The sequence below is a fragment of the Cajanus cajan genome, chromosome 1 (genome assembly GCF_000230855.2).
Source record: "Cajanus cajan strain Asha chromosome 1, NIPB_CcT2T_4, whole genome shotgun sequence".
NCBI classification, from domain to species: domain Eukaryota; kingdom Viridiplantae; phylum Streptophyta; class Magnoliopsida; order Fabales; family Fabaceae; genus Cajanus; species Cajanus cajan.
In genome coordinates, this window is record NC_138517.1 from 47855278 (window position 1) to 47999456 (window position 144179).

Here is a 144179-nt window from a genome sequence, read left to right on the forward strand (position 1 = left end):
TTTTTCAACACCTAGGACACCTCAACAAAATGGGATTGTGGAAAGGAAAAATAGGTCTCTTAAGGAATTATCTAGAACTATGTTGAATGAGACCAAACTACCTAAATACTTTTGGGCTATTGCAATTAACCCAGCATGTCATGTGTTAAATAAGGTACTAATTAGGCCTATTCTAAAAAGAACACCTTATGAGATTTATAAAAGAAGGAAGCCTAATATTCATACTTTAGAGTATTTGGTTGTAAATGTTTTGTGTTGAACAATGGTGAGGAACAACTTGGAAAATTTGATGCTAAAGCTGATGAAGTTATTTTCTTGGGTTACTCTACAAATAGAAAAGCCTATAGAGTATATAACAAGAGAACTCTAGTATTTGAAGAATCAGTACATGTTGTGTTTGATGAGACCAACAAGAAGGAAACAAAGCAAACTGAAATAGAGGACTTAACTGATTTGCTTGATCAACCTCTCTTAGAAAATGAACAAAGTGAAATGCCTAAAGAGAGTGAACCAAATGAAACCATTGAAAAGACAAGTGAACAATTTCCTAAGGAATGGAAAACTTCTAAGGATTTATCAATTGAAAATATAATTGGAAACATTGGTAAAGGAGTGACAACTAGAAGATCTTTCAAGAATATTTGTAACACTATGGTTTTTGTTTCACAAGTTGAACCCAAAACAATAGATGAAGCACTACATGATGAACATTGGTTAATGGCTATGCAAGAGGAACTAAACCAATTTGAAAGGAATGAAGTTTGGGAACATGATGAACATTGGTTAATGGCGACCTTTCACACTACAATGTGCCTCACAAAATCTCAAGAAATACAAAAGAGAGAGAGAGAAAAAAAGAGAGAAATTTCGAGCTCTCTAAGAAGTCTGGACCAAATTTTTTGGGGCCTCGAGAACTATGCCCAAACTGTATATTTATAGGCATTAGAAAAGTTTCCAGAATGGCCTGTTCCAAAACTGGAATGGCCCGTTTTGGATCAACGTTGTGTGTTAATCTTGTGACTGGAACGGCCCGTTCTGAAACTAGAACGGCCCGTTCCAGAAGTGAGATTAACACATATATGCCTAGACTGGAACGACCATTCCAAAAATGGGTGTTTAGGAATTTTTCATAACTTGGAACGGCCCGTTCTAGTTTAGGAACGACCCATTCCAGTTAAGGTTTTAACCCTTTTTTAGGATATTGAAACGGCCCGTTTCAATTCTGGAACGGCCCGTTCCAACCTACAATTTGTAGGCCTTTTAGGAGCCTCAGAACGACCCATTCCAATTCAAGAACGGCCCATTCTGGACTTGGGAACGGCCTGTTCCAATTTTTGAAAGGTCCATTCCGGGCCACTAAAAATAGTTGATTTGGGCTTTTGGGCCCTCTGATGTCCTATCTTGTTGATTGTATGCTCCCAGACAAAATTGGGTGTCTACAACTGCCCCTCTTTATTTGTCCTTTGGAATAGCTGTGTTGCTTTTTCAAAGGCAAGTAAAGATGTAGACATTTTGTCTGGGTCTTCTTCTCGTCTCTGTGTTGATGCTTCTACGTTGCTTCCTTTAGATAGGTGTATTTGCTCGTATCCTCAGCCTTTAGAGCAGTTACGTACTCTATTGGGTAACAAGGCTGACAAACTGTACACCTGATCTTCAGTCTTCAAGTAAAAGCTCCATTGCCTCTCTTGTGATACTGTATTCCTTTATTTGTAGCTTGTTGAAGAGGGAGTATTTTCGTAGCTCAGCCTCTCCAGGATGGACTGGTATTTAGGGCTTCAACTGACCCACTCTAAGGTCAGATAACCCTCCTTGTTTGTTGAAATAGTTTCATAGCTCAGCCTCTCCAAGATGGATTGATATGTTAAGGCTTTAGCCGGCCCACTCTAAGGTCAGGTAACCCTCTTTGTTGTTGAAGTAGTTTCATAGCTCAGCCTCTCCAAGCTGGACTGATATTTTAAGGCTTCAGCCGGCCCTCTCTAAGGTCAAGTAACCCTCTTTGTCCTTGAAGTAGTTTTGTAGCTCATCCTCTCCAAGATGGACTGATATTTAAGGCTTCAGCTAGCCCACTCTAAGGTCAAGTAATCCTCTTTGTTGTTGAAGTAGTTTCGTAGCTGAGCCTCTCTAAGCTGGACTAATATTTTAAGGCTTCAGCCGGCCTTCTCTAAGGTCAAGTAACCCTCTTTGTTGTTGAAGTAGTTTTGTAGCTCAGCCTCTCCAAGATGGACTGATATTTTAAGGCTTCAACCAGCCTCCTCTAAGGTCAGGTAACCCTCTTTGTTTGTTGAAGTAGTTTCGTAGCTCAGCCTCTCCAAGTTGGACTGATATTTTAAGGCTTCAGCCGAGCCACTGCTAAGGTCAGGTAACCCTCTTTGATCTTGTACTAGTTTTGGGGATCTAGCAACCCTTTCCGTGCTTGTACTTGATGTCTTCTTGTTGGTGTTGTGAGATGAAAGACTGCCCCCAGGTGGATGGGCAGGAGATGTTTGATGTGCCCCTGTGTTGGTGGGTAGAGAAGTGGATGGCTGGCAGAGATTTCAATGTTGCCCCTGCCACTTGAGTATTGTGATGCCTCTCCAGGTGCCTGCTTGTGGTAGGTTTTTTTTTTAATTTCATTTTTTTTGTTTAGCTTCGTCTTTTTCATATTTGAAGCTTGCCTTTTTCTGCTATTTTTCTGAATGCTTCGGCTTTTTCAACATTTATGAAGCTTGCCTTTTTCTCATGTTGTTTTTGCTTTTTATTATCATCATTGGTGGAAGGATCCCATCTCATGATGATGTTATTTGTTGAATCTTTATTAATGAGTATTATTTTGGAAGCCACTCTTGGCTTTGGTTAGGAAGTCATTCATGGTCTTGGTATATTCTTGGATCATCCTTCATTCAGTTAAGAAGTAGGGCACGATGGCCTCTTCATGCTTATGGGTTTGCTTACTTCGTTTATTCCATTCTATTCCACTATTGATATGTCTTTGCTTAGTGGGCACATAGAATCACTTGGGATTGTCAGTTGACACCGCTTCGACTCATGCTTGGCTATTGAGCTTTTACGAGTGCTTTGTCCTGATGAGTCCTTCTGACCCATAGCAAGTAGAATGCATGGATGCAATGACAGGAATGATTCTTTTATTCATTCCATTTTTTTTGTGTAACACCCTTCCATATTCCCCTACCTCATATGCATGTGATGCAGTTTATGCTCATGTGTTTAGTCCTAAACATGCAATTCAATTTTATTTTATTTTATTTTAACGTCGGGAAATTAACTTGTGCGCGTTAAGGTTAATGTTGACGATTCCTTTTTATCCATGCCGTTTGTGATTATCACCGGGATATGTTCTTTTGAACTCAAGGTTTCAAAGGCTCCTTGATTATCTAGTCGATGTGTAGTCAAGTGTCTCCCAACTCCGTTCGGGGACATCTCGATCTTTCCTCTGTGAGTATTCACTGTGCATTCTCCGTGTATATTTTTGGTACCATTTTAATGCCATAAGGGTCAAGAAAAAAGAAAGAAGGGATGTTTGTATTTTTTCAGAAGGGTTGTTAGAATGGATGTTTTTCCCAAAAGGATTCTTTTTAGAAGAATGGACGTTTGTATTTTTTTTAGAAGGGTTGTTAGAATGGATGCTTTTTCCAAAAGGGTTTTTTAGAAGAATGGGTGGCCAAGGTGGGCTTTGGTGTTTAGGGTTATTAAACAAAGCATATTTGCTACAAAAAAGCTATCATTGTGTTTTAGCCTTTTTGGAAAGTGGAGTGATGACTTGGGGTCGTGCTTTGATTAAATGATCTCTCCTTAGCCGCCTTTCAGTTTTCAACTCAGGTCATTGCTTTAACGTCCTAACTTTTGCCTAGATCACTTTGGATGTGTTTGCTAGCAGACATTTTTCTTTTGATCCTTACTTTTTCCTAGGTTACCCTTTTTGATTGTGGGCCCCTGGCAGATCTTGCCTTAATTTTGCGTAGCCCCCCATAGTGGATTTCTACCGGGCTTTCATTTTTGCATCATTTATATGGGATGCCCTATTTTTATTAAACCTAGTCATGTTTGGATTCCTGATTGTTCCTTTGTTATCCTTTCCATGCTATTATTGAGTAACATCTTTGTCGCAAATATATTTTTTTTGTTAAGGGTTGATGGATGAGGCCTAGAGTGAATATTTAAAGGGATAAGAGAAACGAAAGAGTGATATGGCATTTAAAACTGTACTTTCAATTTACACGTGCCCCTTTAGCAAAGCTTGAAGGCCCGGGCATGCCCCGAGTTCGTGATTCGTACACAGAGAGATTAACCGAGGTTGCCCCCTAGAGAGGCATGGTTGATGATTGGTTGAACTACGTTAGGAACGCATTCCCACTTGCTAGAATGTGGGTGTTTCGACTTCAGAGTGAAACCTCTATGAATTCTTGCTTTCTAAAGGGAGTACTCAAGCTTCCTTTCGGTTTTCAACTTGAGCAGGCGTTTTTTTTATGTATCCCTAATTTTTGCATAGGATGTATCCTATCGGGATTTTGATTCTTTTTTCTTTGCCCTAATTTTTGCCTAGGACACCCTTTATGGGTTTTCGTCCTAGCGGTTTTTGTCATACAATGTCTTTATTCTTCAATTGGGTTTTGTTATAATTCCCAAGAAGCAAGGATTCATTCATTCTTGATCATTCCTCCTATCCCAACAATTGTCATTTCCGCATGGGGAACTCTCGGTATTTGAATCGTCAATTTAGGTGTGTTATGCCCCCTAGTCTTCTTGCACAATTACTGGTTTTTAAGTGCTTCCAATTTGATGTATCAAGTTTGCACTTGATTACCAGTGATCTCATTATTTGATTAACACGCACAAATTAGATTTCCTTTTTTATTCTTATTTATTATTTACAAGGAAGGCATATTATCTATATGAAGTTCAAAATAGGATGCAAAGGTGATTGAGAAATTCAACAAATATCATTCTCATTGATTTGTTTGTTTAGAGAACATTCTTTGTACAAATCTTTCGGTGCACTTTGACGATGTTGTAACAGGCTACAGAAGCTAATGCTTGAATGATGTCCCTATAGACATGCTTGCTCGCTCGTTGATTTGCAATTAGTTCTTTTTCTTCTCAAATTCTCTTCTTGTTATTCCCATCAGAAGTAACCGTCAATAGGATCTTCGGGTTCACCACTATTTTAGTGATTGCCAAAATTTTCATCTTTATTGACGAGGTTGATGAGTCAGAGAAGAAAGATGCAGTTTGGAGTGATTTGATAACGAATTGGAGGTGTAAGGGAGCTTATTATCAATTTTTTCAAACTCCCTAAGTTCATGATTTCTCGTTCATCAGCGGAGTTTTCGTTAGCTTCCTAAACTGTTCTTTTGAAGCAAATTCTTTTTTTCTCTTTTTTTTTTTGCTTCAATTTCCTTTTTTGCGTGCCTCCTTTTCGAAATTTCAAATAATCTGCTATTCGAGTTGAGGAATGACATCTTTCTAAATTGGAAGAAGTCTGAGAAGATGTAGACTTTGCCTTCTGTTGAAAGGATGACGAGAGTCCAAAGTCTAGTAGGCCTCCTTAGTATAAGGGTACACGATTCTTGTACTTTAGAATGTTCTCCTTTCTTAAAAATCTTTGCATACTATGTGCCTTCCATTTCTAATGAATGTATATGTTAAACTAAAAGATGCATGATATTTGGTTTTTGCCTAATTTTTATCATGTTTTTTTTTTTTTACTATAGGTTATGATGCATGATTTTTGCTATATATATTTTTTTTGTTTTTTTGAAACAAACTATCCTATATGATGCTTTAGAGCTAGGGTATATAGAAGAGTGTTAGTTTTTTTTATTGATATCTATTTATTTTTTTATAATTCCTCTCTATTTGAAATGAACAAAAAAGAGAACACAACAAATGCAACACACATATGCTCAAACAAATGTACACCCGCGAACAATCACGTTCAAATCCTTGGTCTGTGGTCCCTATAAGAAAAGTGCATTGTATTGGATAGTTCTAATCTCACTGGTCTTAAGGCCCCCAAGGTGCCCCCATTATAGGGACCCAATATCTCTGTCGCCGTCACCTGGCAAACTCTAAGGTCTGTCCCAGTATTTCATGCTAGAGTAACTGGTTATCACCTTGAGTGTGATTTTTGACAAGGCTCGCAGGCTCCAAGGCCAAACTTGGCCCGATCGTACATCAACCACTCCCTATGTTTATTACCCTCATGAACCCAGGTGTAGGGGGAACTATTGTGTGCAAAGGATTGTGTACAATTTTATTCAAACAGGTGCAGAATTTAAACAAACAAACAGATATGAAAGCCAAACAAATAAAACAAAGAAAATAAAAGGGAAAAATATTTAAATTTTTATTTTTTATAATGCTAATTTCATCATTTGTTATGGGCCTGACCCTCTTAAAACATACCTAGTGGAGTCGCCATCTGTCGCAACCCGAAAATTTCCAATCTCGCGACTAATGGTTTAGACATCCTTTTGAAAGTCTCATCAATTAAGGAATGTCCGGACACCAGACTAATCCTTAATTAATTGTTTTGAAAAATGAGTTCATGGAGTCGCCACCAATATTTTACTCAAAACATTGGAAAAAGAAAAGGTTTTCTAAAAAATCCAATAATGGTCTTGATAACCAGAATTGGGTTCGGGGGTCGGTTATGTGTAGGGAAGGTATTAAACACCCCTACAACGCCCTTAATTGGTACCCTATGATGAAGTTAGCATTATAAATGATAATAATATAAATATTAAATTCCCTTTTATTAATAATTATTTACATGCATGAAATTTAAATTATACAATTAATCCTAAAATGTCTACATGATTACTTTTATTATAATAATATTTATTATAGATAAGAAATAAAGGAGAGAGAAAGAGATTAACTGAAATACCTCTTGAATGAGCTCTATTGAATCTTCAAAATGGGAAGATTTTAGGTGCTTTGTGGCGACCTTTCACACTACAATGTGCTTCACAAAATCTCAAGAAATACAAAAGAGAGAGAGAAAAAGAGAGAAATTTTGAGCTCTCTAAGGAGTCTGGACCAAATTTTTTGGGGCCTCGAGAATTGTGCCCAAGCTGTATATTTATAGGCATCAGAAAGGTTTCCAGAATGGCCCGTTACAAAACTGGAACGGCCCATTCTGGATCTGAACGTTGTGTTGTGATTGGAACGACCCATTCTAAAACTGGAACGGCCCATTCCAGAAGTGAGATTAACATATATATGCCTAGACTGGAACGACCGTTCCAAAAAAGGGTGTTTAGGCATTTTTCATAACTTGGAACGACCCATTCCAGTTTCGGAACGGCCCGTTCCAGTTAAGGTTTTAACCCTTTTTTAGGAGATTGGAACGGCCCGTTCCAACCTACAATTTGTAGGCCTTTAAGAGCCTTGGAACGGCCCGTTCCGATTTTGGAACGGCCTGTTCTGAGCCACTAAAAATAGTTTATTTGGGCTTTTGGGCCCTTTGATGTCTTATCTTGTTGATTGTATGCCCCCGGACGAAATTAGGTGTCTACAATTACTACTTGCTTATGCTTCACTAATGAACTTCAAGCTATACCAAATGGATGTAAAGAGTGCTTTTCTAAATGGGTTCATACAAGAAGAAGTTTATGTGGAGCAACCACCTGGTTTTGTTGATTTTAAATATCCAAATCATGTGTATAAACTTAAAAAGGAACTTTACAGTTTGAAGCAAGCTCCAAGATCATGGTATGATAGGCTGAGCAAATTTTTGATTGAGAATCACTATGTTAGAGGTAAAGTAGATAATACATTGTTTGTGAAGAAATTTAAGAATGATACAATGTATGTTCAAATCTATGTGGATGACATTGTCTTTGGATCTACTAATCTCTCTCTATGTAAAGAATTTGCTAAGACCATGCAAGGTGAATTTGAGATGTCCATGATGGGAGAGCTTACATTTTTCTGGATCTGAACGTTGTGTTGTGATTGCAATGAACTATTGAAAAAGTTTGGTATGGAAGGGTGTAAGGAGGCTGCAACACCAATATCAAACTCATGCAATCTTGACTTGGATGAGAAAGGGATAGTTGTTGACAACTTAAAATACAGAGGTATTATTGGATCACTTTTATATTTGACAGCTAGTAGACCTGATATAATGTTTGCTATGTGCTTGTGTGCAAGATTTCAGGCAAATCCAAAAGAGTCTAATATGAAATCTATTAAAAGAATTCTTAAATATCTAAGAGGAACAACAAATGTAGGTCTATGGTATCCAAATTGAGTCTCACTAAGTCTGATAGGTTATTCAGATTCAGACTATGCTGGGTGTAGACTTCATAGGAAGAGTACAAGTGGTTGTCGCCACCGGCCCAAACGGGCCTCGGCGGTCGCGAAGACGGTCGAGCTCGCTTTTAGTTTTGAAAATGTATTGGATTATTAGAACGACTTGTTCTCAAACTGAGACCTTGTCGATCTTATCCAATTTATTTATTAAATGTCTCACCAATCCATATTAATCCCAAGCGGGACCCTCCATGGATTAGTGGTTTTCGCAAAAGGAGGGTTCGTGGAGTCGCCACCAATGTTTTACTCAAAACATTGGAAAAAGGGATAAGGCAATTGATTTTATAAATCAACTTTGGCCATTACAACCAGAGTTGGGTAAGGGAGTCGGTTACGCGTGGGGAAGGTGTTAGCACCCCACAGCGCCCCTTTCGGGTTCCCTATGACAGATTATTTCTAAAATAACAGTGTAAAATTACTAAATTACCCCTATTTATTCTAAGCAATTACAAATTAACTATCTACATGATGACAGTTTAAATATGCACACAGAAAGCAGTAAAAGGAAGGACTTTAAGAAGAAACCTTTGAAGCGTGCTTTTATATATTTCGTAAAACTGGGAAGCTTTTTGGCGTTCCCTCGCTCTACAAGCCCGCTCGCTCCCTCCTATAAAATTTTGACTATGGAAATCCGGAGGATTTCCCTTCGACTAGGTTCGAATCTCCAAGCTAAGTGCTCGGAATTCCAGAACTTCGTCGGATCGACTCCCAGAGAGATTTCTAGGGCAGAACACTGCTCAAAAACCCCAGAATACTCAAGGGGGGAGTCAAACCTGTGTTTGAAAGTGTGGAATGACGTCCAATTGATGTCATATTTATAGGGAATAGGCGCAATACGGGCTACAGAATCAATACGGCCGTATTGAAATTTTTGAACTTCAATACGGTCGTATTGAAGTTCAATACGGCCGTATTGAAATTCAGAAATTTCAATGCGCCCGTATTGAGTTCACTGCGGCTGTATTGAAGCTTCAATACGGCCGTATTGATTTCAGTACGGCCGTATTGAAGTTTCAGAAACTTCAATACGCCGTATTGAGTTCACTGCGGCCGTGTTGAAGCTTCAATACGGCCGTATTAAGTTTAGTACGGCCGTATTGGGCTTCATTCCCTCCACTTCCTTATTTTAAGCTACTCTAAGACCTCTAAATCTACAGATAGCCATCCTATGGTCTTCTAGGAGTCCTTCTAGCTGACTTTCCTTCGATCTTTGAGGGTCTTCGAGTTTTATTTCCGACCCGGACAATTTTAGGGGTCTCCAGCTGCCCCCCCCTTTACTTAGTCGGACGGCCTTTTGGTGTACCGGCTGACAAGTAAAGGAGTTGACCCAATTGTCCGGGTGATGTGCCGACCTTCTGACTTATAATGTCTTCCGGTGGAAAATTGTTGAGTAGCCTCTCCAGGTGGGTGCATACCTCGGCGCTTCTGACATCCTCGGTAGCTGAGTTTAACACCAACGTGCCTCTGACGACGCTGATGGCTGAGTATTGTCTCTCCAGACCTTGAGTATTGTCTCTCCAGACCTTGAGTACTGTCTCTCCAGACTTTGTTTGAGTATTGTCTCTCCAGACTTTGTCTGAGTACCGTCTCTCCAGACTTTGTTTGAGTATCGTCTCTCCAGACTTTGTTTGAGTATCGTCTCTCCAGACTTTGTTTGAGTATCGTCTCTCCAGACTTTGTTTGAGTATCGTCTCTCCAGACTTTGTTTGAGTATCGTCTCTCCAGACCTTGTTTGAGTACCGTCTCTCCAGACCTTGTTTGAGTACCGTCTCTCCAGACCTTGTTTGAGTACCGTCTCTCCAGACCTTGTTTGAGTACCGTCTCTCCAGACTTTGTTTGAGTACCGTCTCTCCAGACTTGTGCATACCTCGGTGCTCTCGACAACTGGGTAGCTGAGTATTGCCTTTTAGGCTTTGAGATGATTTTGTCTCCACAGTCCACGATGCTGCTTCGACGGTTTTTTCTGATTTTGTGCCACTGAGGGCTGGATAACGCAGGGATCCGTCTAGGGGATGTGCAGTCATTCACAGGTTCCTGTGCCCCAACTTGCATTGCATTGTTGGTACCCATGGGGAATTTCTGACTCCTTGGGGTGTAGACACAGATGCTCTTTCTCTCTGAGTTGAGCGATGCCTTATGTTTGGCTGACGTCCTTTGACGTTGGTGGAGTATCCCGGTTTATCCTTATTCGGGTATCTCTTTTTGATTTTCTGATTTTCGCTGCCTCTGTGTAGGCTGTTATCCGCTGGGGATTCTGGATGTTGATTTTGTCTCCACAGTCCACAATGCTGCTTCGACGATTGTTTTTTTGATTTTTGTGCCACTGAGGGCTGGATAACGCAGGGATCCGTCTAGGGGATGTGCAGTCATTCATAGATTCCTGTGCCCCAACTTGCATTGCATTGTTGGTACCCATGGGGAATTTCTGACTCCTTGGGGTATAGACACAGATGCTCTCTCTCTGAGTTGAGCGATGCCTTATGATTGGCTGACGTCCTTTCGACGTTGGTGGAGTATCCCGGTTATCCTTATTCGGGTGACTCTTTTTGATTTTCTGATTTTGTAGCCTCTGTGTAGGCTGTTATCCGCTAGGGGATTTTGTCATTGGTTGTGATTGGCCTCTTCCGTTAGGCAGATCATCTTGATGTTCAATGATAGGCTGAGAGCCGGATTCCGCTTGGGGAATGATTATTGATCTTTTTGATTTTTTTTTCTCTTTTTTGAAAGAGTGCCTCTGAATAGGCGAATTATCTTGATGTTTGATGATTGGCTGAATGCCGAATTCCTCTTGGGGAATGGTTATTGATCTTTTTGATTTTTTCTCTTTTTGAAGGGGTGCCTCTTGAGTAGGCGACTGGGGATTTGAAGTTCAGTGTTCGGCTGAGTGCCAAATTCCGCTTGGGGAATGGTTATTGATGTTTTTTTTTTTTTTGATTTTTCTCCTTTTGCAGGGATGCCTCTGAGTAGGCGACTGGGGAATGTGGGATCTTATGTATCCCAGAGTATTATTTAGGAAGCCTCTACAGGCTTAGACTCACTCAACGCCTGAGTTGGAGAGCTATCTTTCACTGAGGAAGTTTTAAGTCCTTTGACTAGATATACTGCTTGGGCGATCGTGCTTCCATTGGGAATTTTGTCGATCTTGCTTGATAGCTCTTGCTGGGGATTTGTTTCGTGAGCTTGAGTTGAGGTTTCTCTGGGGAGTATTATTTCTGCGAGCCTCTCCAGGCTCATTTACTCTGTACAGTTGGGGGAGTATTATTTCTGCAAGTCTCTCCAGGCTTTAGTTATTCTGAGGAAGTATTATTTCTGCAAGCCTCTCCAGGCTCAATTATTCTTTGATGTGGAGTATTATTTCAGCAAGCCTCTCCAGGCTCAATTATTCTGAGAGACTATTATTTCGGCGAGCCTCTCCAGGCTCAGTTATTCTGTGAGAGTATTATTTCGGCGAGCCTCTCCAGGCTCAATTATTCTGTGAGAGTATTATTTCGGCGAGCCTCTCCAGGCTCAGTTATTCTGAGAGTATTATTTCGGCGAGCCTCTCCAGGCTCAGTTATTCTATGGGAGTATTATTTAGGCAAGCCTCTCCAGGCTCAATTATTTTGCGGGAGTATTATTTCGGCAAGCCTCTCCAGGCTCAATTATTTTGAGAGAGTATTATTTCGGCAAGCCTCTCCAGGCTCAGTTATTTTGAGAGAGTATTATTTCGGCGAGCCTCTCCAGGCTCAATTATTCTGTACGAGTATTTTTTCGGCAAGCCTCTCCAGGCTCAGTTATTCTGTATGATTTGTTGGATTTTCTGTATTTTGCCCTCTTTTCGATTTTGGCTTTTTCTGTGTTTTTGCCTTTTTTTATTGATTTTGGCTTTTTCTGTGTTTTTGCCTTTTTTGTTGATTTCGACTTTTTCTGTGTTTTTGCCTTTTTTGTTGATTTCGGCTTTTTCTGTTTTTTTTGCCTTTTTTGTTGATTTCGGCTTTTTCTGTATTTTTGCCTTTTCTGTTGTTTTTCGGCTTTTTCTGTACAGAAATGTCTCAGTTATTATGAGAGAGTATTATTTCGGCGAGCCTCTCCAGGCTCAATTATTTTGAGAGAGTATTATTTCGGCGAGCCTCTCCAGGCTCAGTTATTTTGAGAGAGTATTATTTCGGCAAGCCTCTCCAGGCTCAGTTATTCTGAGAGTATTCTTTCGGCAAGCCTCTCCAGGCTCAGTTATTCTGTATGACGCTGTTGATTTTCTGAATCTTTGCATTTTGCTTGCTGCTGTCATACACAAGCAATTTTCTATTTTTCCTTTCTTCTTTTTTTTTTTTTTTTTTTTTATGTGGTTGCCTCATGACGAGGTCTTTGAAAATTTCTTTATGGCCAATACGGCCGCATCCATTTCAGTACGCCCGTATTGAGTTGAAATTTTGTTCATAACCCTGATTTTAGTACGGGTGTACTGAACATGGTACGGGCGCATTGTTTTTTCTGAAGTTTATATTTTATTTTTTTTTTTTTTTTTTTCAATAAACAGAGAATAAGTGATCTTCCAGTACACCTATCATCTGTATGCATGTATGCAGTATGATGCACCTAATTCTTTTTGATTCTTTTTTCAAAAGAATTAACCGATGCGTTTTTGTGTTTGGATTTTGCCATTCCTCCAGACGGACTGTGCTCTGCCGATTTCTGTTACCGAGGAATGATGCATATTTGATTTTGGTGTCATCAACCAAATGATTCTTCCCTTTCTTTAGAAGATGTGTCAACCCTCCTATTGACCACTATATCTCCATGTTTCCACAAGATTATTCAAAAATCGTTGGGACAAGAGAGAAAAGAAGGAAAGGGTATATTTTTCAAAAGTTTGTGTTTTAGAGGGGATTATTTTATTTTTTGAAAAATGGATTTTGTAAGAATGGCTGGCCAATGGTAGGCTTAAATGTTTAGGTTTGTTCGATTAAACACTTATGAGGTTAAGCACATCTTTGTTATTAATGATTGTGTTTTGACAACTTGGATAGCTTTTCTTGAGCCCCTTGTTGAATTCAATTGATGGTACCATCATGGATTTATTTTGTTTTTTTCTTTTTTTGACGGCCCTAACTTTTGCCTAAAACACCCTTTTGTGATGTCTTAGCGGGCTTTTGTATTCATTTTGTAACCCTAACTTTTGCCTAGGTCACCCTTTTCATGGGATTCCTAGCGGGTTTTTGTCTTCATTTTGTAACCCTAACTTTTGCCTAGGTCACCCTTTTGTGGGATTCCTAGCGGGTCTTTTGCTCTTATTTTTGCGCAGTCCCCTTTTTGGGTTTCCTGCCGAGCTTATTATCTTTAGGATTTCTTTTATCCATGATGGCACTTATTGATGCCAAGAAAAGGTGCTCCAAGCTGTCATGCACATTTCCACATAAAAATGATGCGGGTTTATTGTTATCAAGATGATTTTAACCTCATTTATGCTTATTCAAACAGGGTTAAAATAATGTGGTCTAGAATTTTATTGCAAGCAAGAAAAGAAGCAATAAAGAATTATTGAAGAATGATTTTATTATAATCGCAGCGGAAACATGTGCCCTATCGAGGCTCGGGGGTCGGGCTGTCCCCGAGGAGTGATCTCTAATAGTCACTGAATTTACACATCCCTATCGGAAGGAGGAGAACACTTGATGACGACAGCCGGCCTTGACGTTTGTGAACCAGCCTTCCTAAAGATCTAGCTTAAAGAACGTCGAGAAGGATCTTGATTCCTCTTCGTTCTTTGATCTTTAACAGGGTTGTATCCTAACCCTTGTTTCCCCAGATTGTCCTTGATAATAGGTAGCTCCGGGATTCCTTGGGAGTACTTGCCCAATCCTTGTCCTGGCAAGTATCCGTTCTTTGTGAGCATATGAGCTACCTTCTTCATTTCTCGAGGAAACGTTTCAACATTGGCAATTTCCAATGCTTGGAAGGCGGTTTCCAAAGCTTCCTCTGCTGCATCCACATAAGGTATGTTGGATGGCTTGCTGATGAGTATGTCATCTTCAGCTTGTACAGTCACCAGTTTGTCACCCACTATGAATTTGACTTTCTGGTGGAGCGTAGAGGGTACAGCTTTCGCATCATGAATCCAAGGTCGGCCGAGGAGACAGCTGTATGCGGGAGTAATGTCCATCACTTGGAATTCGACATTAAAGATAGTGGGTCCAATTTGGATTGGAAGATTGATCTCTCCCACCACTTCTCTTTTAGAGCCGTCGAAAGCTCGAACGATCATGTTGCTCGGGCGCATTTGGACTCCCTTGATTGCCAATTGCTTGAGCGTTCTTTTTGGCATCACATTCAAGGAAGATCCATTATCTACCAAGACTTTAGCGATGTGATACTCCTTGCACTTTACAGAGATGTGCAAGGGCTTGTTGTGATTAGGTCCCTCGGCGGGGATCTCTTCATCGGTGAAAGTGAGGTGATCATTAGCCGTGATGTGACTAACAATCCCCTCAAACTTGTCTTGGGAGATAGTGTGCGACACATATGCCTCGTTCAAGACTTTCGACAGAGCTTGCCGATGCAGTTCGGAGCTTAGGATCAACGACAACAGCGTAATCTTTGCTGGCGTCTTATGAAGTTGATCCACGATGGAGTACTCGCTCTGTCGGATAAATTTTAACAGCTTGTCAGTCTCCTCCTCGGATTCTTTTTCCTCGGTTTTCTTTTCTTCTTTTTCTTTATTCTTGGGGGCTTTATCATGAAGATCTTCGGGAGTGTAGATCCTGCCACTCCTAGTCATGCCCCCAAGTCCAGCGATGTTGGAGATATCGCTGTCGGCAGAAGAATGGATGTCGTATATCCATGGCACAGCCTTATTTGATTCGTAGGGGAAAGGCCTTGGAGCGATGATCCTTAACGGTGTCGGACCTTCCCCTTTGTCTGTCTTGATTACCAACAACGGAGTTGATGTGCGCTCGCTTGGCGCGGTTGTTGGCTTACACTTGATAACGAACGGCGTGTGATCCATCTTGAACATACGCATCGATTATTTCTTTCTTTTTATTAACGTTTATTAATGGATTACTAGGAGAGATGTATGAATGACTCCTAGATCTCTCCATGATCTATATGCATGATATGAGATGATGAGGTTGAATATGCATGCATAGTGTTTATTCAACTAAGCATTATCATGTTTTTAGGATGTTCCTAAGATGATGCATGATATTGCTTGGTTTGAATAAATAACCCTTTTTCTTTTTTTGGGTATTTTTTATTTTATATATTTTTTGTATTTTTTGGGTGAAAAGGGAAACTACCTATATGAATGCAATGGAGGCAGATGTTAACACCATGTACTAGAAAATCTTTATTTCTATTTATTCTTATTTTTTATTGTAAACAAGAATGTTGTATGTTTAAAAGGTGCAAATGTATGCTCATACAATGTCACATAAAAAATGCACACACAATTCACTCATCCACGAACAGTCACGAGCGAATCACGAGGTAGGGGTATCCTGCAGAAATGGTGCATATTCAAGGTGGATCTAACTGTTCTCACCGGTCTGAGGCCCCCAAGGTGCCCCCATTATAGGGACCCAATTCCTCTCGTCGTGGGTCGATGGAAAGTTCCAACGCACCGTCGGACTTAAGTTCATGGTTATCACCTTGAGTGATGCTTTCCGACAACGGTCTACGGGCACCTATAGACCCATTCGACAACCGGCCGTACTAACATCCACTCCCTATGGTTAATCACTCATGCCCCCGGGTATAGAGGGAACTGTTGTGTGCAAAGGTTTGTGTACAGTTTGTATTTCAAACAATTGCGGAATTTAAACATACAACAGTTATTTAAAGCCATATAATAAATCATGTTATCATACAAGCAAGGGGTAATAAAGTAATTTTTAACTATTATTTGTTAAAAATAATCTGTCACTAAATGGGACTGACTCTCGAAGCTTCCCCAGTGAAGTCGCCATCTGTCGCCACCGGCCCAAACGGGCCTCGGCGGTCGCGAAGACGGTCGAGCTCGCTTTTAGTTTTGAAAATGTATTGGATTATTAGAACGACTTGTTCTCAAACTGAGACCTTGTCGATCTTATCCAATTTATTTATTAAATGTCTCACCAATCCATATTAATCCCAAGCGGGACCCTCCATGGATTAGTGGTTTTCGCAAAAGGAGGGTTCGTGGAGTCGCCACCAATGTTTTACTCAAAACATTGGAAAAAAGGATAAGGCAATTGATTTTATAAATCAACTTTGGCCATTACAACCAGAGTTGGGTAAGGGAGTCGGTTACGCGTGGGGAAGGTGTTAGCACCCCACAGCGCCCCTTTCGGGTTCCCTATGACAGATTATTTCTAAAATAACAGTGTAAAATTACTAAATTACCCCTATTTATTCTAAGCAATTACAAATTAACTATCTACATGATGACAGTTTAAATATGCACACAGAAAGCAGTAAAAGGAAGGACTTTAAGAAGAAACCTTTGAAGCGTGCTTTTATATATTTCGTAAAACTGGGAAGCTTTTTGGCGTTCCCTCGCTCTACAAGCCCGCTCGCTCCCTCCTATAAAATTTTGACTATGGAAATCCGGAGGATTTCCCTTCGACTAGGTTCGAATCTCCAAGCTAAGTGCTCGGAATTCCAGAACTTCGTCGGATCGACTCCCAGAGAGATTTCTAGGGCAGAACACTGCTCAAAAACCCCAGAATACTCAAGGAGGGAGTCAAAACTGTGTTTGAAAGTGTGGAATGACGTCCAATTGACGTCATATTTATAGGGAATAGGCGCAATACGGGCTACAGAATCAATACGGCCGTATTGAAATTTTTGAACTTCAATACGGTCGTATTGAAGTTCAATACGGCCGTATTGAAATTCAGAAATTTCAATGCGCCCGTATTGAGTTCACTGCGGCTGTATTGAAGCTTCAATACGGCCGTATTGATTTCAGTACGGCCGTATTGAAGTTTCAGAAACTTCAATACGCCGTATTGAGTTCACTGCGGCCGTGTTGAAGCTTCAATACGGCCGTATTAAGTTTAGTACGGCCGTATTGGGCTTCATTCCCTCCACTTCCTTATTTTAAGCTACTCTAAGACCTCTAAATCTACAGATAGCCATCCTATGGTCTTCTAGGAGTCCTTCTAGCTGACTTTCCTTCGATCTTTGAGGGTCTTCGAGTTTTATTTCCGACCCGGACAATTTTAGGGGTCTACAGTGGTATTTGTCACCTACTTGGAAGTGCACTTGTCTCATGGCATAGCAAAAAGCAAGCATGTGCTGCTTTAAGTATAGTTGAGGCTAAATACATAGTCGCCGGCAGCTATTGTGCACAAATCCTCTAGATGAAACAACAACTAAAAGATTATGAAACTGAATTAAACAAAATTTCTTTAAGATGTGATAACACAAGTGCAATCAATCTTACAAAAAATCCAATCTTACACTCTAGGACAAATCATATAGAAATAAGACATGATCTTTTAAGACATCATGTCCAAATGAATGATTGTGTAGTAGAGTTTGTTGAAACAAATAAACAATTAACTGATATATTTACAAAACCTTTACCAAAAGAAAGATTTAATCAATTGAGAATTGAACATGGAATTATCAATGAGTCTTGTTTGAATTGATTGAGAATGTGCACTTGAGTGTAATTGTTTGAATAAAACTTGATTGATGTGTGTATAAAACATTGAAGTGTGGTTTATGTTAAGCCAGACGAAGACGATAGAACTTCCCAGCAAGGTTTTGAATGAGACAAATATAATACTTATTGTTATTACTAACAAGTGTGTTAGTGTTTCAAATATAAGTACAGGCAAACTGAAGAATGGAAAACATACATCCACACCAGAATCAAGAATCAAGAGACACGAGTCAAGCATTGGATAAAGGCTGAGCAAACAAAGGGAAATGAATCAAACGAAGAAACCTACACAAAGGAGTAAAGAACAGGGCAAGAGTTGACAAGATGTTAGACAAGAAGAACAAATAATCAAAGAGAATCAAGACCAGCACAAGAAGGGAGATAATGAAGACTTAGACGATACATGACCATGGACAATGGGAAAGTCCTAACTAAGAGCACTCTAGACTAAGTCAAGCACCTACAACTAGCTACAACAGCTGAATAGACGAAGACTCAGATACATAGACGAAGGGTCAAACGAAGGTTAAGCAAGCTGGAATACGTCTGAAGACACAACAAGACAAGTCATCTAACATCTAAAGTCTCAGAAGAACATATGGAATCATTAAAGTATAAGAAGGAAGATAAGACAAATGGACGAGCGTTTATCAACGTGTGTCAGAGAAGGTACACCCACCAGTCAGGAAAAGACAACACTTCTGTAGCAACAATACTAAGAATCAGATGATAAGCAATCATATTTCATGAAGACTGTACAAACCAGATGAGAGAATCAGATGATAAGCAATCAAGCATAAGGACGAAATCGACCATTACTAAAATGAGACATTAAAGTATTAGATGAAGCCTATGAGGAATAGTCAAGGGAAGACACGAACCAGTAAAGTCAAGACAGATGAAGTGAATGACATAAGAAACCAAGCGTCAAGAGATGAATAACTGGAACACAAACATATACCAAATGATCACAAAATAATTAGACAAATCCATGTCAAGAGGAACTACTCTAAAGCAAAAATCAGACGAAGGATGTGTCTAAGGCCAGAAGGAAGTCAATCATACATCAAACGGAAGTTAGCATAGACTGAGAGACACTCCAAAAGGAAACAACATTTGGTCATTCACATTGTTAATCAGACCAAAGAAAAGTCAAAGCACTAAACCCAGATGCTGAAGTACAAGTCAATCCTGAAGTGCATATGACCATCAAATGAAGATGAAGACTAGGATGCAAGGAAACAAAGGATCATGTCTCAAGGAACAAGCGAAGGTGTCCTCTATAAATATCCTAGAGCACTCAACGTAAAATGCATATGAAGAAACAAAGAGAAGTACGCAAAAGCAAAGCATGCATGTGTTAGAAAAAGTACATTACTTTTTCAAAAGAGGACAACAACTATATTTCTGCAAGACCAGAAAAAGACAAATAATTTCTTGGTCACAGACAAAGTCAAACACTGCTGCAACAGGACAGAGAAAAATATACTCGTTGTCTATAAACGGGAAGCAAATTTTAATGCAAAGAGAAATGCATCAAATGAAGAAATCAAACTAGTCATGAACGACTATATCTGTTTCAACGGACATATGCAACGGGCAAATTACACAGGCCTATAAATATGCAATATCATCAAACATGAAGAGGAGAGGCAAGAAGCAATGCAAGAATGAATATATGCCTTGCCTTGGGCTCGTGGAGTGAAAGAAAAAGAGTGATATCAAGCCCATAAGACAAAGACCAGAGATGAGCATACATTGTCATATGTACAATGTAATATTGTATTTTTATCTCTGTAGACTAAGGTGGTTGAAAATGTTAGTGATGAACTAAACCTTAGTGAGTGTTGTAAACTTATGTATCCTCTCCATGAGAGTAATCCAAACACTAAAACATGAGTCTCTGTAAGACTAAGGTAGCAAACCTTAGTGAGTTTAGAAATTCCTAATCCTCTCTTTGAGAGTTATGTAAACACTCAAACCCAACCTACTCAGTGAATGTAGTAGAGCCTGAAGAGGCTAGGGAAAGAATACTTGTAAAGCCCGGAGGGGCTTATCAAAGAATACTCAATGCTAGCCAGAAGTGGTTGATAAGTAAATACTAACGTTGGTGAGTGAAGTCGACGAGCTAGAAGTGGTCGAGAATACTTGGGGAACTAGAAGTGGTTTAAAAATACTAGCGTTGGTGAGTGAAGCCGACAGGCCAGAAGTGGTCGAGAATACTTGGACTAGATGATGGAATAACACTAAGGCCGAGAAGACCAAGAGGTGATATATTAAAGGAGGCAAGAGGAATGGATTAGTGAGGCCACTTTTGGACCTTAGCTCCTAAGTTCTTTTTAATCATAGAATTTATTTTACTTGTATTTCCAATTTTACCCTTGTATTTTGGGGTGTTTAGGACTCAGAATTTATTTTCCCTTGTATTTCCCTTTTTACCCTTGTATTATGGGGTGCTCTAGATGATTAGGGTTTTTAATTTTGGGCTAGGGTGTTAACTAGAAGGGTGACGCATTTTTTTGGTGTTCATTGGATCTATTTTTGGTGTTAGAAAGGCTTAGGCCCAAGTGGAGGGCAAATGTTGCATAGTCTTATCATGCACCTAGATATAGCCAATATAAACCCAAAGATTCCATCCTTGGCCACCAAGTTGCATCTAGGGTTCATTTGCATTTCATTTGGAATGCATTTGCCTACTCCAAATGCAACCCTAGATACCTCCCCTCCTATAAATACCCAACACCCCACACCTTGTAAATACTTTGGATATTGAATATAAAGAGAGCCTTTAGTGCCTTTATATCTTTCCTTAGTCACCCTTGGCTATTTTCGGCCAAACCCTACCATCTCCACCTTGAGAGAAACAACCCTAGAAGTGGCCTTCATCATCATGAAGTGAGCCAACCCTAGAGTACCATTCTTAAGCATTTCCTCAAACACCTTCTACCCAACCTTCATTTTCGTCCATTCCATCATCATCTACCCTAAAACCTTGGTCCACCTTTGAAGAACTTGATCCTTGGAGAAGGCGTCCTCCTCCTTGCTCATCATCTCAAGTTCATGCAAGTAAGGATGCCATCACTAGAAGTGGTGTAAGAATACTAGCGTTGGTGAGTAAAGTAGATGGGCCAGAAGTGGTCGAGAATACTTGGACCAGAAGTGGTGTAAGAATACTAGTGCTGGTGAGTGAAGCTGGCAAGCCAGGAGTGGTTGAGAATACTTGGACCAGGAGTGGTTCTAACCTGAGTGGTTCATAATACTCACTGCTAGCCTGAAGAAGCTGAGAAGAAGATACTAGTGTTGATGAGTGAAGTCAATGGGCCAGAAATGGTCAACAATACTTGTGTACTTCATTTCATATCTAGTGGAACCCTTTAGTTGAAGGAGACTGGACGTAGTTCAGATGAGCGAACCAGTATAAAACAATTGCATCCCTTTACTTACTTAGACGCAAATCTTCCTTACTGATGAAACTTTTGTGAAAGACTTCGTCCAACGTTTATATATATATCTTTAAAACAAATTTTAGACGAAGATACTAACTTTGCTTGACAGACTTTTACACTGAAAGTTTCATCTGCCACTTATACTCAAACGAAACTATTTTGAAAAGGAAAACGTAAGAACTTCAATCAATATCTTTACAGAACATTTTTCCTAGTGGACGATAAATCCTTCAAACGCATTGATAGTAGGTTAAGCAAACTCTGGTTAATCATTTGATATCCAAAAGTGGAGTGGACGAAGAGCACTACTCTTGCGAAAATGTTTCTAAAATTCCTTCGTAGTAACACACACATATTCAACCGCCCTTCTACTTTTTTTTCCGCTAACTTCATTTTATAAAAGAGTGTTTTTAAGAGTTGAAATGGATGATGAAAGTTTTATAAGGTTTAAAGTAGTGAAACAAAACTTCTCTTAAATAATCGATTATTGTAAAATTTAATCAATTATTTTAAGTAAGACTAGGCAAATAATCGATTATTATACAAATAATCAATTATCTGGGAAGAATTTGAATTCTAGAAGTCTTTGGAATAATCGTTATTTGGCAAATAATCGATTATCTGGGAAAGTTAGAAAAAGTCAGTCTCTGGAATAATCGATGATTCTGGAAATAATCAATTATCTTGGAGAAAAAATAAGACATGAGTCTCTGGAATAATCGATTATTCTAAAAATAATCGATTATTTAGTGTAGACAGGGTTTTCAAACTGATTTTACTGATACAAATAATCGATTATTTGTATAGATAATCGATTATTTATGCGACCCTTGGTTTTCTAGACGGTTTTTGAACGTTTTATTCACGCCAACTCCAAACCTCCCACCTTCCTTCATAAGTGGCACCTCTCTGCTACCCAATCCGTGTCTAGGGCTTTAAAATCACTTAACCCTCTTATTTTCTATAAAACACATTCATTCTCTCAAGATAAACACACAAACCCAAACCCTTAGCATTCATCTTCATCTTCTCTTCTCCAAATCAAGAACCTGTCTTTAATCACAAAATGGCATCATCTTCCAAGAGAATCAAGAAGCTTGAAGTTGGGGGGAGCAAGAGACCTCTACCCATAGGAGCTGAGCAACTGATCTCCAAATGGTTTGCTGACAAAGAAACCCAAGACTACTATTTTGATTGGTATGCGGGTAGGAGAATCATTCCTCTAAAGACTTTGAAGTTGGAGTGGTTCAAGAGTGAGGGTTTCAGTTTTTCTCCTCTCTTGGAGAATCAAGAGCTTGGGAAGTTCTTGGAGCTGGAAGGTCCATATTACCTGGAGCTTATTAGGCTATTTTTGTGCTTCGCCTCGAGCAACGAAGGAATAATGCAATCGGTGGTGAAAGGAAAGCTCATAAAGCTTGATGGACCAACTTTGAAAGAAGTTGCTGGGCTGAGTGGAACTGGAAGTATGAAGCCCCAACCTTTCAATTTTAGTGACTTTGAAGAGCTGACAACCTTTAGGGATTGTCAAAGAAATCCGGAGACCAAAAATTACAACAAATTTATGGATGGAGGTATGAAGAAAAACTCTAGGTTAATTTCTTTTATAATTGTCTGGATGCTTAAACCTAGGCTTCATAATCATGCTCAGATATCTAGAGATGATATTTTGTTAATGCATGTAATTAAGAAAAAGGAAAAGATAGACTGGGTTTCAGTTGTGAATGATTGTATCTGGAAGGCTAGGAGAAAGGAGGATGGTCCTATCTTGATTAATTTATTTGTATGCTTAACATTGCTTTAAACTGAATCAAAGTATTGCATATTAGCTATTCTTAAAACTAAACTTAATCAAGATTAATCAAGAAAGCATATAGGACTGTCGCCACCGGCCCGAAACGGGCTTTCGGCATTCGCGATGGATGGTTGGACTCTTTTATTTGTTTAAAAATATGGATTGCTAGAAAGACTTATTCTCAAACTGAGACCTTGTCAAACGAGCAATTTTATTAAAAGGCTCACCAATCCATGTTAATCCCAAGCGGGACCCTCCATGGATTAGCGGTTTTCATAAAAAGGAAGGGTTCATGGAGTCGCCACCAATGTTTTACTCAAAACATTGGAAAAAGAAGTTTAAGGCAATCGATTCAAAAATCGACTTCGGCCATGACAACCAGAGTCGGGTAAGGGAGTCAGTTACGCGTGGGGAAGGTGTTAGCACCCCACAGCGCCCCTTTCGGGTTCCCTATGACAGATTATTTCTAAAAATAATAGTGCGAAATTACTAAATTACCCCTATTTATTCTAAACAATTATAACTTAACTATCTACATGATGACAGTTAAATATACACACAGAAAGCAGTAAAAGGAAGGTCTTGAGAAGAAACCTTTGAAGCGTGCTTTTATATTCAAGTAAAACTGGGAAGCTTTTTGGCGTTCCCTCGCTCTACAAGCCCGCTCGCTCCCTCCTAGAAAATTTTAACTATGGAAATCCGGAGGATTTCCCTTCGACTCAGTTCGAGACTCAAGCAAAAAGCTCAGAACTCGAGAACTTTGTCGGATCAACTCTCCGAGTGATTTCTAGGCAGAGCACTGCTCAAAAAAACCCAGAATACTCAAGAAGAGGGTTAAAACTCAGTGTCAAAGTGTCGAATGACGTCCAAATGACGTCTTATTTATAGGGAACAGGCGCAATACGGGCCCTGGAGTCAATACAGCCCGTATTGAAGTTTTGAACTACAATACGGCCGTATTGAATTCAGTACGGCCGTATTGAAGTTCAAGAAACCTCAATACAGCCGTATTGAGTTCAGTGCGGCCGTATTGAAGTTCAAGAAACCTCAATACGGCCGTATTGAGTTCAGTGCGGCCGTAGTGAACTTCAATCCGGTCGTATTGAGTTCAGTGCGGCCGTATTGTAGTTCAAAATGTTCAATACGGCCGTACTGAACTTTTGGGAGGCCGTATTGGGCTTCATTCCCTCCACTTCCTTATTTTGAGCTTATTACAAGACCTCTAGACCTACAGAGAATCCTCCTAGGGCCTTCCATGAGTCCTTCTGGCTGACTTTCCTTCAGTCCTCAAGAGTCTTCAAGCTTTATTTCCGACCCGGACAATTTTAGGGGTCTACAAGGACTTATTCTCATTTGCAAGTCTTTCAAGAAACTTCTTTGAGAATTCATATTAATAAAGTTTAAGTTGAAATAAAGATCATTAAAACTCTGAAAAAAATTTGTTTCATAGAATCCAATTCACCCCCCTCTTAGATTGAGCCATTCTTTTCTAATAGAGGAATCTAATGTCAAAACAAGATTGAAGACCCGGATCTCCACCTCACTATCGCAAGAGAAGCATTTAGAGCCATGGCATGGAGCATCTACTCGAAGACTGAATACCAGGTGTATAGTTTATCACCCTTGTTACTCTATAGAGTATGCAAATCAACACTCAACTTCTCTAAAGGGAAAGGATACGAGAAAATACACTTATCTAAGGGAAACAATGTAGAAGAACCAACACCAAAGAGATGAAGAGAAGACCCGGACGAAATGTCTACATCTTTACTTGCCTTTGGAAAAGTAAAACATTACTATTCTAAAGGACAAGTAAAGAGGGGCAGCTGTAGACACCCAATTTTGTCTGGGCTAATAAAAGCAATGAAATAGACGTCTATTATCAAGGAAAAAAGCTACCAAAGCATGGAAACAACAGGACATGATATCAGAAGGCCTAAAAGCCCAAACAAGCTGGTTTTAGTAGCCAAGAACGGGCTATTGCAAAACTGAAACGGGCCGTTCCCAATTTGGAACGGGTCGTTCCAAGTTCCTAAAAAGGCCTAAAATCCTAGTTTAGAACGAGCTGTTCCTAAACAGGAACGAGCCGTTCCAAGTTCTTAAAAAAGGGCTAAAACTTAAGTTTGGAATGGGTAGTTCCTAAACTAGAACAGGTCATTCCTAAACTAGAACGGGCTGTTCTAAGTTATTAAAAAAACCTAAAAAACCTTGTTTAGAACGACCATTCCAACATAGTCAGTCATTTATTAAACTCATCTCTGGAACAGGCTGTTCTAGTTTAAGAACGGGCAGTTCCAGTTACAAAATTAAAACATAACGGTCAAATCCAGAACGGGCCGTTCTGATTTTAGAACGGGCCGTTCTGACCAATTTCTGATGCCTATAAATAGCAGACTCGGGCACAGTTCTGAAGGCTACAAAATTTCAACCAAGACTCTTTAGAGCTCAAAATTTATCTCTTTCTTTCTCTCTCTTTGTATTCCAGGTTGGTGCATACCTCCGCGCTTCTAGTCACTTTGATAGCATGAGTCTTGCCCTCTCCAGGGTGACTGAGTTTGCCCTCTCCAGGGTGAGTTTGCCTTCTCCAGGGTGAGTTTGCCCTCTCCAGGGTGAGTTTGCCCTCTCCAGGGTGGCTGAGTTTGCCCTCTCCAGGGTGAGTTTGCCCTCTCCAGGGTGAGTTTGCCCTCTCCAGGGTGAGTTTGCCCTCTCCAGGGTGGCTGAGTTTGCCCTCTCCAGGGTGAGTTTGCCCTCTCCAGGGTGGCTGAGTTTGCCCTCTCCAGGGTGAGTTTGCCCTCTCCAGGGTGAGTTTGCCCTCTCCAGGGTGGCTGAGTTTGCCCTCTCTAGGGTGAGTTTGCCCTCTCCAGGGTGGCTGAGTTTGCCCTCTCCAGGGTGAGTTTGCCCTCTCCAGGGTGAGTTTGCCCTCTCCAGGGTGAGTTTGCCCTCTCTAGGGTGGCTGAGTTTGCCCTCTCCAGGGTGAGTTTGCCCTCTCTAGGGTGAGTTTGCCCTCTCCAGGGTGGCTGAGTTTGCCCTCTCCAGGGTGAGTTTGCCCTCTCCAGGGTGGCTGAGTTTGCCCTCTCCAGGGTGAGTTTGCCCTCTCCAGGGTTTTGAGATAAGTTTGTCTCCACAGTCCACGATGCTGCTTCAACGATTTTTTTTTGATTTTGGTGCCGCTGAGGGCTGGATAACGCAGGGATCCATCTAGGGGATGTGCAGTTACTCATAGGTTCTTGTGTCCCAACTTTCCATTGCGTAGTTGGTACCCATTGAGGAATTTCTGTTTCCTTGGGGTGTAGACACGAAGATGCTCTTTCTGATGTGAGCGATGCCTTATGATTTGGCTGACGTCCTTTCGACGATGGTGGAGTATCCCGGTTATCCTTATTCGGGTGACTCTTTTTGTTTTTCTGGTTTTGTTGCCTCTATGTAGGCTATCATCCGCTGGGGGATTTTGTCGTTTTGTTGTGATTAGCCTCTTCTGTTAGGCGGATCATCTTGACGTTCAATGATTGGCTGAATGCCGAATTCCGCTTGGGGAATGATTATTGATCTTTCGATTTTTCCTCTTTTTGAAGGAGTGCCTCTGAGTAGGCGAATTATCTTGATGTTTGGTGTTCGGCTGAGTGCCGGATTCCGCTTGGGGAATGGTTATTGATTTTTTTTTTTTTTCTCCTTTTGTAGGGGTGCCTCTTGAGTAGGCGACTGGGGATTTGGGGATCTTATGTATCCCAGAGTATTATTTAGGAAGCCTCTGCAGGCTTAGCCTCACTCAGCGCTTGAGTCAGAGAGCTATCTTCCACTGAGGAAGTTTCAAGTCCTTTGACTGAATATTTTGCTTGGATGATCGCGCTTCCATTGGGGATTTTGACGATTTTGCTTTGATAGCTCTCGCTGGGGATTTGTTCCATGAGCTTAAGCTGAGGTTTCTCTGGGGAGTATTATTTCTGCGAGCCTCTCCAGGCTCAGTTATTCTGTACAATTTGTTGAGTATTATTTCGGCGAGCCTCTCCAGGCTCAGTTATTCTGTGAGGGAGTATTGTTTCGGCAAGCCTCTCCAGGCTCAATTATTCTGAGAGAGTATTATTTCGGCAAGCCTCTCCAGGCTCAATTATTCTGTGGGAGTATTATTTCGGCGAGCCTCTCCAGGCTCAATTATTCTGTATGATGCGGAATCTTTGTCTTTTTTGTCGAATTTTGACTTTTTCTGTATTTTTGCCTTTTTTGTCGTTTTTTCGGCTTTTGTTGACTGCTGTCATACACAAGCAATTTTTCTATTCTTTTATTTTATGCGATTGCCTCATGATAAGGTCTTTGAATGTGCAACTAATGTGTGTGTGATGCACAAATGCAAGTTTTATTATTTAATGTTTTTTTTTTAGAAAAATGAATGGCTCTCCCTATCCTCCTTTTCTTGGAGGAATTTCTGTCATCGACGAGAGGGAATATTTTTGTGAGCCTTTTATGCAGGAGATTACGGATTTTATAGGAACCCCTCCAATTTTCTTTATTGACCGATTATTAAAGGAATTTCGTACAATTTTTATGAAATACCAATTTTAGAGGCATAATCACATGGTCAAGAGAGAAGAGAAATGAATAGATATTTTATTGATATTCACAAGTGTTTTTTACAGAAAGATATACAGAAGGAATTTCTGAAGAATGGCTGGCCAGGGTAGGCTATATACATTGGGCTTAACAATTATATCTGTAATTGTTGCTCTTTACATTCCCCTAGTTGCTTCGGGTGAGATGCCTGAGCCAGGAGTGTAGATGCTGCAAGACGCTTGCTTCTAGAAGATAATCACTTGAGCCGCCTTTCGGTTTTCGATTCAAGTGATCGTTGCTTGCTTTGTTTTTTTATCTTATTCTTTTGCCCCTAATTTTTGCCTAGGACATATCCTAGCGGGGATAAATTCGCCTTTGTTTTGCCTAGTACCCTTGTACTGGCGGGCTTTTTATTTTGCCCTAACTTTTGCCTAGGACGCCCTTTTTGGGTTTTCATCCTAGCGGGCCTATGCAAGCAACGTCTTCAAGCATAGTACTTCTTTACCACGTCAGCGTTGACTGGGTATCGAAGTTCTTTTCCATCCATGTCTGTGAGGATCAATGCTCCTCCTGAGAAGGCTCGTTTTACCACGTATGGTCCTCCGTGATTTGGGGCCCACTTTCCGGTTTTGTCCTTTCGAGTTGGTAGCAATTTCTTCATTACCAACTCTCCCTCATGGTAGACTCGAGGGTGGACTTTCTTGTCAAAAGCCTTTTTGGTCTTCCTCTGATAGGCTTGACCATGGCATATGGCGTTCAGCCGTTTTTCTTCAATGAGGTTCAACTGGTCATACCGGCTTTGAACCCATTCTGCTTCGGAAAGTTTTGCTTCCATGATTACCCTTAGGGAAGGTATTTCGACTTCGACGGGTAGAACTGCCTCCATCCCATAGACGAGGGAGAATGGAGTAGCTCCTGTAGATGTGCGTACAGAAGTCCTATAACCACGGAGAGCGAAGGGTAACATCTCGTGCCAGTCTTTAAATGAGACAACCATCTTTTGCACTATTTTCTTGATGTTCTTATTGGTTGCCTCGACTGCCCCATTCATCTTTGGCCGATATGGGGAAGAATTATGGTGTTGGATCTCGAATTCTTGGCACAGTTCTTCCACCATTTTGTTGTTCAGATTAGATCCATTATCAGTGATGATTTATTTCTCCATGCTTCCACTAGATTATTCTAAAATTATTTGGGACAAGAGAGAAAAGAAAGGAAAGATATTTTTTGTTCTGAAGTTTGTGTTTTAGAGGGGATTTATTTTTCAAAAATGGTTTTTGTAAGAATGGATGGCCAAGGTAGGCTTATGTGTTTAGGCTTGTTTGATTAAACACTTATGAAGTTAAAAAGTCGTGTTGTGATTCGACAACTTGGATAGCTTCCCTTGAACCTTTCTTTTTGAATTCGGTTCATGGTACCATCATGGATTTATTTTTGTTTTTTGATTGTCCTTATTTTTGCCTAAAACACCCTTTTGTGGCGTTTTAGCGGACCTTTGTTTTTGTTTATTTTTGTAACCCTAACTTTTGCCTAGGTCACCCTTTCGTGGGATTCCTAGCGGGTCTTTTGCTCTTATTTTTGCGCAGTCCCCTTTTTGAGTTTCCTGCCGAGCTTCTTTTATTTTGAAAGATTTCTTTTTACCCATGATGGCACTTGTCAAGGCCAAGGGAAGGTGCTCCAAGTTGTCACACACACCTCCACATAAAAATGATGTGGGTTTATTATTATTAAGATGATTTTAACCTCATTCATGTTTATTCAAACAGGGTTAAAAATAATGTGGTTTAGAATTTTATTATAAGCAAGAAAAGAAGCAATGAAGAATGATTTTATTATAATCATAGCGGAAACATGTATCCTTATTTCATCACTGATATGGGTCCCAATGTTGACCTCTTATATCTCTCGGCCATGCCCCAAATTCACAGTCTCCAATTTCTCTTGACGAGTTGGAGTAGGCGAGCTTCTCGTTCTAGCAGTCTTTGCAGATCCGGAGAGATGGTCTCCTCATCACTCTCCAACTCAACCCATTCACTTTCGGATCCCGGTCAGAGCGAACAATTACAGACATAATTATTTTATTGGTTCTGTTTAGGTTTAGAATTATTAATGTTAATGAGGAAAGAGAGAAAAGAACAAAAGAGAGAGTAATGTGTGAAAAATGCCTCTTTATTGATATGTATTAAAACTGTACAAAAACCCTTATTTACATGAAAAGGTTCTCATGATCTCGGGTACTGATCATGAGTCCCTAAAAGAGAAATATGAAGGGGCCCTATCGTGGCTTGTTCTTCTCTCTATTCCTGCTTTGGCCGAGGATTCTTGCTCACGTCGGGCGCTGTTGAATCAAAAGTGATCCACCCGGCATCAATAAGGCTTTGGACCTTGTGTTTGAGAGCTAGGCAGTTCTCTGTTGAATGCCCTGCTGCCCCCGAGTGGTATAGGCATTTATCTTGTGGTTTGTACCACTCGGGATAAGGTGGATCCATCTTCCTTGGTGGAACGTAAGCTAGAAGACGTGCTTCCACTAGCTTCGGCAGGAGGTCGCTATATGTGGTCGGAAGTTTATCAAACTTCTTCACAGAGTTGTATTGCGACTTTCCTGACTTCGAAGTAGAGGAAGATGAGGAAATGGTTATGGCACTGACTCCTCTCTCCTTCTTCTTCCCAAAGGTCTTCTTAGCTTTAAATGATTGGGAAGGTTTAGCTAGCTTCCCACTTTTCAGCTCTTGTTCCACTCTTCCTCCAACATGATGGGACTCATGGTCACTGTGCTCAGCCCCTTGTATGTTGTGGTGACGCATGAGTTCCATCATTTGCGCCATTTGCTCTTTGAGCTGTGAGAGCTCGGCTGTAAGCTTCTTATATTGTTCCTCCAACGCGTCCATCTTCTTGATTTTCTGCGCGCGCGTGAGGACAGAGAGATGACCAGCCACTTTCTAAAATGTTTTAATCTAATTAGTTTATTCATGGTATGAATACACTCTCGATGTGAGCTTGATAAGACTCCATCTTTAAGGCGCTGCCTTTTTAAGATGAAGGTTTATCACCCTCCCTAGCCTATGATCTCTCCCCAACGGAGAATCTCAATAGTCATGGGTCCCTTTTACTTACATCGAGAGGGTATTGGTGATCCTAAAATGAATAATTGATGAGGATGCATGAGGTCTTATTGGCAATGATGTACATGCTCCTCGCTTTTTATTATATTTTCACACATGGTCTTTTCTCTCATGTCATGGCATTTTCATGCATGGGGATTTATTCTTAGACCTTATCACGAGGTTATTTATTAATGCACAAACAATTGCACATAAGCATTTACACAAACAATTCACTCATCCACGAACAGTCACGAGCGAATCACGAGGTAGGGGTTTCCTGCAGAAAGGTGCATATTCAAGGTGGTTCTAACTGTTCTCACCGGTCTGAGGCCCCCAAGGTGCCCCCATTATAGGGACCCAATTCCTCTCGTCGTAAGTCGATGGAAAGCTCCAACGCACTGTCGGACTCGAGTTCATGGTTATCACCTTGAGTGATGCTTTCCGACAACGGTCTACAGGCACCTATAGACCCATTCGACAACCGGCCGTACTAACATCCACTCCCTATGGCTTACCACTCATGCCCCCGGGTATAGAGGGAACTGTTGTGTGCAAAGGTTTGTGTGCAATTTATATTTCAAACAATTGCAGAAACTAAACATACAACAGTTATTAAAGCCATATAAATAGAGCATGTTATCATACAAACAAGGGGTAATGAAGTAATTTTAACTATTATTTGTTAAAAATAATCTGTCACTAAATGGGACTGACTCTCGAGGCTTCCCAAGTGAAGTCGCCATCTGTCGCCACCGGCCTGAAACGGGCTTTCGGCATTCGCGATGGATGGTTGGACTCTTTTATTTGTTTAAAAATATGGATTGCTAGAAAGACTTATTCTCAAACTGAGACCTTGTCAAACGAGCAATTTTATTAAAAGGCTCACCAATCCATGTTAATCCCAAGCGGGACCCTCCATGGATTAGCGGTTTTCATAAAAAGGAAGGGTTCATGGAGTCGCCACCAATGTTTTACTCAAAACATTGGAAAAAGAAGTTTAAGGCAATCGATTCAAAAATCGACTTCGGCCATGACAACCAGAGTCGGGTAAGGGAGTCGGTTACGCGTGGGGAAGGTGTTAGCACCCCACAGCGCCCCTTTCGGGTTCCCTATGACAGATTATTTCTAAAAATAATAGTGCGAAATTACTAAATTACCCCTATTTATTCTAAACAATTATAACTTAACTATCTACATGATGACAGTTAAATATACACACAGAAAGCAGTAAAAGGAAGGTCTTAAGAAGAAACCTTTGAAGCGTGCTTTTATATTCAAGTAAAACTGGGAAGCTTTTTGGCGTTCCCTCGCTCTACAAGCCCGCTCGCTCCCTCCTAGAAAATTTTAACTATGGAAATCCGGAGGATTTCCCTTCGACTCAGTTCGAGACTCAAGCAAAAAGCTCAGAACTCGAGAACTTTGTCGGATCAACTCTCCGAGTGATTTCTAGGCAGAGCACTGCTCAAAAAAACCCAGAATACTCAAGAAGAGGGTTAAAACTCAGTGTCAAAGTGTCGAATGACGTCTTATTTATAGGGAACAGGCGCAATACGGGCCCTGGAGTCAATACGGCCCGTATTGAAGTTTTGAACTACAATACGGCCGTATTGAATTCAGTACGGCCGTATTGAAGTTCAAGAAACCTCAATACAGCCGTATTGAGTTCAGTGCGGCCGTATTGAAGTTCAAGAAACCTCAATACGGCCGTATTGAGTTCAGTGCGGCCGTAGTGAACTTCAATCCGGTCGTATTGAGTTCAGTGCGGCCGTATTGTAGTTCAAAATGTTCAATACGGCCGTACTGAACTTTTGGGAGGCCGTATTGGGCTTCATTCCCTCCACTTCCTTATTTTGAGCTTATTACAAGACCTCTAGACCTACAGAGAATCCTCTTAGGGCCTTCCATGAGTCCTTCTGGCTGACTTTCCTTCAGTCCTCAAGAGTCTTCAAGCTTTATTTCCGACCCGGACAATTTTAGGGGTCTACAAGGACTTATTCTCATTTGCAAGTCTTTCAAGAAACTTCTTTGAGAATTCATATTAATAAAGTTTAAGTTGAAATAAAGATCATTAAAACTTTGAAAAAAATTTGTTTCATAGAATCCAATTCACCCCCCTCTTAGATTGAGCCATTCTTTTCTAACAGAGGAATCTAATGTCAAAACAAGATTGAAGACCCGGATCTCCACCTCACTATCGCAAGAGAAGCATTTAGAGCCATGGCATGGAGCATCTACTCGAAGACTGAATACCAGGTGTATAGTTTATCACCCTTGTTACTCTATAGAGTATGCAAATCAACACTCAACTTCTCTAAAGGGAAAGGATACGAGAAAATACACTTATCTAAGGGAAACAATGTAGAAGAACCAACACCAAAGAGATGAAGAGAAGACCCGGACGAAATGTCTACGTCTTTACTTGCCTTTGGAAAAGTAAAACATTACTATTCTAAAGGACAAGTAAAGAGGGGCAGCTGTAGACACCCAATTTTGTCTGGGCTAATAAAAGCAATGAAATAGACGTCTATTATCAAGGAAAAAAGCTACCAAAGCATGGAAACAACAGGACATGATATCAGAAGGCCTAAAAGCCCAAACAAGCTGGTTTTAGTAGCCAAGAACGGGCTATTGCAAAACTGAAACGGGCCGTTCCCAATTTGGAACGGGTCGTTCCAAGTTCCTAAAAAGGCCTAAAATCCTAGTTTAGAACGAGCTGTTCCTAAACAGGAACGGGCCGTTCCAAGTTCTTAAAAAAGGGCTAAAACTTAAGTTTGGAACGGGTAGTTCCTAAACTAGAACAGGTCATTCCTAAACTAGAACGGGCTGTTCTAAGTTATTAAAAAAACCTAAAAAACCTTGTTTAGAACGACCATTCCAACATAGTCAGTCATTTATTAAACTCATCTCTGGAACAGGCTGTTCTAGTTTAAGAACGGGCAGTTCCAGTTACAAAATTAAAACATAACGGTCAAATCCAGAACGGGCCGTTCTGATTTTAGAACGGGCCGTTCTGACCAATTTCTGATGCCTATAAATAGCAGACTCGGGCACAGTTCTGAAGGCTACAAAATTTCAACCAAGACTCTTTAGAGCTCAAAATTTATCTCTTTCTTTCTCTCTCTTTGTATTTCTTGAGATTTTGTGAGGCATATTATAGTGTGAAAGGTTGCCACAAAGCACCTAAAAGATCTCCATATTTGAAGATTCAGTAAAGCTCGTTTAAGAGGTATTTCACTCAATTCTCTTCTCTTTTCTCTATTCCCTCATCTTAAATATCGTTATAATAAAAGCAACCATGTAGACATTTTAGGATCAATCGTGTAATTTAAATTTATAGCATGTAAATAAATATTGATAAAATGTTAACTTCATCATAGGGTACCGATTGAGGGCGATGTATGGGTTCTTAATACCTTCCCTATACGTAACCGACCCCCAAACCCAATTCTGGTTATTAAGGCCATTATTGGATTTTTAAAAACCTTTTCTTTTTCCAATGTTTTGAGTAAAACATTGGTGGCGACTCCATGAACTCATTTTTCAAAACCATTAATTAAGGATTAGTTTGGTGTCCAAGCATTCCCTAATTGATGAGATCTTTAAAAGGATGTCTAAATCCTTAGTCGCGAGATCAGAAATTTTCAGGTTGCGACATATATGATTTTACTATTTATGGTCTATCATTTGATGCATGCTTAGAGATTTTTTCTAGGGTATTGGATAGGTGCATCCAAACTAACCTTGTGCTGAATTTTGAAAAATGTCATTTTATGGTAGAAAAAGGTATAGTTTTGGGGGCACCTAGTTTCTAGTAAGGGGATAATAGTTGATAAAGCTAGAATAGATGTCATTATTTCTCTACCTTACCCCGCTTCTGTAAGGGAAGTTTGTTTTTTCTTGGACATGTAGATTTTTACAAGAGATTCATCCAGGACTTCAACAAGATGGCACTACCATTGTCCAAGCTTTTATAGAAAAAGGTGGAGTTTGTCTTTGACTAGTCATGCCAGGAGGCATTCCAAGAGTTGTATTTGCATTAGATAAATTTTGTTCTTATTTGCTTGGCTTTAGTATTATTGTGTTCTTTAACCATGAAACTTTAAAATTCCTGTTGAAGAAGCCAGATTCTAAACCTAGATTGATAAAGTGGATGCTACTTTTGTAGGAGTTTAAAATTCAAATCAGAGACAGGATTGGTGTAGAAAACTTCGTTGCAGACCATTTGAGCAGGATAAAGGGGAGGTTTGTTGATCCTCTCCCTATTAGAGATGATTTTCCTAATGAGTAGTTGATGCTTATACATGATATTGCTCCTTGGTTTGGAGATATTTTTTATTATCTGGTTGCTTCTATTTTACCTCCAAATGCTCTAGGTCCCAAATAGATAAATTGAAAATTGATGCTAAATATTATGTTTGGGATGACCCTTACCTATGGAGGTTTTACAATGATAAAGTTATTTAATAATGTATCATGGATCATGAGATTTAGTCAGTGCTCCATTTTTATCATACTTCAGTTGTAAGAGGGCACTATGGATCATACTATGATGGAGGACCATCCTTGAAGCATCATATAGGGCCTATCACAAGGTCCATGGCTAGGAGAGTAGAGGAAGATGAAGAACACACCACACCAAAGGCCATGATCATCATGTGTGTGGAATTTTAGCCATCTCCTTAATTTGTTGCTTCCTTTTCCCATTTTGCCCTTGTATTTTGGGGTACATTAGATATTAGGATTTTATTTTGTATTTTTATTTAGCCTTTATATTATGGGGAAAAATTAGTCTTAGGATTTATTTTAGGACTTAAGCCTTGTTTTTAAGGTCAAAAGTCCATTTCTTTCTTTTTTTGACCTAAGGGTACTTTAGTCTTTTAGGAGGGATGAGACCCATTTCATTTGGGATGCATTTAGGGTTCATTTAGGGTGCATTTGGACACCAAAATTTCGGCCAAATGCTCCCAAGAAACCCTAGATGCCTTTCTTTCCCTATAAGTACTCTAGGTAACCCACCTTGTAGCCACTTTGGAAATTAATGAATTTGAGTGAGCCTTTGTGCCTCTTCATTCCTTCCTTAGTCCCCTAGGAACTCCATGGCCCCCTATCCTCTCCTCTCTACCTAGAGTGAGCTTGGGTCTTCCTTGGTTGGCCTTCATCATCCTAAGTGAAGTGAGCTAGCCTAAAGGAGCTACACCACCAAACACCATCCATTTCTCTCCTTCATTTTGTGCGTCACCCTTCACCTTCCCAAACACCAAATCCTCCACTTCCATACCCTTGAAGAGATCATCCTTCACATCATATCAACCTTGGAGAAGAGAAGGAATCAACCACTAACTCTCATGGAGAAGTTGGTTCCATCATGTGGTATCAAGAGCCATGGTTGTCTTCAAGGGTAACTTGTCTCTTCTCTTTTGTGTCTTCTAAATTTTTCTTGTCATGTCTATGTCTTCTCATATGTCTTGATGTTATCCTCTCAAATATTGCTTAAAATCTTGTCTTCTTGTTGTGTGGTTCATTGTTGGTTCATGAGCCTTCCTTTGTTGTGCTCTAGGTTTTCTTTAAAATAGGTTCTTGTGTGCTTTTCTCCATTTTCACCTTTGCTGGAAAATTTTGTCAAGAACATGATGAACACTTTATGAACCCCATTTTAATCTTTATTTGTCCAAGTTTTGTCTCAAGTTTGTGTTTCTCTCACTTTTTCACCTAAATACCAAGTATATGCATGATACCTTCACTTGATGCATGTAATATGGAAATGAATGATGCATGTTTCCTCTCCGAAGTGGCTGGCCAAAAATTTTGCATGTTCTTAGAGGTCATTCATGCATGTTATTTAGTTCATAACATTTTCTAAAAGTTTGTTGAATTCCATGTGGATTTGTCTCCTATACATGCATGGTTAGCCACCCCTACATGCTCATCATCACATGATTGTCCCTTGTCCTTTGTATGACAACCAAGTAGTGTTTTGTTGCTGAAAAATCTGCCAAGAATGTGTGTTTGTTTGCTGAAAAAAACTGCACCAAATTAGTACATAGTACAAGACACATTCCACCTTACAAAAGTTGCTTTTTGCATGCCACTTGTCCTTTTTGTCTCCTACTTTTTTGTGCTACTTTTAATTCACCCACAAGTGTAAAAACCAAGCAACATAACAAGGTAAAATTCAAAAAAAAAACTGACCAAGGGGCTGCACCAAAAGCTGGCTGGAAAAATACAAGAGAAAAAAAAATTCAAAAGGAAATTGTTGCTAGACTTGTGGATAATTACCATTTTACCCTTGCACAATTGGAGTGGACTTGGACCATTTTTGGACCCATATTTGGACCCATTTTATGACCAAAACCGTGGCTGGACATTAAGGAAAGGACCTTACACTAATTGATTTCATTTAAGGACAAGGAACATTAAACACTTAATTCTATTCTAGAACCCTTCTAGGATTTTCCTTTGAGTGCTTGCCTTCTTAAATGTGCCTTAATTTTTTGCTTGTCTTTCTTGGAATTCCTTGTGTTTTGTCTCATCAATATTCCTCTTGAGTTTAGCCTTCCTAATTGAGCATTTTTAGTTTTTATTTCTTGGCCCCCTTTCTTGCTCTTGGTTGGTTTGTTTCACTTGGTGTAGATGAAGCCTACTTCCACACTTCCATGCAATTTTGGGGAAGATTGAGTTGGAGGAGTTGGCCATGAGATCCAAAGAGCTTTGGGAGGGAACCATCACAAACATAGAGTGCCAAACACATCGGGAGGAAACTAACCAAGTTTTCTCATTGTGAAAGGAACACCAAATTGGAGCTTGAAGATTTTTCTTGTTTTGTTTCTTTACTCTTTCTTTTGTGCCAATTTTGTGTTGTTTTGATTGGGCCACTTGTGTCTTGGTCCTTATTCATTCAATTGGGTTGTAAATTGGCCTCTTAAATTAATTAGTTTTTAGGAGTAGTTTCGTTTAGTACTTGTGGAAGTGTCTTGAAAACCCCCAAGGTCACTTCAAGCTTCCACCCTAGGACTTCCGACTAGTATATGCTTTATTGCTTTCCTTTAATTCTCTTAGTTGTTAGCATAATTCCTTAGATTGTTGTATGTTCGTTTAGAGGCTTCCAAAGTTGCCTACTAAGGGTCCGAACACACACTCACTCTTGTGCTAAAATTGTTTTTGTGAGAAAAGTGAAAAGGGGCTTAGTGATTTCTACTTGAAAAGGCTTGGTTTTTAAGAGACTCTTTGTAGTCCACCTCCCTTGATAGTTCACTTTGTGCACTTAGGCCTCCTATCACTACTCTTGCACTCCAAAGCTTTTGTGAAAACCTTTTATCACTCACTCTTTGTGAAAATATTTTCAAGAACCTCTTTGTGAAAACCTTTCTTGATCAAAGATGAGTGATCATTCAAGTGTAAGGGGTCAAAATACTCATAGTAGTAGACATAGTCTTAGGGATGAACTTAGAGAACTTAGGGAGTATATAAAAAGAAAAGAAGAAGAAAATGCAAAAAGAGAGGAAGAATATAAGAGAAAAGAGAGAGAAAATGAGAAAAACAATAAGGAAATAAAAGAGATGTTAGCAAAACTAGTCATGGGAGGGGGAGTTGGGGGATCCAACCCAAGGGTAAGCATCCCTAGAAGTGAAAGTGAGGGTAGTCAACACCCTACAAACCCCCTAAGTGATAGCCATTATAGTAGTCATCACAATGATGATTACTATCAAAGGCCACCAAGAACACAAAGACCAAGACCAAGGGAGTCTTCCAATAAGGAACCCAACATTACTCTTCCCTCATTTCATGGCAAAGACAATGTTGAAACATATTTAGATTGGGAAATGAAAGTTGAACAACTTTTTTCTTGCCATGGAATAAGTGAAGAAAAAAAGGTTTCTTTAGCAACCCTTAGCTTCCAAGGGCATGCTATGTATTGGTGGACCTCTTTAGAAAAAGAAAGAAGAATGCATCATGAACCCCCAATTCAATATTGGAATGAACTCCGTAGTGCCTTAAGGAGGAGGCATATTCCCCCATACTATGACCGTGAGCTTATGGATAAGCTTCAAAGGTTGAAACAAGGTTCATCTAGTGTGGAGGAGTATAGGCAACAAATGGAGTTACTTATGATGAGGGCGGGTATAAGGGAAGAAGAGAGGACTACCATTTCTAGATTTCAAAGTGGCCTAAATCTTGAAATAAGAGACAAAGTTGAACTCTTACCTTATAGAGATTTCAATGAGCTTGTTCAACTTTGTTCAAGAGTGGAGCATCAACTCAAAAGAAATTTTTTTAGAAAAGACTTCACTCCCTCTTATTCCAAGAACTTCAAGAAGGAGGGCCCTCTTCCAAACCTTATTCCAAAGAAAAAGAGCAAGAAAAAGAAAAATCTTCTTTTAAAGCACCTTCCAAAGATGCTAAAACAAGTGACATCAAGTGTTTTAAGTGTCTTGGCCGTGGGCACATTGCTTCTCAATTCCCAACAAAGAAAACCATGATTTTAAGGGGCCAAGATCACTATAGTAGCCTTGATGAAGGTACTTCCTCATCTTCGAGTGATGAAGAAGAAGTTTTAGAGTCTGAGGAAGAAACTTACCCATGTGAAGGAGACTTATTAATGGTAAGAAGGCTTCTTGGGAACCAATCTAGTAATTTAGACCAATCCCAAAGAGAGAACTTGTTTCATACAAGATGCAAGGTTTTAGAAAATACTTGTTCTCTCATTGTGGATAGTGGGTCTAGTTGTAATTGTTGTAGTACTAGATTGGTTAACAAGTTAGCCTTGACTACTCTACCTCACCCTAAACCTTACAAGTTACAATGGATAAATGAGGAGGGAGGTATTGTGGTCAACCAACAAGTAAATGTACCTATCTCCATTAGCAAGTATAAAGATGAAATTTTATGTGATATAGTGCCATTGGATGCTAGTCACATTTTACTTGGAAGGCCTTGGCAATTTGACAAGAAAACTATTCATGAAGGCCTTTCTAATAAAATAAGTTTTCACCACTTGGGCAAGAAAATTGTGTTATGTCCTCTATCACCTTCCCAAGTGAGTGAGGACCAACTCAAAATGAAAGCCAAAAGAGAAGAGGGTGAAAAAAAAAAGAAAACAAAAGAAAGAAAAAAAAGGCCTCCCCTTAAAAGCTAAAGAAGAGGAAGAGAAGGTTTCAAGTTTAGAGGCAAGTGTCCCCTCTAAAGAAGTTGCTCACAAAAGTCACTTATCCATTAAAAATGACATCAAAAAAACACTTTTGCTTGAGCAACCTTTATACCTCCTCTATTTCAAAGAGACACTAGCTGCCACTAGTGATGGAATAACACTAAGGTCGAGAAGACCAAGAGGTGATATACTAAAGGAGGCAAGAGGAATGGGATAGTAAGGCCATTTTTGGACCTTAGCTCCTAGGTTTTATAGCATTTATTTCTTTATTCCTATTTTGCCCTTGTCTTTAATTTCCTATTTTACCCTTGTATTTTGGGGTATTTTAGTCATACAATTTATTTTACTTGTATTTCCAATTTTACCCTTGTATTTTGGGGTGTTTAGGACTTAGAATTTATTTTCTTTTATATTTCCCATTTTACCCTTGTATTATGGGGTGTTCTAGATTATTAGGGTTTTTAATTTTGGGCTAGGGTGTTAATTAGAGGGTGACACATTTTTGGTGCTTATTGGGTCTATTTTTGGTGTTAGAAAGGCTTAGGCCCAAGTGGAGGGCAAAGGTTGCATGGTCTTATCATGCACCTAGATATAGCCAATCTAAACCCAAAGATTCCATCCTTGGCCACCAAGTTGCATCTAGGGTTCATTTGCATTTCATTTGGAATGCATTTGCCTACTCCAAATGCAACCCTAGATGCCTCCCCTCCTATAAATACCCAACACCCCACCACTTGTAAATACTTTGGATGTATATGAATTTGAGTGAGCATTCTTATGCCTCAAGTCCCTATCCTTAGTCCCTAGCTAAATTCGGCTAGCCTACCTTCATTCTCCACCCTTGGAGAGTGATACCTAGAGTGGCCTCCACCTACCTTGGAGTGAGCCAACCTAAATCACCAAACACCATCTCCTAAATAGCTTCCGCCCAAACACCTCCCTTCTCACATCAATTTCCTTTCCTTCACCAAGTACCTACCTTTGTCTTCCTTGTTGAACCTAGATCAAGGGCAAGGCTTCCTCTCCTTCATCTCTACGTCATTTCATGGAGAAGGAACCCATCAAGTGGTATCAAGAGCCAAGGTTCTTCAAGGGTAACATCTAGTACTTTTGTGTCTTCTTTGAGTCTTCTCTTTGTTATTTTTTGCTTTCGGTCATTTTCTTCCTCCTTGCCTTCTTTGTGTGGCCGAATAGCTTTAGGGTTCACACCTTGTCCTTGTGAGCCTTCCTTGCCATTTTAGGTTTCCATGTTTTTTTAGGGTTGCCATGCTTTTCATTTTTCTTGAGTCTCATATGAACATGAAGAACATGCTTTTTGATTTTTGAATCCACCTAAAGTTTTGTCATTTCTTTTGTTTCCTATATTTTGTCAACATAAATTCCATGTATGTGCCAAACACTTTGCATGAAACACATGAACAAAATATGCCATATTGCATGATAGTGGGCGTGACATTTAGAAGTTCTTTAGAGGTCATTCATGCATGCTAAATAGTCCTAGCATGTTCCTTGTAATTTTGAGTTTCCATGTGTGAAATGCTTCCTTGCACATGCATATAACTTGCTGCTCACTTTTTCCCTTGCATTCCACTTGTTTTGGTTAATTTTGTATGCTTAAAGGAACCCTAAAAGAATCTAAGAGGTGGCTGAAAAAAAAAATTGTGCCAACAACTTGTACCAACTAGTACAAACCTTTTCCACTAAAAAAGATTCCTTAAGGAACCACTAAGAAATGCCACTTGTCATCCTCTCTTCTCCTAAATTTTTTGAACCTAATTTTTGACCAACCACAAGTGCAAAACCTAAGCAACATTTGGGCTTAATTTAACAAAAAAATTTCGGACCCAAGACATATAAAAGAAAACATTGTCGTGAAAAGAAAGAAAAAGACTAGAACAAAAAAAAAAAATTTCTTGGACCAAAAAGGACTTGTTGCTAGACTTGTGGACTTGGACAAATACCTATGCATTTGGGAGTTGGACTTATGACAATTTGACCTTATTTTGGGACTTTCCTTTGGCTAGACCGAAACACAAAAAGAACTTAATCAAGTGGACTAAACACTAACCTAATTCTAGTGCCTTTCTAGGATTATTCTTTGTGTGCTTCCTTTCTTTGATTGAGTCTTAATTTTTTTTTTTGCTTGTCTTTCTTGGCCTCTTTTGTTTTGTCATCTTAAATTCTCTTTGAGTTTAGCCTTTCTTAATTGTGCTTTTCAGTTTTTATTTCTTGGACTCTTGCTTTGGGTTGGTTTTAATTTCATTGTAGGTCAAAACCCACTCTAGTCAATTTTCACACCTTTGGAGGGGTGAACCGAATCCAAGCCTAGCCTTTGGAGGGATTTACACAACATCAAAAGGAGTGAACAAACACTTGGAGAGGTCTAACAAGTTTGCTCATTGTGAAGGAACCCAAGTGGAGGAGTTTGAAGACTTAAATTCTTGTTTTGCATAATTTTTGCTTGAAATTTTCTATTTTCGACCTCTTTGTTTTTGGCCTTGGTTTCATTCTTTTGGTTTGTAATTTGGCCATTTCTAAACCTCTTCAACTTGGTTTTAGTTCGTGTAGTTGAAGGTGATTTGAAAACCTTCACCTAGGACCTCGACTAGAACATGTTTTAAGTGCTTTCCTTTTGCATGTTTTAGAGCTTTTGGTAGTATAATTGTTTAGGCTTTTATCTTTGTCTTCAAATTCGTTTAGAAGGCTTGCTATTTGCCTACTAGGGGTAACGTGCACACACACACTTTATTGTTGTGCCAAATTGTTTTGTAAGAAAAGTAGAAAAGGCTTAGTGATTTTTACTTGATAGGGCTTGGTTATTAAGTGATTCTTTGTAGTCCACCTCCCCTTGAAAGTTCACTTTGTACACTTAGGCCTTTTCCTACCTATCTTGCACTTTGAAAACCTTTTGTGAAAACCATTTTTTATCACTCACTCTTTGTGAAAACTTTTCTAACCCCTTTGAAAACAATTTGTGAAAACCTTTTTCTTGATCAAAGATGAGTGATCATTTTAGTGCACATGGTCATAATTCTTGTAGTACTAGGTATAGTGTTAGGGATGAACTTAGGCAACTCAAGGAGTACCTAAAAAAAAATATAAAAAGAGAGGAAGAATTAAGACAAAAAGAAAAAGAGTTTGAAAAGAATAATGAGGAAATAAGAAATTTACTTGCAAAGTTGGTAGAAACTAGTGGATCCAAACCTAGGATTGTTCCAACTAGATCTCAAATAGGAAAAGAAGTTAGAGTCCCTAGGAGTATGCATGAGGAGGAAAATACAAAAAAAGAGGAAGAACTTAGAAGAAAAGAAAAAGAAAAGAAAATAGAAAAGAAAGAAAAAATGAAGAAAAGCATAGAAAAAGTTCAAGAGTGGTTAGAAAATGAAAAACAACAAACACTCTTAGAGAAGAGTAAGGAGGATAATGTTTCCTCCAAAGGGCTTATGCTTAAAGAGAGTCACTTTCCCATTGAAAATGATTTAAAAGAAACTTTCTTTATTCATCAAGACCTCAACTCTTTCTCCCATGTTGCCACTAGTCATGAAGTGGAGATTCAAAAACAAACCCTTTTTAAAGAAAAAGAATCTCAACTTCAAGATTTAGTGAAGAAGAAATGGACTTCACTTAGTTCCACTTCTTGTGCTACTTCCTTGGTGGTGCCCAAGGTAGATAGCCTTCCTTTGTGTAGGACTTTTCCTACCTTAGTTGTGTCAATAATGCACCCAATTTATGGAATATATTATTTGTTGGATATAACATATGAACCTTCAAGGTTCCTTGTGACAAATTCTTTTCATAACTATCCAACAAATAATATAATCCAAAATTGCTTAGGAAATTTTCTAGTTGTATTTCCTTTGTTCTCTAGGAAATGCCTAGGTTACCACATAGGGTACTTTAGGCAAGATGTTCTAGTTTTTAGGACTAATGCATTAGTGTGCTATAGTTTTAGTCTTTTTACCTTTTTAGTTTTTAGTTATACACCTAGACTTCATCATGGGGAGGATCCTATCCTTAGCATTAGGGAGTCTAGTCTTTTTAGTTTAGAAAATCTTTTTAGCATTTTTAGTGGCACTCCTCTTAGGATGCACTTTCCATCTATATCATATACTATTACCTCTCATGCTTACTTTTATGTTTTTGTTGGTCATGACGTCCACCATAAAGAACCTCTTGATTTGAGGTCAAATCCTTTTCAAGAGGGAGGGAATGATGGAATAACACTAAGGTCGAGAAGACCAAGAGGTGATATACTAAAGGAGGCAAGAGGAATGGGATAGTAAGGCCATTTTTGGACCTTAGCTCCTAGGTTTTATAGCATTTATTTCTTTATTCCTATTTTGCCCTTGTCTTTAATTTCCTATTTTACCCTTGTATTTTGGGGTATTTTAGTCATACAATTTATTTTACTTGTATTTCCAATTTTACCCTTGTATTTTGGGGTGTTTAGGACTTAGAATTTATTTTCTTTTATATTTCCCATTTTACCCTTGTATTATGGGGTGCTCTAGATTATTAGGGTTTTTAATTTTGGGCTAGGGTGTTAATTAGAGGGTGACACATTTTTGGTGCTTATTGGGTCTATTTTTGGTGTTAGAAAGGCTTAGGCCCAAGTGGAGGGCAAAGGTTGCATGGTCTTATCATGCACCTAGATATAGCCAATCTAAACCCAAAGATTCCATCCTTGGCCACCAAGTTGCATCTAGGGTTCATTTGCATTTCATTTGGAATGCATTTGCCTACTCCAAATGCAACCCTAGATGCCTCCCCTCCTATAAATACCCAACACCCCACCACTTGTAAATACTTTGGATGTATATGAATTTGAGTGAGCATTCTTATGCCTCAAGTCCCTATCCTTAGTCCCTAGCTAAATTCGGCTAGCCTACCTTCATTCTCCACCCTTGGAGAGTGATACCTAGAGTGGCCTCCACCTACCTTGGAGTGAGCCAACCTAAATCACCAAACACCATCTCCTAAATAGCTTCCGCCCAAACACCTCCCTTCTCACATCAATTTCCTTTCCTTCACCAAGTACCTACCTTTGTCTTCCTTGTTGAACCTAGATCAAGGGCAAGGCTTCCTCTCCTTCATCTCTACGTCATTTCATGGAGAAGGAACCCATCAACTAGTCATGAACTTGAGTCTCTACCTCAAGAGGTTCAAAAAATTTTGAAAGAATTTGATGCCCTATTCCCTCAAGAAGTTCCAAGTGGGCTTCCACCTTTAAGAGGAATAGAACATCAAATAGACCTCATACCGGGGGCTAGTCTTCCTAATAGGCCCGCCTATAGGACTAACCCTCAAGAGACCAAAGAGATAGAATCTCAAGTTGAGGACTTGTTGAAGAAGGGTTGGGTTCAAAAGAGCCTTAGCCCTTGTGCCGTTCCCGTTCTTTTGGTGCCTAAGAAAGATGGCAAGTGGAGGATGTGCACAGATTGTAGAGCCATCAATAACATCACCATAAAATATAGGCACCCAATCCCTAGGCTAGATGATATGTTGGATGAACTACATGGGGCAATCATATTCTCCAAAATTGATCTTAAGAGTGGTTATCATCAAATTAGAATCAAAGAGGGTGATGAATGGAAAACCGTTTTTAAAACCAAGTTTGGTTTGTATGAATGGTTAGTGATGCCTTTTGGTCTCACCAATGCCCCTAGCACTTTCATGCGTCTCATGAATCATGTACTTAGGGATTGCATAGGGAAATTTGTAGTTGTATATTTTGATGACATTTTAATTTTTAGCAAATCCTTAGGTGATGTAGACCCCTAAAATTGTCCGGGTCGGAAGAAAGACTCAAAGACTCTCGAAGACCGAAGGAAAGTCAGCCGGAAGGACTCCTGGAAGACCCTAGGATGATTCTTTGTAGGTCTAGAAGTCTTAGAGTAGCTTAGAATAAGGGTGTGCGAGGATTGGAGCTCAATACACCCTCCCAGAGGTTCAGTACGGCCGTACTGAGCCATTTGAACTTCAATACGACCGTAGTGAACTCAATACGGCCGTACTGAAGTTTTTGAACTTCAGTACGGCCGTACCAAATTCAATACGGTCGTACTGTAGTTCAAAAAACTTCAGTACGGGCCGTACCAAATTCAATACGGCCGTACTGTAGTTCAAAAACTCAATACGGGCCGTATTGACCTCCCAGGCCGTATTGCGCCTCAATCCTATAAATAGGACGTCATTTGCACGTCCTCCCACACTTTTTCCACACTTCTGGACCCTCGTGCTGAGTATTCTTGGGTTTTTGAGCTATTCTCTGCCCTAGAAGTCTCTCCGAGAGCCAATCCGACGAAGTTCTTGAGTCTTGAGCCATTAGCTTGAGACTCGAACAAGTCGAAGGGAAATCTCTTTGATTTCCATAGTAAAAATTATCTTTAGGGAAAGGAGCGAGCGGACGTGTAGTGGGAAGGAGCGCCAAAAAGCCTCCTAAACTTTGTTTTGAATATATAAAAGCACGCTTCAAAGGTTTATTCCCAAAATCCTTTCTTTTACCGCTTTTTGATTGTTGCATTACACGTTTAAAGCTTTCATCATGTAAATATTATACTTATAATCGTTTCTAATAAATAGGGGTAATTTAGTAACTTTACACTATTATTTATGAAATAATCCGTCATAGGGAACCCGAAAGGGGCGTTGTGGGGTGCTAACACCTTCCTCACACGTAACCGACTCCCTTACCCAACTCTGGTTGTAATGGCCGAAGTTGATTTGCGAAAATCAATTGCCTTATATCTTTTTCCAATGTTTTGAGTAAAACATTGGTGGCGACTCCAAGAACCCCTTCTTTTTGCGAAAACCACTAATCCATGGAGGGTCCCGCTTGGGATTAACATGGATTGGTGAGAGTCATTTAAACAAAATTGTTAGCTCGATGAGGTCTCAGTTTGAGAATAAGTCGTTCTAACAATCCATCATTTTTCAAAACTTAAAAAGAGTCCAACCATCATCGCGAATGCCAATGTCCGTTTCGGCGGGTGGCGACAGATGGCGACTCCGCTGGGGAAATTCGAGAGTCAGTCCCATTTAGTGATGGATTGTTTCTAAAATAATAGTTTAAAATTACTTTGTTACCCCTCGCTTGTATGATAACATGTTTTACCTAATTGGCTTTAATAACTGTTGGATGTTTAAATTTTCGCAATTGTTTGAAATATAAACTGCACACGAACCTTTGCACACAACAGTTCCCTCTATACCCGGGGGCATGAGTGGAAAGCCATAGGGAGTGGATGTTAGTACGGCCGGTTGTCGAATGGGTCTATAGGTGCCCGTAGATCGTTGTCGGAAAACATCACTCAAGGTGAAAACCATGAACTCGAGTCCGACAGTGCGTTGGAGCTTTCCATCGACTTACGACGAGAGGAATTGGGTCCCTATAATGGGGGCACCTTGGGGGCCTTAGACCGGTGAGAACAGTTAGAACCTCCTTGAATATGCACTTGTCTGCAGGATACCCCTACCTCGTTGTCGCCACCGGCCCGAAACGGGCTTTCGGCATTCGCGAAGGATGGTTGGACTCTTTTATTTGTTTAAAAATATGGATTGCTAGAATGACTTATTCTCAAACTGAGACCTTGTCAAACGAGCAATTTTATTAAAAGGCTCACCAATCCATGTTAATCCCAAGCGGGACCCTCCATGGATTAGCGGTTTTCATAAAAAGGAAGGGTTCATGGAGTCGCCACCAATGTTTTACTCAAAACATTGGAAAAAGAAGTTTAAGGCAATCGATTCAAAAATCGACTTCGGCCATGACAACCAGAGTCGGGTAAGGGAGTCGGTTACGCGTGGGGAAGGTGTTAGCACCCCACAGCGCCCCTTTCGGGTTCCCTATGACAGATTATTTCTAAAAATAATAGTGCGAAATTACTAAATTACCCCTATTTATTCTAAACAATTATAACTTAACTATCTACATGATGACAGTTAAATATACACACAGAAAGCAGTAAAAGGAAGGTCTTAAGAAGAAACCTTTGAAGCGTGCTTTTATATTCAAGTAAAACTGGGAAGCTTTTTGGCGTTCCCTCGCTCTACAAGCCCGCTCGCTCCCTCCTAGAAAATTTTAACTATGGAAATCCGGAGGATTTCCCTTCGACTCAGTTCGAGACTCAAGCAAAAAGCTCAGAACTCGAGAACTTTGTCGGATCAACTCTCCGAGTGATTTCTAGGCAGAGCACTGCTCAAAAAAACCCAGAATACTCAAGAAGAGGGTTAAAACTCAGTGTAAAAGTGTCTAATGACGTCCAAATGACGTCTTATTTATAGGGAACAGGCGCAATACGGGCCCTGGAGTCAATACGGTCCGTATTGAAGTTTTGAACTACAATACGGCCGTATTGAGTTCAGTGCGGCTGTATTGAAGTTCAGAAACTTCAATACGGCCGTATTGAGTTCAGTGCGACTGTATTGAAGTTCAGAAACTTCAATACGGCCGTATTGAGTTCAGTGCGGCTGTATTGAAGTTCAGAAACTTCAATACGGCCGTATTGAGTTCAGTGCGGCTGTATTGAAGTTCAGAAACTTCAATACGGCCGTATTGAGTTCAGTGCGGCCGTATTGTAGTTCAAAATGTTCAATACGGCCGTACTGAACTTTTGGGAGGCCGTATTGGGCTTTATTCCCTCCTCTTCCTTGTCGCCACCGGCCCAAACGGGCCTCGGCGGTCGCGAAGACGGTCGAGCTCGCTTTTAATTTAGTTTTGAAAATGTATTGGATTATTAGAAAGACTTATTCTCAAACTGAGACCTTGTCGATCTTATCCAATTTATTTATTAAATGTCTCACCAATCCATATTAATCCCAAGCGGGACCCTCTATGGATTAGTGGTTTTCGCAAAAGGAGGGTTCGTGGAGTCGCCACCAATGTTTTACTCAAAACATTGGAAAAAGGGATAAGGCAATTGATTTTATAAATCAACTTTGGCCATTACAACCAGAGTTGGGTAAGGGAGTCGATTACGCGTGGGGAAGGTGTTAGCACCCCACAGCGCCCCTTTCGGGTTCCCTATGACAGATTATTTCTAAAATAATAGCGTAAAATTACTAAATTACCCCTATTTATTATAAGCGATTATAAATTAACTATCTACATGATGACAGTTTAAATATGCACACAGAAAGCAGTAAAAGGAAGGATTTAAGAAGAAACCTCTTGAAGCGTGCTTTTATATATATTGAGTAAGACTGGGAAGCTTTTTGGCGTTCCCTCGCTCTACAAGCTCGCTCGCTCCTTCCTAAAAACTTTTGACTATGGAAATCCGGAGGATTTCCCTTCGACTAGGTTCGAATCTCCAAGCTAAGTGCTCGGAATTCCGGAACTTCGTCGGATCGACTCCCAGAGAGATTTCTAGGGCAGAACACTGCTCAAAAACCCCAGAATACTCAAGGAGAGGGTTGAAACTATGTTGAAAAGTGTGGAATGACGTCCAATTGACGTCATATTTATAGGGAATAGGCGCAATACGGCCTACAGGAGCAATACGGCCGTATTGAAATTTTTGAACTTCAATACGGTCGTATTGAGTTCAATACGGCCGTATTGAAGTTCAGAAATTTCAATGCGCCTGTATTGAGTTCACTGCGGGTGTATTGAAGTGTCAATACGGGCGTATTGATTTCAGTACGGCCGTATTGAAGTTTCAGAAACTTCAATACGCCGTATTGAGTTCGCTGCGGCCGTATTGAAGCTTCAATACGGCCGTATTAAGTTCAGTACGGCCGTATTGGGCTTCATTCCCTCCACTTCCTTATTTTGAGCTATTCTAAGACCTCTAGACCTACAGAGAACCCTCCTAGGGCCTTCCAGGAGTCCTTCTGGCTGATCTTCCTTCAGTCTTCGAGAGTCTTCAAGCTTTATTTCCGACCCGGACAATTTTAGGGGTCTACAGCTGCCCCCCCCTTTACTTAGTCGGACGGCCTTTTGGTGTATCGGCTGACAAGTAAAGGAGTTGACCCAATTGTCCGGGTGTTGCGCCGACCTTCTGACTTGTAGTGTCTTCCGGCGGAAAATTGTTGAGTAGCCTCTCCAGGTTTTGCTTTGCTTGCTGCCCAAGCTGGAAGCTGTGAATACCGCCTCTCCAGGCTTAGCTTCACTCTTTGTTCGAGCCGGAAGCTAAGTACCCTTGTGACAACGGTAGCAGTGTGAGTTTCGCCTCTCCAGGCTTAGTCTCGCTCTTTGTTCGAGCCGGAAACTAAGCACCTTTGTGACGACGGTGAGCAGTGTGAGTTTCGCCTCTCCAGGCCTTGCTTTGCTTGTTGCCCAAGCTGGAAGCTGTAAGTACCGCCTCTCCAGGCTTAGCTTCACTCTTTGTTCGAGCCGGAAGCTAAGTACCTTTGTGACAACGGTGAACGGTGAGTACCCTTTTTCCAGAGATAGCTTCGCTCATTGCCCGAGCCGGAAGCTGCATACCTCCGTGTTTGTGACGACGGGGTAGCGTGAGTATCTCCTTTCCAGGGATTTGTGATGATTTTGTCTCCACAGTCCACGATGCTGCTTCGACGGTTGTTTTTTGATTTTTGTGCCACTGAGGGTTGGATAACGCAGGGATCCGTCTAGGGGATGTGCAGTTACTCATAGGTTCTTGTGTCCCAACTTTCCATTGCGTAGTTGGTGCCCACTGGGGAATTTCTGATTCCTTAGGCGTGTAGACACAAAGATGCTCTTTCTGATGTGAGCGGTGCCTTATGATTGGCTGACGTCCTTTCGACGTTGGTGGAGTATCCCGGTTATCCTTGTTCGGGTGTCTCTTTTGGTTTTCTGATTTTGCTGCCTCTGTGTAGGCTGTTATCCACTGGGGGATTTTGTCGTTGATTTTGATTAGCCTCTTCTGTTAGGCATATCACCTTGATGTTCAATGATTGGCTGAGAGCCAGATTCCACTTGGGGAATGATTATTGATTTTTTCTTTTTTTGGGTTTTCCTTTTTGAAGGAGTGCCTCTTGTGTAGGCGACTGGGGATTTGAAGTTCAGTGTTCGGCTGAGTGCCAGATTCCGCTTGGGGAATACTTATTGATATTTTTGATTTTTCTCTTTTTGCAGGGATGCCTCTGAGTAGGCGATTGGGGAATGAGGGATCTTATGTATCCCAAAGTATTATTTAGGAAGCCTCTGCAGGCTTAGCCTCACTCAACGCCTGAGTTGAAGAGCTATCTTCACTGAGGAAGTTTTAAAGTCCTTTGACTTGGATATTCTTCTTGGGCGATCGTGTTTCCATTAGGGACTTTGACGATCTTGCTTGATAGCTCTTGCTGGGGATTTTGAGTCCAAGAGCGTGAGTTGAGATTTCTCTGGGGAGTATTATTTCTGCGAGCCTCTCCAGGCTCAATTATTCTTTGATGTGGAGGATGAGGAGTATTTTGGTAAGCCTCTCCAGGCTCAGTTATTCTGTACAAACTGTTTGTTGGATTTTCTGTATCCTTGCCTTTTTTTATTTTCGGCTTTTTCTGTATTTTGCCTTTTCTTCTGATCTGGCTTTTTTCTGTATTTTGCCTTTTTTATGTTTTTGGCTTTTGCTGTATAGAAATTAAAAGTGCTAAAGAAATTAAATTCAGTTATTATGAGAGAGTATTATTTCGGCAAGCCTCTCCAGGCTCAGTTATTTTGTAGGAGTATTATTTCGGCAAGCCTCTCCAGGCTCAATTATTCTGAAGGAGTATTATTTCGACAAGCCTCTCCAGGCTCAATTATTCTGTGGGAGTATTGTTTCGGCAAGCCTCTCCAGGCTCAATTATTCTGTGAGAGTATTATTTCGGCGAGCCTCTCCAGGCTCAGTTATTTTGTAGGAGTATTATTTCGGCAAGCCTCTCCAGGCTCAATTATTCTGAAGGAGTATTATTTCGACAAGCCTCTCCAGGCTCAATTATTCTGTGGGAGTATTGTTTTGGCAAGCCTCTCCAGGCTCAATTATTCTGTGAGAGTATTATTTCGGCGAGCCTCTCCAGGCTCAGTTATTTTGTAGGAGTATTATTTCGGCAAGCCTCTCCAGGCTCAATTATTCTGAAGGAGTATTATTTCGACAAGCCTCTCCAGGCTCAATTATTCTGTGGGAGTATTATTTCGGCGAGCCTCTCCAGGCTCAGTTATTTTGAGAGAGTATTGTTTCGGCAAGCCTCTCCAGGCTCAGTTATTCTGTATGATGCTGTTGATTTTCTGAATCTTTGCATTTTGCTTGCTGCTGTCATACACAAGCAATTTTTCTATTTTTTCTATTTTATGCAATTGCCTCATGATAAGGTCTTTGAATGTGCAACTAATGTGTGTGTGATGCACAAATGCAAGTTTGATTATTTTATTAACGCTTTTTAGAAAAATGAATGGCTCTCCCTATCCTCCTCTTCTTGGAGGAATTTCTGTCATCGACGTGAGGGAATATTTTTGTGAGCCTTTTATGCAGGAGATTACGGATTTTAGGAACCCCTCCAATTTTCTTTATTTGACCGATTATTAAGAGAGTTTCGTACAATTTTTGAAACATCAATTTAGAGGCATAATCACATGGTCAAGAGAGAAAAGAAACAAATGGATATTTTATTAATATTCACAAGTGTTTTTACAGAAAGATATACAGAAGGAAGTTTCTGAAGAATGGCTGGCCAGGGTAGGCTATATACATTGGGCTTAACAATTATATCTGTAATTGTTGCTCTTTACGTTCCCCTAATTGCTTCGGCCTGAGCCAGGAGTGTAGATGCTGCAAGACGCTTGCTTCTAGAAGATAATCACTTGAACCGCCTTTCGGTTTTCGATTTAAGCGATCGTTGCTTGCTTTGCTTTTACATCTTATTCTTTTGCCCCTAACTTTTGCCTAGGACGTATCCTAGCGGGGATAATTTTGCCTTTGTTTTGCCTAGTACCCTTGTACTGGCGGGCTTTTATTTCTCCCTAATTTTTGCCTAGGACGCCCTTTTCGGGTTTTCATCCTAGCGGGCTTATGCAAGCAACGTCTTCAAGCATAATACTTCTTTACCACGTCAGTGTTGACTGGGTATCGAAGTTCTTCTCCATTCGTGTCTGTGAGGATTAATGCTCCTGCTGAGAAGACTCGTTTTATCACTTATGGTCCTCCATGATTTGGGGCACACTTTCCGATTTTGTCCTTTTGAGTTGGTAGTAATTTCTTCATTACCAACTCTCCCTCATGGTAGACTCGAGGGTGGACTTTCTTGTCAAGAGCCTTTTTGATCTTCCTCTGATAGGCTTGACCATGGCATATGGCGTTCAGCCATTTCTCTTGGATAAGGTTCAACCGGTCGTATCGGCTTCGAACCCTTTCTGCCTCGGAAAGTTTTGCTTCCATGATTACCCTTATATAAGGTTTTTCGACTTCGACGGGTAGAACTGCCTCCTGAAGTCCTATAACCATGAAGAGCAAAGGGTAATATCTCGTGTCAGTCTTTAAATGAGACAACCATCTTTTACACTATTTTCTTGATGTTCTTTTTGGTTGCCTCGACTGCTCCATTCATCTTTGGCCGATATGGGGAAGAGTTGTGGTGTTGGATCTTGAATTCTTGGCTCAGTTCTTCCACCATTTTGTTGTTCAGATTAGATCCATTATCAGTGATGATTTATTTCTCCATGCTTCCACTAGATTATTCTAAAATCTTTTGGGACAAGGGAGAAAAGAAGGAAAGGGTATATTTTTCAAAAGTTTGTGTTTTAGAGGGGATTATTTTATTTTTTTGAAAAATGGATTTTGTAAGAATGGATGGCCAAGGTAGGCTTATGTGTTTAGGCTTGTTTGATTAAACATTTATGAAGTTAAAAAGTCGTGTCGTGATTCGACAACTTGGATAGCTTCCCTTGAACCTTTCTTTTTAAATTCGGTTCATGGTACCATCATGGATTTCTTTTGTTTTTTGATTGTCCTTATTTTTTGCCTAAAACACCCTTTTGTGGCGTTTTAGCGGACCTTTGTTTTTGTTTATTTTTGTAACCCTAACTTTTGCCTAGGTCACCCTTTCGTGGGATTCCTAGCGGGTCTTTTGCTCTTATTTTTGCGCGGTCCCCTTTTTTGAGTTTTCTGCCGAGCTTCTTTTATTTTAAAGGATTTATTTTTATCCATGATGGCACTTGTCAAGGCCAAGGGAAGGTGCTCCAAGTTGTCACACACACCTCCACATGAGAATGATGTGGGTTTATTATTATTAAGATGATTTTAACCTCATTCATGTTTATTCAAACAGGGTAAAAAAATAATGTGGTTTAGAATTTTATTATAAGCAAGAAAAGAAGCAATGAAGAATGATTTTATTATAATCATAGTGGAAACATGTGTCCTTATTTCATCACTGATATGGGTCCCAATATTGACCTCTTTTATCTCTCGGCCATGCCCCAAATTCACAGTCTCCAATTTCTCTTGACGAGCTTCTTAATCTAGCAATCTTTGCAGATCCGGAGAAATGGTCTCCTCATCACTGTCCAACTCAACCCTTTCACCTTCGGATCCCGGTCAGAGCGAACAATTACAGACATAATTATTTTATTGGTTCTGTTTAGGTTTAGAATTATTAATGCTAATGAGGAAAGAGAGAAAAGAACAGAAAAGAGAGTAATGTGAAAAATGCCTCTTTATTGATATGTATTAAAACTGTAAAACCCTTATTTACATGAAAAGGTTCTCATGATCTCGGGTACTGATCATGAGTCCCTAAAAGAAGAATATGAAAAATTAAGGAGGGGCCCTATCGTGGCTTGTTCTTCTCTCTAATCCTGCTTTGGCCGAGGATTCTTGCTCACGTCGGGCGCTGTCGAATCAAAAGCGATCCACCCGGCATCAATAAGGCTTTGGACCTTGTGTTTGAGAGCTAGGCAGTTCTCTGTTGAATGCCCTGGTGCCCCCGAGTGGTATAGGCATTTATCTTGTGGTTTGTACCACTCGGGATAAGGTGGATCCATCTTCTTTGGTGGAACGTAAGCTAGAAGACGTGCTTCCACTAGCTTCGGCAGGAGATCGCTGTAGGTGGTTGGAAGTTTATCAAACTTCTTCACAGGGGTGAATTGCGATCTTCCTGACTTCGAAGTGGAGGAAGATGAGGAAATGGTTATGGCACTGACTCCTCCCTCCTTCTTCTTCCCAAAGGTCTTCTTAGCTTTAAATGATTGGGAAGGTTTAGCTAGCTTCCCACTTTTCAGTTCTTGTTCCACTCTTCCTCCAACATGATGGGACTCATGGTCACTGTGCTCAGCCCCTTGTATGTTGTGGTGACGCATGAGTTCCATCATTTGCGCCATTTGCTCCTTGAACTGTGAGAGCTCGGTTGTGAGCTTCTTATATTGTTCCTCCAGCGCTTCCATTTTCTTGATTGCGTGTGAGGACAGAGAGATGACCAGCCACTTTCTAAAATGAATTTTTTAATCTAATTAGTTTATTCATGAATACGCTCTTGACATGAGTTTGATAACCCTCCATTTTTAAGGCGCTGCCTTTTTAAAACAGAGTGTTACTACCCTCCTTGACTTATGATCTCTCCTCAACGGAGAATCTCGATAATTATGGGTCTCTTTTACTCATGTCAAGAGGTATTGGTGAACCTAGAATGCATGGTTTATGAGGATGCATGATATCTTTATTGGTAATGATGTACATGCTCCTCACTTTTATTATATTTTCACACATGGTCTTTCCTCTCATGTCATGGTTTTTTCATGCATGGGGATTATTCTTTAGACCTTATCACGAGGTTATTTATTAATGCACAAACAATTGCACATAAGCATTTACACAAACAATTCACTCATCCACGAACAGTCACGAGCGAATCACGAAGTAGGGGTATCCTGCAGAAAGGTGCATATTCAAGGTAGGTTCTAACTGTTCTCACCAGTCCAAGGCCCCCAAGGTGCCCCCATTATAGGGACCCAATTCCTCTCATCGTAGGTCGATGGAAAGCTCCAACGCACCGTCGGACTCAAGTTCATGGTTATCACCTTGAGTGATGTTTTCCGACAACGGTCTACGGGCACCTATAGACCCATTCGACAACCGGCCGTACTAACATCCACTCCCTATGGTTAATCACTCATGCCCCCGGGTATAGAGGGAACTGTTGTGTGCAAAGGTTTGTGTGCAGTTTTTATTTCAAACAATTGCGTAAATTTAAAAATACAACAGTTATTAAAGCCAAATAGATAAACATGTTATCATACAAGTGAGGGGTAACGAAGTAATTTTTAACTATTATTTGTTAAAAACAATCTGTCACTAAATGGGACTGACTCTCGAAGCTTCCCCAGTGGAGTCGCCATCTGTCGCCACCGGCCCAAACGGGCCTCGGCGGTCGCGAAGACGGTCGAGCTCGCTTTTAATTTAGTTTTGAAAATGTATTGGATTATTAGAAAGACTTATTCTCAAACTGAGACCTTGTCGATCTTATCCAATTTATTTATTAAATGTCTCACCAATCCATATTAATCCCAAGCGGGACCCTCTATGGATTAGTGGTTTTCGCAAAAGGAGGGTTCGTGGAGTCGCCACCAATGTTTTACTCAAAACATTGGAAAAAGGGATAAGGCAATTGATTTTATAAATCAACTTTGGCCATTACAACCAGAGTTGGGTAAGGGAGTCGATTACGCGTGGGGAAGGTGTTAGCACCCCACAGCGCCCCTTTCGGGTTCCCTATGACAGATTATTTCTAAAATAATAGCGTAAAATTACTAAATTACCCCTATTTATTATAAGCGATTATAAATTAACTATCTACATGATGACAGTTTAAATATGCACACAGAAAGCAGTAAAAGGAAGGATTTAAGAAGAAACCTCTTGAAGCGTGCTTTTATATATATTGAGTAAGACTGGGAAGCTTTTTGGCGTTCCCTCGCTCTACAAGCTCGCTCGCTCCTTCCTAAAAACTTTTGACTATGGAAATCCGGAGGATTTCCCTTCGACTAGGTTCGAATCTCCAAGCTAAGTGCTCGGAATTCCGGAACTTCGTCGGATCGACTCCCAGAGAGATTTCTAGGGCAGAACACTGCTCAAAAACCCCAGAATACTCAAGGAGAGGGTTGAAACTATGTTGAAAAGTGTGGAATGACGTCCAATTGACGTCATATTTATAGGGAATAGGCGCAATACGGCCTACAGGAGCAATACGGCCGTATTGAAATTTTTGAACTTCAATACGGTCGTATTGAGTTCAATACGGCCGTATTGAAGTTCAGAAATTTCAATGCGCCCGTATTGAGTTCACTGCGGGTGTATTGAAGTGTCAATACGGGCGTATTGATTTCAGTACGGCCGTATTGAAGTTTCAGAAACTTCAATACGCCGTATTGAGTTCGCTGCGGCCGTATTGAAGCTTCAATACGGCCGTATTAAGTTCAGTACGGCCGTATTGGGCTTCATTCCCTCCACTTCCTTATTTTGAGCTATTCTAAGACCTCTAGACCTACAGAGAACCCTCCTAGGGCCTTCCAGGAGTCCTTCTGGCTGATCTTCCTTCAGTCTTCGAGAGTCTTCAAGCTTTATTTACGACCCGGACAATTTTAGGGGTCTACATTCCTTATTTTGAGCTATTATAAGACCTCTAGACCTACAGAGAATCCTCCTAGGGCCTTCCATGAGTCCTTCTGGCTGACTTTCCTTCAGTCTTCAAGAGTCTTCAAGCTTTATTTCCGACCCGGACAATTTTAGGGGTCTACAGCTGCCCCCCCTTTACTTAGTCAAACGGCCTTTTGGTGTACCGTTTGATAAGTAAAGGAGTTGACCTAATTGTCCGGGGAATAAGCCATCCTTCCGACTTGTAGTGTCTTCAGGTGGGAAAATTGTTGAGTAGTCTCTCCAGGTTGAGTTTGCCCTCTCCAGGGTGAGTATTAGTCGTCGCCTCTCCAGGCTCATTGCATACCTCGGTGCTCTGGACATCTGGGTAGCTGAGTAACGCCTCTCCAGGCTTGTGCATACCTCGGTGCTCTGGACATCTGGGTAGCTGAGTATTGCCTCTCCAGGCTTGTGCATACCTCGGTGCTCTGGACATCTGGGTAGCTGAGTATTGCCTCTCCAGGCTTGTGCATACCTCGGTGCTCTGGACATCTGGGTAGCTGAGTATTGCCTCTCCAGGCTTTGTGCATACCTCGGTGCTCTGGACATCTGGGTAGCTGAGTATTGCCTCTCCAGGCTTGTGCATACCTCGGTGCTCTGGACATCTGGGTAGCTGAGTATTGCCTCTCCAGGCTTGTGATAGTTTTGTCTCCACAGTCCACGATGCTGCTTCGACGATTGTTTTTGATTTTTGTGCCACTGAGGGCTGGATAACGCAGGGATCCGTCTAGGGGATGTGCAGTTACTCATAGGTTCTTGTGTCCCAACTTTCCATTGCGTAGTTGGTACCCATTGAGGAATTTCTGTTTCCTTGGGGTGTAGACACGAAGATGCTCTTTCTGATGTGAGCGATGCCTTATGATTGGCTGACGTCCTTTTGACGGTGGTGGAGTATCCCGGTTATCCTTATTCGGGCGATTCTTTTTGTTTTTCTGGTTTTGTTGCCTCTATGTAGGCTATCATCCGCTGGGGGATTTTGTCGTTTTGTTGTGATTAGCCTCTTCTGTTAGGCGGATCATCTTGACGTTCAATGATTGGCTGAATGCCGAATTCCGCTTGGGGAATGTTTATTGATATTTTTTATTTTTCTCCTTTTGTAGGGGTGCCTCTTGAGTAGGCGATTGGGGATTTGGGGATCTTATGTATCCCAGAGTATTATTTAGGAAGCCTCTGCAGGCTTAGCCTCACTCAGCGCTTGAGTCAGAGAGCTATCTTCCACTGAGGAAGTTTCAAGTCCTTTGACTGAATATTTTGCTTGGATGATCGCGCTTCCATTGGGGATTTTGACGATCTTGCTTTGATAGCTCTCGCTGGGGATTTGTTCCATGAGCTTAAGCTGAGGTTTCTCTGGGGAGTATTATTTTTGCGAGCCTCTCCAGGCTCATTTATTCTGTACAGTTGGGGAGTATTATTTCAGCAAGCCTCTCTAGGCTCAATTATTCTGAGAGAGTATTGTTTCGGCAAGCCTCTCCAGGCTCAGTTATTCTGAGAGAGTATTATTTCGGCAAGCCTCTCCAGGCTCAGTTATTCTGAAGGAGTATTATTTTGGCAAGCCTCTCCAGGCTCAGTTATTTCTGAGAGAGTATTATTTCAGCAAGCCTCTCCAGGCTCAATTATTCTGTACAATTTTGTGGATTTTCTATGTTTGCCTTTTATCGATTTTTGGGCTTTTTCCGTATTTTGCCTTTTTATTGATTTTGGCTTTTTCTGTATTTTGCCTTTTTTGTTGATTTTGGCTTTTGTTGTACAGAAATAAAAGTGCTAAAAGATTTAGACTCAAAGAGTGAAAAATTTCATTCATTAAATAAACATGAAATTTTGTACAAGGGAAATGATGGGACGCAGCCCATTCAAACAAATACATAAAAATAGGAAAAAGAAAGCTGGTCTTCATTCTTCTGCCGGCGGGTCCTGTGGAGGAGCGGGGAACTGGCGGTGCATCCAGACCGAGAGGTTGTCGAACCCCTGCACCAAAGTGTCTAGTCGAGTATCGGTGCTCTGCTGCCATGCGCCGATACTGTGCTGAAAAGCATCGAATCGAGTATCGATGCTTTGCTGTAAAGCGTCAAAGCGGGCATCAAAGTAGGCCTTATCCGACTGTGAGGTGCCGGCCTCTGGCTGTGGGCTGCCGTCGCCCTGAAGATCAACGTCATTGAAGAGCTCGGCGAAGGCATCGGGGCCATCCGCTCGTACATACCCCCCTTCTGACCTCGCTATGATCTTCATACTGATCAAGGTGGAGGCATTAATTGGCTTCGGTGCCAATGGCCCTGGCTCTGCGCCGTCTGGGCATCCCCAAGTCTCCGCAAGCCGTGAGAGGAGTGGGGCAACCAGGATGTATCCCTGCCTAGATCCTCCCTCTCGTGCCCCCAAGTTCTTGACGTGCTCGAGGAAGAAGTATCCGGGGTTGGCCCTCCGACTGGTGGCCATGCAGTATAATGCTAATAAATCCGGCCGTGTCACCGACTCGGGGCTCTTCCACCTGCCATGGATGGTGCTGGTGAGGATCTTGTGACAGATCCGAAGAGCGGTCGGGAGCCGGGTGCCCTTCACCCCGGCATGATAGTCTTCGTGGCCTGTGATCGCTCTCCACATGCCGACCAGGGTCCACTGATCAGGCCACTCGCATATAGCATCTCGATATGCCAGCTGATCAGTCCTGCTGAAAAATCCTGCTTGGACGTTGAACTCGTCCAACGTCAGTGAGCGGTACCCCTGGTTCATCCAGAAGTCAACTGAGCAGACAGCCTCCCCAAAACTGTTTGTCGACTCAGTAACGCCGACAGTGGCCAGAAACTCCTTCGTCGCCGTCAAGTACAGGTGAGAAGGGGGATCAAGGAGGAATCCCCATCCTATACTGTCGAAGTAGCCTCGGACTTCATCCTCCAAGCCCACTGTACGGAGAATGTCGAAGTCGAGCGCCCTCGACGGCTCGAAGGTGAATGACTCTATGAGCTGCAGTCGTTCCTGATGTCTGTCTGTCATCTCACGTCGAGCTGGGGCCCTCTGCCTCTTTCTAGATGATTCTGCCATTTCTGAGGTTTCTTCTTGGGGTTCACTCACAAGCAGGATGCAGAGGAATGAAGATTGGAATGCAAAAATGAGAAGGAAAACGCTTATTTATAGACAAATTTTCGCCAATACGTCCCGTATTGATTCAATACGGCCGTATTGGTGTAGCCGTTATTGGGCAATTTTGGCAACCAATACGACCCGTATTGAATTCAATACGGGCGTATTGGAGGTCAATACGGGCGTATTGGATTTAATACGCCCGTATTGAAGCTGAAAGGTTGCTTCAACGGTCGTCTTAATACGGCCGTATTGGGACCAATACGAGCGTTTTTTTTTTTTTTTTTTTTTTTTTTTTTTTTTAAGATAAACAGAGAATAAGTGATCTTCTAGTACACCTATCATCTGTATGCATGTATGCAAATATGATGCACCTAATTCTATTTGATTCATTTTTCAAAAGAATTAACCGATGCGTTTTTTGCTTGGATTTTGCCATTCCTCCAGACGGACTGTGCGCTGCCGACTTTTATGACCGAGGAATGATGCATATTTGTTTTTTTGTGTCATCAACCCAATGATCTTTCCCTTCCTTTAGAAGATGTGTCAACCCTCCTATTGACCACTATATCTCCATGTTTCCACTAGATTATCCTAAAATCGCTTGGGACAAGAGAGAAAAGAAAGGAAAGGTATATATTTTTCGAAAGTTTGTGTTTTAGAGGGGTTTTTATTTTCATTTTGAAAAATGGTTTTTGTAAGAATGGCTGGCCAGGGTAGGCTTATTGTGTTTAGGCTTGTTTGTTTAAGCATTTATGAAGTTAATCAAATCTTGTTATTGACGTTGTGATTTGACAACTTAGATAGCTTTCCCTGAACTTTTTCTTTTTGAATTCTGTTCATGGTACCATCATGGATTTCTTTTGTTTTTTGATTGTCCTTATTTTTGCCTAAAACACCCTTTTGTGGCGTTTTAGCGGACTTTTGTTTTTGTTCATTTTTGCAACCCTAACTTTTGCCTAGGTCACCCTTTCGTGGGATTCCTAGCGGGTCTTTTGCTCTTATTTTTGCGCAGCCCCCTTTTTGGGTTTCCTGCCGAGCTTTCTTTTTTTTTTTTAAAAGATTTCTTTTTATCCATGATGGCACTTGTCGAGGCCAAGGAAAGGTGCTCTAAGTTGTCACGCACACTTCCACATAAAAATGATGTGGGTTTATTGTTATTAAGACAATTTTAACCTCATTCATGCTTATTCAAACAGGGTTAAAAATAATGTGGTTTAGAGATTTATTGCAAGCAAGAAAAGAAGCAATAAGAAATAATAAAGAATGATTTTATTATAATCATAATGGAAACATGTGCCCTATCGAGGCTCGGGGGTCGGGCTGTCCCCGAGGAGTGATCTCTAATAGTCATCAGGTCTATACATCCCTATCAGAAGGAGAAAAGCACTTGATGACAACGACCGGCCTTGGCGCTTGTGAACCGGCCTTCCTAAAGATCTGGCTTAAAGAACGTCGAGAAGGATCTTGGTTCCTCTTCGTCCTTTGATCTTTATTAGGGTTGTATCCTAACCCTTGTTTCCCCGAATTATCCTTGATAATGGGTAGCTCGGGAATTCCTTGGGAATCCTTGCCAAGTCCTTGTCCAGGCAAGTATCCATTCTTGGTGAGCATATGGGCTACCTTCTTCATTTCTCGGGGAAACGTTTCAACATTGGCAATCTCCAATGCTTGGAAGGCGGTTTCTAGAGCTTCCTCTGCTGCATCCACGTAAGGTATGGTGGATGGCTTGCTGATGAGTATGTCATCTTCAGCTTGTACGGTCACCAGTTTGTCATCCACTATGAATTTGACTTTCTGGTTGAGCGTAGAGGGAACAGCTTTCGCATCATGAATCCAAGGTCGGCCGAGGAGACAGCTGTATGCGGGAGTAATGTCCATCACTTGAAATTCGACGTTGAAGATGGTGGGTCCAATTTGGATTGGGAGATTGACTTCTCCCACCACTTCTCTTTTAGAACCGTCGAAAGCTCGAACGATCATGTTGCTCGGGCGCATTTGGATTCCCTTGATTGCCACTTGCTCGAGCGTTCTTTTTGGCATCACATTCAAGGAAGATCCATTGTCTACCAAGACTTTAGCGATGTGATACTCCTTGCACTTTACAGAGATGTGCAAGGGCTTGTTGTGGTTCGGTCCCTCAGCGGGGATCTCTTCATCGGTGAAAGAGAGGTGATCATTAGCCGTAATGTGACTAACAATCCCCTCAAATTTGTCTTGGGAGATAGTATGCGACACATATGCCTCGTTCAAGACTTTCAACAGAGCTTGCCGATGCGGTTCGGAGCTTAGGATCAACGACAACAGTGTAATCTTTGCTGGCGTCCTATGAAGTTGATCCATGATGGAGTACTCGCTCTGTCGGATATACTTTAACAGCTCGTCTGTCTCCTCCTCGGATTCTTTATTTTCCTCGGTTTTATCTTTTTCTTTTTCTTTATTCTTGGGAGCTTTGTCATGAAGATCTTCGGGAGTGTAGATCCTGCCACTCCTAGTTATGCCCCCAAGTCCAGCGATGTTAGAGATATCGCTGTCGGCAGAAGAATGGATGTCGTATATCCATGGCACAGCCTTATTTGATTTGTAGGGAAAAGGTCTTGGAGTAGTGATCCTTAACGGTGTTGGACCTTCCCCTTTGTTCGTCTTGATTACCAACAACGGAGTTGACGTGTGTTCGCTTGGCACGGTTGTTGGCTTACACTTGATAACGAACGGCGTGCGATCCATTCTTTGAACATACGCATCGATTAATTCTTTCTTTTTATTAATGTTTATTAATGATTTACTAGGAGGGATGTATGAAATGTAAACCTAGATCCCTCCATGATCTTTGATAAGAATGCATGATATGAGATGATGACGTTGAATATGCATGCATTGTGTTTATTCAACTAAGCATTATCATGTTTTTAGGATGTCCCTAAGATGATGCATGATATTGCTTGGTTTGGATAAATAATATTTTTCTCTATTTTTCTTTTGGGTATTTTTTGTATTTTTTGGGTGAAAAGGGAAACTACCTATATGAATGTGATGAAGGTAGATGTTAACACCGTATAATGGAAGATTCTTATTCCTATTTATTCTTATTTTTAAAAGAATAGGAATGTTGTATGTTTAAAGAAATGCAATGTATGCTCAAACAATTTCACATAATCAATGCACAAACAATTCACTCATCCACGAACAGTCACGAGCGAATCACGAGGTAGGGGTATCCTGCAGAAAAGTGCATATTCAAGGAGGTTCTAACTGTTCTCACCGGTCTGAGGCCCCCAAGGTGCCCCCATTATAGGGACCCAATTCCTCTCGTCGTAAGTCGATGGAAAGCTCCAACGCACTGTCGGACTCGAGTTCATGGTTATCACCTTGAGTGATGCTTTCCGACAACGGTCTACGGGCACCTATAGACCCATTCGACAACCGGCCGTACTAACATCCACTCCCTATGGCTTACCACTCATGCCCCCGGGTATAGAGGGAACTGTTGTGTGCAAAGGTTTGTGTGCAGTTTGTATTTCAAACAATTGCGGAAAATTAAACAAACAACAGTTATTAAAGCCAAATAAATAAAGCATGTTATGATACAAACAAGGGGTAATGAAGTAATTTTAACTATTATTTGTTAAAAATAATCTGTCACTAAATGGGACTGACTCTCGAGGCTTCCCCAGTGGAGTCGCCATCTGTCGCCACCGGCCCGAAACGGGCTTTCGGCATTCGCGAAGGATGGTTGGACTCTTTTATTTGTTTAAAAATATGGATTGCTAGAATGACTTATTCTCAAACTGAGACCTTGTCAAACGAGCAATTTTATTAAAAGGCTCACCAATCCATGTTAATCCCAAGCGGGACCCTCCATGGATTAGCGGTTTTCATAAAAAGGAAGGGTTCATGGAGTCGCCACCAATGTTTTACTCAAAACATTGGAAAAAGAAGTTTAAGGCAATCGATTCAAAAATCGACTTCGGCCATGACAACCAGAGTCGGGTAAGGGAGTCGGTTACGCGTGGGGAAGGTGTTAGCACCCCACAGCGCCCCTTTCGGGTTCCCTATGACAGATTATTTCTAAAAATAATAGTGCGAAATTACTAAATTACCCCTATTTATTCTAAACAATTATAACTTAACTATCTACATGATGACAGTTAAATATACACACAGAAAGCAGTAAAAGGAAGGTCTTAAGAAGAAACCTTTGAAGCGTGCTTTTATATTCAAGTAAAACTGGGAAGCTTTTTGGCGTTCCCTCGCTCTACAAGCCCGCTCGCTCCCTCCTAGAAAATTTTAACTATGGAAATCCGGAGGATTTCCCTTCGACTCAGTTCGAGACTCAAGCAAAAAGCTCAGAACTCGAGAACTTTGTCGGATCAACTCTCCGAGTGATTTCTAGGCAGAGCACTGCTCAAAAAAAACCCAGAATACTCAAGAAGAGGGTTAAAACTCAGTGTAAAAGTGTCTAATGACGTCCAAATGACGTCTTATTTATAGGGAACAGGCGCAATACGGGCCCTGGAGTCAATACGGTCCGTATTGAAGTTTTGAACTACAATACGGCCGTATTGAGTTCAGTGCGGCTGTATTGAAGTTCAGAAACTTCAATACGGCCGTATTGAGTTCAGTGCGGCTGTATTGAAGTTCAGAAACTTCAATACGGCCGTATTGAGTTCAGTGCGGCTGTATTGAAGTTCAGAAACTTCAATACGACCGTATTGAGTTCAGTGCGGCTGTATTGAAGTTCAGAAACTTCAATACGGCCGTATTGAGTTCAGTGCGGCCGTATTGTAGTTCAAAATGTTCAATACGGCCGTACTGAACTTTTGGGAGGCCGTATTGGGCTTTATTCCCTCCACTTCCTTATTTTGAGCTATTATAAGACCTCTAGACCTATAGAGAATCCTCCTAGGGCCTTCCATGAGTCCTTCTGGCTGACTTTCCTTCAGTCTTCAAGAGTCTTCAAGCTTTATTTCCGACCCGGACAATTTTAGGGGTCTACACTCGTGATTCGCTCATGACTGTTCGTGGATGAGTGAATTGTTTGTGCATTGTTTATGTGACATTGTTTGAGCATACATTGCATTCTTTAAACATACAACATTCCCTTTTAAAATAAGAATAAATAGGAATAAGAATCTTCCATTACATGGTGTTAACATCTACCTTCATCACATTCATGTAGGTAGTTTCCCTTTTCACCCAAAAAAATACAAAAAACAAAATACCCAAAAAAAATTATTTATCCAAACCAAGCAATATCATGCATCATCTTAGGAGCATCCTGAAAACATGATAATGCTTAGTTGAATAAACACAATGCATGCATATTCAACGCCATCATCTCATATCATGCATTCTTAGATCATGGAGGGATCTAGGGGAGTGCATTGCATACATCTCTCCTAGTAATTCATTAATAACATTAATAAAAAGAAAGGATTAATCGATGCGTATGTTCAGAATGGATCGCACGCCGTTTGTTATTAAGTGTAAGCCAACAACCGCGCCAAGCGAACGCACATCAACTCCGTTATTGGTAATCAAGACGAATAAAGGGGAAGGTCCGACACCGTTAAGGATCACTGCTCCAAGACCTTTTCCCTACGAATCGAATAAGGCTGTGCCATGGATATACGACAACCATTCTTCTGCCGACAGCGATATCTCTAACATCGCTGGACTTGGGGGCATGACTAGGAGTGGCAGGATCTACACTCCCGAAGATCTTCATGATAAAGCTCCCAAGAATAAAGGAAAAGAAAAAGAAAAAGAGAAAACTGAGGAAAATAAAGAATCCGAGGAGGAGACTGACGAGCTGTTAAAGTATATCCGACAGAGCGAGTACTCCATCGTGGATCAACTTCATAGGACGCCGGCAAAGATTACTCTATTGTCGTTGATCCTATGCTCCGAACCGCATCGGCAAGCTCTGTTGAAAGTCTTGAACGAGGCATACGTGTCGCACACTATCTCCCAAGACAAATTTGAGGGGATTGTTAGTCACATCACGGCTAATGATCACCTCACTTTCACCGATGAAGAAATCCCCGCTGAGGGACTGAACCACAACAAGCCCTTGCACATCTCTGTAAAGTGCAAGGAATATCACATCGCTAAAGTCTTGGTGGATAATGGATCTTCCTTGAATGTGATGCCAAAAAGAACGTTCGATCAAGTGGCAATCAAGGGAATCCAAATGCGCCCGAGCAACATGATCGTCCGAGCTTTCGACGGTTCTAAAAGAGAAGTGGTGGGAGAAATTAATCTTCCAATCCAAATTGGACCCACCATCTTTAATGTCGAATTTCAAGTGATGGACATTACTCCCGCGTACAGCTGTCTCCTCGGCCGACCTTGGATTCATGATGCGAAAGCTGTTCCCTCTACGCTCCACCAGAAAGTCAAACTCATAGTGGGTGACAAGCTGGTGACCGTACAAGCTGAAGATGACATACTCATCAGCAAGCCATCTGCCATACCTTATGTGGATGCAGCAGAGGAAGCTCTAGAGACCGCCTTCCAAGCATTGGAGATCGCCAATGTCGAAACGTTTCCCCGAGAAATGAAGAAGGTAGCCTACATGCTCACCAAGAACGGATACTTGCCTGGACAAGGACTTGGCAAGGATTCCCAAGGAATTCCCGAGCTACCCATTATTAAGGATAATCCGGGGAAACAAGGGTTAAGATACAACCCTAATAAAGATCAAAGGACGAAGAGGAACCAAGATCCTTCTCAACGTTCTTTAAGCTAGATCTTTAGGAAGGCCGGTTCACAAGCGTCAAGGCCGGTCGTTGTCATCAAGTACTCTTCTCCTTCTGATAGGGATGTATAGACCTGATGACTGTTAGAGATTACTCCTCGGGGACAGCCCGACCCCCGAGCCTCGATAGGGCACATGTTTCCGCTATAATTATAATAAAATCGTTCTTTATTATTTCTTATTGCTTCTTTTCTTGCTTGCAATAAATTTCTAGACCACATTATTTTAACCCTGTTTGAATAAGCATGAATGAGGTTAAAATTGTCTTAATAACAATAAACCCGCATCATTTTTATGTGGAAGTGTGTATGACAACTTGGAGCACCATTCCTTGGCCTCGACAAGTGCCATCATGGATAAAAAAGAAATCCTTTAAAAACAAAAATCATAAAAACAAAAAAAGCTCGGCAGGAAACCCAAAAAGGGGGCTGCGCAAAAATAAGAGCAAAGAACCCGCTAGGAATCCCACGAAAGGGTGACCTAGGCAAAAATTAGGGTTGCAAAAAATAAACAAAAACAAAGGTCTGCTGAGACGCCACAAAAGGGTGTTTTAGGCAAAAAAATAAGGACAATCAAAAAGCAAAAGAAATCCATGATTGTACCATGAGCTGAATTCAAAAAGAAAGGTTCAAGGGAAACTATCTAAGTTGTCGAATCACAACGTCAATAAACAAGACTTTCTTAACTTCATAAGTGTTTAATCAAACAAGCCTAAACACATGAGCCTACCTTGGCCAGCCATTCTTACAAAAACCGTTTTCAAAACAATAAATAATCCCCTCTAAAACACAAACTTTTGAACAAAAATACCTTTCCCTTCTTTTCTCTTGTCCCAAACGATTTTAGAATAATCTAGTGGAAACATGGAGATATAGTGGTCAATAGGAAGGTTAATACATCTTCTAAAGGAAGGGAATGATCACTGGGTTGATGACACCAATCTCGATATAACACGCATCATTCCTCGGTTACAGAAATCGGCAGCGCACAGCCCGTCTAGAGGAATGGCAAAAATCCAAACAAAGAAATGCATCGGTTAATTCTTTTGAAAAATAAATCAAATAGAATTAGGTGCATCATACCGCATACATGCATACAGATGATAGGTGTACTGGAGGATCACTTATTCTCTGTTTATTGAAAAAAAAATAATAAAAAAAATAAATAATAATAATAATAATAAAATAAAAAAATAAAAAATAAAAAATAAAAATAAACTTCAGAAAAAACAATGCGCCCGTACCATGTTCAGTACGCCCGTACTAAAATTAGGGTTATGAACAAATTTTCAACTCAATACGGGCATACTGAAATGAATACGGCCGTATTGGCCATAACGTCCACCACATTAGTTGCACATTCAAAGACCTTATCATGAGGCAGTTGCATAAAATAGAAAATAGGAAAAATTTCTTGTGTATGACAACAGCCAACAGAAAAAGCCGAAAATCGACAAAAAAGGCAAAAATTCAGAAAATCCAACAATCGGACAGAATAACTGAGCCTGGAGAGGCTTGCCGAAATAATACTCCCCAGAGACATCTCAGCTTGCACTCTTGGGCCGAATTCCCAGTGAAAGCTATCAGAGCAAGATCAGCAAGATTCCCCAATGGAAGCATGATCATCCAAACAAAATATCCAAGTCAAAGGACTTAGACTTCCTCAGTGGAAGATAGCTTTCCAACTCGAGCGACGAGTGAAGCTAAGCCTGAAGAGGCTTTCTAAATAATACTCTGGGATACATAAGATCCTCAATCCCCATTCGCCTACTCAGAGGCACTCCTTCAAAAAGGAAAATCCAAAAAGATCAATACCCATTCCCCAATCGGAATTCGGTATTCAACCAAACACCGAACGTCAACATAATCTGCCTAACAGAAGAGGCCAATCAAGATCAATACGACAGAATCCCCCAGCGGATAACAGCCTACGCAGAGGCAACAAAGCCAGAAAATCAAAAAAGAGTCACCCGAATAAGGATAACCGGGATACTCCACCAACGTCGAAAGGACGTCAGCCAATCATAAGGCATCGCTCACCTCAGAAAGAGCATCTTTGTGTCTGCATCCCCAAGGAATCAGAATTTCCCCAGTGGGCACCAACTACGCAATGGAAAGTTGGGACACAAGAACCTATGAGTAACTGCACATCCCCTAGACGGATCCCAGCGTTATCCAGCCTTCAGCGGCACCAAAATCAAAAACAACCGTCGAAGCACCATCGTGGACTGTGGAGACAAAATCATCACAACAGAATCCCCCAGCGGATAACAGCCTACGCAGAGGCAACAAAACCAAAAAATCAAAAGAGTCACCCGAATAAGGATAACCGGGATACTCCACCAACGTCGAAAGGACGTCAGCCAATCATAAGGCATCGCTCACCTCAGAAAGAGCATCTTTGTGTCTGCATCCCCAAGGAATCAGAATTTCCCCAGTGGGCACCAACTACGCAATGGAAAGTTGGGACACAAGAACCTATGAGTAACTGCACATCCCCTAGACGGATCCCAGCGTTATCCAGCCCTCAGCGGCACCAAAATCAAAAACAACCGTCGAAGCAGCATCGTGGACTGTGGAGACAAAATCATCACAAATCCCTGGAGAGGGTAAACTCACGCTACCAAAGTGACCAGAAGCACGGAGGTATGCAACCCTGGGGAGGGCAAACCGCAGACCCTGGAGAGGGCAAACTCACGCTACCGAGGTTGTCAGAAACACCGAGGTATGCAACGAGCCTGGAGAGGCGACGACTAATACTCAGCTACCCCGTCGTCAGAAACACGGAGGTATGCAGCTACCGAGGTTGTCAGAAACACCGAGGTATGCAACGAGCCTGGAGAGGCGACGACTAATACTCAGCTACCCCGTCGTCAGAAACACGGAGGTATGCAGCTACCGAGGTTGTCAGAAACACCGAGGTATGCAACGAGCCTGGAGAGGCGACGACTAATACTCAGCTACCCCGTCGTCAGAAACACGGAGGTATGCAGCTACCGAGGTTGTCAGAAACACCGAGGTATGCAACGAGCCTGGAGAGGCGACGACTAATACTCAGCTACCCCGTCGTCAGAAACACGGAGGTATGCAGCTACCGAGGTTGTCAGAAACACCGAGGTATGCACGAGCCTGGAGAGGCGACGACCAATACTCAGCTACCCCGTCGTCAGAAACACGGAGGAATGCAGCTACCGAGGTTGTCAGAAACACCGAGGTATGCACGAGCCTGGAGAGGCGACGACTAATACTCAGCTACCGACGTCGTCAGAAACACGGAGGTATGCGGCTGCCAACGTCGTCAGAAACACGGAGGCATGCAGACCCTGGAGAGGGCAAACTCACGCTACCGAGGTTGTCAGAAACACCGAGGTATGCACGAGACTGGAGAGGCGACGACTAATACTCAACCTGGAGAGGCCACTCAACAATTTTCCCACCGGAAGACACTACAAGTCGGAAGGATGGCTTACTCCCCGGACAATTGGGTCAACTCCTTTACTTGTTAATCGGTACACCAAAAAGCCGTTCGACTAAGTAAAGGGGGGGCAGCTGTAGACCCCTAAAATTGTCCGGCTCGGAAATAAGACTCAAAGACTCTCGAAGACCGAAGGAAAGTCAGCCGGAAGGACTACTGGAAGACCCTAGGATGATTCTTTGTAGGTCTAGAAGTCTTAGAGTAGCTTAGAATAAGGGTGTGCGAGGATTGGAGCTCAATACACCCTCCCAGAGGTTCAGTACGGCCGTACTGAGCCATTTGAACTGCAATACGGCCGTAGTGAACTCAATACGGCCGTACTGAAGTTTTTGAACTTCAGTACGGCCGTACCAAATTCAATACGGCCGTACTGTAGTTCAAAAAACTTCAGTACGGGCCGTACCAAATTCAATACGGCCGTACTGTAGTTCAAAAACTCAATACGGGCCGTATTGACCTCCCAGGCCGTATTGCGCCTCAATCCTATAAATAGGACGTCATTTGCACGTCCTCCCACACTTTTTCCACACTTCTGGACCCTCGTGCTGAGTATTCTTGGGTTTTTGAGCTATTCTCTGCCTTAGAAGTCTCTCCGAGAGCCAATCCGACGAAGTTCTTGAGTCTTGAGCCATTAGCTTGAGACTCGAACAAGTCGAAGGGAAATCTCTTTGATTTCCATAGTAAAAATTATCTTTAGGGAAAGGAGCGAGCGGACGTGTAGTGGGAAGGAGCGCCAAAAAGCCTCCTAAACTTTGTTTTGAATATATAAAAGCACGCTTCAAAGGTTTATTCCCAAAATCCTTTCTTTTACCGCTTTTTGATTGTTGCATTACACGTTTAAAGCTTTCATCATGTAAATATTATACTTATAATCGTTTCTAATAAATAGGGGTAATTTAGTAACTTTACACTATTATTTATGAAATAATCCGTCATAGGGAACCCGAAAGGGGCGTTGTGGGGTGCTAACACCTTCCTCACACGTAACCGACTCCCTTACCCAACTCTGGTTGTAATGGCCGAAGTTGATTTGCGAAAATCAATTGCCTTATATCTTTTTCCAATGTTTTGAGTAAAACATTGGTGGCGACTCCAAGAACCCCTTCTTTTTGCGAAAACCACTAATCCATGGAGGGTCCCGCTTGGGATTAACATGGATTGGTGAGAGTCATTTAAACAAAATTGTTAGCTCGATGAGGTCTCAGTTTGAGAATAAGTCGTTCTAACAATCCATCATTTTTCAAAACTTAAAAAGAGTCCAACCATCGTCGCGAATGCCAATGTCCGTTTCGGCGGGTGGCGACAGGTGAGCATCTTGGGCATCTAAGGGAAGTGTTAATAATTCTTAGGGACAACCACCTCTATGCCAACTTAGAGAAATGCACCTTTTGTAAAGAAAATGTGAACTTTTTGGGCTTTATAGTTGGCAAAGAGGGAGTGCAAGTTGACCCCGAGAAAATAAAAGCCATCCAAGATTGGCCCACCCCAAAAAGTGTGGGAGATGTGAGGAGCTTCCATGGTTTAGCAAGCTTCTATAGAAGATTTGTCAAAGACTTCTCCACACTTGCATCCCCTCTTAATGAGCTTGTTAAGAAGGATGTCCCTTTCATTTGGGGTGAAGCCCAAGAAAAAGCTTTCAGTGATCTTAAAGAAAAGCTCACCAATGCACCCATTCTAGCCCTCCCAAACTTTGCTCAAACCTTTGAGCTAGAATGTGATGCATCCGGTTTTGGCATAGGTGCCGTGTTACTTCAAGGAGGCCACCCCATTGCTTACTTTAGTGAAAAACTTCATGGGGCCACCTTGAACTATCCTACCTATGACAAAGAGCTCTATGCCCTTATTAGAGCCCTCCAAGTTTGGGAGCATTACTTAGTGACTAGGGAATTCATCATACATACCGATCATGAGTCACTTAAGTACATTAGAGGGCAAGGAAAGTTAAACAAAAGACATGCCAAGTGGGTTGAATATCTTGAGCAATTCCCTTATATTATCAAATATAAAAAGGGAAAGAATAATGTGGTGGCGGATGCTTTATCTAGAAGGCACTCATTACTCTTTTCCTTAGGGTCTCAAATCCTTGGTTTTGATAATATAAAGGAGTTGTATGAGGATGATCAAGATTTCCAATCCATCTTCACCAAATGCCTCCAAAAGCCTTTTGATGGGTTTTATCTTCTTGAGGGGTACCTTTTTAAAATGGGAAAACTTTGTATACCCCAAGGATCCATTAGAAAGATTTTGGTTAAGGAAAGTCATGAGGGAGGTCTCATGGGCCATTTTGGGGTTGATAAAACCCTAAGCCTTTTGAAATCTAAATTTTATTGGCCACACATGAGAGTGGACGTTCAAAGGCATTGCTCCAAGTGTATCACTTGCCTTCAAGCAAAATTAAGAGTAATGCCTCATGGACTCTACACCCTTCTTCCTATAGCTAGCTCCCCTTGGGTTGACATTAGTATGGACTTTGTGCTTGGTCTCCCATGGACCCAAAGGTGGTTTGATTCTATCTTTGTAGTTGTGGATCGTTTTAGCAAAATGGCTCATTTTATACCATGCCACAAAGTAGATGATGCTAGCTATATTGCTAAACTTTTCTTCAAGGAGGTGGTCCGTTTGCATGGGTTACCCAAGACTATTGTGTCCGATAGGGATGCTAAGTTCCTTAGTCACTTTTGGAAAATTCTTTGGGAAAAACTAGGAACAAAGCTTGTCTATTCCACTACTTGTCACCCACAAACCGATGGGCAAACCGAAGTAGTGAATAGGTCCTTATCCACATTGTTGAGGGTCATTTTAAAAGGGAACAAGAAAACTTGGGATGAATGCCTCCCCCACATAGAGTTTGCCTATAATCGAGTAGTCCACAAGACTACTAACCTTTCTCCTTTTGAGGTTGTATATGGCTTTAATCCCCTTACCCCTCTTGACTTGATTCCACTCCCCAATACTACTTCCTTGTACCACAAAGAAGGAGTATCTAGGGCTGAATTTATAAGAAAATACCATGAAAAAGTCAAGAGCCAAATTGAAAAACAAACTGAAAAATATGCCAAGTACAACAACAAAGGGAGGAAAAAGGTAACCTTTGAAATTGGGGATTGGGTTTGGCTTCACTTGAGGAAGGATAGATTCCCTACTCAAAGGAAGTCCAAACTAAACCCTAGGGGGGATGGCCCTTTTCAAGTTCTCAAAAGGATTAATGACAATGCATACATTCTAGACCTTCCCTCTAATTATGAAGTTAGTTCCTCTTTTAACGTTTGTGATCTTACACCTTTTGTAGGGACTAATGACATGGATGAGGATGACGATTTGAGGTCAAATCCTTCTCAAGAAGGAGGGGATGATGGAGGACCATCCTTGAAGCATCGTATAGGGCCTATCACAAGGTCCATGGCTAGGAGAGTAGAGGAAGATGAAGAACACACCACACTGTCGCCACCGGCCCGAAACGGGCTTTCGGCATTCGCGAAGGATGGTTGGACTCTTTTATTTGTTTAAAAATATGGATTGCTAGAATGACTTATTCTCAAACTGAGACCTCGTCAAACGAGCAATTTTAAAAGGCTCACCAATCCATGTTAATCCCAAGCGGGACCCTCCGTGGATTAGCGGTTTTCATAAAAAGGAAGGGTTCATGGAGTCGCCACCAATGTTTTACTCAAAACATTGGAAAAAGAAGTTTGAGGCAATCGATTCAAAAATCGACTTCGGCCATGACAACCAGAGTCGGGTAAGGGAGTCGGTTACGCGTGGGGAAGGTGTTAGCACCCCACAGCGCCCCTTTCGGGTTCCCTATGACAGATTATTTCTAAAAATAATAGTGCGAAATTACTAAATTACCCCTATTTATTCTAAGCAATTATAAATTAACTATCTACATGATGACAGTTTAAATATGTACACACAGAAAGCGGTAAAAGAAGGGACTTTAAAGAGATAAACCTTTGAAGCGTGCTTTCTTATATATCTTGACAGAAATTGGGAAGCGTTTTGGCGTTCCCTCCCTCTACAAGACCGCTCGCTCCCTCCTATAAAATTTTAACTATGGAAATCCGGAGGATTTCCCTTCGACTAGGTTCGAGACTCAAGCAAATGGCTCGTGACTCAAGAACTTCGTCGGATCAACTCTCCGAGTGATTTCTAGGCAGAGCACTGCTCAAAAAAACCCAGAATACTCAAGAAGAGGGTTAAAACTCAGTGAAAAAGTGTAGAATGACGTCCAATTGACGTCATATTTATAGGGATGAGGCGCAATACGGCCTCTGAGGGTCAATACGGTCCGTATTGAAGTTTTGAACTACAATACGGCCGTATTGAATTCAGTACGGCCGTATTGAAGTTCAAAAAACCTCAATACGGCCGTATTGAGTTCAGTGCAGCCGTATTGAAGTTCAGTGCAGCCGTATTGAGTTCAGTGCAGTCGTATTGAAGTTCAGAAACTTCAATACGGCCGTATTGAGTTCAGTGCGGCCGTATTGTAGTTTAAAATGTTCAATACGGCCGTACTGAACTTTTGGGAGGCCGTATTGGGCTTCATTCCCTCCACTTTCTTATTTTTTGCTACTCTAAGACCTCTAAACCTACAGATTGTCATCCCACGGTCTTCTAAGAGTCCCTTTGGCTGACTTTCCTTTTATCTTCGAGAGTCTTCGAGTCTTATTTCCGACCCGGACAATTTTAGGGGTCTACAGCTGCCCCCCCTTTACTTAGTCAAACGGCCTTTTAGTGTACCGGTTGATAAGTAAAGGAGTTGACCCAATTGTCCGGGGAATAAGGCCATCCTTCCGACTTGTAGTGTCTTCCGGTGGAAAATTGCTGAGTAGCCTCTCCAGGTTTTGCTTCGCTCGTCGCCCGAGCCGGAAGCTGCATACCTCCGTGCTTCTGAACACTCTGGTAGCGTGAGTACCGCCTCTCCAGGCTCAACTTCACTCGACGCCCAAGCTGGAAGTTGTGAGTACCCGCCTCTCCAGGCTTAGCTTCGCTTGCCGCCCAAGCTGGAAGCTGTGAGTACCCGCCTCTCCAGGCTTAACTTCACTCGACGCCCGAGCTGGAAGTTGTGAGTACCCGCCTCTCCAGGCTTTGCTTCGGTGCTTCTGACATCCTAGGCAGTTGAGTTTGCCCTCTCCAGGGTTAGCTTCGCTTGCCGCCCAAGCTGGAAGCTGTGAGTACCCGCCTCTCCAGGCTCAACTTCACTCGACGCCCGAGCTGGAAGTTGTGAGTACCCGCCTCTCCAGGCTTTACCTCCGTGTTCTTGACAACCTCGGGGTAGTTGCATACCTCCGTGTTCCTGACAACCTCGGGGTAGCTGAGTATTGCCTCTCTAGGCTTGTGCATACCTCGGTGCTCTGGACATCTGGGTAGCTAAGTATTGCCTCTCCAGGCTCTGTGCATACCTCGGTGCTCTAGACATCTGGGTAGCGTGAGTTTGCCCTCTCCAGGGATTTGTGATGATTTTGTCTCCACAGTCCACGATGCTGTTTCGACGATTGTTTTTTTTGATTTTTGTGCCACTGAGGGCTGGATAACGCAGGGATCCGTCTAGGGGATGTGCAGTTACTCATAGGTTCTTGCGTCCCAACTTTCCATTGCGTAGTTGGTGCCCATTGGGGAATTTCTGATTCCTTGGGGGTGCAGACACAAGGATGCTCTTTCTGATGTGAGCGATGCCTTATGATTGGCTGTCGTCCTTTCGACGTTGTGGAGTATCCCGGTTATCCTTATTCGGGTGACTCTTTTGGATTTTCTGATTTTTGCTGCCTCTGTGTAGGCTGTTATCCGCTGGGGATTCTGGATGTTGATTTTTGATTGACCTCTTCTGTTAGGCAAATCATCTTGATGTTTAGTGGTTTGGCTAGATGCCGGATTCTGCTTGGGGAATATTTATTATTTTTTTATTTTTCTCCTTTTGTAAGGGTGCCTCTTGAGTAGGCGACTGGGGATTTGGGGATCTTATGTATCCCAGAGTATTATTTAGAAAGCCTCTTCAGGCTTAGCTTCACTCTTTGTTTGAGTTGGAAAGCTATCTTCCACTGAAGAAGTTTAAGTCCTTTGACTTGGATATTTTGTTTGGATCATGCTTCCGTTGGGGAATTTTGATGATCTGGCCTTGATAGCTTTCACCGGGAAATTTGGTCCAAGGGTGAAAGCTAAAATATCTCTGGGGAGTATTATTTCGGCAAGCCTCTCCAGGCTCAGTTATTCTGTGGGAATATTATTTCGGCAAGCCTCTCCAGGCTCAATTATTCTGTATGATGAATTGGTTTTTTTGTTCAGCCCGAGAATGCGAGCTGAAACGTCTTTTGGAGAGTATTATTTTGGCAAGCCTCTCCAGGCTTAATTATTCTGTGGGAGTATTATTTCAGCAAGCCTCTCCAGGCTCAATTATTCTGTATAATTTGTTGGATTTTCTGTATTTTGCCTTCTGTGTTTTTGCCTTTTTTTGTTGGCTGTTGTCATACACAAGCAATTTTTTTATTTTATGCAATTACCTTATGATAAGGTCTTTGAATATGCAACTAATATGTGTGTGATGCACGGAATGTAAGTTTTATTATTTTGTTAATATTTTCAGAAAAAATGAATGGCTCTCCCTATCCTCCTCTTCTTGGAGGAACTTCTGTCATTGACGTGAGGGAATATTTTTGTGAGCCTTTTTACGTAGGAGATTACGGATTTTATAGGAACCCCTCCCATTTTCTTTTATTGACCGATTATTAAGGAATTTCATACAACTTTTTAGAAATACCAATTTAGAGGCATAATCACATGGTCAAGAGAGAAAAGAAATGAATAGATATTTTATTAATATTCACAAGTGTTTTTACAGAAAGATATACAGAAGGAAATTTCTGAAGAATGGCTGGCCTGGGTAGGCTATTTACATTGGGCTTAACAATTATATCTGTAATTGTTGCTCCGTACGTTCTCCTAGTTGTTTCGGGTGATATGCCTGAGTCAGGAGTGTAGACACTGCAAGACGCTTGCTTCTAGAAGATAATCACATGAATCGCCTTTCGGTTTTCGATTCAAGTGATCGTTGCTTGCTTTATTTTTATGTCTTATTCTTTTGCCCCTAACTTTTGCCTAGGACGTATCCTAGCGGGGGTGATTTTGCCTTTGTTTTGCCTAGTACCCTTGTACTGGCGGGCTTTTTATTTTTCCCTAACTTTTGCCTAGGACGCCCTTTTCGGGTTTTCATCCTAGCGGGCCTGTGCAAGCAACGTCTTCAAGCGTAGTACTTCTTTACCACGTCAGCGTTGACTGGGTATCGAAGTTCTTCTCCATCCATGTCCGTGAGGATCAGTGCTCCTCCTGAGAAGGCTCGCCTCACCACATATGGTCCTTCGTAATTTGGGGCCCACTTTCCGATTTTGTCCTTTTGAGCTGGTAGCAACTTCTTCATTACCAGTTCTCCCTCATGATAGACTCGAGGGTGGACTTTCTTGTCAAAAGCCTTTTTGATCTTTCTCTGATAGGCTTGACCATGGCATATGGCGTTCAGCCGTTTTTCTTCAATAAGGTTTAACTGGTCATACTGGCTTTGAACCCATTCTGCTTCAGAAAGTTTTGCTTCCATGATTACCCTCAGAGAGGGTATTTCGACTTCGACGGGTAGAACTGCCTCCATCCCATAGACAAGGGAGAATGGAGTAGCTCCGGTAGATGTGCGTACGGAAGTCCTATAACCATGGAGAGCGAAGGGTAACATCTCGTGCCAATCTTTAAATGAGACAACCATCTTTTGCACTATTTTCTTGATGTTTTTATTGGCTGCCTCGACTGCCCCATTCATCTTTGGCCGATATGGGGAAGAGTTGTGGTGTTGGATCTTGAATTCTTGGCACAGTTCTCCCACCATTTTGTTATTCAAATTGGATCCATTATCAGTGATGATCTTATCAAGAATACCGTATCTGCATATCATATTCTTTTTGATGAAGGATGTTACCACCTTTCGGGTCACATGAGCATACGATGCCGCTTTTACCCATTTGGTGAAATAGTCAATGGCCACAAGAATGAATCTGTGCCCGTTGGATGCTTTCGGCTCAATGGGTCCAATAACATCCATGCCCCACATTGAGAATGGCCAAGGCGAAGCCAATACGTTGAGTGGGGTTGGTGGGATATGAATATTGTCGGCGTATGCTTGACATTTATGGCATTTTCGCACATATTGGTAACAATCCTTTTCCATGGTCGACCAATAATATCCCGCCCTGAGGATCTTTTTAGCCATTGCGGGCCCGGGAATGTGGGTACCGAAAACCCCCTCATGAACTTCTTTGATCATGTTTTGAGCTTCGACTTGGTCTACACATCTCAACAAGACCGAGTCATAATTTTTCTTGTAGAGGGTTTCGCCGACTAGCAAAAATCCCATGGCCCTTCTTCGGATACGCTTCTTGTCATTATCACTGGCCATATCAGGATATTCCCCTTTTGTCAAATATTGCTTGATGTCATGGAACCATGGATGATCATCAACTACTTCATCTATCAGAAGGCAAAACGCTTGCTTATCATGTCTCCGGATATTGATGATGGGCATTTCATGCTCATTATCCAAGGCGAACATTGATGATAGTGTAGCAAGAGCGTCGGCGAACTGATTTTCCTCCCTTGGAATGTATTCAAAGACGACACTTTGGAAGAGTTGTGTCAAATCTTTGATGTGCTCAACATATGGTATCAATTTGGGATTTCGGACTTCCCATTCACCTCGTAATTGGTAGATGACTAGGGCCGAATCACCAAACACTTTGAGCTTTAGGATACCATTGTTGATGGCTGCTTGGATTCCCAACGCGCAAGCCTCGTATTCTGCCATATTGTTTGTACAATCAAAGTTGAGTCTTGCCGTTATGGGAATGTGTTTTCCTTGTGGAGAGATTAGCACTGTGCCAATCCCTCGTCCAAGCATGTTGGAGGCTCCATCAAAATACATGGTCCATGCATCATCTTTAAGCTCTTCATGTTGTAGAAGCATTATATGCTCATCGGGGAAATCATCCTGAAGGGATTGGTAGTCGTTGGTCGGCCCATGTGCTAGGTAATCAGCTAGGGTGCTGCCCTTGATGGCCTTTTGTGTGACATGTATTATGTCAAATTCTGATAACTGTACTTGCCATCGGGCAATCTTCCCAGTGATTATTGGTTTGTCGAACACGTACTTGATTGGATCCATTTTGGAAACCAACCAAGTAGTATGCCTTATCATATACTGCCTGAGCCGTTGTGTTGCCCACGCTAACGCGCAGCATGTCTTTTCTAATGGCGTGTAGCGGGTTTCATAATCGAGAAATTTCTTGCTCAAGTAGTAGATGGCTCGTTCTTTCTTTCCAGTTTCGTCCTGTTGTCCTAGCACAACTCCCATGGACTCATCGAGCACAGTTAGATAGAGGATCAATGGTCTTCCCCCGACAGGCGGCACCAATACTGGTGGATTGGCCAAGCACTGTTTGATCTTATCAAAAGCTTGTTGACAATTCTCATCCCACGATTCAGAATGATTTTTGCGCAACAGCCTGAATATCGGTTTGCACGTGTCAGTCAACTGTGCGATGAACCTTGCAACGTAGTTCACCCTGCCGAGGAATCCTCTTATTTCTTTCTTGGTTTTAGGAGGAGGCATTTCCATTATTGCCTTTACTTTATCAGGGTCCACCTCTATGCCTTTTTCACTGACAATGAACCCGAGAAGTTTACCTGACCGAACTCCGAAAGTACACTTAGCCGGATTTAGCTTAAGCTGGTACTTGCGAAGCCGATTGAATAATTTTCTCAAATATTGGACATGGTCCATCTCATCTTTTGACTTTGCAATCATGTCATCCACATATACTTCAATTTCTTTGTGGATCATATCGTGGAATAACGTCACCATCGCTCGTTGATAGGTGGCACCCGCATTCTTGAGTCCAAAAGGCATTACCCTGTAGCAAAAAGTACCCCAGGGTGTAATGAAGGAAGTCTTCTCGCGGTCTTCCACATTCATCTTGATTTGGTTGTACCCAGAGTACCCATCCATGAAGGAATAGAGTGTGTTTGTGGCTGTATGATCCACCAATGTATCGATATGTGGTAAGGGAAAATCGTCCTTTGGACTAGCACGATTAAGATCCCTGTAGTCAACACAAACTCTAACCTTTCCATTCTTTTTAATGACCGGCACTATGTTAGCCAGCCATTCGGGATACTGGGATACAATCAGGAACCCCGCGTCTAATTGTTTTTCTACCTCCTCCTTGATCTTTAAAGACCATTCGGGCTTGACTCGTCGGAGCTTTTGTTTGACGGGTCGAAACCCTTCTTTCAGTGGTAATTTGTGCTCGACGATATTAGAGTCCAAACCGGGCATATCATGGTATGACCATGCAAATACATCTTTGTATTCCTTTAACAACTGGATCAATTGCTCCCTTATTTCATCACTGATATGGGTTCCAATATTGACCTCTTTTATTTCTTGGCCTTGCCCCAAATTCACGGTCTCCAATTTTTCTTGATGCGGTTGGAGTAGACGAGCCTCTTGATCTAGCAGTCTTTGCAAGTCCGGAGAAATGGTCTCCTCATCACTGTCCAACTCAACCCATTCATCCTCAACTTTCGGATCCCGGTCGGAGCGAACAATCACAGACATAATTGTTTTATTGGTTCTGTTTAGGTTTAGAATTTATTAATATTAATGAGAGAAAGAGAGAAAAGAACAAATGAGAGAATAATGTGCGAAAAATGCCTCTTTATTGATATGTATTAAAATTTGTACAAAGACCCTTATTTACATGAAAAGGTTCTCATGATCTCGGGTACTGATCACGAGTTCCTAAAAGAAAAGAAAAATATGGAGGGGCCCTATTGTGGCTTGTCATTCTCTACTCCTGCTTTGGTAGAGGATTCTTGCTCACGTCGGGTGCTGTCGAATCAAAGGTGACCCACCCAGCATCAATGAGGTCTTGGACCTTGTATTTGAGAGCCTTACAGTTCTCCGTTGAATGTCCTGGTGCCCCCGAGTGGTATAGGCATTTATCTTGTGGTTTGTACCACTCGGGATAAGGTGGATCCATCTTCCTTGGTGGAATGTAAGCTAGAAGATGAGCTTCCACTAACTTCGGCAGGAGGTCGCTATATGTGGTCGGAAGTTTATCAAGCTTCCTCACAGGGTTATACTGCGACTTTCCTGACTTCGAAGTGGAAGAAGATGAAGAAATGGTTATGGCGTTGACTCCTCCCTCCTTCTTCTTCCCGAAGGCCTTCTTAGCTTCATATGATTGGGAAGGCTTAGCCAGCTTCCCACTTTTAAGTCCTTGTTCCACTCTCTCCCCAATGGTGATGATGTCCGAGAAGAGTGTCGTTGTGTTCCCTATCATTTTATCGTAATAGGGACCAGTCAACGAGTTGATGAATAAGGACACCGTCTCCTTATCCGACAGCGGGGGCTCTATCTGTGCCGCCAACTCTCTCCATCGTTGGGCGTACGCCTTGAAAGATTCATCACTTTTCTTACTCAAGGCTTGAAGATCTGACCTATCGGGTGTTAGGTCGATGTTGTATTTATAGCGCTTGAGAAAGGCGTCGGCCAACTGCCTCCATGTATGTACTAGATTTCCATCTAGCTGCATATACCAATTGAGTGCGGTTTCAGCCAAGCTCTCTTGAAAGCAATGAATTAAGAGCTTTTCATTTGTGGCATATGCAGCCATTTTGCGACAGTACATGGTGAGATGACTCTTAGGGCAAGTCGATCCCACGTACTTTGGGAAATCTGGCACTTTAAATTTAGGAGGGAATTGGATGTCCCTCACTAAACACATGTCGGCGGCATCTTTAATATCGAAGTCATGCCCCTCCATAGCCCTTAGCCGATCCTCTAGGGCGTGGAATTGTTCCTTTGAAACTTCGGGCTCTTTAATCATGATCCCCGCCCCAAGGGGTACAGCTCGTGGAGGTTCTTCCTCGTGCTCCTCCTCCTCATGATGATGGGACTCATGGTCACTGTGGTGAGACCCATGTACATTATGATGACGCATGAGCTCCATCATTTGCGCCATTTGTTCTTTGAGCTGCGAGAGCTCGGCTGTAAGCTTCTTATTTTGGTCCTCCAGCGCTTCCATCTTCTTGATTTTCTGCGCGCGTGTGAGGACAGAGAGATGACCAGCCACTTTCTAAAAATGAATATTTAATCTTAATTAATTTATGGAATGAATACGCTCTTGACATGAGCTTGATAACCCTCCATTTTTAAGGCGCTGCCTTTTTAAAACGGAGTGTTACCACCCTCCTTGACTTATGATCCCTCCCCAACGGAGAATCTCGATAATTATGGGTCTCTTTTACTCATGTCAAGAGGTATTGGTGAACCTAAAATGCATGGTTTATGAGGATGCATGATGTCTTATTGGTAATGATGTACATGCTCCTCACTTTTATTATATTTTCGCACATGGTCTTTCCTCTCATGTCATGGTTTTTTTTCATGCATGGGGATTTATTCTTAGACCTTATCACGAGGTTATTTATTAATGCACAAACAATTGCACATAAGCATTTACACAAACAATTCACTCATCCACGAACAGTCATGAGCGAATCACGAGGTAGGGGTATCCTGCAGAAAAGTGCATATTCAAGGAGGTTCTAACTGTTCTCACCGGTCTGAGGCCCCCAAGGTGCCCCCATTATAGGGACCCAATTCCTCTCGTCGTAAGTCGATGGAAAGCTCCAACGCACTGTCGGACTCGAGTTCATGGTTATCACCTTGAGTGATGCTTTCCGACAACGGTCTACGGGCACCTATAGACCCATTCGACAACCAGCCGTACTAACATCCACTCCCTATGGCTTACCACTCATGCCCCCGGGTATAGAGGGAACTGTTGTGTGCAAAGGTTTGTGTGCAGTTTTTATTTCAAACATTTGCGAAAATTTAAACATACAACAGTTATTAAAAGCCACATAGATAAAGCATGTTATCATACAAGTAAGGGGTAATGAAGTAATTTTAAACTATTATTTTAGAAATAATCCATCACTAAATGGGACTGACTCTCGAGGCTTCCCCAGCGGAGTCGCCATCTGTCGCCACCGGCCCGAAACGGGCTTTCGGCATTCGCGAAGGATGGTTGGACTCTTTTATTTGTTTAAAAATATGGATTGCTAGAATGACTTATTCTCAAACTGAGACCTCGTCAAACGAGCAATTTTAAAAGGCTCACCAATCCATGTTAATCCCAAGCGGGACCCTCCGTGGATTAGCGGTTTTCATAAAAAGGAAGGGTTCATGGAGTCGCCACCAATGTTTTACTCAAAACATTGGAAAAAGAAGTTTGAGGCAATCGATTCAAAAATCGACTTCGGCCATGACAACCAGAGTCGGGTAAGGGAGTCGGTTACGCGTGGGGAAGGTGTTAGCACCCCACAGCGCCCCTTTCGGGTTCCCTATGACAGATTATTTCTAAAAATAATAGTGCGAAATTACTAAATTACCCCTATTTATTCTAAGCAATTATAAATTAACTATCTACATGATGACAGTTTAAATATGTACACACAGAAAGCGGTAAAAGAAGGGACTTTAAAGAGATAAACCTTTGAAGCGTGCTTTCTTATATATCTTGACAGAAATTGGGAAGCGTTTTGGCGTTCCCTCCCTCTACAAGACCGCTCGCTCCCTCCTATAAAATTTTAAATATGGAAATCCGGAGGATTTCCCTTCGACTAGGTTCGAGACTCAAGCAAATGGCTCGTGACTCAAGAACTTCGTCGGATCAACTCTCCGAGTGATTTCTAGGCAGAGCACTGCTCAAAAAAAACCCAGAATACTCAAGAAGAGGGTTAAAACTCAGTGAAAAAGTGTAGAATGACGTCCAATTGATGTCATATTTATAGGGATGAGGCGCAATACGGCCTCTGAGGGTCAATACGGTCCGTATTGAAGTTTTGAACTACAATACGGCCGTATTGAATTCAGTACGGCCGTATTGAAGTTCAAAAAACCTCAATACGGCCGTATTGAGTTCAGTGCAGCCGTATTGAAGTTCAGTGCAGCCGTATTGAGTTCAGTGCAGCCGTATTGAAGTTCAGAAACTTCAATACGGCCGTATTGAGTTCAGTGCGACCGTATTGTAGTTTAAAATGTTCAATACGGCCGTACTGAACTTTTGGGAGGCCGTATTGGGCTTCATTCCCTCCACTTTCTTATTTTTTGCTACTCTAAGACCTCTAAACCTACAGATTGTCATCCCACGGTCTTCTAAGAGTCCCTTTGGCTGACTTTCCTTTGATCTTCGAGAGTCTTCGAGTCTTATTTCCGACCCGGACAATTTTAGGGGTCTACACACACCAAAGGCCATGATCATCATGTGTGTGGAATTTTAGCCATCTCCTTAATTTGTTGCTTCTTTTTCCCATTTTGCCCTTGTATTTTGGGGTACATTAGATATTAGGATTTTATTTTGTATTTTTATTTAGCCTTTATATTATGGGGAAAAATTAGTCTTAGGATTTATTTTAGGATTTAAGCCTTGTTTTTAAGGTCAAAAGTCCATTTCTTTCTTTTTTTGACCTAAGGGTACTTTAGTCTTTTAGGAGGGATGAGACCCATTTCATTTGGGATGCATTTAGGGTTCATTTAGGGTGCATTTGGACACCAAAATTTCGGCCAAATGCTCCCAAGAAACCCTAGATGCCTTTCTTTCCCTATAAGTACTCTAGGTAACCCACCTTGTAGCCACTTTGGAAATTAATGAATTTGAGTGAGCCTTTGTGCCTCTTCATTCCTTCCTTAGTCCCCTAGGAACTCCATGGCCCCCTATCCTCTCCTCTCTACCTAGAGTGAGCTTGGGTCTTCCTTGGTTGGCCTTCATCATCCTAAGTGAAGTGAGCTAGCCTAAAGGAGCTACACCACCAAACACCATCCATTTCTCTCCTTCATTTTGTGCGTCACCCTTCACCTTCCCAAACACCAAATCCTCCACTTCCATACCCTTGAAGAGATCATCCTTCACATCATATCAACCTTGGAGAAGAGAAGGAATCAACCACTAACTCTCATGGAGAAGTTGGTTCCATCATACTAGCCTGCCAGAAAGGTGTTGGTCAACGAAATCTACTAGCCCGCCATCTTTGAAGATGCACAAAAATTTTTCAACACTTGTTAGCAGTGTAAGAGATCAAGATCTTCCAATACTAGGAGACATGAAATGCCCTAGCAGCCTATTTTATTCTGTGAGGTTTTTGATGTTTGGGGTATTGATTTCACGAATCCCTTTCATGTCTATTGTTGTTATTCTTATATTCTGCTTGTCGTTGATTATGTGTCAAAGTGGGTGGAGGTTAAGGCCACCAAAACTAATGATTCCAAAGTTGTTGTGGATTTTGTTAGATCCAACATTTTTTGCAGGTTTGGTGTGCCTAAAGACATCATCAATGATAGAGGGAGCCACTTTTGTAACTTTAGCGTGCAGTTTTTGCTCCATAAGTATGGGGTTATGCATAAAGTGTCTATAGCATATAATCCCTAAACTAATGGGCAGGCCGAAGTGTTTAATAAAGATATAAAACTAATTTTATAGAAGATGGTGCACCATAATTGAAAGGATTGGAGCAAGATGCTTGAGGATGCTTTTTGGACTCATAGGATAGCTTACCGAACACCGATTAGCATGTCACCATATAGGATTGTGTTTGATAAAGCTTTTCATTTACCTATGGAGGTTGAGCATCAAGCATATTGGGCAATGAAGACTTATAATTGCACATTTGACCAAGCGGGCATGAAGAGAAAGCTTTAATTGCAAGAACTTAAGGAGCTCTACTTAGAGGCCTATAAGAACTCCAAAATTTACAAAGAAAAAGAAAAATAAATTCATGATAATATGATTTTGAGAAAGAAGTTCAAAGTAGGCCAAAAAGTGTTGTTATTTAACTCATTCCTAAAGCTCATAACATGTAAGCTTAGATCTAGATAGGATAATCCTTTTGTTATAACTAACGTGTTCTTCCATGGTGCAATAGAGATTCAAGATGAGGCTATTGGCAAATCCTTCAAAGTAAACGAACACCAACTCAAGGAGTTTCATGATAGTTCGAAAGAGGAGGAGGTTAAGGAAGATATCTCTTTGACCAAACCTACAATTCTGAATGTCCAAATTATTGGACCTTGAGGGAGTCCTAAATTTTTCCCCCCTTTTTATTGATTGGAATTGTCTTTCGTGATGCATGTTTTATTTCATTGAGAATAATGTTGATTTTAAGTGTGGGGGTGTGTATATAAATTGCTATTTTTGTATATAATTTTCTTTTGATTTGTTGTATTTTTGGTTGATGTTTCTATTTTCTATTTACATATTTGCTACTATTTTTGTGTTTTTTTTACATATTTGCTGTTATTTCTATTTTTGTTTTACATATTTGTCACTATTTCTATTTCTAGTTTTTGTACTGTATTTTCTATTCTATTTTTGTTTACTATTTCTGTAACAGTTTTTGTATTTTGTTATTATTTACTTTTCTATTTTTGTATTTGTTCTCTATTTCTATTTGTTGTTTATGTTTTCTGCTTGCTATTTCTGTATTTTTATTGTTTCACATTTGCTGTTTTTGTATTTTTGATTTTTTTGTATAAATTTGTTGTTCAAATTTTATTTTCTGTATCTAATTCTACTCTATTTTACTGTATTTTTTCTATTTTTAATATTTTTAGTGTTTTTTTACTATTTTTGAAAAAATAATAAATAATTTGGAAAAAAAACTCAAAAAAGTTTTAAAGCAATTGCGGGAATTTTTCTTGCTTTTCTTAGGATTTATAGGTGTATGGATTTAGAAAGTTGCACCATTTTTTGTTGATGGATTAAACATCATGAAGTAACTCATATGTGCATTTTTGGTTTTGTAAGTTGATTTGCAAAATTAGAGTTTGAAACATTGATGGTAGAACTATATACCTTGTGAGATTTTGAGCCTTAATTGATTAACAGACATCTTTTCCATGCCATATTCTTTTTTGTGTGATTCACTCATCTTGCTATTACTCTAGGTTTTGCTTTGACTCTTTGGTATTTCTTGTCTCACATGCATTATTGATATGTTATAGGCATTATTGACCCTTCTTTTGATGATTTAGCTCATTACAAGCCTAAAAGTGAAAAACCATGATATACGCGAACCTTAAGGATTAGTGGAGCTTTGGAATTGTTATGGGAGTGGGTTTAAGATAAGTGTGGGGGTGTAACTCTAATGCTTTATACATGGATGAGATGTTTGTTGAGTGTTCTTTGACATTAGCTTGGAAAAAAAAGGAAAAGAAAAGTAAAAAAAAAATAGAAAAAAAAAAGTTGAAAAATAATATATGCAAAATCAAAAAGAGAAAAAAAATAATTGAATGAAAAGAAAAAATATATGAAGGTATAATAAAGTTGAAAGAAAAAGAAAGAGGTTGGTTTTAGCATTGGGGCACTTTTCGTGTTTATCTTATTACTTATTCTCCATTGCTCCTATTTTCTCTTTGGTTCTTAGCCTTGAAATCCTAATTCTATCCCACCTTTACCTTGGCCACATTACAACCCAATAAAAGCTCTATTGATCTTTAATTGCACATGTTTCAAGTTTTTTAGACTAGAGGCTTGTCAAAGCTTAGTGGTACTAGTATTGCATGATGTGCTTGAGTGTAAACACAAACCTAAACACTTGAGAGATGAGAGTAAACATTATCTTAATTATGAGGATTCTATCATTTTTGGATCATTCTTTAATTTGACTTGTCACCTTGCTTACTTTTAATGTTGCAAATATGTTCATAGATTGTTGTCTTGCCTTGATGCTTTGAATGTTGTATTCATTCTTCTTCTTATACATTTGTGAATTCATTGAAAAGTTTTGAGAAGTTTTGCTCATTGTTTGGTTTTGAGTTTTAGTTTTTGTTTCCTTAAGTTTTGCTCCAAAGTGCAAAGGTTTAAGTGTGAGGGTATTTGATAGTGTATTTTGGGAAGCAATTTTGTATGCACTTATTTAGCCTTTTTGACCTTTTGTATGTGTCTTCTATTCATGTTTTGGCCTAGAGTTATGATAGTAGTATTATTTGGTGATTGTTGTAATTTTTACTCAATTTTTGAAGTTTTTCCCACTTGAACACTTTGTCTTGTGTAGGTCATAACTTGAGCTCCCAAACTTTGATAGGGTTGTTCTTGGTATTGTTGGAAAGCTTAAAGAGAGTTCTAAAACTTCTGAGCCAATGCAAATTAAAAGAGGTTCAAAAATATAGTGCAAAGTTGAGACCCAATACAGTTTTATTTTGTTGTTTCTAGTTTAAACTTTAATGACTTGTAATTAGTGTATTAGTGACTTAATTAGTGGGCTAGGCTTTTCTTAGTTAGACTTAGGCCCATTTAGTTGTCTATACATAAGTAATTATATTGAAGTCAGGAATATTTTTTTTGGACCTTATTTTTCAAAATTCTTGCATTACAAGTTTCTCTCATTTTCTCTCAACTTTCTTCTCTCTCACGAGTTCTCTCTTTCGTCTTTTCCCTGACCGAAACTCTTTATCTTCTCTCAACATAGATTTATGAGTTGATAACGATGGAGATGCATGGATAAGTTTGATTAATCAATTCAAGTTTTCGATTATGTAGTAAATTCCTCTCAAATCCAAATTTCCTTATCCTCTTTTCTTCTTTTTGTTCTTCAATTAATTTCAAATTCAATCCATGATTGTAGCTTGCATTTTTTGATTAATTGAAGAACATAATCAATTCAAATTAATTTTAGAACACTTGGATTCAATTTGGATTGAAACAATGTGAAGTAGATTTGTCTTCGTAGGGTTTTCATAGAGCGCGATTGCGTTCTTCATTTCTCAATTCAAATTGAATATTAAACGGTGAAATTCATATTAATTCTTAATACTATAGTAATTAGAAACTTGAATTGGTGTTTTATCCGATTAGATTGTAAAACTTGTGATTTTGTATAATTAAATTTTAGTTTTACATTACATTTTAATTTTTAGACATAAAGTATTTGTGAAAAATTCCCTTGTTAACTCTTGATAAAATTCAAGTTTCTGTGAATTGTGTCTTTCGAGGATTCAACCTAGGAGTTCTTTATATTGTAAAATTTAGGGGAAACTAGTATTATTTGACTGCTTTCGACAGTGTGTGTCACTTTCCTAAGAGTTGATAAAGACTTAGGCCCAAATTGAAGACATTAACGGGTTGGAGTTTAAGTAATTTTGGGTTGAATAATTAATTATGTCTATTTTCTTATTTTTTTCAAATGTAATTTTTATTTTTTTATTAAATAAGTTAGATGGCTTCCCATATTACCTAAGTCAATTTTCAGTGTTTTAGACTTCTTAGTGGAAAATAAAAGTTAGTGGGACTTTAATGCCTAGTGGAGGCTTAGTGAAAAGTAATGAGAGGTTGCATATCTTAGTCTATAAATAAAAACCTTTTGTAATCATCCAAGGTAGACTTAAATTTAAAACAAACACTTGTTTTGAGAGAGTATTCTTTAGGTTCCATGTTAAACCAAAACTCTAACTTATCAAGGGATTTTCATCTCCCTTGTGGAATTTTTCTTGGCTTATCTTTCATTGTTGGAAGTGACACCTTTGTCATAACTTGTATCAAGTGATTTGTACAAGAACCACATCATTTGGTATTCAGAGCCAATTTTAGTATCTAATTTATACCTTAAGGTGGCTGATTTGATTCATAATTGAGTGGAGATCCTTGCTGGCCTAAATTAAAAGTGCAAGTTGTTTGAAAAACTTGTTTTAGGAATTGATTGGAAAATAAAGGTTAAATATAAGTATTGTAAGAAAAATTTTGTAGGTGGTGGTAGTAGGATTGAGACTTCTACTTTAATTTGTCACATGTCAAAGTGTGAGAAAAGGCCCTAAGCATATGAAGATTCTAAAGTTGGCAAAATTGTGCTTGATCATGCTGGAAAATTAAGAAGTAGAAAAATAGATCAAGATTTGTTATGTAACATGATTTCTCTAATGATAATAGAATATGATCTCCCTTACTTCTTGTTGAACATATGAAGTTTAGAGAGTTGTTACAATATTTGCAGCATGATGTTAAGGAACCTTCTGAGCGTAAGGCAACTTTAAATATGAACAAGATGTATGAGAATGAGAAGCAAAAATTTAAATACATGTTGTCTAAAGTCCTTACTAGAATAATTTTGACATCCAATGTATGGACTTCTTGTACTTTAGAGGGTTATATTTAATTAACTACACACTCTGTTGATACTAATTGAAAATTGAATAGAAAAATACTAAATTGTTATCATTTTACCTTCCACATTCTAGACGTGAAATGTCCAAAATCATATATAGCTTCTTGGAAGAATGGGGGATTGAGTGAAGAATATTTTCATTGACTTTGGACAATGCATCTTCTAATGACAAAATGTAGGACTATTTGAAGGAAATACTTATTTTTCAAAATGATGATTTATTATGTGGTGGTGAGTTTTTCATATTTTGATGTGTTACTCACATTTTAAACCTTATAGTTCAAGAGGAGCTGAAAGTTGCTAGTTATTTTAATCATAAAATTAGAGAGAGCATCAAGTGTTGATAGACTATGGCCAAGGCCAAGGAATCCAAGAGGTGATATCCTAAAAGAACCAAGAGGAATGGGATGATCTTCAAGACCTTTTCATATATTTGTACATAGTTTCTTTGTATAGATTCACTTTTTGCCTTTGTATTTGTGAGGCACTTAACTAGTGTTTGTATATTGATTTTAAGGTAGGTTACTTGGATAGTTTAAGTCCATTTAACCTCCCTAGTTGATACATTCATTTTGTATTTTTTCAGTAGGAAAAAGGGGTGACATTTAGCAATGCTTGAGGGTGGGCTTAGAAATTGGGCCTGAGTTGGGCCTAGGCGAAATTTTGCATATTGGACTCATTTTGCTCCTAATTTTTCATAGATTTGATTTAGCTAGATTTCATCATCATATGATGAACCTAACTAAACCAAATCAAGGATTTTCAAAATAAATCAAGGAGCCATTTGAGACCAAGGCCGCCTAGCTCCAAGTATTCTTCTTGGCCGAATTTCTCAAGCTTCACCTCTTGGTTTTTGAAGCTTGCCTTGCAAGCTTCTAAACCAAGGGAGGTTAAGCCTACCTTACCATGGTTCTTAAGTGAACCATGGTCAAGGTTAGCTTCTCCTAGAAGCTAGCTAAACCGTGGGAGTTAAGCCTACCTTACCATGGTTCCTAGTGAACCATGGTTAAGGTTAGCTTCTCCTAGAAGCTACCTCTACCCTATATATTTGTCATTACCTCATTTGTAGACACTTTTGACATTTATGAGAAATAAACTTCAGATTTCTCTCTCAAGAGTCTTACCAAAACCGAAGAGAAAACCTTCTCTTTAAGGTTTCACCAAGGTTTTTCAAACCTTAACCTAGGTTCCTCAAGCTTCTACCCTAACTAGAAGTAACCGAACCACTTCTCATGGCTTCTCTTCCATGGAAGCTTCTTTCATGGAGATTCAAGCTTCATCCAAGGAATTAACCTCAAGAAGCATTCGGTCCTTGCATGGAATCAAGTGAAGGAACATCAATCTCCTCACCTAGTTCCATCAAGTGTTTTAAGGGGTCAGAGGGAAAAGGCTTTTAAAGCTTGTGTTGCTAAAGTTGGTGGTATTGCTACAAAGATAGGTTTAGGGTTGGATGTTGTTACTAGGTGGAATTCCACTTTTATGATGATGGAGGAAGCCCATGGGCCAAGGGCCCAACTACTAGGGCTATGGCAAGAAGGATACATGAAGAGTGGGCCCAAGCCCAAGGTAAGCCCATTACTTTGTTTTGTTGGGCTTTGACTCAAGCCCAAGTAGACTAGGGTTAGTGTAGGATTGGGCCTTAGTGCCTTGTATTTCTTTGGGCCTTGTATTTCCGGCCATTAGCATAGGAATTTCATTTCCTAGGCTTGATGACATGCTTGATGAATTGCATGGGTCATCCATATTTTCCAAAATTGATCTTAAAAGTGAATATCACCAAATTAGAATCAAGGAAGGTGATGAGTGGAAAACTGCTTTTAAGACTAAATTTGGACTATATGAATGGTTGGTAATGCCTTTTGGGCTTACTAATGCACCTAGCACATTCATGAGGTTGATGAATCATACCCTGAGGGATTGTATTGGTAGGTTTGTAGTTGTTTATTTTGATGATATTTTAATATATAGCAAGAGTCTAAGTGATCATGTGGATCACCTAAGACAAGTTTTACTTGTTCTTAGAGACAATCACTTGTTTGCCAATGTAGACAAGTGCACTTTTTGTGTGGATAATGTTATTTTCCTAGGGTTTGTGGTAAGCAAAAATGGGGTTCATGTGGATCCTGCAAAAATAAAAGCCATCCAAGAATGGCCTATTCCTACTAATGTTAGTGAAGTTAGGAGCTTCCATGGTTTGGCAAGCTTTTATAGAAGATTTGTTCCTAACTTCTCTACATTAGCTTCACTTCTCAATGAGTTGGTAAAGAAGGATGTGGTCTTTGAGTGGCAAGAAAAACATAACTTAGCTTTTCAAGAACTTAAGCATAAACTTACTCAAGCACCTGTTCTAGCTTTGCCTGATTTTTCTAAAACTTTTGAGCTAGAATGTGATGCTTCAGGGCTTGGCATAGGAGCTGTGTTGTTACAAGGTGGTCACCCCATAGCTTATTTTAGTGAAAAACTTCATGGGGCTGCCTTGAACTACCCTACCTATGACAAGGAGTTATATGCTTTAGTTCGTGCCCTTCAAACTTGGGAACATTACCTTGTGACCAAGGAATTTGTTATCCATAGTGATCATGAATCACTTTAGCTGATGCTTTGTCAAGAAGGCATGTTTTATTGAATATCCTAGGTTCCCAAATACTAGGGTTTGATGACATCAAGGAGTTGTATGAGAAAGACCTTGATTTTGCTAACTTTTATTCTTTATGTATGCAAAAACCTTATCAAGGGTACTATATTTCTGATGGGTATCTTTTTAAAGAAAACAAACTTTGTATACCCCAAGGATCTATTAGGAAACTCTTGGTCAAGGAAAGCCATGAGGGTGGGCTCATGGGGCATTTTGGAATTGAGAAAACTCTTTCACTTTTGAGAGAGAAATTCTTTTGGCCTCATATGAAAAGAGATGTTCAAAGGTTTTGTAGTAGTTGCATTGCTTGTTTACAAGCAAAGTCTACCACTAAACCTCATGGACTATACACCCCCTTGCCAATATCCACTTCTCCTTGGGTAGACATTTCTATGGATTTTATCCTTGGTTTGCCTAGGACCCAAAGAGGAAGGGATTCCATTTTTGTGGTTATGGACCGTTTTAGCAAAATGGCACACTTTATTCCATGCCACAAAGTGGATGATGCAAGTAACATTGCTAAGTTATTCTTTCAAGAAATTGTGAGACTACATGGGTTACCCAAAACTATAGTCTCCGATAGAGATGTTAAGTTCCTTAGCCATTTTTGGAAAACTCTTTGGGCAAGGCTAGGAACTAAACTTCTATTCTCTACTACATGTCATCCCCAAACTGATGGGAAAACTGAAGTAGTGAATAGGTCTCTAGGGACTATGTTCAGGGCAATCCTCAAAGGCAATAAAAAGTCATGGGATGACTATCTCCCTCATGTGGAGTTTGCCTATAATAGAGTGGTTCACAAGACCACTAACATGTCTCCTTTTGAGATTGTCTATGGTTTCAATCCTCTTACCCCTTTGGATTTACTACCCTTACCCGATGTTGCTTCCTTTATTCATAAAGAAGGCGCATCTGGGGCTGAGTTTGTCAAGAAATTACATGAGAGGGTTAGAGATCATATTCAATCCCAAACAGAAAAATACCAAAAATACAATAATAAGGGTAGAAAGGAAGTTGTCTTCAAGGAAGGTGACTGGGTTTGGCTCCACCTTAGGAATGATAGGTTTCCTTCCAAAAGAAAGTCAAAACTTAGTCCTAGAGGAGATGGACCCTTTCAAGTCCTTAAGAAAATCAATAATAATGCCTATGTTCTAGATCTCCCTTCTGAGTATGGTGTTAGTCCTAGCTTTAATGTTTCTGATTTGTCTCTCTTTACAGGACTGGCTACCCAAGAGGAGGACTCCTTGGATTTGAGGACAAATCCTCTTCAAGAGGGAGGGGATAATGGAGGAAGCCCATGGGCCAAGGGCCCAACTACTAGGGCTATGGCAAGAAGGATACATGAAGAGTGGGCCCAAGCCCAAGGGAAGCCCATTACTTTGTTTTGTTGGGCTTTGACTCAAGCCCAAGTAGACTAGGGTTAGTGTAGGATTGGGCCTTAGTGCCTTGTATTTCTTTGGGCCTTGTATTTCCGGCCATTAGCATAGGAATTTCATTTCATGGCCATTTAGATTTAGGGTTAATTTAGGTTAACATGTACATTTTCATTTGAATGTCATTAGTATGTCATTTGAAGGTGCATTTTGGCCATGTGCACACATGCAAATGGTGTGACCTAAATGCAACTCAAATGGATACTAAATCACATCCAAATGAGTGCACATGGAGAGGGTGGCCGGTTGGCACCAAAATTTGAATTTTAGAATTCAAATTTTGGCGCCTAGAGTTAAGTAAACCATACCATGGTTCTACTTAACTCTAGGTGAACCCAACTTAAACCCTTAACCTAATTTCTCCTATAAATCTTTCTATGGCCGAGTATTGTAACACTTTGGATTATATTGATGAATTTCTCTCTTGGAAATCATTCTCTCCGAAGTCACCTAAAACTCCTAAACTCTACCCTCCTTGAGTGTTTCTCCTTGTAGAGTTAGGAACTTGTTCTTCTCCAGACTTAGCTATATGCTAGCTTAGGTCACATTGAGCCTTGTGGAGTCTCCATCCTTGAAGCTTCTTCTAAGGATTTCCGTGAAGGCTTGAAGAGTTCTTGTGCATTCCAAGTGGAATCACATCATATGATGCTTGAGAGTGCACTTTTATATCGATGTGCCTTTAGTAGTCTTGAATTTGAGGATAGGTAGTATGTACATTGTCCTACTAATGAAGAATGGGATAGAGGAGAAAAGATGTACGAATTTTTGCATCCATTCTATTAAATCACAATATTGATATCTGATTCATCTTATCCAACATCTAATTTGTATTTCATTCAAGTGTAGAAAATTAAATGCTTGTTGATTAAAAATTTGAGTAATGAAAATGGGATAATTAAAGCTATGACAATTGAAATGAAGGGAAAAATTTGATAAATATTGGTGTGATTATAGCATTGTGATATCCCTTGAGTGCATTATGGATCCTCATTTTAAGTTTGAATTTTTGATGTTTTGTTATAAAAAGCTTAGTCTTGACCCAACCTTGTGAAACATAAGTTGTATACTCTATATAATGAGTATGTGAAGTTGTATGTAAAAGAAACAACTTCACACGTTTCTTCACATCAAGGTTCATCACATGAGACTTCATACTAGTAGCTTTGCTAAAGGAAACCCAACAACATCACAATGGCTTATTGTGAATGTAAGCTTATGCTTTTATTTACTTTCACTCACTAACTAATTTCTTTATTTGGAAATAATATAGGAGTTTATACAATATGAGAATGAAAATTTGTTAGATAAATCTCAATTAGACACATATTTGAAAGAGAAAAAACTTTCTTCTTAATACCATTCAAATTTGGATCTTTTGCAATATTGTATGGAAAATAAAGTTAGGTTTCAAAAACTTGCTTTGATGGTTTGTGACATTTTAAGTATTAAAATTATTATTGTGGCTTCTAAATTTATTGGTTCACGAGTATTTAATAAGTGTTGAACTTTGCTACTTACTGAAAATGTGTAAGCCTTGTTGTACTAGAAATTGTAGGTTAAGATTTGATGTGCAAGGTATATATTGTATTAGCTTCTTAGATTTTGCAATTAGTTATTTATCCTTTTTTAACCATCTTACTATCTTTTTAGTTATATTATTAATTTATGATGTTGTGATGAGTTGTAGGAATGAAAATGAAAATGTGGAGATGGTAAATGAGGATTAAGAAGCTATGTCAAACATGGAATCAAATGTTTGACTATATTTTCTTGGTGTATTTAATCTTTACAATATTTAATGTTTTTTTTCTTAAGATATTAAGAATTAAGACTTTGATATTTGTTTGATGTATTAGACTTTGTTATTTAGTTGGTGTATTTGGATTTTAATTGTTAAAGACATTAAGACTATAATATTTTTGTTTAAATGTGTAAACCTTGATATGTTAAGCTTTTGATAATTTATTTTAATTTTAAAATGTTTGATGTTTATATTTTTATAATATATATATATATATATATATATATATATATATTCTTATTGTTATTCTTATTGTAAATTTTGACTTAAAAATAAGGAAAGAAGAAAAGAAAGGGAAACTAAAAAGAGATGACAGATGTTTTTAAAAAAAATGTTATTGGGCCTATGAGCTTGTTTGTTTAATCGTCAGCTTCGTGGGGCGAATATAGGCTCAATAAAAAAGACCATTTTATTTTGTGGGTCAAGCTTATCTAGGCCATTACAAATACGGGCTTTGTAGGCCAAGCCTTAAATGAGTTGAGTTAGCTCGTATACCCAAGCCTAACCATGGTTAAGTGTAACCACAGTTAGGTTAACTTGTACTTTAGACTAATAACTAATTACATTTTCAAATTTGAATTTCCCTCCTAAAAATGTGACATCCTAGTTCTAAAAGAATCAATGGTAGCATGCCACATGACAAGGTGCAAATGGTGTGGTTAGATGTCACCATCCTAGATCTAAAAGAGCCAATGAGAGTTTGTCACATGGCAAGGTGCTAAAAGTGTGACTAGGTGTGATACATGTGACTTATTGGAGTTTAAGTAGTCAATGAGAGCTCTTAGTCCACAAAGTGGATGTCCATCATGAGGGCATTTAAACCCAATAAGTACATATCTCATTTTCTAGTTACAACCCTCTAAAATACTATTTACAACCCTAAAAATAAAAAATACAAGGAAATAAATTCCTGCACTAATTGGCTCAAAAATAAAAGGTAAAAAATAAGAAAATATTTACAAGGAAAAATATATACAAATAAAAGTGATCCAAAGTTTAATAAGAGCTTAGGGTTTCTTTCTTCAAGTCTTGTTTACTCCTCTTGGTTCTTTTTGGACTTGGCCCCTATGTCATCAAATTAATACAACATCTAGCATATCAATGCCAATTTAACAATTTTACTAATTTTTTGGATGTCGTGACTTAAACTGTGAAAGTCCAATACTACTATCACGAATTAAACAACTTGGGTGTGAGTCTACCATGATATTAGTATGCATCAACTAAGCTATATGAAATTAACATATCAACTATCCTCAAAATATTGAGCCCCTTTTTAGCAATCATTTACGAATTTTTTCCCTAACTTCATAACTTACTTTATAGGTCACTTTAACAATGATATGGATTGACCTAGCCCTTATACTATTTCCACTACGAACCTAAAGGAGAAAACTTTTTAAAAACAATGCCACTTTAGGAGACAACTTTCTCTCTAAAGGGTTTTCAACTTTAGGCTTGAAAAGCATTGCAAGTCTCGTCCACATAATGGGATATTTCAACTTATAAAACAACTCATCCTCCTTTACTCCTAAGTTCAACTGATGGACTCGTTCCACCAAGGGGATGATCAAAACATTCAATGGTGAAGAGGAGCTCCTTGCCAAGGCCAAGATAGTGACCTTAGAGGGTGGACATTCCTTCAAGGGTGAGGCTAAGTGATGGTGGGTGTGAAGGGTGGAGTCTTGGGCGAATAGGAGAAAGGTTGGGAGGATGGTGTTTTTGGGTGTTCTAGTTGGCTCTCTTCATCAAGTGGGGATGAAGGCCACTCAAGGGAACCCTAAACTCACTTTAGGGAGGAGATAGGAGAGGTAGGTCGTGTAGACCTAGTGACTAAGGAGAGGATTTGAGGCAAAAATGCTCACTCAAATTCATATATTCCAAAGTATTTACATGATGCATAACCTAGGGTATTTATAGGAGTGGGAGGCATCTAGGGTTGCATTTGGAGAGTGCATGGACGAAATTCACAATCCAAATGCACACCAAATGAAATGCAAATGAACCCTAGATACAACTTGGTGGCCAAGGATGGAATCTTTGGGATTAGTTAGGCTACATCTAGGTGCATGATAAGACCATGCAACCTTTGCCCTCCACTTGGGCCTAAGCCTTTCTAACACCAAAAATAGGTCCAAGAGCCACAAAAAATATGTCTAGGTTTTGTTCCCACCCTAATCAAATACCTTAGCCCAAAAATAAAAACCTATGATCTAAAGCACCCCATAATACAAGGGTAAAATGAGAAATATAAAAGAAAATAAATCCTATGACTAAAATACCCCAAAATACAAGGGTAAAATTGAAAATACAAGTAAAATAGATCCTATGTCTAAGATACCCCAAAATACAAGGGTAAAATAGGAAATTAAAGACAAGGAAAAAATAGGCATAAAAATAAATGCTATAAAAACGTAGGAGCTAAGGCCCAAAAGTAGGCTTACTCCTCCTATGGTTTTTCAACACTAACCCATTCCTCTTGCCTCCTTCAATATATCACCTCTTGGTATTCTTGGCCTTAGTGTTATTCCATCATTCCCTCCCTCTTGAAAAGGATTTGACCTCAAATCAAGAGGTTCTTCATGGTGGGCCTCATGACCAATAAAAACATAAAAATAAGCATTAAAGGTGATAGTATATGATAGAAATGGAAAGTGTATCCTAAGAGGAGTTCCACTAAAAATGCTAAAAGGATTGTCTAAACTAAAAGGACTAGACCCTCTAATGCTAAGGATAGGATCCTCCCCATGGTGAAGTCTAGGTGTATAACTAAAACCTAAAAAGGTAAAAAGACTAAAACTATAGCACACTAATGTTTTAGTCCTAAAAACTAAAATATCTTGTTGGAGGTACCCAATGTAGTGACCTAGGTATGTACTAGAAAATAAAGAAAACTTAACTAAACAATTACGTAAACAACTTTGTATTGCATTATTTGTTAGATACATATGAGAAAAAGGTGTTAAGAGGGGTCTAGAAAACTCATATAATCTAAGTTTGTCTTGTAGGGAAGTAACCAAGTTAAGTTTAAATAAGTTTGAACTTCCCTCAAGATCAAAAATAGAAAATAGGACACCATGAGATGTATCCAACAAATCATACAAATCAAAAGTTGGGTGCTTTATGAGGACAAATAAAGTAGAAAAAGTCTTAAAGAAAGAAGGCTTATCTTCCTTGGGCACCACCAAGGAAGTAGCACAAGAAGTGGGACTAAGTGAAGTCCACTTCTTCTTCACTAAATCTTGAAGTTGAGATTCTTTTTCTTTAAAAAGGATTTGTTTTTGAATCTCCACTTTATGACTAGTGGCAACGTGAGAGAAAAAGTTAAGGTCTTGATGAATGAAGAAAGTCTTTTTTAAATCATTTTCAATGGGAAAGTGACTCTCTTCAAGCATAAGCCCTTTGGAAGAAACATTATCCTCCTTACTCTTCTCTAAGAGTGTTGGTTGTTGTTTTTCATTTTCTAACCACTCTTGAACTTTTTCTATACTTTTCTTTATTTTTTCTTTCTTTTCTATTTTCTTTTCTTTTTCTTTTCTTCTAAGTTCTACCTCTCTTGTTGTATTTTCTTCCTCATGCATACTCCTAGGGACTCTAACTTCTTTGCCTATTTGAGATCTAGTTGGAACAACCCTAGGTTTGGATCCACTAGTTTCTCTCCCCTCAACTAATTTTGCAAGTAATTGTTTTATTTCCTCCTTATTCCTAGCATTCTTTTTCCCTTTTTCTAATTTCTTCCTCTCTTTTTATGTTTTCCTCTTCTTTTTTTCTTAGGTACTCTTTCAATTCCCTAAGTTCATCCCTAACACTAGACCTAGTACTACAAGAATTATGACCATGTACACTAGAATGATCACTCATCTTTGATCAAAAAGGTTTTCACAAAGTTGTTTTCAAAAAGGTTTGAAAAAGGTTTTCACAAAGAATGAGTGATAAAAAGGTTTTCACAAATGGTTTTAAAGGTGCAAGATAGGTAGAAAAAGGCCTAAGTGTACAAAGTGAACTATCAAAGGGAGGTGGACTACTAGGAATCACTTAATAACCAAGCCTTATCAAGTAAAAATCACTAAGCCTTTTCTACTTTTCTCACAAAACAATTTGGCACAAAAATAAAGTGTGTGTGTGCACGTTCCCCCTAGTAGGCAAAAGCAAGCCTTCTAAACGGAAATTGAGACAAAAATAAAGTCCTAAGCAATTATACTACTAAAAACTTTAAAACATGCAAAAGAAAAACACTTAAAGCATATACTAGTCGAAGTCCTAGGTGAAGGTTTTCAAATCACCTTTAACTACACAAACTAAAACCAAAATGAAGAGGTTTAAAAATGGCCAATTACAAACCAAGATAAAAGAAAGTAAAGGCCAAAATACAAAAGGCCGAAAATTCACAAGAAAGAAACAATTAGGAAAACAAAATTTTCAAGTCTTCAACTCCTCCAATTTGGATCCCCTTCACAAAGAACAAACAAAGTTAGTCCTCTCCTTTGGTGTTTGCACTCTTTGAGATATGATATCCTTCTCCAAAGCACTTGGGACCTCACGGATTTAGTCTCCACTCAATCCCCCAAAGAAATTTTGCTAAGGGTATCTTGGAGATAGTACTTCACCTACACTCAAAGACAACAAACCAACCAAGAACAAGAAGGAGGCCAAAGGAATAAAAACTGAAAAAGCTCAATTAAAAAGCTAAACTCAAAGAGAGATTAATGAGACAAACATAAGAATTTCAAGGAAGACAAGAAAAAATTAAGACACATTAAAAAGGCTAGCACTCAAAAGAGAAAATCCTAGAATGGCACTAGAATGGAATAAGTCTTTAAAGGTTTTGCAATTGTAAACTTAAGTCCTTTTTGGTAAAGGTCTAGCCACGGTTTTGTGTCTCAAAGAGGGTCCAATAAGGTCCAAAAAATCATTCCAAGTCCAACTCCAATGTGCAAGGGTAATTAGGTCAATTTCCACAAGTCTAGCAACAAGTCCTTTTTGTTTTCTTTTTTTTTTTGGCCTTTTTGGTCACGTTTTTTTTCAATATTTTTGTCCAGATTTTTCTTCTATTTTCATTTTAAATGTTTCTTGGTTTTTACACTTGTGGGTGATTAAAAATTCAGCACATATAAGGAGTCAAAAATAGAGAGACAAGTGGCAACACATGAGTGGGTATAGAAGCATTTTGTGAGTGGAGTGTGTCTTGTACTATTTTCTTTTTGGTTCAGATTTTTTTCAAAGATTCCAGCACTCACACAAAAAACTTATCACTCACACATGTGCATAAAAGGACAAAAGAATAATCATGTAATGATGTGCATGGAAAGGTGGCCAATCATGTATGTGTAGGAAGGAAATAACACATAGATTTCAACACAAATTTGGAGCATGCCAAGGACTAATCAACATGCATGAATGAATTCTAAATGGTGCAATAAATTTTCAGCCACCTCATGGAAAAGCACATACATAAAATATTTTCATTTTTCTCATACATTAAATGGGTGCATCATACATATAGATTTTTGTCTTTTTGAGATGGGTGAGATAAACACAACTTTTGACAAAACTTTAAAGGTAAAAAATCAAAAAGAGATGCAATACATGTTCTTGATGTTCATAATATATTTTTCCAGCAACAAGAATAGAAAACAAAAATGGCACACAAGAACCTAAGACTCAAGAAAAACCCTAAAGCACAAAAGGAGGTTCATGAACAAGTAGTGAACCATGGAGTAATATAAAAAGACATGTATCATAAGGTTTTCATGAATGACAATAGACACAAACATGACACAAATAATGACTCAAAAAGATAAAGACTCAAAGAAAATGAAAGAACACTAGTTACCCTTGAAGATAACCAAAGCTCTAGATACCAAATGATGGACTCCTTCCACCAAGGGGATGATCAAAACATTCAATGGTGAAGAGGAGCTCCTTGCCAAGGCCAAGATAGTGACCTTAGAGGGTGGACATTCCTTCAAGGGTGAGGCTAAGTGATGGTGGGTGTGAAGGGTGGAGTCTTGGGCGAATAGGAGAAAGGTTGGGAGGATGGTGTTTTTGGGTGTTCTAGTTGGCTCTCTTCATCAAGTGGGGATGAAGGCCACTCAAGGGAACCTTAAACTCACTCTAGGGAGGAGATAGGAGAGGTAGGCCGTGTAGACCTAGTGACTAAGGAGAGGATTTGAGGCAAAAATGTTCACTCAAATTCATATATTCCAAAGTATTTACATGATGCATAACCTAGGGTATTTATAGGAGTGGGAGGCATCTAGGGTTGCATTTGGAGAGTGCATGGACGAAATTCACAATCCAAATGCACACCAAATGAAATGCAAATGAACCCTAGATGCAACTTGGTGGCCAAGGATGGAATCTTTGGGATTAGTTAGGCTACATCTAGGTGCATGATAAGACCATGCAACCTTTGCCCTCCACTTGGGCCTAAGCCTTTCTAACACCAAAAATAGGTCCAAGAGCCACAAAAAATATGTCTAGGTTTTGTTCCCACCCTAATCAAATACCTTAGCCCAAAAATAAAAACCTATGATCTAAAGCACCCCATAATACAAGGGTAAAATGAGAAATATAAAAGAAAATAAATCATATGACTAAAATACCCCAAAATACAAGGGTAAATTTGAAAATACAAGTAAAATAGATCCTATGTCTAAGATACCCCAAAATACAAGGGTAAAATAGGAAATTAAAGACAAGGAAAAAATAGGCATAAAAATAAATGCTATAAAACGTAGGAGCTAAGGCCCAAAAGTAGGCTTACTCCTCCTATGGTTTTTCAACACTAACCCATTCCTCTTGCCTCCTTTCAATATATCACCTCTTGGTCTTCTTGGCCTTAGTGTTATTCCATCATTTCAACTTCACAACTCATCAACAAGCATCATGCATCTTCTCAACCCAACTCAGTTCAACACAAAATGTTTTAACCCATTCAATACATAACATACAAAACTTGGAAGTAGTATGCAATTCAACTCATATCAATTCAGCATACTTTAATTTAACATTCTACAACATGACTTTTGAATCATAAACAACATATCACCATAATTATTCAACTTACAACATCAAGTGATAAGTAAAAGCATAACATATAAACATGATGTAAAATAGTGTTGTTGTTGGGCATGAGTAGTCTCGTTGGGTGAGTTAAGCTCTCTAGAGCTCATCACTAGGCGAGCTACTCTCGCTTAGCAAAAAAAAACACACTATGGCTATCCTTGTTTGGTGGGCCTTTACTCATTGGGCGAATAAACCCCACTAAAGCTCATTGTTAGGCTGTTAAGGCTCGTTGAGTGAGTAGGATATTCTGTGGGTTCTCTCACTAGGTGACTATAGCTCGTTAAGCGAGCATAAGCCCTTGTGGGTTCTTTCGTTGGACGTGCTATGCCTTGTTGGGTGATAGAATTGTTGAACCAATATAAAAAATTACAAGATTTTCTTTAAAGATTTGTAATATAGGGAATAACTTAGGTCATTCTTCTTGAAGACACAAGCCAATAGAATACAAAATTATCACACAATTAGGGAGGGGAATTTTAAGAACACCAAAGAAAATTTAGAATATTACAAACACAAACAAAAAATTCAATAAAAAATTATATCGATTCAAGATTTCAGTCGTTATGGTAAAAATAATTCGGGAACATGAATGTTACCATAATTTATGAAACCTCGAATCGAATGAATGGATTAGCTACACATCTTCATTGAGACACTACAGTTCCTTCATGTATAAAAATGTAAAGAGAAAAATCTAAGAGAGAGAGAGAGAGAGAGAGAGAAAGAAAGAAAGAAAAAAAAAAGAATTTAGAAAAACTTATAGAGGAAACAACTCTAAAATATGAAAAATGAGTGTAAAGTGTACATCATAAGTCTTACAACACCTACTAATAGAGAAATATAGTGGGTCTAATTAGTGTGACACCCTTACTACCCCAACACATATATTGTAATAATGTAAATAAACTAAGGAAATAAATTTTTCAACGTCAGTAAAAGGGTTCACATAAAAACCTTTAGAAACATTCTTCAATATCCAAAATATTTTGAAAATGAAACTTGGAAAATAAAACATAAGAGGTTACAAAATGTTTTCAAAATAATAAGTACAACTCCATACACAAATAAAATCCATGTCCTAGATATCCTCTTCCCCGATGTCACAATATCAGAGCATACCCATAATTCAACTGTTATCATTCTAGATGCCACTCATAGCCGGATCTTCCTCACCTAAAACATCCACAAATTGCACGATGAGAAAAGAAAACATCTATATGTAAAGCACATAAGGAAAAACACAACATAATCTCATCATAACTCATAACTTAAATGAAATATTCATAAGAATTTCTATATATCATAACTCTATCAATCATGCATCATCTTCACGTCAAATTCGTAATCACACCAATCCATTACAAATCTTGCAATTAATACTATCATTTTCACATTCATAATCCACAAAAATCTTACAATTAACACTATGCCAAGGCCATGCCACAACTGACATAAGTGATACGAGTTAATTGCCTCACTCATCCCACACTATGCCAAAGTCATGCCGTCCATGTAGCATCACTTACCCAAGGGTCGTGCCATCCTTGGTCATTAGTGTGAGGAACCACAATCACATTCATAATCCACAAAAATCTTACTATTAACCCTATGCCAAGGCCACGCCACATCTGACATAAGTGATATGTGTTAATTGCCTCACTCATCCCATACTATGCCAAGGTCACGCCGTCCTTGTAGCATCACTTACCCAAGGGTCATGCCATCCCTGGTCATTAGTGTGAGGAACCACAATCATATTCACATTCAATACATCTCATCTCATAATTCAATTTCATACCATATGCACACAACAGATAAGTCCAACAAAATAGTGTTTCACATACCCCTCAAGCAATTCACCTTCATTTCACTTCTAGATCATCAATTTTTACCATATAATATAACAATAACATTTATAAATTAATATAACACTCATTTGAATCACCAATTTAATAGAATCTTAACTCAAATAGTAAAACACCCAATTTTTCCCAAAACCTAACTCACAGGCACTTTTCTACAATTTTGTTCTTTCTCCCAGATCATCATTTTTACAAATTAATTATATATTCATAATTCTAAACACATACAGAATCTCATAATACCAATAATTCTCCAAACAGAAACAATTATAAAATTTTTAAAATTTCCACGGGAACTCTTCTCCACCCATTCCCTCACGTGACTCTACAGATAAATCTCCCATTTTCCCCAGTACCTCGATAAGTAGTAGCTGAAACTAAAGCAGGATCTGGTTGGTCTCCTCCTTTAGGTTCCCCTTGGTCTTCAGAGAATGTAGAAGGAAAAGAAGTCAGAATTGAAAGAAGTCAGAACTGAAAAGTGTGCTTTTTGGGAGTGCTAAAGTGCTATATTTATAGGCATCAAGAGTGGACGAGACGACCTGTTTCAAATCCGGAACGGCCCATTCTGGACTCTTCGTCATGTGTAAAATTTCACATCTAAAATGACCCGTTCTAAAACCAGAACGACTCGTTCTGGGGTTACATTTTAACCCATAACGGACATGTTTGGAATGATCCGTTCTTAAACTAGAATGGCCCATCCCCAACTAAGGTTACAACCCTTTTTGGTAATTTGGAATGCCCCGTTCTCAACTAAGATTTGTAGGCAATTTTAGTAGTTTGGAACTAGGGATGGCAAAGTGGGCCGTGGCCCGCGGGCCGGCCTGTTGGCCCGCTAAAAATTAGCGGGCCGAGCCCATCATTTCAACCCGCCAAGCCCGCCGTGCCAAGCCCGCCAACCTGCCGGGCCAAATAGCAGGCCGGCCCGCCACAACCCGCCGGCCCGCATATATATTTTTTAATTTAATTATTTTTATATTTATTTTATTTTGATGTAGAAGATGAGGATGAAGATGATCAAGAAAAAAAGTAGAGACAACTTCTTCCAAGAAAGCTTCTAATATTCTTAAAATAAAAATTCAAAGTTAATTAATTGTATTTGAACTTGTTTTGTGGACTATCAAAAAATTTAGTTTATAAGTAATTTGTAAGTTTATAATTTGGTTTTGATTTTGGTGTAAGTGGACTAATTTCTATTTGATTTTATTCTAAGTTTGTAATTTGCTTTTTTTGAACATATATTATGTACAATATGTATGCATTTTTAATTTCATATGGTTATATTTATTTATTTGTAGTAAAAAAAAATTATTTGAACATAAGATATATTTTTTTCCATTTTTTTTTATTTTTTTTGTATGTGAGCTGGCCCGCCAGCCTGTCCTTAGGCGGGGCGGGCCAGCATCCCCAACCCATTTTACATTGGCGGCCCGGCCCGGCCCGACCTGCTTTTGGCGGGCCAATGGCAGGCTAGGCCAAAATGGGCTAGGCTGGCATGTTTTTCCATCCCTATTTGGAACGGCCCGTTCTAGTTTGGGAACGACCCATTTTGGGCTACTAAATCACCCTATTGGGCTTTGGGCCTTCGTACAATCTGTGAAAATCGGGCTGTTACAATTAGCATATTCACAAGGTCCTACCCATTAAATCAACTAATTACATCATTAAATAAATCATAACTAATCTAAACAAAAAATCCTACGCAGGATTACAACTTTGCAATGCAACTTTGGGTCACTTAATAATATCCCAAACTAGCCTTTTCTCCCAACAGAAAAGTTGTACAACTCTCTCTTATCTTTCCAGTGACACCAAGAATGTCCAAATCCGATATCAAAAGCTTTAGATCTGGCATGCACAAAAAACAATGTCAAAATAGGAAAAAATTACGAGAATTAACTGAAATTTAAAACTAAGAACAAAATGACTCACTAGAATAAATCAAAGCTAATATATCATAATATGATACTAATAAAAGTTAAATAAACCAAAAAACAATGTATAGAAAGATATAAAAAAAAATTTATCTATCATTGGGCATGCCTACCCACAAAATCTTTTTCTTGTTGAGTGACTGTCGCAACTTGAAAATTTCCAATCTTACGACCTATGGTTTAGACATCTTTTTAAAGATCTCATCAATTAAGGAATGCCCGGACACTAGACTAATCCTTAATTAATGGTTTTGAAAAATGAGTTCATGGAGTCGCCACTGTCGCCACCGGCCCGAAACGGGCTTTCGGCATTCGCGAAGGATGGTTGGACTCTTTTATTTGTTAAAAAAATATGGATTGCTAGAATGACTTATTCTCAAACTGAGACCTCGTCAAACGAGCAATTTTATTAAAAGGCTCACCAATCCATGTTAATCCCAAGCGGGACCCTCCATGGATTAGCGGTTTTCATAAAAAGGAAGGGTTCATGGAGTCGCCACCAATGTTTTACTCAAAACATTGGAAAAAGAGGTTTAAGGCAATCGATTCAAAAATCGACTTCGGCCATTACAACCAGAGTCGGGTAAGGGAGTCGGTTACGCGTGGGAAAGGTGTTAGCACCCCACAGCGCCCCTTTCGGGTTCCCTATGACAGATTATTTAAAAATAATAGTGCAAAATTACTAAATTACCCCTATTTATTCTAAGCAATTATAAATTAACTATCTACATGATGACAGTTTAAATATGTACACACAGAAAGCGGTAAAAGAAGGGACTTTAAAGATATAAACCTTTGAAGCGTGCTTTCTTATATATCTTGACAGAAATTGGGAAGCGTTTTGGCGTTCCCTCCCTCTACAAGACCTCTTGCTCCCTCCTAAAAAATAATTTTTGACTTGGAAATCCGATGGATTTCCCTTCGACTTAGTTTGAGACTCAAGCAAAATGCTCAAAACTCAAAAACTTCGTCGGATCAACTCTCCGAGTGATTTCTAGGCAGAGCACTGCTCAAAAAAACCCAGAATACTCAAGAAGAGGGTTAAAACTCAGTCCAAAAGTGTGCAATGACGTCCCATTGACGTCATATTTATAGGGAAAAGGCTCAATACGGTCTCTGGGGGTCAATACGGTCAACATTGAAATTTTGAACTACAATACGGCCGTATTGAATTCAATACGGCCGTATTGAAGTTCAAAAAACCTCAATACGGCCGTATTGAAGTTCAGTGCGGCCGTATTGAAGTTCAGTGCAGCCGTATTGAATTCAATGCAGCCGTATTGAAGTCCAGAAACTTCAATACGGCCGTATTGAGTTCAGTGCGGCCGTATTGAAGTTCAAAATGTTCAATACGGCCGTACTGAACCTCTGGGAGGCCGTATTGGGCTTCATTCCTCCCACTTTTCTTATTTTAGCTATCCTAAGACCTCTAGACCTATAGAGAACCCTCCTTGGGCCTTCTGGAAGTCCTTCTGGCTGATCTTCCTTCAGTCTTCGAGAGTCTTCACGCTTTATTTCCGACCCGGACAATTTTAGGGGTCTACAGCTGCCCCCCCTTTACTTAGTCGGACGGCCTTTTGGTGTACCGGCTGACAAGTAAAGGAGTTGACCCAATTGTCCGGGTGATGTGCCAACCTTCTGACTTGTAGCGTCTTCCGGTGGAAAATTGTTGAGTAGCCTCTCCAGGTTGTTGCATACCTCGGCGTTTCTGACAACCTCGGTAGCTAAGTTTACCCTCTCCAGGGTCAACTTCACTCGACGCCCGAGCCGGAAGTTGAACACCAACGTGCCTCTGACAACGCTGATGGTTGAGTACCGCCTCTCCAGGCCTAGCCTCACTCGACGCCCGAGCCGGAAGCTAGACACCAGTGTTAACATCACCGATGATTGAGTACTGCCTCTCCAGGCTCTGCTTCGGTTGTTTCTGACGACCTAGGCAGCTAAGTTTACCCTCTCCAGGGTCAACTTCACTCGACGCCCGAGCCGGAAGTTGAACACCAACGTGCCTTTGACGACGCTGATGGTTGAGTACTGCCTCTCCAGGCCCTGCCTCTCAACATGAGGTAGTTGAGTATCGCCTCTCCAGGCCCTGCCTCTTAACATTCAGCAGTTGAGTATTGCCTCTCCAGGCCCTGCCTCTTAACATTCGGCAGTTGAGTATCGCCTCTCCAGGCCCTGCCTCTTAACATTCGGCAGTGTGAGTTTACCCTCTCCAGGGTTTTGAGATGATTTTTGTCTCCACAGTCCACAATGCTGCTTCGACGTTTTTTCTGATTTTGTGCCGCTGAGGGCTGGATAATGCAGGGATCCGTCTAGGGGATGTGCAGTCATTCATAGGTTCCTGTGCCCCAACTTGCATTGCATTGTTGGTACCCATGGGGAATTTCTGACTCCTTGGGGTGTAGACACAGATGCTCTCTCTTTGAGTTGAGCGATGCCTTATGTTTAGCTGACGTCCTTTGATGTTGTGGAGTATCCCGGTTATCTTTATTCGGGTGTCTCTCTTTGATTTTTCTGATTTTTGTAGCCTCTGTGTAGGCTATTATCCACTGAGGGTATTCTGGATGTTGATTTTGATTTTGTCTCCACAGTCCACGATGCTGCTTTGACGATTGTTTTTGATTTTTGTGCCACTGAGGGCTGGATAACGCAGGGATCCGTCTAGGGGATGTGCAGTTACTCATAGGTTCTTGTGTCCCAACTTTCCTTTGCATAGTTGGTGCCCATTGAGGAATTTCTGTTTCCCTAGGGTGTAGACACGAAGATGCTCTTTCTGAGATGAGCGGTGCCTTATGATTGGCTGACGTCCTTTCGACGATGGTGGAGTATCCCGGTTATCCTTATTCGGGTGACTCTTTTTGTTTTTCTGGTTTTGTCACCTCTGTGTAAGCTGTTATCCGCGGGGGGATTTTGTCATTGATTGTGATTAGCCTCTTCTGTTAGGCAGATCATCTTGACGCTTGATGTTTGGCCAAGAGCCGGATTCCACTTGGGGAATGATTATTGATCTTTTGATTTTTTTTCTTTTTGTAGGAATGCCTCTTGAGTAGGCGACTGGGGATTTGGGGATCTTATGTATCCCAGAGTATTATTTAGGAAGCCTCTACAGGCTTAGCCTCACTCAACGCCTGAGTTGGAGAGCTATCTTCCAATGAGGAAGTTTTAAGTCCTTTGACTAGATATACTGCTTGGGTGATCGTGTTTCCATTGGGAATTTTGTCGATCTTGCTTTGATAGCTCTCGCTGGGGATTTGTTCCGTGAGCTTGAGTTGAGATATCTCTGGGGAGTATTATTTCTGCGAGCCTCTCCAAGCTCAATTATTCTGTATGATGAATTGGTTTTTTGTTCAGCCCGAGAATGCGAGCTGAGACGTCTTTTGGAGAGTATTATTTCGGCAAGCCTCTCCAGGCTTAATTATTCTGTGGGAGTATTATTTCAGCAAGCCTCTCCAGGCTCAATTATTTTGTGGGAGTATTATTTTGGCAAGCCTCTCCAGGCTCAGTTATTCTGAGAGTATTATTTCGGCAAGCCTCTCCAGGCTCAGTTATTCTGTACAATTTGTTGGATTTTCTGTATTTTGCCTTTTTGTTGATTTTGGCTTTTTCTGTGTTTTTGCCTTTTTTGATTTTGGCTTTTTTCTGTATTTTGCCCTTTTTTGTTGATTTTGGCTTTTGTTGTACAGAAATAAAAGTGTTAAAAGATTTAGACTCAAAGAGTGAAAAAATTTCATTCATTAAATAAACATGAAATTTTGTACAAGGGAAATGATGGGACGCAGCCCATTCAAACAAATACATAAAAATAGGAAAAAGAAAACCGGTCTTCATTCTTCTGCCGGCGGGTCTTGTGGAGGAGCGGGGAACTGGCGGTGCATCCAGACCGAGAGGTTGTCGAACCCCTGCACCAAAGTGTCCAGTCGAGCATCGGTGCTCTGCTGCCATGCGCCGATACTGTGCTGAAAAGCATCGAATTGAGTATCGATGCTTTGCTGTAAAGCGTCAAAGCGGGCATCAAAGTAGGCCCTATCCGACTGTGAGGTGCCGGCCTCTGGCTGTGGGCTGCCGTCGCCCTGAAGATCAACGTCATTGAAGAGCTCGGCGAAGGCATCAGGGCCGTCCGCTCGTACATACCTCCCTCCTGACCTCGCTATGATCTTCATACTGATCAAGGTGGAGGCATTAATTGGCTTCGGTGCCAATGGCCCTGGCTCTACGCCGTCTGGGCATCCCCAAGTCTCCGCAAGCCGTGAGAGGAGTGGGGCAATCAGGATGTATCCCTGCCTAGATCCTCCTTCTCGTGCCCCCAAGTTCCTAACGTGCTCGAGGAAGAAGTATCCGGGGTTGGCCCTCCGACTGGTGGCCATGCAGTATAATGCTAATAAATCCGGCCGTGTCACCGACTCGGGGCTCTTCCACCTGCCATGGATGGTGCTGGTGAGGATCTTGTGACAGATCCGAAGAGCGGTCGGGAGCCGGGTGCCCTTCACCCCGACATGATAGTCCTCGTGGCCTGTGATCGCTCTCCACATGTCGACCGGGGTCCACTGATCAGGCCACTCGCATATAGCATCTCGATATGCGAGCTGATCAGTCCTGCTGAAAAATCCTGCCTGGACGTTGAACTCGTCCAACGTCAGTGAGCGGTACCCCTGATTTATCCAGAAGTCAACTGAGCAGACAGCCTCCCCAAAACTGTTTGTCGACTAAGTAACGCCGACAGTGGCCAAAAACTCCTTCGTCGCCGTCAAGTACAGGTGAGAAGGGGAATCAAGGAGGAATCCCCATCCTATACTGTTGAAGTAGCCTCGGACTTCATCCTCCAAGCCCACTGTACGGAGAATATCAAAGTCGAGCACCCTCGACGGCTCGAAGGTGAATGACTCTATGAGCTGCAGCCGTTCCTGATGTCTGTCTGTCATCTCACGTCGAGCTGGGGCCCTCTGCCTCTTTCTAGATGATTCTGCCATTTCTGAGGTTTCTTCTTGAGGTTCACTCACAAGCAGGATGCAGAGGAATGAAGATTGGAATGCAAAAATGAGAAGGAAAACGCTTATTTATAGACAAATTTTCGCCAATACGTCCCGTATTGATTCAATGCGGCCGTATTGGTGTAGCCGTTATTGGGCAATTTTGTCAACCAATACGGCCCGTATTGAATTTAATACGGGCGTATTGGAGGTCAATACAGGCGTATTGGATTTAATACACCCGTATTGAAGCTGAAAGGTTGCTTCAACGGTCGTCTTAATACGGCCGTATTGAATTCAATACGGGCGTATAAAATTTCTTTTTTTTTTTTTTTTTTTTTTTTTTTTTTTAAATAAACAGAGAATAAGTGATCTTCTAGTACACCTATCATCTGTATGCATGTATGCAGTATGATGCACCTGATTCTATTTGATTCATTTTTCAAAAGAATTAATCGATGCGTTTTTTGCTTGGATTGTGCCATTCCTCCAGACGGACTGTGTGCTGCCGACTTTTATGACCAAGGAATGATGCATATTTGTTTTTTTTGTGTCATCAACCCAATGATCTTTCCCTTCCTTTAGAAGATGTGTCAACCCTCCTATTGACCACTATATCTCCATGTTTCCACTAGATTATTAAAAAAATCGCTGGGACAAGAGAGAAAAGAAGGAAAGGATATATTTTCAAAAGTTTGTGTTTTAGAGGGGATTATTTATTTTTTGAAAGATGGATTTTGTAAGAATGGCTTGGCCAATGGTAGGCTTAAGTGTTTAGGCTTGTTTGATTAAACACTTATGAAGTTAAGCACGTCTTGGTTATTAACGTTTGTGATTTGACAACTTGGATAGCTTTTCTTGAGCCCCTTTGTTGAATTCAGTTGGTGGTACCATCATGGATTTATTCTGTTTTTCGATTGCCCTAACTTTTGCCTAAAACACCCATTTGTGGAGTTTTAGCGGGCTTTTGTTTTTGTTCCTAATTTTTGCCTAGGTCACCCTCTTGTGGGATTCCTAGCGGGTCTTTTGCTCTTATTTTTGCGCAGTCCCCTTTTTGGGTTTCCTGCCGAGCTTCTTTTATTTTGAAAGATTTCTTTTTACCCATGATGGCACTTGTCAAGGCCAAGGGAAGGTGCTCCAAGTTGTCACACACACCTCCACATAAAAATGATGTGGGTTTATTATTATTAAGATGATTTTAACCTCATTCATGTTCATTCAAACAGGGTTAAATAATGTGGTTTAGAGTTTTATTGCAAGCAAGAAAAGAAGCAATAAGAAAGAATGATTTTATTATAATCATAGTGGAAAACATGTGCCCTATCGAGGCTCGGGGGTCGGGCTGTCCCCGAGGAGTGATCTCTAATAGTCACTGAATTTACACATCCCTATTGGAAGGAAAAGGACACTTGATGACGACAGTTGGCCTTGACGTTTGTGAACCAGCCTTCCTAAAGATCTGGCTTAAAGAACGTCGAGAAGGATCTTGATTCCTCTTCGTTCTTTGATCTTTAACAGGGTTGTATCCTAACCCTTGTTTCCCCGGATTATCCTTAATGATGGGTAGCTCCGGAATTCCTTGGGAGTCCTTGCCAAGTCCTTGTCCCGGCAAGTATCCATTCTTGGTGAGCATATGAGCTGCTTTCTTCATTTCTCGGGGAAACGTCTCAACATTGGCAATTTCCAATGCTTGGAAGGCGGTTTCCAAAGCTTCCTCTGCTGCATCCACATAAGGTATGGTGGATGGCTTGCTGATGAGTATGTCATCTTCAGCTTGTACAGTCACCAGTTTGTCACCCACTATGAACTTGACTTTCTGGTGGAGCGTAGAGGGTACAGCTTTCGCATCATGAATCCAAGGTCGGCCGAGGAGACAGCTGTATGCAGGAGTAATATCCATTATTTGGAATTCGACATTAAAGATAGTAGGCCCAATTTGGATTGGAAGACTGATTTCTCCCACTACTTCTCTTTTAGAGCCGTCGAAAGCTCGAACGATCATGTTGCTCGGGCGCATTTGGACTCCCTTGATTGTCATTTGGTCGAACGTTCTCTTTGGCATTACGTTCAAGGAAGATCCATTATCCACCAAGACCTTTGCGATGTGATACTCCTTGCACTTTACAGAGATGTGCAAGGGCTTATTGTGGTTTGGTCCCTCAGCGGGGATCTCTTCATCGGTGAAAGAGAGGTGATCATTAGCCGTGATGTGACTAACAATCCCCTCAAATTTGTCTTGGGAGATAGTATGCGACACATATGCCTCGTTCAAGACTTTCAACAGAGCTTGCCGATGCGGTTCGGAGCTTAGGATCAACGACAACAAAGTGATCTTTGCTGGTGTTTTGTGAAGTTGATCCACAATGGAATACTCGCTTTGTTTGATAATTTTTAACAGCTCATCAGTCTCCTCCTCAGATTCTCTGTCTTCCTCGGTTTTCTCCTTTTCTTTTCCTTTATTCTTGGGGGCTTTATTATGAAGATCTTCGGGAGTGTAGATCCTGCCACTCCTAGTCATGCCCCCAAGTCCAGCGATGTTGGAAATATCGCTGTCGGCAGAAGAATGGATGTCGTATATCCACGGCACAGCCTTATTTGATTCGTAGGGAAAAGGCCTTGGAGCGATGATCCTTAACGGTGTCGGACCTTTCCCTTTGTCTGTCTTGATTACCAACAACGGAGTCGCCGTGTGCTTGCTTGGTGCAGTTGTTGGTTTGCATTTAATTACCAATGGCGTGCGATCCATTCTGAACATACGCATCGATTAATTCTTTCTTTTTATTAATATTTATTATTAAATTACCGGGAGAGATAGATGCAAATGAATGACTAATGAGATGCAAAGGCAATGAATCTCAAAAATAGAATTTTTATTAATTGAAGAAAGTGTATAACTTTTATACAATGCTTTGAAGCAACTTTTTACAAAAAGAGAAAAGCCGGTAAAAACCCACAGGCGGGTTCATATGTCTTTGCCATTCATCTTCGGCTTCCTCCACATGGCGGCCCATTGCTTCAATCTGAGTATGGACCGCTTGGCTCATATCATCACTGATTTTCTGAGCATCTTTCGCTTTTTGTATATGATAGTTGATCATGGCCTGCAGCTCATTAAGCTCATCCTCGGCCCGATCCTTCTCCTCTTGGAGTTTGGCCATTTGTGCCAATCCTTCCCTTTCCTTTTTGCGGAAGTCGGAAAGGTTTGCGGCTTGTCGTTGAACAACTTCCCGCCATTGTTGCGCATCGGATCGAGTCAAAAGCAGATCGTCTTGCATATCCTTGATCAACTGTGCCTGCTTTGAATACTCGGCCTCAAGGTGTGCTATCTTCTTATTGACTTCTTGGAGTTGACTACTCGGTTCAACCTTTGGCATTTTGGGTGCCCGAGTAGCCTCCTCATTGAGGTTAGCACACTCATCCTTGAGCCGCTCTATCTCATGGTCTTTCTTCTTGCATTGCCTTTGAAGACCATCAATAGTGAAACTGGATTCTTCATTTTTCTCTTCAAGAACTCTCATCTGAGCTCCCATGATTTCCAGTTTCTTGGTCAAGGCGTCGACTTGCTCTTGCAACACCTTCCTTGTTGCTGTGGTTGCACAAGAAGTGGATGGTTGAGGCACCCCCCTCTCGTTCCTCCATTTCTCATAATCGATGGAGACGGATACCCGAGGCTTTCCAAGCTCGAGATCTCCCTCATAGGTTGGTCTCTCCCACGCTCTCATGACAGCGTGCATGTCCTTCTGATGCTCGGAATCGAAGGAGAAACACAACCCTCCAAGCTCCTCTATAGTAGGAATGGTCTGAGTCCTCATCAGTTGCCTCATAACCAATCTAGGTGAGTAGGCTATACAACCTCTGAGGCCCATCAATGGTATGCTTGGATAACTGCCGCATCTCATCAATACATGGCTTGGACGGAACCAAGGGCAAACCCATGTGAAGTGCTCGATACTCCACTGTTCCATCTCTTCCTTCCACTCAGAAGCATATCGGCGGCGTACGGGAATTTTCGAAAAACTCATCAAAGGGTCGGGCAAGGTCCCCATATGACTAGAGGCAAAGAAATGAGTGATGCTCCACACATACGGCAAGGAGGTGCAGCATCGGATGATTTTTCCTTGCTTCTGTTGAGACAGATGAACAGAGAGCAAGGTGTCGGCGAGAATAGCAGGCACGGGACTCTTCATGTGTACGTCCCAAGCGAAGAAAGCGTCCATCGCAGCATGGTCCACTGTGTTAGCGTGAAAGGGAAATAGGATCATCCCAAACACAGCTAATGCTAGAGTCTTTGTTGAAAGCTAACCAATCTCCCTCACCAGCCAAGGAAGAAAGGTGGTCCTCAATCATAGCAAGCTTCCAACCTTTAATACTGCCGTTCCCCACTAAGGCAGCTGATCGTGATGGTAATTTGACCTGAGTGGCAACTCTCTCCACTGCCACATGGTTGTCATGAAAGATATAGACCCCGGCTGATTTGGGCCATCGTAGCATGAGCTCGTACTCCTCGAGAGTAGGAACTAGATCAAACTGGGGGAACTCGAAGCAGTGCAAATCGAGACTCCAGAAGTGAACTAGTGCTCTCAGAAATGCTGGATCCACACAGATCTTCATCAAGTCGAGGACTCGTCCATATGATTTCTCAAACTTGACGCGAGCCTCTCTTGGCATCAAAGTACAGAGGTGATCCAACCTCTCAGCACGGTATAACAAGAAGTCTACTTTCTTCAATTGCCCATGCATCTCCTTAGACCTCTCCATATTCTACAATACAATGCATGATATGAGATGATGGAGATGAATATGCATGCATAGTGTTTATTCAACTAAGCATTATCATGTTTTGGGATTTTCCTAAGATGATGCATGATATTGCTTGGTTTAGATAAATATATATATATTTTTTCTTTTGGATATTTTGTATCTTTTTGTATTTTTTGGGTGAAAAGGGAAACTACCTATATGAATGCAATGAAGGTAGATGTTAACACCGTGTACTAGAAGATCTTTATTTCTATTTATTCTTTTTATTTAAAAAAGAATGTTGTATGTTTAAAAGGTGCAATGTATGCTCATACAATGTCACATAAAAATGCACAAACAATTCACTCATCCACGAACAGTCACGAGCGAATCACGAGGTAGGGGTATCCTGCAGAAAAGTGCATATTCAAGGTGGTTCTAACTGTTCTCACCGGTCTGAGGCCCCCAAGGTGCCCCCATTATAGGGACCCAATTCCTGTCGTCGTAAGTCGATGGAAAGCTCCAACGCACTGTCGGACTCGAGTTCATGGTTATCACCTTGAGTGATGCTTTCCGACAACGGTCTACAGGCACCTATAGACCCATTCGACAACCGGCCGTACTAACATCCACTCCCTATGGCTTACCACTCATGCCCCCGGGTATAGAGGGAACTGTTGTGTGCAAAGGTTTGTGTGCAGTTTTTATTTCAAACAATTGCGTAAAATTAAACATACAACAGTTATTAAAGCCATATAAATAAAGCATGTTATCATACAAACAAAGGGTAATAAAGTAATTTTAACTATTATTTGTTAAAAATAATCTGTCACTAAATGGGACTGACTCTCAAGGCTTCCCCAGCGGAGTCGCCATCTGTCGCCACCGGCCCGAAACGGGCTTTCGGCATTCGCGAAGGATGGTTGGACTCTTTTATTTGTTAAAAAAATATGGATTGCTAGAATGACTTATTCTCAAACTGAGACCTCGTCAAACGAGCAATTTTATTAAAAGGCTCACCAATCCATGTTAATCCCAAGCGGGACCCTCCATGGATTAGCGGTTTTCATAAAAAGGAAGGGTTCATGGAGTCGCCACCAATGTTTTACTCAAAACATTGGAAAAAGAGGTTTAAGGCAATCGATTCAAAAATCGACTTCGGCCATTACAACCAGAGTCGGGTAAGGGAGTCGGTTACGCGTGGGGAAGGTGTTAGCACCCCACAGCGCCCCTTTCGGGTTCCCTATGACAGATTATTTAAAAATAATAGTGCAAAATTACTAAATTACCCCTATTTATTCTAAGCAATTATAAATTAACTATCTACATGATGACAGTTTAAATATGTACACACAGAAAGCGGTAAAAGAAGGGACTTTAAAGATATAAACCTTTGAAGCGTGCTTTCTTATATATCTTGACAGAAATTGGGAAGCGTTTTGGCGTTCCCTCCCTCTACAAGACCGCTTGCTCCCTCCTAAAAAATAATTTTTGACTTGGAAATCCGATGGATTTCCCTTCGACTTAGTTTGAGACTCAAACAAAATGCTCAAAACTCAAAAACTTCGTCGGATCAACTCTCCGAGTGATTTCTAGGCAGAGCACTGCTCAAAAAAAACCCAGAATACTCAAGAAGAGGGTTAAAACTCAGTCCAAAAGTGTGCAATGACGTCCCATTGACGTCATATTTATAGGGAAAAGGCTCAATACGGTCTCTGGGGGTCAATACGGTCAACATTGAAATTTTGAACTACAATACGGCCGTATTGAAGTTCAAAAAAACCTCAATACGGCCGTATTGAAGTTCAGTGCGGCCGTATTGAAGTTCAGTGCAGCCGTATTGAATTCAATGCAGCCGTATTGAAGTCCAGAAACTTCAATACGGCCGTATTGAGTTCAGTGCGGCCGTATTGAAGTTCAAAATGTTCAATACGGCCGTACTGAACCTCTGGGAGGCCGTATTGGGCTTCATTCCTCCCACTTTTCTTATTTTAGCTATCCTAAGACCTCTAGACCTATAGAGAACCCTCCTTGGGCCTTCTGGAAGTCCTTCTGGCTGATCTTCCTTCAGTCTTCGAGAGTCTTCAAGCTTTATTTCCGACCCGGACAATTTTAGGGGTCTACAGCCACCAATGTTTTACTCAAAACATTGGAAAAAGAAAAGGTTTTTAAAAATCCAATAATGGCCTTGATAGCCAGAATTGGGTTCGGGGGTCGGTTACGTGTAGGGAAGGTATTAAACACCCCTACAACGCCCTCAATCGGTACCTTATGATAAAGTTAACGTGATAAGAATTAATAATTTAAATATTTAATCCCCTTTATTAATATATTTATTTACATGCTTGAAATTTAAGTTATACAATTAACTCTAAAATGTCTACATGATTGCTTTTATTATAACAATATTTATCAAAGATAACAAAATAAAATAGAGAGAAGAAGATTGATTGAAATACCTCTTGAACGAACTCTATTGAATCTTCAAATATGGAGAAGGTGCTTTGGGGCGACCTTTCACACTACAGTTTGCCTCACAGATCTCAAGAAATACAATAGGAGGGAGAGATAAGATAGAGATGCGACACAAATCTCAAGAAATACAATAGAAGGGAGAGATAGAGAATTTTCATGCTCAAAGGAGTCTTATTCGAAATTTCTTTGGCTGCCCTGAGAACTGTGCCCGAGGCTTCTATTTATAGGAATCAGAAGGGGGCCAGAACGGCCCGTTCCAGATTCGGAACGGCCCATTCTGGGCCAATCGTTATGTGCAAATTACGCACCCTGGAACGGCCCATTCTGAAAATGGAACGGCCCGTTCCAGAGTGGAAATTAAGACAAAGTTGCCCTTTCTAGAACGGCCCATTCCAAATTTGACTTGTTTGGAACGACCTGTTCTGGTATTGGAACGACCCCGTTCCAGCCTAGCACTTTTTAGGTGTTTTAGTCATGTTGGAACGACCTGTTCTGATATTGCAACGGCCCGTTCCGGGGTTCGAAACGGCCTGTTCTGATTTTGGAACAGCCCGTTCTAGGCTACTAAAACCACCTTATTTGGCCTTTAGGCCTTCTAATGTCCTGTCTTGTTGTTTACCTGCTTTGGAAGCTCCTTCCCTTCATAACGGAGGTCCATTTCCTTGTTTGTGTGCTCCCGGACAAAATTGGGTGTCACAGCTGCCCCTCTTTAGTTGTTCGTTGGAGTAGCTATGTGCTGCTTTTCCAAAAGCAAGTAAAGACGTAGACATTTCGTCCGAGTCTCCTCCTCGTCTCTTTGGCGTTGGCGCTTCTACGTTCCTTTTCTTGGATAGGTGTATTTGCTCGTGTCCTCGCCCTTTAGAGTAGTTGAGTGTTGGTTGCATACTCTATTGGGTAACAAGGCTGACGAACTATACACCTGATCTTCGATCTTCAAGTAGATGCTCCATTGTTTCTCTTATGATAGTGCGTTCTTTTATTTGTAGCTTGTTGAAGAGGGAGTATTTTCGTAGCTCAGCTTCCCTCGCGGCTTTGTCGTATACTGGATTGGGAGATTACTACAGTCTCTCCAAACCTTTTCCTCATGGCTTTGTCGTATACCAGATTGGGAGGTGAGTACAGTCTCTCCAGACCTTTCCCTCACGACTTTGTTGTATACCGGATTGGGATGTGAGTACAGTCTTTCCAGACCTTTCCCTCACGGCTTTGTCGTATACCGGATTGGGATGTGAGTACAATCTCTCTAGACCTTTCCCTTACAGCTTTGTCATATACCAGATTAGGAGGTGAGTACAGTCTCTCCAGACCTTTCCCTCATGGCTTTGTCGTATACTGGATTGGGATGCGAGTATAGTCTCTCCAAACCTTTCCCTCACAGCTTTGTCGTATATCGGATCGGGATGCGAGTACAGTCTCTCCAGACCTTTCCCTCACAGCTTTGTCGTATACCAGATTGGGATGCGAGTATAGTCTCTCCAGACCTTTCCCTCACGACTTTGTCGTATACCGAATTGGGATGCGAGTACAGTCTCTCCAGACCTTTCCCTCACAGCTTTTTCGTATACCAGTTTGGGATGTGAGTACAGTCTCTCTAGACCTTTCCTTCATGGCTTTGTCGTATACCAAATTAGGAGGTGAGTACAGTCTCTCCAGACCTTTCCCTCACAGCTTTGTCGTATACCGGATTGGGAGGTGAGTACAGTCTCTCCAGACCTTTTCCCTCACGGCTTTGTCGTATATCGGATTGGGAGGTGAGTACAGTCTCTCTAGACCTTTCCCTCACAGCTTTGTCATATACCAGTTTGGGAGGTGAGTATAGTCTCTCCAGACCTTTCCCTCACGGCTTTGTCATATACCAGATTGGAATGTGAGTATTGTCTCTCCAGACCTTTGTTGTATTTTGAGGAAACTCTCGGTGCCCTCATTGGTTTACTTGACTTGTGGTAGATATTGCCCCAAGGATGTTGGGCAGGAGGTGTGTCATGATGCCTCTAATTTGGGCTGCTTTTGTCTTTTGTTCAAATGCTGTCAATTGGAATTTATGTTTCCTTTTTGGCTTTTTTTGTTGGTGTTGTGGGATGAAAGACTGCCCTAGGTGGATGGGCAGGAGATGTTTGATGTGCCCCTCTGTTGGTGGGCAAAGTGGATGGGTGATGGGAATATTGGTGTTGCCCCTATCGTGTAAGTATTATGATGCCTCTCCAGGCGTGATACACAGTCTTTTCAGTTTGCTGATGATCGATTGTTTGATTGTCGATGGATGGTTGTGGATGCCCCATGGCAAGTATAAAGCATAGATGCATGGATGCACATGAAAATGCAAAGTAGGAATGGATTGAATTTTTTGATTTTATATATATATATATATATATACCCTTTTTGTGCATCCTTGTGCCATATGCATGCTATGCAATGATGTCTCGACGCTAATGCTTAAAATGCAAATTTTTTTTTCTTTCAAGAAATTGATCAATGCGCATTAATCAACGGTGTGGATTGTCAACCTTTAGTCCTGTCGAATTCATTCCAAGTGTTGCTTCTTGAACTTGAGGTTTGTGTAGTTCAACCCTCTCATCTGTACTGGATATGATATGTTAGCTCTTAGATCAGGTGTACCTAGACTATGTTCTAGGACACCTCCAACTTTTCCCTGTGAGTGTTCACTGTGCATATTCCGTGTATCTCTCAATACTATCTTAATGCCATATCGGTCAAGGAAAAAGAAAGAAAGGGATATTTTTTGATTTTTCAAAAGATTTGTTTTAAAAGGATTTTTTTTATTGATTTTAGAAGAACATTTGGCCAAGGTTGGCTAGTGTTTAGGCTGATGAACAAGCACATTCAAAGTAAGGAAACCATTTTCTGCATTAGCGAAATATTTCTTTCAAAGTTAAACGATGACTTGAGGTTGCTTATTGATTAAATGATCTTCCCAAACTGCCTCTCGGTTTTCAGTTAGGGATGCTGCTTTGTCCTAACTTTTGTCTAGGTAACTTGAGATGTGTTTCCTAGCAGACATTTCCTTTTCGATCCTTGCTTTTGCCTAGGTTACCCTTTTTGTTCGTGAGTCTCCTAACGGACCCTGCCCTAACTTTTGCACAATCCCCTTAGTGGGTTTCCTGCTGGGCTTTTATTTTTTTTGCAAAATTTGTGATCATTCTTCTTTCCTTCATTAAAAAGGGATGCCCCTTACACTCATTTTGTTTGGACTTCTATCCACAAGTCACGTCAAATTTGATTGATCTTTATGTGTTCCTTATAGTGTATTAAGCCATTGTTTTTAATGACGTCCCTATTTCAAATATGCGTGTTCATTTAAGGTTTGTTGACAAGGCTTAGAATGTTGAAGGAGGAAAAGAATTGAAGTAGAAAGATGTATGGCATTAAAGATAATATTTTTGATTTACACGTGCCCTTTTAATGTAGCTCAAAGGCCCGAGCATGCACTGAGTTCGTGATTCATACACAGAGAAGTAGAAGGAGGTTGTCCCTCAGAGAGGCCTGGGTGATTTGACTATTGAGCTAGTCCTCCACTTGCTTGATGTATCTATAGCCTTTCATAGGAGGTGATTGTAGGTAGGAGCAACAATAGAGTTCTGGCATAGAATTTTCATGGCATCTCGTTTCTTTTTTTTTTTTTTTGAAAATGATACCTGAGCTGCCTTTCGACTTTCAACTCTGGAAGACATTACCTTTTTTGTATTTCTAACTTTTGCATAGGACGTATCCTATCGGGACTTTTGACTTTCTTTATTTTCTTTTTTTTTAACCCTAATTTTTTGCCTAGGACGCCCTTTGCGGATTTTCGTCCTAGCGGGCTTTTGACAAACAATGTCTTCAAACATGATACTCCTTTTCCATATTGTAATTATCTTGATAAGAAAGTTCTATCCACTTGCCCTACATGTTTGAGATTTATCCTCCTCCTTAGTAATGTTGGATGGGTCCTTTGATGATGATGCTTGGATTCTTGTGGACCCCCGACACGGCTTCATCCTTGTTGTATGGGAAAAGGCCCGACGTCTTGATAGTTAATTTTGGCATTCCTTTCTCTTTGCCCCTTGGATAATAACTAGTTTCACCATTGAGCGTGCCCTGTTCCATCGTGTGGACTTGGCTACTAGCTGCTTACTTTCCGTTACTTACGACTAACGCACATAGGTTAATTTCTCTTTTTAGTCTCATTTATTCTTTTACAAGGAAGAATATGTTCTAAATGAATGTAATGCAGAATGTAAAGAAAGTTGAGAATTGATAAATATTAGTCTCATTGATTTGTTTATCTATGAATGCTCAAATAGATTTTGACAATATTAAGCGAGAATCTATATTGGATTCTAAGAAGACTTACTTCAATAAACATATCAAAGCAAGGGCTTATTTTTTTTTAAATTGATTTGTTGTTTCCTTTGGAGCGCAAATATTGTCATATATTAGAGCATTTACTTTTCTTAACTTTCTCTACATGTTGCTACTACCTAATCTTAACCTAGAATGCATGCCATTTTTTTTTGCCTAAACTTTATCATTTTTTGATTAACTATGGGATATGATGCATGATACGAATATATATATTTTTTAAAGCTACATATATTTTTTTGGAAAGGAAACTACTTATATGATATGATATGATGGCCTAAGAATGTATAAAAGGGGTATAAATTTCTTTAGTTTTTTTTAATATTTTTATTATCAGTTTACTTGTTTTAAAATTCCAATCCACTCTTATTAGAACAAATAATGCAAACAAATGCACACACACATGCTCAATCAACGTACACCCACGAACGATCATGTTCAAATACTTAGTCTGTGGTCCTTGTCGAGAAAAGTGCATTGTATAGGACAGTTCTAATTATTATCACTTTGGTCTTAAGGTCCCCAAGGTGCCCCCATTATAGGGACCCGGTATCTCTGTCGCCGTCACCTGGTAAACTCTAAGGTCTGTCGCAGTATTTCGGGCTAGAGTAACTGGTTATCACCTTGAGTGTGATTTCCGACATGGCTCACAGGCTCCAAGGCCAAACTTGGGCCGGTCGTACGTCAACCACTCCTTTTGTTTAATACCCTCATGCCCCCGGGTGAAGGGGGAACTGTTGTGTGCAAAGGTTTTTTGTACAATTTGTATTCCAACAAGTGCAGAATTTAAACAGACCAATAGATATTAAAGCCAAGCAAATAAAACAAAAAAATTAAAGGGGAAAAATATTTAAATTATTATTCTTATTTTATTAACTTCATCATTTATTTGGGCCTGACCCTCTTAAAACGTCCCCAGTGGAGTCGCCATCTGTCGTAACCTGAAAATTTTCGATCTTGTGACCTATGATTTAAACATCCTTTTAAAGATCTCATCAATTAAGGAATACCCAAACACCAGACTACTTCTTAATTAATGGTTTTGAAAAATGAGTTCATGGAGTCGCCACCAATGTTTTACTCAAAACATTGGAAAAAGAAAAGGTTTTTAAAAATCCAATAATGGCCTTGATAACCAGAATTGGGTTCGGGGGTCGGTTACGTGTAGGGAAGGTATTAAGCACCCCTACAGCGCCCTCAATCGGTACCCTATAATGAAGTTAACGTGATAAGAATTAATAATTTAAATATTTAATCCCCTTTATTAATATATTTATTTACATGCTTGAAATTTAAATTATACAATTAACTCTAAAATGTCTACATTGTTGCTTTTATTATAACAATATTTATCTAAGATAACAAAATAAAATAGAGAGAAGAAGAATGATTGAAATATCTCTTGAACGAGTTCTATTGAATCTTCAAATATGGAGAAGGTGCTTTGTGGCATCCTTTCACACTATAGTATGTCTCACAGATCTCAAGAAATACAATAAGAGGGAGAGAGAAGATAGAGATGCGACACAAATCTAAAAAAAAACAATAGAAGGGAGAGAGATAGAGAATTTTCGTGCTCAAAGGAGTCTTATTCAAAATTTATCTAGCTGCCTTGAGAACTGGCCCGAGGCTTCTATTTATAGGAATCAAAAGGGGCCTAGAACGGCCCGTTACATATTCGGAACGGCCTGTTCTAGGCCAATTGTTATGTGCAAATTACACACACTGGAACGGCCCGTTCCAGAGTGGAAATTAACACAAAGTTGCCCTTTCCAGAACGACCCGTTTCAAATTTGACTTGTTTGGAACAGCCTGTTCTGGTATTGAAACGACCCGTTCCAGCCTAGCACTCTTTAGGTGTTTTAGTCATGTTGGAACGGCCCGTTCTGATATTGGAACGGTTCGTTCCGGGGTTCGGAACAGCCCGTTTTGGGCTACTAAAACCACCTTATTTGGCCTTTAGGCCTTCTGATGTCCTGTCTTGTTATTTGCTTGCTTCAGAAGCTCCTTCCCTTCATAACGGAGGTCCATTTCCTTGTTTGTGTGCCCCCGGACGAAATTGGGTGTCTATAGTGACGCTTCTATCATTGAGTGAGACTATGAATTTTGGGTAGTTGTCCTTCATACATGAATGAGCATTGGGCATTTTCTCATCTCATTGGACGAGAACAAGGTTCTCTAGAAAAAAACTCACCTTCTCACTTCAAATTCAACCAACATAGAACAAAATCCATCCTAAATACTCTGAAATTTTTAAAAGTGTCATAGAATCCAATTCACCCCCCTCTTGGATTGTGCCATTCTTTTCTAACACTAATGACCTAAATACAATGGTCAATCAAATACAATGGAAAGGAAAAATTACAAGAATGAAAATGAGCCCAATATTGGGTATCAAAAGCCCAAAGGCCCATGAAGCCCAAAACTAGGCCCAATAAGCCTAAAGCCCAAAAATCCTAATCTAAGGTCTATAATACAAGACCAAAACAATATGAATTCCTACACTACTAGCATGCAATAAAGAGGTGGTCATTCATGTAAAGCCCAAGTGAGTAGCACCCTAGGCCCACCAAGCCCATTGGGCCTACTAAGCTCTGAATCAGTCAAATCTTCAAGTAGTCTTCTAGCCATAGCTCTAGTGGTTGGACCCTTGGTCCATGCTCTTCCATCAAGCTAAATCTAAAGCAATGTCTCATGGCATTTACACCCCTTTTCCTATTGCTACCTCTCCATGGGTTGATATCATTATAGATTTTATTTTGGGATTACCTAGGACCTAGAGAGGCATGGATTCTATCTTTGTGATAGTGGACAAATTTAGTAAAATGGCTCATTTTATTCCTTGCCACAAGATAGATGATGCTAGCAACATAGCAAGACTTTTTCTTAAGGATGTAGTAAGACTTCATGGTCTGCCAAAGACTATAGTTTTAGATAGAGATACTAAATTCCTAAGTCATTTCTAGAGGACCCTTTGGACTAGACTTGAAACTAAACCCTAAACCCTAAACTTGTCACCCACAAATTAAAAGGCAGACTAAAGTGGTTAATAGATCTCTATCTACTATGTTAAGGGCAGTTCTTAAAGGAAACCATAAATCGTGGGATGAATATTTACCCCACACTGAGTTTGCCTACAATCGGGTAGTCCATAAAACTACCAAGATCTCTCATTTCGAGGCTGTATATGGTTTTAACCCTCTTACACCTTTAGACTTAGTACCCTTACCAGATTCTCATCACTATTTTCATAAAAAAGGGGTATCTAGGAATGATTTTGTAAAAAAATTGCATGAGAGGGTTAGAGACCATAATCAACAAAAAAAATGAGAGATATGCCTTAGAAATTGGCAAAGGCAAGAAAACACTCATTTTTTAGGAGGGTGATTGGGTTTGGATTCATTTGAGAGTTAATGACAATGCTTATATGCTAGATCTTCCAGATGAATATGGAGTAAGTACTACATTTAATGTTAGTGATCTTATTCCTTTTGCAGGTATTGATGATGAGGAGTGTTCCTACCGTAAGTCCGCTATCATCGTTAGGGTCACCGCATCTGAAGTATTGTCCACTTTGGCACTCGTTGGGTCGTCACAGTTTTTTCCTTTAAAAGGCGCCTCGGTGGGTTAAGGAGGGAGGGTGTTTATAAACTACCCTTAGCCTCGACTCCTAAGTGATGTGGAACTTCTAGGCATAACGGAACAGGAGGATGAGCCTATAGATTTGAGGATAAATTTCTTTCAAGAGGGAAGGGATGATGGAAGACCATGGGCCAAGAGCCCAATTACTAGAGCTAGGCCAAAAGCATTCATGATGGTTGGGCTAGCTTAGAGGATGGTTGGGCTAACTTAAAGGATGGTGGGCTCTCTAAGCCCAAGTTACTCTTTTTATGGTCCACCACTTCTTGAGGCCACATTGTATATAGAATAGGGTTTAGTCTTCGTATTTCTTTTGGCTTGTATTTTGGCTGAATTTGAGACTAGGCTTTACATAGCCAATATTGGTCTCATTTTCTGTCTTTTAATTTTAGGAATTTTGGACTAGTTTATTTTTGACCTTGTATTTTAGGTCATGTAGTTTAGGACCATTTAGGGTTAATTGGATTAAATGTATAGTAGATGTAAATTAGGATGCATTTCATTTGAATTTGAAGCATGCATGGAGGACCACACTTAGGTGTCGTCCACATGATTCAAATCCACTTGGAATGCACTCTAAATTACATCCAAATGGAGCATGTAATCCATGTGAGTGTGTGCAGCCCTTGTGTGACCGGCCATTCAAATTTTGGGCGCCTAGGGTTTAAAGTGACTATACCATGGTCTACTTTAAACCCTAGTTAACCTTGGCTTCTCCCACAAGCTTCTCCACTCTATATATACCTTAAACCTATGTAGCTGACCACTTTTTGATGATATATGAAATTCACTTCTGAATTTTCTCTCAAAGAGTCTCTAACACCTTAGGGAAATTCTCCCTCGTTAAGCACCTTCATAAAGGAATCCTTCCTTTGTGCTTTGGAGCTTCCTCTTCCTTCTTAGGGAAGATAAACACCTCACGGATCCAGCGGCATCTTCTTCCATTTTTGGATTTGATTTCTTCCATTGGAACCTCAAAGATTGCGTGTGGACTTCGGAGGAAGCTAGGAGAAGCAATTTGGATCACTTCTTCAAGAGTTCTTCCATCACATCACATGGTTCATAGTTCAAGCACAATAGTATACACATCATCCTCCAATATCACCTCAATTGGAGTCATTACAAGATCCTACATTACTACTATGATTATAAATCACTAGGTTGATCACTTTTACTCCCTTATTAATGATAAAAATCATATCCCTAAACTAATCATCATTATAACCTCAAACTCATAGTTATAAACTCGTCCCATCACAAATTAATACCTCAATCGTAGACACTATAAGATCAACACTAAACAAAGCATTTTAATTAATAACTTAACTAGTTTCACAATGTAACACTATGTTGAGTGCTTTATATATGTTGCATGTTGTGTGACATATATGTTGCTACGTGGTTTTATGATTTTTTTTATAAAAAAACTAAGGATTAAGGAATTCTAAGAGTTTAGTTGTTTAAGAATTACGGAATTCTAAGAGTTTAGTTGTTTAGAGTTATTTTGTGTTAATATCAAATTTGAATAAGAACAAGGAAAGGTATATTAGGTTTTTAGATAACTTGAACTTCATAAGTTCATTTCTCTAAATTCCAGATAGTTGTTTTAGAAAGATAAGCTTTGGAGCCAATGAGGACCTTTTCTTTTGTTGACTTCATCAAGAGCATCCATATTCTTCCTTGGAGTAGAGTTTGAGTAGAGATTTAAGTTAAAGAGCTCAAAATTGTAGATAAAAGTTGTCATATAATGAGTGTTTCATTTCATTTTTATTCTCTCTTTCCTTGATTTTTAGAGTAATCAAGGTAAAAGAAGTTTGTAATTCTTCACATTCTTGAGTTGTTGTTGCTAATTGTTGAATTTATGTTGAATATGAGAAGTTGATGAGTTGTGGTTCTACGCTTTTGGGTGTTTATGGTGTTTGAAGAAGAATACATGATTTTGAATCATGATGTTGTTGCATAAAGTGTTTCTTTTGATTTAATGGTTGTAAGAAGTGTCGCCACCGGCCCGAAACGGGCTTTCGGCATTCGCGAAGGATGGTTGGACTCTTTTATTTGTTAAAAAATATGGATTGCTAGAATGACTTATTCTCAAACTGAGACCTCGTCAAACGAGCAATTTTATTAAAAGGCTCACCAATCCATGTTAATCCCAAGCGGGACCCTCCATGGATTAGCGGTTTTCATAAAAAGGAAGGGTTCATGGAGTCGCCACCAATGTTTTACTCAAAACATTGGAAAAAGAGGTTTAAGGCAATCGATTCAAAAATCGACTTCGACCATTACAACCAGAGTCGGGTAAGGGAGTCGGTTACGCGTGGGGAAGGTGTTAGCACCCCACAGCGCCCCTTTCGGGTTCCCTATGACAGATTATTTAAAAATAATAGTGCAAAATTACTAAATTACCCCTATTTATTCTAAGCAATTATAAATTAACTATCTACATGATGACAGTTTAAATATGTACACACAGAAAGCGGTAAAAGAAGGGACTTTAAAGATATAAACCTTTGAAGCGTGCTTTCTTATATATCTTGACAGAAATTGGGAAGCGTTTTGGCGTTCCCTCCCTCTACAAGACCGCTCGCTCCCTCCTATAAAATTTTAACTATGGAAATCCGGAGGATTTCCCTTCGACTAGGTTCGAGACTCAAGAAAATGGCTCGTGACTCAAGAACTTCGTCGGATCAACTCTCCGAGTGATTTCTAGGCAGAGCACTGCTCAAAAAAAAACCCAGAATACTCAAGAAGAGGGTTAAAACTCAGTGTGAAAGTCCGAAATGACGTCCCATTGACGTCATATTTATAGGGAAGAGGCTCAATACGGTTTCTGGGGGTCAATACGGTCCGTATTGAAGTTTTGAACTACAATACGGCCGTATTGAATTCAATACGGCCGTATTGAAGTTCAAAAACCTCAATACGGCCGTATTGAAGTTCAGTGCAGTCGTATTGAGTTCAATGCAGCCGTATTGAACTTCAATACGGCCGTATTGAGTTCAGTGCGGCCGTATTATAGTTTAAAATGTTCAATACGGCCGTACTGAACTCTTGGGAGGCCGTATTGGGCTTCATTCCCTCCACTTTCTTATTTTTTGCTACTCTAAGACCTCTAAACCTACAGATAATCATCCTAGGGTCTTCCAGGGTCTTCCAGGAGTCCTTCCGGCTGACTTTCCTTTAGTCTTCGAGAGTCTTCAAGCTTTATTTCCGACCCGGACAATTTTAGGGGTCTACAGCTGCCCCCCCTTTACTTAGTCGGACGGCCTTTTGGTGTACCGGCTGACAAGTAAAGGAGTTGACCCAATTGTCCGGGTGATGTGCCAACCTTCTGACTTGTAGCGTCTTCCGGTGGAAAATTGTTGAGTAGCCTCTCCAGGTTGTTGCATACCTCGGCGCTTCTGACAACCTCGGTAGCTAAGTTTACCCTCTCCAGGGTCAACTTCACTCGACGCCCGAGCCGGAAGTTGAGCACCAACGTGCCTCTGACGACGCTGATTGTTGAGTACTGTCTCTCCAGACCTTGAGTACTATCTCTCCAGACTTTGAGTATCGTCTCTCCAGACTTTGAGTACCGTCTCTCCAGACTTTGATTGAGTACCGTCTCTCCAGACTTTCTTTGAGTACCGTCTCTCCAGACTTTGTTTGAGTACCGTCTCTCCAGACCTTGTTTGAGTACCGTCTCTCTAGACCTTGTTTGAGTACCGTCTCTCCAGACCTTGTTTGAGTACCGTCTCTCCAGACCTTGTTTGAGTACCGTCTCTCCAGACTTTGTTTGAGTATTGTCTCTCCAGACCTTGTTTGAGTACCGTCTCTCCAGACCTTGTTTGAGTACCGTCTCTCCATACTTTGTTTGAGTACCGTCTCTCCAGACTTTGTTTGAGTACCGTCTCTCCAGACTTTGTTTGGTCTCTGACGACCTAGGCAACTGAGTTTGCCCTCTCCAGGGTCTGCGTCCGTGTCTTCTGATCACTTCGGCAATGCGAGTTTACCCTCTCCAGGGATCTGAGATGATTTTTTTGTCTCCACAGTCCACTATGCTACTTCGACGTTTTTCTGATTTTGTGCCACTGAGGGCTGGATAACGCAGGGATCCGTCTAGGGGATGTGCATTCATTCATAGGTTCTTGTTCCCAAACTTGCATTTGCATAGTTGGTACCCATGGGGAATTTCTGACTCCTTGGGGTGTAGACACAGATGCTCTTCTTGATTTGAGCGATGCCTTATGTTTGGCTGACGTCCTTTTGACGTAAGTGGAGTATCCCGGTTATCCTTATTCGGGTGTCTCTCTTTGATTTTTCTGATTTTTGTAGCCTCTGTGTAGGCTATTATCCACTGAGGGTTCTGGATGTTGATTTTGATTTTGTCTCCACAGTCCACGATGCTGCTTTGACGATTGTTTTTGATTTTTGTGCCACTGAGGGCTGGATAACGCAGGGATCCGTCTAGGGGATGTGCAGTTACTCATAGGTTCTTGTGTCCCAACTTTCCTTTGCATAGTTGGTGCCCATTGAGGAATTTCTGTTTCCCTGGGGTGTAGACACGAAGATGCTCTTTCTGAGATGAGCGGTGCCTTATGATTGGCTGACGTCCTTTCGACGATGGTGGAGTATCCCGGTTATCCTTATTCGGGTGACTCTTTTTGTTTTTTCTGGTTTTGTCGCCTCTGTGTAGGCTGTTATCCGCTGGGGGATTTTGTCATTGATTGTGATTAGCCTCTTCTGTTAGGCAGATCATCTTGATGCTTGATGTTTGGCCAAGAGCCGGATTCCACTTGGGGAATGATTATTGATCTTTTGATTTTTTTTCTTTTTGTAGGAATGCCTCTTGAGTAGGCGACTGGGGATTTGGGGATCTTATGTATCCCAGAGTATTATTTAGGAAGCCTCTACAGGCTTAGCCTCACTCAACGCCTGAGTTGGAGAGCTATCTTCCACTGAGGAAGTTTTAAGTCCTTTGACTAGATATACTGCTTGGGTGATCGTGTTTCCATTGGGAATTTTGTCGATCTTGCTTTGATAGCTCTCGCTGGGGATTTGTTCCGTGAGCTTGAGTTGAGATATCTCTGGGGAGTATTATTTCTGCGAGCCTCTCCAAGCTCAATTATTCTGTATGATGAATTGGTTTTTTGTTCAGCCCGAGAATGCGAGCTGAGACGTCTTTTGGAGAGTATTATTTCGGCAAGCCTCTCCAGGCTTAATTATTCTGTGGGAGTATTATTTCAGCAAGCCTCTCCAGGCTCAATTATTTTGTGGGAGTATTATTTTGGCAAGCCTCTCCAGGCTCAGTTTTGTTGGATTTTCTGTATTTTGCCTTTTTGTTGGCTTTTTCTGTGTTTTTGCCTTTTTTGCTGGTTTCGGTTTTTTCTGTATTTTTTTTGTTGATTTTCTGAATTTCTTCATTTTGTTTGCTGCTGTCATACACAAGCAATTTTCTATTTTCTATTTTATGCAATTGCCTCATGATAAGGTCTTTGAATGTGCAACTAATATGTGTGATGCACAAATGCAAGTTTTATTTAATGTTTTTAGAAAAATGAATGGCTCTCCCTATCCTCCTTTTCTTGGAGGAATTTCCGTCATCGACGTGAGGGAACATTTTTGTGAGCCTTTTATGCAGGAGATTATGGATTTTATAGGAACCCCTCTAATTTTCTTTATTGACCGATTATTAAGGAATTTCATACAATTTTTTTAGAAATACCAATTTTAGAGGCATAATCACATGGTCAAGAGAGAAGAGAAAATGAATAGATATTTTATTGATATTCACAAGTGTTTTTACAGAAAGATATACAGAAGGTTTTTTTGAAGAATGGCTGGCCAGGGTAGGCTATATACATTGGGCTTAACAATTATATCTGTAATTGTTGCTCTTTACATTCCCCTAGTTACTTCGGGTGAGATGCCTGAGCCAGGAGCCTAGATGCTGCAAGACGCTTGCTTCTAGAAGATAATCACTTGAACCGCCTTTCGGTTTTTGATTCAAGTGACCGTTGCTTGCTTTGCTTTTACATCTTATTCTTTTGCCCCTAACTTTTGCCTAGGACGTATCCTAGCGGGGATAATTTTGCCTTTGTTTTGCCTAGTACCCTTGTACTGGCGGGCTTTTTGTTTTGCCCTAACTTTTGCCTAGGACGCCCTTTTTGGGTTTTCATCCTAGCGGGCCTATGCAAGCAACGTCTTCAAGCATAGTACTTCTTTACCACGTCAGCGTTGACTGGGTATCGAAGTTCTTTTCCATCCATGTCTGTGAGGATCAATGCTCCTCCTGAGAAGGCTCGTTTTACCACGTATGGTCCTCCGTGATTTGGGGCCCACTTTCCGGTTTTGTCCTTTCGAGTTGGTAGCAATTTCTTCATTACCAACTCTCCCTCATGGTAGACTCGAGGGTGGACTTTCTTGTCAAAAGCCTTTTTGATCTTCCTCTGATAGGCTTGACCATGGCATATGGCGTTCAGCCGTTTTTCTTCAATGAGGTTCAACTGGTCATACCGGCTTTGAACCCGTTCTGCTTCGGAAAGTTTTGCTTCCATGATTACCCTTAGGGAAGGTATTTCGACTTCGACGGGTAGCACTGCCTCCATCCCATAGACGAGGGAGAATGGAGTGGCTCTTGTAGATGTGCGTACAGAAGTCCTATAACCATGGAAAGCGAAGGGTAATATCTCGTGCCAGTCTTTAAATGAGACAACCATCTTTTGCACTATTTTCTTGATGTTCTTATTGGTTGCCTCGACTGCCCCATTCATCTTTGGCCGATATGGGGAAGAGTTATGGTGTTGGATCTTGAATTCTTAGCACAGTTCTTCCACCATTTTGTTGTTCAGATTAGATCCATTATCAGTGATGATTTATTTCTCCATGCTTCCACTAGATTATTCTAAAATCGTTTGGGACAAGAGAGAAAAGAAAGGAAAGATATTTTTTGTTCTGAAGTTTGTGTTTTAGAGGGGATTTATTTTTCAAAAATGGTTTTTGTAAGAATGGATGGCTAAGGTAGGCTTATGTGTTTAGGCTTGTTTGATTAAACACTTATGAAGTTAAAAAGTCGTGTTGTGATTGACAACTTGGATAGCTTCCTTTGAACCTTTCTTTTTGAATTCGGTTCATGGTACCATCATGGATTTATTTTTGTTTTTTGATTTGTCCTTATTTTTGCCTAAAACACCCTTTTGTGGCGTTTTAGCGGACCTTTGTTTTTGTTTATTTTTGTAACCCTAACTTTTGCCTAGGTCACCCTTTCGTGGGATTCCTAGCGGGTCTTTTGCTCTTATTTTTGCGCAGTCCCCTTTTTGAGTTTCCTGCCGAGCTTCTTTTATTTTGAAAGATTTCTTTTTACCCATGATGGCACTTGTCAAGGCCAAGGGAAGGTGCTCCAAGTCGTCACACACACCTCCACATGAAAATGATGTGGGTTTATTATTATTAAGATGATTTTAACCTCATTCATGTTTATTCAAACAGGGTTAAAAATGATGTGGTTTAGAATTTTATTATAAGCAAGAAAAGAAGCAATGAAGAATGATTTTATTATAATCATAGCGGAAACATGTGTCCTTATTTCATCACTGATATGGGTCCCAATGTTGACCTCTTATATCTCTCGGCCATGCCCCAAATTCACAGTCTCCAATTTCTCTTGACGAGTTGGAGTAGGCGAGCTTCTCGTTCTAGCAGTCTTTGCAGATCCGGAGAGATGGTCTCCTCATCACTGTCCAACTCAACCCATTCACCTTCGGATCCCGGTCAGAGCGAACAATTACAGACATAATTATTTTATTGGTTCTGTTTAGGTTTAGAATTATTAATGTTAATGAGGAAAGAGAGAAAAGAACAAAAAAGAGAGTAATGTGCGAAAAATGCCTCTTTATTGATATGTATTAAAACTGTACAAAAACCCTTATTTACATGAAAAGGTTCTCATGATCTCGGGTACTGATCATGAGTCCCTAAAAGAGAAAAATGAAGGGGCCCTATCGTGGCTTGTTCTTCTCTCTACTCCTGCTTTGGCAGAGGATTCTTGCTCACGTCGGGCGCTGTCAAATCGAAGGTGACCCATCCGGCATCAATAAGGTTTTGGACCTTGTATTTGAGAGCTAGGCATTTCTCTGTTGAATGCCCTGGTGCCCCCGAATGGTATAAACATTTGTCTTGTGGCTTGTACCAATCGGGGTAAGGTGGGTCGATCTTCCTTGGTGGAACATGAGCTAGAAGTTTGGCTTCTACTAGCTTCGGCAGGAGATCGCTATAAGTGGTCGGAAGTTTATCAAACTTCTTCACAGGGGTGAATTGCGATCTTCCCGACTTCGAAGTGAAAGTAGCCGAGGGTATGGTTATAGCATTGACTCCTCCCTCTTTCTTCTTCCCGAAGGTCTTCTTAGCTTCATATGATTGGGAAGGCTTAGCCAGCTTCCCACTTTTGAGTCCTTGTTCCACTCTCTCCCCAATGGTGATGATGTCCGAGAAGAGTGTCGTTGTGTTCCCTATCATTTTATCGTAATAGAGACCAGTCAACGAGTTGATGAATAAGGACACCGTCTCCTTATCCGACAGCAGGGGCTCTATCTGTGCCGCCAACTCCCTCCATCGTTGGGCGTACGCCTTGAAAGATTCGTCACTTTTCTTACTCAAGGCTTGAAGATCTGACCTATCGGGTGTTAGGTCGATGTTGTATTTATAGCGCTTGAGAAAGGCGTCGGCCAACTGCCTCCATGTATGTACTAGATTTCCATCTAGCTGCATATACCAATTGAGTGCGGTTTCAGCCAAGCTCTCTTGAAAGCAATGAATTAAGAGCTTTTCATTGGTAGCATATGCAGCCATTTTGCGACAGTACATGGTGAGATGACTTTTGGGGCAAGTCGATCCCACGTATCTCGGGAAATCTGGCACTTTAAATTTAGGAGGAAATTGAATATCCCTCACTAAGCACATGTCGGCGGCATCTTTAATATCGAAATCATGCCCCTCCATAGCCCTTAGCCGATCCTCTAGGGCGTGGAATTGTTCCTTTGAAACTTCGGGCTCTTTAATCATAATTCCAGCCCCAATAGGTATGGCGTGTGGAGGCTCTTCTTCATGCACCTCCTCTTCCTCATGATGGGACCCATGGTCACTGTGGCTTGATCCATGGACGTTATGTTGACGCATGAGTTCCATCATTTGCGCCATTTGTTCTTTGAGCTGTGAAAGCTCGGCTGTAAGCTTCTTATTTTGGTCCTCCAGCGCTTCCATCTTCTTGATTTTCTGCGCGCGTGTGAGGACAGAGAGATGACCAGCCACTTTCTAAAATGAATGTTTTATTCTAATTAGTTTATTCATGGTATGAATACACTCTCGATGTGAGCTTGATAAGACTCCATCTTTAAGGCGCTGCCTTTTTAAGATGAAGGTTTATCACCCTCCCTAGCCTATGATCTCTCCCCAACGGAGAATCTCAATAGTCATGGGTCCCTTTTGCTCACATCGAGAGGGTACTGGTGATCCTAAAATGAATAATTGATGAGGATGCATGAGGTCTTATTGGCAATGATGTACATGCTCCTCGCTTTTTATTATATTTTCACACATTGGTTTTTCCTCTCATGTCATGACATTTTCATGCATGGGGATTATTCTTTAGACCTTATCACGAGGTTATTTATTAATGCACAAACAATTGCACATAAGCATTTACACAAACAATTCACTCATCCACGAACAGTCACGAGCGAATCACGAGGTAGGGGTATCCTGCAGAAAAGTGCATATTCAAGGTGGTTCTAACTGTTCTCACCGGTCTGAGGCCCCCAAGGTGCCCCCATTATAGGGACCCAATTCCTCTCGTCGTAAGTCGATGGAAAGCTCCAACGCACTGTCGGACTCGAGTTCATGGTTATCACCTTGAGTGATGCTTTCCGACAACGGTCTACGGGCACCTTTAGACCCATTCGACAACCGGCCGTACTAACATCCACTCCCTATGGCTTACCACTCATGCCCCCGGGTATAGAGGGAACTGTTGTGTGCAAAGGTTTGTGTGCAGTTTGTATTTCAAACAATTGCGGAAATTTAAACAAACAACAGTTATTAAAAGCCAAATAGGTAAAACGTCTTATCATACAAGCAAGGGGTAATAAAGTAATTTTAACTATTATTTGTTAAAAATAATCTGTCACTAAATGGGACTGACTCTCAAGGCTTCCCCAGCGGAGTCGCCATCTGTCGCCACCGGCCCGAAACGGGCTTTCGGCATTCGCGAAGGATGGTTGGACTCTTTTATTTGTTAAAAAAATATGGATTGCTAGAATGACTTATTCTCAAACTGAGACCTCGTCAAACGAGCAATTTTATTAAAAGGCTCACCAATCCATGTTAATCCCAAGCGGGACCCTCCATGGATTAGCGGTTTTCATAAAAAGGAAGGGTTCATGGAGTCGCCACCAATGTTTTACTCAAAACATTGGAAAAAGAGGTTTAAGGCAATCTATTCAAAAATCGACTTCGGCCATTACAACCAGAGTCGGGTAAGGGAGTCGGTTACGCGTGGGGAAGGTGTTAGCACCCCACAGCGCCCCTTTCGGGTTCCCTATGACAGATTATTTAAAAATAATAGTGCAAAATTACTAAATTACCCCTATTTATTCTAAGCAATTATAAATTAACTATCTACATGATGACAGTTTAAATATGTACACACAGAAAGCGGTAAAAGAAGGGACTTTAAAGATATAAACCTTTGAAGCGTGTTTTCTTATATATCTTGACAGAAATTGGGAAGCGTTTTGGCGTTCCCTCCCTCTACAAGACCGCTCGCTCCCTCCTATAAAATTTTAACTATGGAAATCCGGAGGATTTCCCTTCGACTAGGTTCGAGACTCAAGCAAATGGCTCGTGACTCAAGAACTTCGTCGGATCAACTCTCCGAGTGATTTCTAGGCAGATCACTGCTCAAAAAAAACCCAGAATACTCAAGAAGAGGGTTAAAACTCAGTGTGAAAGTCCGAAATGACGTCCCATTGACGTCATATTTATAGGGAAGAGGCTCAATACGGTTTCTGGGGGTCAATACGGTCCGTATTGAAGTTTTGAACTACAATACGGCCGTATTGAATTCAATACGGCCGTATTGAATTCAATACGGCCGTATTGAAGTTCAAAAACCTCAATACGGCCGTATTGAAGTTCAGTGCAGCCGTATTGAGTTCAATGCAGCCGTATTGAACTTCAATACGGCCGTATTGAGTTCAGTGCGGCCGTATTGTAGTTTAAAATGTTCAATACGGCCGTACTGAACTCTTGGGAGGCCGTATTGGGCTTCATTCCCTCCACTTTCTTATTTTTTGCTACTCTAAGACCTCTAAACCTACAGATAATCATCCTAGGGTCTTCCAGGGTCTTCCAGGAGTCCTTCCGGCTGACTTTCCTTTAGTCTTCGAGAGTCTTCAAGCTTTATTTCCGACCCGGACAATTTTAGGGGTCTACAAGAAGTGAGTAGAATATGATTTCTTAGTTGCATGTGAATTCTATATGCTTTCTTGATTACAAAAATAATGAGGTTCAAATGTAATGCTTTAATTCAGTTTAAACCACCAATATTCACACACACATGCTAATCAAGAATCATCTTCTTTAATGTACAATCAAGATATTACTCAAAGTAAAAGATAAAGGTAGAAGAAGATTGCACAAGTCTTTTATCCTGGTTCAGCCACTCCACATGTGACCTACATCCAGTCCTCAATCAGAACCTGATCAAGATTTGTTCCACTATCTTAATGAAGAAGGTTTACAAGCATACCACACATGCATATACTTCAACACTCAAGATAACCACTTTCTTGACCCCAAGAAAGCACCCCTTGTAGAAACCCACTACAAGAATCCTTACCACTTGAGAAACCCTTCTCAAGATTTTACAAGTATTCACAAAGAATTAAGGAACAAATTCATCTGGAATTTAGAAGCAAATCTTAATCTTCCCCTTTCAAGAATGTGATGATGATGATAATCCTTTCTCAAAGTTTTTCACAAACGTTTTTCTTCTTGGATTCACAAAGAAAACTCTCCAAGATTGTCACAAAGACTCCACAAAAACGTTTTTCTAAATTTGATTCTCAATTCTAACTCTCCTCTGAAGTTTCAAAAAGTTCAAACTATTTATAAAAGTTTCAGACCCAGAGAATCGATTATTTTAAAGAATAATCGATTATTTTGTTCTTCAGGTTTTCTGGAAACCAACCAAGAACAATATAATCGATTATTTTGCTGGATAATCGATTATTCCAGAGAGTTATTTCTGGGATAATCGATTATTTGCAAATAATCGATTATTGCAGCAAGGCATCCCATTTTGCCTGTTGATGGAATAATCGATTATATTTAATGATAATCGATTATTTTGAGTTAGCTTATGCACACAGAACACACAACAAATAAACTCATTCAAAACAATTTATATACTAATCCCTATTACATAGCACTTTCTTTGACTTTGTTTTTGTCTTCTAAGTTGTTGTTGTTTGTTGTTGTCCTTGACACACATTTTGTGATCATCAAAACTCTTTTAAGCTTCAGAGATAATCTTGATCTCATCAAGTTCAGGCTCCCCTAAGCTCAACAATGTCCCCCTTTTTGATGATGACAAACCATGACTCAAATCATGACAATCCAAGCAACCATTGTGCTTTCACTTCCAACATATAAAATCTGCAAAATCATACACACACAAGCACAATACCTGCAAAACAACAACATATACACACAATAACCTTTCTCCCCCTTTGGCATTATCAAAAACAAACCAAGCTATGTTTCACACAATACAAGCCACATGCACACTCCTCAAGTGCTCAGAATCATACCAAAACAAGTATAACACCTCATAGGTATTAGATTCAAACTTTGTGAACAACAACATCTCATCCAGAATTATTTGATTAGCAACAAGTATTTGATCAGTCAAAAAGTACAAGTTACAAATCACAACTCAGAATTTTAAAACCCAAAAACATCAACAAAAACAGGACATTATACCAGCAATCATCCATACTCAAAACAGAGCATTTTAATCAGCAATCAACCATGACTTGGCTAATAAAAAACATCACAATATCAAAGTTAAAACCAGAGCATTAACACACATGCTCAAAACCAAAGCATTAATACACCAGCCAACCAAACCAACACTTGGTACCTCATTCAAATCAACATATCAGCAAAATAAACTTCAAATTTCATCAGAAACTTAATTGTTCAACAGATTAAAGCAAGTAAATTGTTCCAGAATTAAAAATATTACAATCAAATTGAAATGATAGTTCAAAAATAGAATTTAAACATCCTAATTAAACTAGTCAACAAAACAGAACAGAAATCATTCTTCATCTTCAGGTATGCCTAGGTGAGTCTTGAGCAGCTTCACCTCATGATCAAGATCATCGAACCTATCAAGAATACCAAAAAATAAAGACTAATGTCTTCTAGACATTTCCATCACCGTATCAAGTTTATTTATCATGATTTGCTGAAAAGGTGAGAATGGCTTAGGCTCCACTTCTGGCTCCCTGTCAGGCTCAGCTTCCACCTGTGGTGGCTGATCCTCATCATGTGACGGAACACCGTCTTCATCTTTCGTCGGCTCAGGGGTTGGGGGTACATCTCCTTTAAACACCCATTTATCTTCTTGTTTAAGCATCCCCATGTGGTGCAAGGAAGATTTTTCAATCTTGTTCGAAGCATGGAGAACTATTTTCCTTTCCCTTGTCAAGTCCACCCCTGCATTCTCAAACATTTTTGATAGCAACAGAGCATAAGGAATCGGTCCATCTTCCTTCCGTCTTGTTTTCCACATACAATCATTAACGACTGATACCCAATCAATCTTGATTTTCTTTTTAATCACATGCATAAGTAAAATGTCATCTCTTGACATTTGGGCATGGTTATGTAAACGAGATTTCAACATCCAGGCAATAATGAAGGAAATTAAACGGGAATTCTTTTTCATACCTCCCGCCAGAAATTTGTCATAGTTGGTATTCATCGGATTCCTCTGACAGTCCCGGAAGGTCGTCAGTTCTTCAAAGTCCCCAAAATTGAAGGGTTGGGGTTTTTCACGTCCCGAGCTGCTTAGTCCCGCAGCTGCCTTCAATGTTGGCCCGTCCAGCTTAATCATTTTCCCTTTTACCACAGATTGCATAATGCCTTCGTTGCTTGTGGCAAAATAGAGAAATAACCTAATCAACTCAGGGTAATAAGGTCCCTCCATTTCCAAAAACTTTCCCAGTTCTTGATGCTCTAGAAGAGTTGGAAAACTGAAACCTTCATTCTTGAACCACTCCAGCTTAAGGGTCTTAGGAGGAATGATTCTCCGCCCCGCATACCACTCAAAATAATACTCTTGAGTCTTCTCATCCGGGAACCATTTTGAAATCAGTTGCCCTGAGGGTAGAGGGCGCTTGCTCCCCCTCACTTCAAGCTTCTTGGGTCTCTTTGATGAAGATGCCATGAATGGGTCTTGGTGGAGAAGAAGAGAATGAGAGAGTTGAGAGGGTTAGGGTTTGTGGGTTTGAGAGAATGTGAGAAAATGAGAGAAAGAGAGGTTTTGAGAGGTTTTGCCCTAGCACCTTCTGAGTGGGAGAGGTTTTAAGAGTAATGGGTGGTTTTTAAGGGATTGGCGTGTATATAACCGTTCAAATACTCCAGAAATATCAAAAGTCGCCTAGATAATTGATTATTTATGCAAATAATCGATTATTTGCATCAGTAAAATCCCCTTTGAAAACACTATCTGCTATGAATAATCGATTATTTTTGGAATAATCGATTATTCCAGAGGGTTATTTCTCCTCACTCTGCCCAGATAATCGATTATTCCAGTGGCCTTTCAGATTCCTCTTCCCAGATAATCGATTATTTCCCTAGATAATCGATTATTATAGTGACTCTTTAGATTCTTCTTACCAGATAATCGATTATTCCCCAAATAATCAATTATTCCAATGGCTTTTTGAATTCTTCATCTCCCAAATAATCGATTATTACCCAAATAATTGATTATTATTATGGGTTTACTTAGAATAATCGATTATATTTTAAGATAATCGGTTATTCCAGAGAAGTTTTGCTTCTCAGAAATTTAACCTTTCAAATTACACCAAGTATAATTGTTCCTTGAATACTCTCTTTTATGCTTCAATATCTCATACTCATTCCACACAATCATCCAATCACTTTCAATTCAAGCATGATTCATTGATTATCCCTGACTCAATTCTTAATTGGTTGAATCTTTCCCTTGGTAGAGGTTTCGTAAAGATGTCAGCTAATTGCTTGCTAGTCTCTACAAACTCTACAACACAGTCATTTCTTTGAACATGATCTCTCAAAAAGTGGTGTCTTATCTCAATATGTTTTGTCCTAGAGTGAAAAATTGGGTTTTTGGTCAAATTTATTGCACTTGTGTTGTCACACCTCAGAGGTATTTTAGTTAACTCAGTTCCATAGTCTCTTAATTGTTGCTTCATCCAAAGAACTTGAGCACAACAACTTCCAGCAGCAATATACTCAGCCTCAGTTGTACTTAAAGCAACACAAGCTTGCTTTTTGCTATGCCATGAGACAAGTGCACTACCTAGTAGGTGACAAGTTCCACTTGTGCTTTTTCTATCTAGTCTACACCCAGCATAGTCTGAATCTGAGTAACCTATCAGACTTAGTGACTCACTTTGGATACCACAAACCTACATTGGTTGTACCTTTCAAGTATTTAAGAATTCTCTTCACACTCTTCATGTGAGATTCTTTTGGATTAGCCTGAAACCTTGCATGGTTTTAGCAAATTCTTTGCATAGAGAGGTATTTGTAGATCCAAATACAATATCATCCACATAGTTTTGTACATACATTGTATCATTTTTAAACTTCTTGACAAACAATGTATTATCCACCTTCCCTCTTACATAGTCATTTTCAATCAAAAATTTGCTCAACCTGTCATACCATGATCTTGGAGCTTGCTTCAAGCCATAGAGTGCCTTTTTGAGTTTGTACACATGATTAGGATTCTTAAAGTCCACAAAGTCTGGTGGTTGTTCAACATACACTTCCTCTTGTATCAACCCATTGAGGAAATCACTTTTCACATCCATTTGATAAAGCTTGTAATTCATTATAGAGGAATAA